At 40.5% G+C, this 144,179-nt stretch overlaps 1 protein-coding gene across 1 annotated transcript; it reads right to left on the bottom strand.

Moving 5' to 3' along the window:
* Positions 1 to 51,611: 51,611 nt before the first annotated feature.
* LOC124718932 lies at positions 51,612 to 108,724 on the bottom strand. Its single transcript, XM_047244594.1, has 6 exons — positions 108,604 to 108,724; positions 91,570 to 91,711; positions 79,011 to 79,132; positions 69,549 to 69,670; positions 68,214 to 68,284; positions 51,612 to 51,855 (listed from the first exon to the last, which is right to left on the bottom strand). The coding sequence occupies exons 2-6, from the start codon at positions 91,694 to 91,696 to the stop codon at positions 51,731 to 51,733; spliced, it is 567 nt and encodes a 188-aa protein (XP_047100550.1). The 5' UTR covers positions 91,697 to 91,711; positions 108,604 to 108,724; the 3' UTR covers positions 51,612 to 51,730.
* Positions 108,725 to 144,179: the final 35,455 nt, after the last annotated feature.

Genomic DNA, 144,179 nt, shown 5'->3' with positions numbered 1-144,179 from the left:
ACACATGGTAACGCAGGGCAGATAAAAGGATTGGACGAAGGGATACCTCCATTGATGCCACTAGTCACAGGCAAGATGTTTCACTGACTTATAGCGATTGTAAAAGGTAAGGGTACAAGCAAAGTTCAGGACATTCATCATAAGCACAAAACTGGTTTGTTCAGGCAGCAGATGCGGCATTTATCAGGAAATGCCTACCAGTCCCAAAAAGATGCAAAGAAAAGAGATGGTTGCACTGCAATTACACCCGACATGTTATCAAGACGAGTGCTGGGGATTCACAGCACGAGTCAATAAATGCATCGAAGTTGGAGGTCATCACTTTGAACATTTGATTTCATAAAATGGTGAGATGCCAACGATTTATGGACAACAAGCAGGCCGAAAACGAGGTGCAAGGGGACTCACTCGAAACAAGCAGCGCGTTACGTAATCAGGGTCACTCGCTCTGTATATAAGCGGGCACTGCACGCCAGCGGAACCATCCCGCTGTGAGCTCTATCTGCTACAGCATCGAAGCACTATGCCTAGTCGACGTGTTTATCGTCAATGCCGCCACCGCACGCCTGTCTACAAACATATTATTAGCCTCGAGAATAAACTTGGAGGAAATGGAACAACTCAAGCAGTAATTTTAAATGGACCTATATTCTTTCGAGGCTGCAGAGTTAATTTCACTCTGGATGTCTTCTGAGCCGGAACATAAAAGATTCTCCAAACCTTTGAGTTCTAATTCATTTATAGTTTTTTTGTATAACTCAAGGCCCATGTCAAAAAAATGCTTGAATTTAGGATCAATGAAATTAATATAATAATGGTGTCCAGATGGTATTACACTGACTATATTTTCTGGGGGTATGCAATTGTATGACATTAATATGGAAAGTACCTTTTTTGCCATCGTTTCAGGGTTGCACCTTTGGTAGTCAGAGATTGGCTTGCGCTTTGTATGAGGCCATTTACGTGAGCCATCTCTGGTGAGTTCTTGTTGCAACTGATCATTAATTCGAGGGTTTTCCCTTTCCAATACTGAGAGGGATCCCTTGATGAAACTGACCCATTGTATAATTTCAGACTCACCAGGCACTCTCTTATGGGTTCCTCTAAGCCAAACTTGTCCCCGACTTGGCCTTTTTTGCAGGAAGAAATATATGAGTATATTGAACTAGTCGAGGTCCGACATGGCTGTGATTGCTCGCCTTCGTCGGGGACATTTCTTAATTCTGCTGGCAATAAAGGGGTCAACCCTAAATCGGCATCTACATCGTCTAGAGGAATAGATGCAGTCGTGGACGAGGTGGATGTGGTCGTCATTATGTTTCCATAGGATAATTTCTCCAGGGTAGACTGATGCGATAGAAGCAATTCGTCTACTAAATTCATCAACCTCGTCCGGTCCTCTGATGACAATGACATCAGTGTAATACCATCTTTCTGAGATTTCAGATAATTGCAAAAGTTCTGGCAACCAAACGATAATTGTGACCAGGAATCTTCGAAGTTCGTCAAACAATTCAAAATGGTGAATATGTATGTCCCTAAGGGTCCATCGGTGGCTCCCAACTGGCAGTGTAATCTTGTAGTGATCCAGATAAAGATTTTCAGTGTTGGACTCATCACGTGTGCTTGAACCAGGGTGAAGATCATTTGGAAGATGTCGGCCAGGGTCTCCATCAGAAGTCTGCAAGCAACATATCAGCAAAATCAACATCTTCCTCCTCTGAATCACTTACAGCATCTAATGCTCCATCACAACGTACACTTCTGAATAATGGCGTATTAACGCAAAACATACACCAATGGCCATGCATAGTTATATGCGGTGGGCAAACTACCCCATTTACAAAATGTGGTCTGTTAGTAACTAAATGAATTTCCATGTTTGCAATAATATCAGACAGTTTTGATGTTCTCCATCTACACATCATTGACGTTAAACAATTTTCACAAATATGAAATATTAAGTGTTTGTATTCTATTTCATAAAAACACACTTTAATTTTAAATCTTGATTGCCAACATTGCATTTACCAAAGTTGGCAAGTGTCATTAAGCATAATGTAGACCATGGAATTGGTACACCATTTTTAATTTTACCAGCTGCTTCAATAGCGTCGGCTACAATATCAGGTATCATTGGAACATTTATACTACTAGCAAAAATATAACATTCTGGCAATCTATAATTGGTACGGATATAATTCATTTTATATACTCTGTATGTTAACAGTATATCATCTTCAACAGTAGATGGCAATTCTAATTTTAAAGCATCTAATGCATTTTGCAGTTGACCACATACTGCTACTTTGGCCAAATTATATAGCGTCTCCATTATTCAGAAATGTACTTACAAATGTGGTGTTGCTGCTAATGCTCGTAGATGTCGACGTTATCGGTTCAGAGGACATGGTGTGCTGTGCTCCAAATTACCTCCCTTATATACTAAAATTCGGGTACAGCCGGTTAAAACAAATCCTGTTATCAACACGTGTTGGGCAACCTTTTGCTGGCGTGGGTGCTTGCTCAGATAATTGTCCTAAAAGGACAAATTATCTCGGCGGGACAGTGACGCTGCCATCGCGACCTTGGGACCCCATTTTTTTTATCAGTTACTGACCCTCGAATCATGAAACAACGCAGTCATGTTTTCGATTCATGAGGGTCAGCAATGTCATACATTAATGTCATACAATTGCATACCCCCAGAAAATATAGTCAGTGTAATACCATCTGGACACCATTATTATATTAATTTCATTGATCCTAAATTCAAGCGTTTTTTTGACATGGGCCTTGAGTTATACAAAAAAACTATATATGAATTAGAACTCAAAGGTTTGGAGAATCTTTTATGTTCCGGCTCAGAAGACAGTATATTTTACAGCCACTCTACAAATGTTTTTGAATATTATTATATTTTAGCAGATTCTCTTGCATGGCTAAATAAACTTTTGTTATTTCAATTTAATGATGACACAGATGAAGTGTCTTAATTTTTGTTAAATTTGGTATCATGGTTTAATAGACAGGGCCTTTACCAATGGCAGGATAATAATTATGTACAAAATAAAAAATTAAGTACTCTTTGTATTGTGGGCCCACCTAACTCTGGAAAAAATTGTTTTTTTGATTGTTTCATTTCACTTGGACTTAATGTAGGCCACATTGGGCGATGCAATAATAAGCCGAATCAATTTGCTCTTCAAGACACCGTAAATAGGCGTATAATCATTGGAAATGAAATTTGATTAGAAGAAGGTGCTATAGAAGATTTCAAAAAAGTTTGTGAAGGAATTGCATGCAACATTCATGTAAAATACAAAGGAGATGCTATTTTAAGACGTACTCCATTACTGTTAATTTCTAATTCTCAGCCAATTGTATGTAGTCATCCAGATTTCAACAATGTCCGTGTGAGAACTATTAAGTGGAAAAAGTTTGATGAATTGAAAAATGCAATAAAAAAGCCTTATCCTTTAGCTTTCTTTTCATTATTGCAAATGTATAATATTCCTTATTAAATAAAAGACAAGAATTTGTACAATGTATAATTTTTATTCTCAATTAGTACAACAAATAAAAATAAATTACAATTGTTACATTTCAATTACAATTGTTTAATTTCATATTGCCCCTTATAAACAGATGATTCAGTAGCTACCCTACTTGATCCACGTTTCAAAACTCTGAAAATTAAGTAGGAGCAGAAAATGCAAAGAAGCTGCTTGTTGACATGGTAGCACACAAGCTGGGTGAAAAAAGTGACAAACATTCCATAGCCACGAATCTGTGTCAGCTTCGACTACCACTGATCCCTTGTCAGAATGGAGTGTTTATGACACATCAGTAAAGTCCACACATGACTATCGTCAGTCAGATGCTATTGTGGAAGTGGAAAGATATCTGGACAGCTCAGTAATTAACAGAAGTTAGGATCCACTTGCATGCTGGCATGAAAATAAATATGTTTTCCCAAATACTTCAAAAGTGACAAAGGAATAATTTAACAATGTGGCCACTTCTGTACCATGTGAATGGATATTTTCAAAAACAGGTGTCATTATAAATGCAGAGGCCCATGTCTGAGGCTTCAAAAGTTGAAAACATATATTTTTAAATATGAATGACAGTGCCATCAGAATTTATTTTTTACTTCACGAGATTTGATTGAAAGTTTGCAAAGTAATATTTCAGAGCTAGATCAGAAATGTAAGGACTATGGTATGAAAATTAGCATCCCCAAAAAGAAATTAATGTCAGTGGGAAAGAGATATAAATGGAGGAACAAAGTTAGAACAGGTGGACGGTTTCAAGTACTTAGGATGCATATTCTCACAGGATGGCAACATAGTGAAAGAACAGGAAGTGAGGTGCAGCAAAGCTAATGCTGTGAGCGCTCAGCTACAATCTACTCTTTTCTGCAAGAAGGAAGTCAGTACCGAGACTAAGTTATCTGTGCACAGTTCAATCTTTTCACCAACTTTGTTGTATGGGAGCGAAAGCTGGGTGGATTCCGTTTACCTTATCAGTAAGGTTGAGGTTATGGATATGAAAGTAGCTAGGATGATTGCAGGTACTAGTAGAGGGGAACAATGGCAGGAGGGTGTCCTCAATGAGGATATCAAAGAAAAACTGGGAATGAACTCTATAGATGTAGCAGTCAGGGCGAACAGGCTTAGATGGTGGGGTCATGTTACACGCCATGGGAGAAGCAAGGTTACCCAAGAGACACACGGGTTCAGCAGTAGCGGGTAGGAGTCGGGATAGACCAATGAGAAGGTACCTGGATTTGGTTAAGAATGATTTTGAAGGAATAGGCTTAACATCAGAAGAGGCACCAATGTTAGCACTGAATAGGGGATCAAGGAGGAATTTTATAACGGGGACTATGCTCCAGACTGAACGCTGAAAGGCATAATCAATCTTAAATGATGATGACTTCACAACAGTCACCAAAGATTTGCATACCAAAAAATGTATTTTTTATCTTAGATCTCTGTCTTGGTAGTGGATTCACGCACCACAGCAGCATCAGGTCGATCTCATCTCAAATCATACAGGTCATGTCCACTTGTGGTCATGAATTTCTCTGGAAAATATATACAGGGTGAGGCAGTGAAACGGCACGATTTCGACTCCGGCTGATGGAGCAACTTTTGCTTAATTGTGGCAATGACACCTCCAGCACAGTTCACTAGCTACAAATGTCTGCCCCTGTAGTTGAGTGGTATTAGTAGGGAGTTGGAGCTCCTGGTACATCTTTGATATCAAATTGATATGCAAATTAACTAAATTAATCAATTAATTAATTAATTACTCCCCATCCTTGTAGGACATCACGTGTCTTCCCCAGCCAGCACATGAGTCCCTGACCTCCTGCCCCGTCCTACGCTATTGGTGAGAATTTCGAATTTCGAGTTTCGGTAGGAATTCTGAATTAATGCAGTAAATCAAATTTTCGCTGTACAACTCAATTGTCAATTCAGAGGACATAATATTAACAGAAACTGTTAATAACACAGGGATAGGTAGCAGAAACTGAAAAATTTAGAGGACAAGAAATTGGGGAACTATGCACTGCAGAAGACATAATTTACATTAGACAGGACAGAGATGCTCACACTTATCTTCCGATAGCCTCATATACTGTGGTCTCTTCACCAGGTGCTGCATCCAGAGCTTGTAACCGCGTATTTAATGTGCAGCGTGGTCTTGGCTGTCAGGCGAGGGGTTTCCTCCTGCGGCAATGTATTGTTCGTCTTGTTTCCCCAGTGACGTCTGTCCGTCTGACAAAAGATATGACTGTCAGTATTCTAAGGCAAATTGTTGTAAAACTTCACTGGATAGTTTCGATATTGTTCAGCTTCAGAGGAATATGAAATGCTTTTAGCTACTGTGTTGTACCCTACATCCCGGATGATGGTTATCATCCAAAACCGGAAGATGACTAACGGGACGAACGAACAGCTGATGGTTAAAATGCATTTTATAAAAAAATTTATGGCTGTTGAACCTCTCCTTATGGAAACATTACAGAAGACTGTAATATAAGCCACCGTCCCCAAGGCATGCTGTGCTGTGCATCTACTGTGAGCAATAGATTTGTTTTCAAAGGTTAGCAGGTGCTGCATGGGGTCTGGGTCTGCAGATGTTTGGCAGCTGAGCACCTGTCGAAGGCAATCGGCTCACAATTGTAAATTGAACCACCGTTCCCGAGGTGCGTGGCAGAAGACGTCTACCACGAACAACAGATTTATTTTCAAAGGTTAGCTTCCTCCTCCCACAGCTGTGCTCTAACAAACAACCGCATGTATTTCCAGGTATACAGCAGACGTCAGAAATGCCAGGCTATCTGTTTGTCCCAGAATGAACAATGGGCATTTTTCTAAAGAGAGTAGCTGTGTCTAATTTTCCAACCACATGCAGTCATTTGCCGGCAAACAAAGGATCTTTCCCAAAGTCCCCCCTGTCTGTTTATTCCAGAATTTTTTTCTCCTTCACAGGAATGTTCCTTTTCTCAGCCACCTGCACCAAGCCTGCTTGAACAAAAGACGGCACATTATACCTTGCTGGTATAGCATTCCAAGTTCCTGTTGGTAATCTGCAAAAATAGAGGGTGGAGTTTAATGGTATATAAAGCCAACCCCCCCACCAACAATCATCAGTGTTTCCCAGGGCCTAGTTGTGTCTGTGTGATTCTTGCGATATGAAATGGCCAGGCAGTGGTGGTGGAATACAGGTAAACTTGGGGCAATTGCCATGTAAGTGTTAGAAGAAGAAAAAAAAAAATAAAAATAAAATCATTAGTTCAAATTGCAAGTTATAAAATTTTGTAGCAAAATATTCTAATTTTTTGAAACTGCGATACATTTTCATAACAATTGGCTATAAAAGTTCTTTTTCTTTCAATTGCAGCATTAATTCCCAAAATGTTGGCCTAATTAGAATGTCAGCTGGAAGCTGAAAGTCACCAGCAAGCCAAAAATGTTGTGTTATTATCACGTAAAAAGAAGGTCTCGCCTCAAAAGTCTGTGTGTGGTAGTCTACATATTCAGTAAATATCTCTTAAGATATTCAAATCTTAACAAGTGCTCATAACATTTCTACTGTTGTTTTAAAATTAACAGCAGCAGCAGCAGCAGCTGGAAGCCAGCAAGCCGCAGAGGTTGTGCTACCATCAGGAAGCCAAAATGCAGAACAAGAACGTAAGTAAGTTTGTAATATACTGTGTTAGACTTTTTTTCATTGTATACAGTTGTGTGAGGCATATATTCTCCATTGTTGTAGATGTCACTATGGAGCAAGAAGAGGATGCGAACCTCGCAGGGGTATGCATCGACAATAATGATCAGGAGTAGTAACTTCCATCTGGAGGATAAAAAATTATACAGTGATGTGGTTAACTGTCATATCTGTGGGCTGCTGTTAGAAAAGCTGTAACTCCCCACAGAGATCATTCTCATCTTACAGGGAAGTCCCACAGAACAGCTCACAACTTATGCAATTTGCAATATCAGTTACCAATGTACATACTTGTATTATCGGCTTGGGCTGCACTGGGCATTGGCTTGCAATGTTCACTCGTGTTAACGTACCTATGCAATGCCTAGGCAATATTATTATCATCGCCGTTAGCTGCGCATGATGCCTGAATACAAGGCTTTGAGAGCCATAGACATTGACTTGGCTGGGCAATTCAATAAGCAGCAGCTTATTGGAGGTCCAAATGTGTTTTGAGGGCTGATGCTGCAGTTCACTTGTGAAGTGAATGCTGTCTTCGGAGGTAGTACCTGGTAGACCTTGGCTGTTATGGAAATTTTCCAAATTGGATATCGACTAAAGTAATTGCAAGTCTGCCACCAAACTGTGTTATTGTTATGGACGACACTTCATATCACAACAATATGCATAACAAAGATCCAACTAGGCCCTTGAATATTTTTCACTGAGAAAAATAAAATTATTTGATTTAAATAAACAAGAGATGCCTGAAGACAAAGTATTTGAAATTAATAAACTACATGAACCTCATGGAGACATTCTGCTGCAACTTCCACCATACAACTGTGACATAAATCCAATTGAACTGGCGTGGGCAAAACTCAAAAATTTCGTCAGCGGAAGACATATTCTTCGAGATATTTGCGTGAAGACGTTACTGCAGTTTGTGAAAGAGGGTATGCAGCAATTTTCTGAGTTTCCGTTTTTTATTCCAAACTAAATTTTTCAATAACCGAGAAACAAGCACTTACAAACACTTGTCAATTGTTACAGGGTTTGAAACGATAACTGAAGATTATTGAAATACATACTGCCTCCACATAGAGAAACTTGAAAGAGAGTAACAGGTTAAGGACAGGATTATTGAATACATACTAGACGCCATAGTTTTTAATTTGAAAAGTGACCACAACAACACTGTTGATGACGACCTCTAAAATACGATGTACGTAAACAGGCAATGAATAATGACTTAAAAAATATGTTGTGTATGCTTTCAAACCTGACCCGTTCATGCACTATGAAGTTTGTTTTGGGAGAAATGTACTACATGTTAGTAAAAGTGTTAAATAGTTTTCCATGATAAATGCAGTCAAATGGGGTCTAAAGCAACAAATACCTTTATCACCAATTGTACAAAATCACTAATAAGCTAAGAACTTTATGGTAAAATTAATTAATTCATCGCTAATAGCATGTGACTGAATCACAGAAAACCTTTTTATGCTCATGGAACAGCAGCATCTGAATGTATTCTGTAACTAAATCTCCCTCCCCCCCCCCCCCCATGAACCATGGACCTTGCCGATGGTGGGGAGATTTGCGTGCCTCAGCGATACAGATAGCCGAGCCGTATCGTAGCAACCTTTTCAGTAGTTGCAGGGGTAATAGTCTGGATGATTGACTGATCTGGCCTTGTAACACTAACCAAAACGGCCTTGCTGTGCTGGTAATGCGAACAGCTGAAAGCATGGGGAAACTACAGCTGTAATTTTTCCCTTTACTGTATGGTTAAATGATGGCGTTCTCTTGGGTAAAATATTCTGGAGGTAAAATAGTCCCTCATTTGGATCTCCGGGTGGAGACTAAGGGGGACGTAGTTATCAGTAGAAAGAAAACTGGCGTTCTACGGATCAGAGTGTAGAATGTCAGATCCCTTAATCGGGCAGGTACGTTAGAAAATTTAAAAAGGGGAATGGATAGGTTAAAGTTAGATATAGTGGGAATTAGTGAAGTTTGGTGGCAGGAGGAACAAGACTTTTGGTCAGGTGAATACAGGGTTATAAATACAATATCAAATATGAGTAATGCAGGAGTAGGTTCAATAATGAATAAAAAAAATAGGAGTGTGGGTAAGCTACTAGAAACAGCACAGTGAATGCATTGTTGTGGCCAAGATAGACACGAAGCCCATGCCTACTACAGTAGTACAAGTTTAATATGCCAACTAGCTCTGCAGATAAAGAAATTGATGAAATGTATGATAAGATAAAAGAAATTATTCAGGTAGTGAAGGGAGATGAAAATTTAATAGTCATGGGTGACTGAAATTCGAGAGTAGGAAACGGGAGAGATGGAGACATAGTAGGTGAATATGGATTGGGCGTAAGAAATGAAAGAGGAAGCCGCCTGGTAGAATTCTGCACAGAGCATAGCTTAAACATAGCCAACACTTGGTTCAAGAATCATAAAAGAAGGTTGTATACATGGAAGAATCCTGGAGATACTAAAAGGTATCAGATAGATTGTATAATGGTAAGACAGAGATTCAGGAACCAGGTTTTAAATTGTAAGACATTCCAGGGGCAGATGTGGACTCTGACCACAATCTATTGGTTAAGAACTGTAGATTAAAACTCAAGAAACTGCAAAAAGGTGGGTATTTAAGGAGATGGGAGCTGGATAAACTGACTAAACCAGAGGTTGTACAGAGTTTCAGGGAAAGCATAAGGGAACGATGGACAGGAATGGGGGAAAGAAATAGAGTAGAAGAAGAATGGGGAGCTCTGAGGGATGAAGTAGTGAAGGCAGCCAAGGATCATGTAGGTAAAAAGACGAGGGCTAATAGAAATCCTTGGGTAACGGAAGAAATATTGAATTTAATTGATGAAAGGAGAAAATATAAAAATTCACTAAATGAAGCAGGCAAAAAAGAATACAAACGTCTCAAAAATGAGATCGACAGGAAGTGCAAAATGGCTAAGCAGGGATGGCTAGAGGACAAATGTAAGGATGTAGAGGCATGTCTCACTAGGGGTAAGATAGATACTGCCTACAGGAAAATTAAAGAGACCTTTGGAGAAAGGAGAGCCACTTGTATGAATATCAAGAGCTCCAATGGAAACCCAGTTCTAAGCAAAGAAGGGAAAGCAGAAAGGTGGAAGAAGTATATAGAGGGTCTATACAAGGGCGATGTACTTGAGGACAATATTATTGAAATGGAATAGGATGTATATGAAGATGAAATGGGAGATACGATACTACATGAAGAGTTCGACAGAGCACTGAAAGACCTGAGTCGAAAAAGGCCCTGGGAGTAGACAACATTCCATTAGAACTACTGACGGCCTTGGTCATCTGGTGAGCAAGACGTATGAGACAGACGAAATACCCTCAGACTTCAAGAAGAATATAATAATTCCAATCCCAAAGAAAGCAGATGTTGACAGATGTGAAAATTACCGAACTATCAGTTTAATAAGTCACAGCTGCAAAATACTAACGCGAATTCTTTACAGAGAAATGGAAAAACTGGTACGAGCCGACCTCGGCGAAGATCAGTTTGGATTCCGTAGAAATGTTGGAACACGTGAGGCAATACTGATCTTACGACTTATTGCAGAAGAAAGATTAAGGAAAGGCAAACCTGCGTTTCTAGCATTTGTAGACTTAGAGAAAGTTTTTGACAATGTTAACTGGAATACTCTCTTTCAAATTCTGAAGGTGGCAGGGGTAAAATACAGGGAGCGAAAGGCTATTTACAATTTGTACAGAAACCAGATGGCAGTTATGAGATTCGAGGGGTATGAAAGGGAAGCAGTGGTTGGGAAGGGAATGAGACAGGGTTGTAGCCTCTCTCCAATGTTATTCAACGTGTATATTCAGCAAGCAGTAAAGTAAAGAAAAGAAAAATCAGAGTACGTATTGAAATCGATGGAGAAGAAATAAAACCTTTGAGGTTCGCCGATGACATTGTAATTCTGCCAGAGACAGCAAAGGACTTGGAAGAGCAGTTGAATGGAATGGACAATGTCTTGAAAGGAGGATATAAGATGAACATCAACAAAAGCAAAACGAGGATAATGGAATGTAGTCGAATGCTGAGGGAATTAGATTAGCAAATGAGGCACTTAAAGTAGTAAACGAGTTTTGCTATTTGGGGAGCAAAATAACTGATGGTGGTTGAAGTAGAGAGGATTTAAAATGTAGACTGGCAATGGTAATAAGAAGTAGTGTAAAAAAGAGGAGTAGGGATCCAACGAAGGAAACAAGGTGACTATGGACCTGGGATGCATTAGTGCCATGTGAGTTTAATAGAAAAGTTAGTTCTAACTTCAATTCCCCGATAGTTAAACAGCTCATGTTCTGGTAGTCTTTGGCTAATAACTATTAAAAATAGAGAGCTGAAATGTTATATACTGTCTCAAAATATGCTTAACTGGTAAGTACACTACTCTTGTGACTTAACGTTGAAAATAAAATGCCTTTTTCAGAAAAACTCTGGATTCATTTCCAAATTTTTTGATAATTATACTTAAATTTTTTTTAATCACAAATCTTTTCAGGAGTCTGCTTTAAAGATAATAGTGTAAAGAACTTACAGGAAAAATATAAACCTTGCACCTTGTATGTTGAGTAATGTGTACCTAAGATTTACATAAGTAATTAGCATGGTTTATTACACTTGCAACAAAAAGTACAATTAAAAGTGTAGGAGCTAAAGCTGTGGCTCAGACATAAATGTGTTTCCAAAAGATGTCTTAAAAGATGGTAAGCATTATAAGGGCTTACAAATCTTATTCTTTGAGCTACACTGTTTAGAAAACTGACAATTTTTTCAAGGTTTTCCCCGGTATTCATGGGACAGTCCTCTTAAAAGAATTTTATTTTTGCAGTAAAAACTCGATTAACCGTGACTCTTTAAACCGTCAGTTTCTGTTAACCATCACTGTTGTAACAGCATAATAATACTGTAATAACAGAATGCTCTAAGGTGCAGTGATGTGTTCACTTTGTTTATTTACTCTATTATAGTGGGAACTGAATGTATCCGCCCACTGTAGAATGGTACATAAAATATGACCTTCAGTTGACGTGCTAACACATCTCCCCCTTTTCTTGTCTTTGTCTCACTTGTGAGTCAACAATCACCACTGGATCGGTTTCCACTTGTGGCGAGAAGACTGTGACTGTCGCAGTGTATCTAGCGGGCTGTGCCGTGTTACGTGTTTTCCACTTGAATAAGCTTTATTGACTAATATTTTACGCTATCGTATTTAGTGCAGGTGTGTGTGATACAGTGACTTGATAAAATGTCTGAAAAACATAAACGTGTTGTTTTAGGACTTAATCAAAAACTTGAAATTATAAAACGCTTAAGAAGGGGCAAAACTGCGACAAGTGTAGCGCTGATTTATGGTATTGGAAGAACAACAGTTAGCGATATAAAACGTGATGCTGATAAAATAGAACAACATGTGTGAACAATGGAGAACATGGATGGAGATGTGCGAACAAGAAAGACAATAAAACCTGCAAAATATGATGAATTGGACACTGCAGTGTACCAATGGTTTATACAATCAAGAAGTCAGGGGATTCCACTTTCAGGGCCTATAATAATGGCCAAGGCTGTTGAAATTAACAACAAACTTGATGGCGACTTGTCTTTTAAAGCAAGTATCGGATGGCTCAACAAGTTTAAATTTCATCATGGCATTTGCCAACTTGGTATCAGTGGAGAAAAACTCAGTGTGGATAGCTCTGTAATTGCTGACTTCCGGGAACAACATAAAAAAAATGGCTGAATTGAATCTTGTTAGGGAGCAAGTTTACAATTGTGATGAAACTGGGCTTCATTGGAAGACTTTACCACAAAAGACATTAGCATCACTCTCTGAAAAATCTGCTCCAGGTTTCAAAGTATAAAAAGATCGCATGGGAAATCAAGAAAACCTCATGCATTCAAGAATTTGAATTTGAATGCTCTCCCTGCACAATACTACGCCCAGACGAGTGCTTGGATGGATCAATCAATTTTTTCTGACTGGTTTCACAAACAATTTGTACCTCAAGTTAGAGCACATTTGGCTAAAAAAAGTTGCCACAGAAAGCGCTATTGCTATTAGACAATGCCCCAATGCACCCTACTTGTGAAATGAAAAGTGATGATGGCAACATAACATGTCTCTTCCTTCCAGCAAACACAACTTCACTTATACAGCCCACGGATCAGGGAATCATCGAAAACACGAAACGTCGTTATAGAAAACTATTTATCAAAAGTTTGCTCTCATCTGGTGAATCAACATCTGTAAAACAGTTTTGGAGGTCTTACAGTATTAAAGATGCCATTTTCAATGTTGCCAGTGCATGGAGTGATTTGTCAGTATCAAATCTCAAGAACGGCTGGAATAAACTTTGGCCTCAACCTAGAGGAAGAGTCGGAGGAACCTGAGTGTGTGAGTTGACGAGATGGTCAATTTGTGCAATAATTTACGAATCAGCACAAATTTGACATCAGAAGAAGTATAATAGTGGTTAGAGTGTGACAAAGTGGGCGAGGGTTTTCAAATTTTGAGTGATGACGAAATTGTTGCCAGCGTAAGTGCCACCGAAGAAGAAGAAGAAGAAGAAGAAGAAGAAGAAGGGGCTGATGAAGACGAGTGCTCAAACCATGAAGAAAAACAAACTATTAGCCATTCAGAGGCCGAAACAAGGCTGTCCAACTGTATAGAATGGTTTGAAAGTCAAGAAGAGGCTAATGCAACGCAGGCACTACTGCTCCGAAAAATACGAAATATTGCCGCGGTGAAAGCTCGAACGTCAAAAAGGCAGAAGAAATTGACTGACTATTTCCAAGCTAGATAAACTATTTCACCTGTAAGTTTATAGTACAGTACAGTACATTACGTATTTTGCAACTTTTTAGCTACTGTACGGATATTTTTATCATGTAATAAATAGTTTTATTTGCTATTACAATCGTGTTTAATTTGTTTTCGCTCGGAAATATGATTATATTACTATGAGAGTGATGTGTGTCTATACATAAAATAATTGACTGAGGTTATGTTCTGGAGGAATACAGTGTTCCTGTTATCCGTCTATTCGCTCAACCGTCACGACCACGGTCCCGAAGATGACGGTTAATCGAGTTTCCACTGTACTTTTGCAGGAAGCCCAAGATTCAGTCTGAAGAAAGGAAACAGATCAGATTTTTCTGATCTCCATTCTCCATAGAAAGCACAAGCCACAGAGTGCATACTCGGTCCCATGAATCATGGTTCTCTTCTAGATCACGTGATTTGCAACATCAAGCTATGTTTTGTTTTTTTATGCATCTGTAGACAATAGTAATTGGTAATCTAGCACAAACTAACAAAAGTATGCACATCGTTTATAATGTCACATTATTTAGTTATAAATTGGTTACCACATTTTGCACTCATATTTAAGATGGTTTGTGTATGTAGTTCAGTCATTAATGGTTAAAACACCTCAAGTTGCATTTTATATTATAGATTTCTTCAAAGTATACAGAGTTACATTTCTACATTGCTTATTGTACTATGTTACATTATACAGTACTAAATGTGCTCTTTATCACATCAGGTTAACAATATTGAACACTTCTGTCATTTATATGTAACTTCCAATAGTCAACAGTATAACTACCCTTCTGCAATACCTAAGCATTTGTTTTATCTTTGACCCCGTAAGAAAGCTTATTACACAATTCCTTTCTTTACATTCTACACAGATATTATTGCTTTTCTTTTCTCTGTTGGAGTGTAAATCATGATTAAATGTGCTCTCAAATTTCTGTGTCGACCTGTTGGTCAGTTACTGTTAAATGATTTTCTATATATAAAGTGCTATGAATACTGTACATTCCTTTACTAAACACACACACCAATTATAAGCCTGCCGAGATGCTCCACAGTGGAAACAAAAACACTGAGTTTTGTAGTTAGGCTGTCTTCTCAGCCTTATTTTACAGATTCATCGATATATTGGTCAAATACACCTAAAAATGAAATATCTGAAGAACGCATTACTATACCTTTCTGGTGGATTTTAGTACATCTTTAGAAAACTTACATATGGCCAGGAGAGCGGTGTGCTGACCACATGCCCCTCCATATCTGCATCCAGAGATGCCTACGGGCTGAGAATGACACAGCAGCCAGTCAGTACCATTTACTTCATGGCAGCTGCCGGTCTATACATGTCACATCATTTTACTTCCATGTTAAAGTGCTACCTACTCAAGATGTTGGTTGCCATCTCCCTTATCTGTAGAGTGGAAATAAAAGCATTTGCAAGTCAGACCATCTGAACAGTTGACCTGCTCAAAAGTACTTCGCAAAAATTGTTTAAATACCTTCTGTGATTGAAGATCACGCATTTGAGTAGGCTTCTGTGACTTATTTTTCAGCTGTGTGTTATTGTTTTGAGTATCTTCATTTATTAAGGAGTCAAGCATAGATTCATCCTTAGCTGATATGTCTGAGAAAATTGCACCTGTACTGTTTGAGATTTAGAATCATTTAGATTCACACAGTTTGTACTTACTTCCAGACCAGTCATTTTTAAATGCTGAGATAGATTGTTTAACTTAATCTCCATTGAAATAGGTCAGTAAAAAAATTTTGAACAGAGGGTGTTCCGTTTATCTGACGATTGCCTGCCCAGGGTATCGCAGGCCGGCCACGGAAACCGCACGTGCCGGTTGAATGGCTCTCGTGGGACAGCGCTATGCCCTCCCCGTTCATTTTTGTGGATTTCAGCCTGAAGGCCGTACAGACATACGTACCCTGTCGGCTAGTGTCATGCAAGCAGTGAAACAGGCATCAAGAGTATAACACTGAAGTTTGCAAACGCAACAATGAGCAGAGCGAGTTATTTAATTCCACAATTACTTGAGATTCATATGTGCTTACTGAGTCCATCCGTACTGTTCGGAGACTGAACAAAAGTTTCCAGAAGTTCGAGTTTCGAGTGGTGATGCAGCTCACAAATAAGTGAACAAATTTCGTGAATCAGAAAGTGTCCAAGACAAGAAGCGTAAACGACAACGTACTGTGCTGACAGAAGCTCGTCTCGATGTTGCATAAACCTGGAAAATTCCCCTAGAAAGTCTCTTTGACGTCTTTCGCAGCAAACACAAATGCTGTGCACCTCTGTACAAATGGGTGATAAGCTGCTTGGGCTAAGACACTACAAAGTATCACTAGTACAAGAACTTCAAACTAATGATCCTGCGCACAGGGTTGAGTTTTGCGAATGGGTTTTAAAAAAAGTGCATCAGTGTGAAATGGATCCTTACCTCTTCCTGTTTTCAGATGAGGCTCAGTTCTATTTACAAGGGTATGTTAATTTCCAAAACTGTCAACACTGCAGTGCAGATGGCTCTATTGTGCTTCATGAGAAATCCCTTCATAATCAGAAAATGGGGGTGTGTTGCGCAGTTACTGGTGACAGAATAATAGGCTCAATTTTTTTTAAATGTCACACTTACAAGTGAAAGATACGTGCAGAACTTTTTAAAACCATTTTTTAGTGAACTGAGTGAAAGAATGAAGCTTTGCATTTTTTGAACAGCATTCGGCAAGCTTCACATTTTTCAAGGTTATTCGGTAAGACTCATACGGCCAACATTTCTTTGCACGTAGTTCACGACGAGTTTGAGGAAAGATTGATTAGTATCAATATCTATCTCACTAGAAGTTCTGATTTAACTCTGTGATTTTTATTTGTGGGGTGCACTGAAGGACAACGTTTACACAACAAATCCTCACACGATAGAGGACCTCAAGGATAATATCCGTAAATCCATTAATTCAATATCTCAGAGAGATAATTCCATTGTGGGTTTAATAATTCCTTGAGTAGATGTCAGAAATGTGTGGAAAATAACGGCAGGCAGCTCCACCACCTCCTTGCGTGACATGGGCGAGTACAAAATTTATTTGCTTTTATTTTAAATGTAGTCATGTCATACCGCAGCAGTAGATGGGCGACATGGCATCTGATTGCCAGGCACTGGAGCACTCACTGGCCGGCATCTACTGCATTACACAGGTCATCAGATAAATGGAACACCCAATATATTTTGTTAACCTGAAGGCAATATTATGTAAAGGGAAGTGGACACAGACGATGAGAGGGGAGATACGATACTGAGAGAAGAATTCGACAACACTCTGGAAGACCTAAGTCGAAACGAGACCTCAGGAGTAGACTATATTCCTTCAGAACTACTGATAGCCTTGGGAGAGACAGGCAAAATACCCTCAGACTTCAAGAAGAATTTAATAATTCCAATTCTAAACAAATTACTTGCTGACAGGTGAGAAAATTACCAAACTATCAGTTTAATAAGTCTTGGCTGCAATATACCAACACTAATTCTTTACAGGAGAATGGAAAAACAGACAGAAGCAGACCTGGGGGAAGATCAGTTTGGATTTCGGAGAAATGTAGGAACATGCGAGATAAAACTGCCCCTATGACTTATCTCAGAAAATAGGTTAAGGAAGACCAAATCAGTGTTTCTAGCATTTGTAGACTTATAGAAATGCTTTTGACAAAGTTGACTGGAACACTCTTTGAAATTCTGAAGGTAGCAGGGGTAAAATACAGGGAGTTAAAGCAACTTACAATCTGTACAGAAATCAGACAGCAGTTACAAGAAGCAAGGGCCATGAAAAGGAATCAGTGGTTGAGAAAGGGGTGAGACAGGGTTGTAGTCTGTCCCCGATGTTATGCAGCAATCTGTACAATGCACACAAGCAATAAAGGAAACCAAAGAAAAATTTGAAAATAAAATTAAAGCTCAGGGAGTAGAAATAAAAACTCTGAGGTTTGCCTATGACATTGTAATTCTCTCAGAGACAGCAAAAGACTTGAAAGTGCAGCTGAAAAGAATTAACAGCATCTTGAAAGGAGTATATGAGATGAACATCAACAAAACCAAAACAAGGATTATGGAATGCAGTCAAATCAGGTGATGCTAAGGGACTCAGATTACGAAACTACACACACAAAGCAATAGATGAGTTTTGCTATTTGGGCAGCAAAATAACTGATGATGGCTGAAGTAGAGAGGATATAAAATATGTAGGCTGACAATCGCAAGAAAAGCTTTTCTGAAGAAGAGAAATTTGTTAACATTGAATATACATTTACGAATTAGGAAGTCTTTTCTGACGGCATTTGTCTGGAGTGTAGGTACGGGAGTGAAACACGGATGATAAACAGTTTAAAAGCTTTTAAAATGTGGTGCTACGAAAGAATGCTGAAGATTAGACTGGTTGATCACGTAACTAATGAAGTACTGAACAGAATTGGCAAGACAAGGAATTTGTGGCACAACTTGACCAAAAGAAGGGATTGATTGATAAGAACATTCTGAGACATCAAGGGATCACCAATTTAGTGCTGCAGGGGGAGGGGGGGGGAGGAGGGGGAAGGGGGGAGGGAGGGGGGGGGAGAGAGAGAGAGAGAGAGAGAGAGAGAGAGAGAGAGAGAGAGAGAGAGAGAGAGGGGGGGGGGCTGTGTGTGTGTGTGTGTGTGTGTGTGTGTGTGTGTGTGTGTGAAAAAATCATAGAGGGAAACCAAGAGATGAATACAGTAAAAGCTCATTCAGAAATAAAGATGTAGGTTGCAGTAATTATTCAGAGACGAAGAAGCTCCCTCAGAATAGAGTAGCATGGAGAGGTGCATCAAACCACTCTTTGGACTGAAGATCAAAACATATTTCTGAACACATTTCATTCATTTTAATTTAACCGTTTCATGGCTACAGGCATACACATATGCTTGGCAGGTAGAAAGGCCAGACGGCTACAGGCGTAGATGCAGGCCCAGCAGGCACGAAGTCCAGACGGCTAATGGCATCCATATACGCTCAAGCTCGGGAGCAGGTAAACGTACACAATAAAACAACTACTCGCTGTTGTCCGCATTTCTGACAACACTGTCATTATCTGGTCTTCTTTGAAACGTAGGAAAGGACTTTAGTTTCCACCTTCCCTGGGCCCATTCTGCTTACGAGTCCAACATTCGGCCAGTGCTCTTTGTGCTGCAGGCGAGATGACAGCGTTTGCTTGTGTAGCCCTTACCGTGTCAGGACAAAATTTATACGACAAGGAAATCGTGGATAGTCCTACGAATAGCAGCGACGAAGACTGTAATACAGTAGAATGGGGTAAAGTGGATCAAAGACACATTACTGTACTACATCACTGCCATCCAGGTGACAGGAGCGAGCAACACCAACTCTGAGACATACACAGGAGACTGTGACCTGTATGTTTGTTACGTGTGTCATAAGAAATTATCATCTTAGTGTACATTTAAAGATTTACGATTTCAACAAAATCAAACTGATACAGTGCCCACAGGTTAGTAGCTGCATCTATTTTTCAACTGAATTCTATCAAAGCAATACTACATCTAGAATGTATGTGAAACTCACTTTCTTGGCTTAGGTTATCTATTAGTTATTGTGCCAAACATGACTTTTTAATATTTCCAGGCGTAAAGTGGATCATGCCCTGAAAATACATAAAGCAGCTTGGAGCAAAAGGAAAAAGGAATTATAATGAAGCTTATTTGCAGGAAGCAGTAAAAAAAAGTAAAGAACAATGAAACAGCTTTGTGAAAAGCTTCTGAAATTTATGCTGTGCCTTATACTACTTCAAAGATGGGTGAAAGAAGGTGATAAATTAATGAAATATGAAAGGTCAACTGTGTTAAGTGAAAAAAGGAGAAATGACTTGTGGAAGGTCTTTTTCTATGTGCACATTGGGGTTTCCACTTGGAAGTACAGACAGTAGAATTGTAGTACAGCAGTATCTCAACGGGAAGGGAGAAACAGTCACGATTCACAGACAATATGCCAGGCGTGGATTGTCTCAGTCATGTCACTGAACTGTGAAATGTTCAGCGAATATAAAGAGAGCAAGATCTGGGATATCACAGGACGTTATTGTATCTTATTTCAGAAACCTAGTGAACTCTTTAAGAGGAGTTCAATTGTCTCACATTATAAATTATGATGAGACAAGCCCAACGAACTGAAGCATGTTATTTGAAAATTTCGTTTACTGAAAATGAAAATGAGGTCCCTCTCAGAACAGAAACATTTAAATTTGTTATTCGTCAGTCGAATACCAGTTGGTAATACACGAACTCCCACTTACGTTCGATCGGGTAATTTTAATTTATTCAAAGGATTATAGTGATTGATAAGGCCAGCACATTAAATATCATTATCAGAAATACTTTCACTTCACTTTTCATGTCAAGTGAGTTCCTCTGCAGCCAACAACATATGAAGGTGAGCGAAGGTGGTCATGTGCAAATTTATTATATAGTGAATGTGAACACAATAAAGGAGGTATAATGCTCAGTGAATTTCAATAAAATGTGCGTATCCAGAATTTTTCCAATGCATGATTATTTCAAGGAATAATATTTGTCTCTATATATCGTGAAGTTTTAGCACTGTCATCTGAGGTACGGTCGGGGCTAAAATCTGTATGTTATAAGATCAAATTTATTAGTTTTTTTCTGAAAACTTCTTAAATCATAGGTATTTTTCCATTTTGGCATCGGAAAATAAAATCTGTGGTATATGTGTTGTAATTACGAAACTTACATACTGTAGAGTGCGAATGAGTCAACTTTTTTTTTTTTTTTTTTTTTTTTTTTTCCATCGGGGCGGGCTGGCAGCAGCATATGCGCTGCTCTTCAGCCAAAAGACATAGAACAAAAACAAGAGAAGACATGTAAAAACAGCAAAGGAGAGAATAAGGTGAACATAGATATAAAAAAGGGGGAACATTATGGAAGGCAATAGACAAAAAACGGGGTGACTGTAAAATGGAGATAAAAAAGTGTTTAAAAGTAGCACACACAAAAAGCCACACACTGCGATGATTAAAAGAACACAAGGCACAGTATGACTGGAGCATAAAGGTATCGACAGATGGCATAGCACATAACGTAACACTGACGGCGAACCTCAAGGCAGTACACAATTAAAATCACACCTCTTGACGCACAGGAGAAACAGCACTAAACACAACACTGATGTGGCACACTGATGATGATCAATACAGAGGATCTGCCAGGCGCTAGGAGATGAGGGAGACCTGAGGAAGGGAGGGAGGGGAAGAGATGGGGGAGTGGAGCGGGGGGCGAGCGGAAGAGGGCCAGGTAGGGAGGGATGTGGGAAGGAGAGAGGCAAGTATGGGGTGCAGCATCTCAGGGGAGGGGGGACGGAGGAAAATCCGCTCTGGGAGGAGGGGGGAAGAGGAAAAAGGGGGCCCTGGGGAGGGGGGGGGGGGGAACAAGGTCAGGTTATAGTTGGAAGGAAGGGTAGATGTCACGGCGAAATTCGTCGTCCGGGAGTGGGAGGCGTTGGAAATTGCCCTGATGAAGGAGATGGAGGGTGTGGAGGTGGAGAGGGGGAGGGATACAGCGATAGAGGCGCGGCAACGGGCGGGGGGTGGGGAGGAAGGAGGAAACCAGAGGGTGGGGGGGATCAAGCCTGCGGACAATGTAAAGGATGTGGAGATGTTGGAGGAACAGGAGGAGGTGGGGGAAGGCGATCAGTTCATACAGGAGCCGTGTGGGGGAAGGAAGGCGGATACGGAAGGCAAGGCGGAGCGCATGGCGTTCAAGGATTTGGAGGGCCTTGTAAAAGCGGGTGGTGGTGGAGATCCAGGCAATGCTGGCATAACAGAGGATAGGACGGATGACTGTGTCAACGTTGGTCATTTAATACGAAAATACCGCCGTATATTCCGCACAAGGTTACTAAATAATAATTCCACAGTACATACTGGGACCACGTGAGTAGGTGGCGTTGGAGTAGCTCCTGCAGTCCTACACGAACAAAGACAGCAAATTCAAATTGAGCGGCGACCTGTCAGCTGACGGGAAAAACCACAGATCAAGCAACTATAGCAAACAAAATAAACACGATGGCGCCAATTAAAAAGACTCACACATAAATGTGATAAATAAACTCATTCTCTCTTGCCATTTTACCTGTTTTGTAGCCTGGTTAAATAACAAATGCTAATAAATGGTTTACATTATTATTTGTGGACAAATTTTGGAAGAAAGTTTTCGTAACTATTGGTTGGTTGGTTGTTTGAGGGTAAAGGGACCAAACAGCTAGGTCATCAGTCCCTTGTTTCAAATAGACTCCATTCTGCTAACGGGACATCTCAGAAAAGTCAGAACAATAAAACGGAAAAAGGGAAAAAACGTAAAAGGGCAGTCACGTTGTCATTAGTAAAAACAAATGAGGGAAGTCGGCAAGAGAACGAACCCAACACCATGCTGAAGCAGCATAGGCAAGACTATCTGTGACTTAAAAGGTACAACTGCTATAATGCAGAAAGTATGTATGGGAATAGAAAGACTAACCAAGCCTTAAAAAGAAGGGGTAAAAACAGAGTAAAAGGGGAAGAAAAGAGGATTCCGGTCAGGGAGGTGAATCAGGAATCTCTGAACACTGCCTACAGTGGGAGACACCCAAACACTCACCGCCCTGCCCCAACACCAGAGAGAGATTAAAAACTTTAAAACTGAGAATAAAAACCACTCTCCCGGAGGAAGCCGAGAACCAGAGAGACCATCCGGGAATCGTCAGCCAACATCAAAGGTAAAGTGTGGGGGAGTCTGTACTTAGCACGCAGAGCCAAAAGAAGGGGGCATTCAACCAAAATGTGGGCCACTGACTGGAAGGCTCCACAACCACATAGCGGGGGTGGCTCATCACGCAAAAGAAAACCATGGGTCAGCCTGGTATGGCCAATGCGGAGACGACACAGTGTGGTCGAGTCCTTGTGGGAGAGGCGAAAGGAAGAACGCCATGGGCCTGGTGTCACCTTAATTGCACGAAGTTTATTAGACAGTGGAGTAGCCTCCCAAGAATTGGCCCATGACTGTGCGAAGTAGGCTTTGATGTGAAGCCGTAAATCCGCTGCAGGAGGGGTTACAGAAAATGGGGGGTAAGAAACTGCTCCCCCAGCCAAACGATCAGCGAGCTCATTACCCGGGATACCCACATGGCCCGGGACCCATAGGAAGTCAATGGAACAAGCGGCACGGTGAAGATCAGCGAGATGGTCATGGATGGCAGAGACCAAGGGATGGCGCGAAAAACACCGGTCAATAGCAAGAAGGCCACTCATCGAGTCCGTACATAACAAAACGCGGTTGTGTGGGGATTGTTTAATAAAGGTAAGGGCCCGGGAAATTGCCATCAATTCCGCAGTAAACACCCCACATGTAGGTGGCAGTAGATGATTTTCCGTTCCAACAGAGGACGTGAAGGCATACCCAACATGATGAGCAGATTTAGAGCCATCAATGTAAAAAACAACAGCATCCCGAAACTCCCATAAAATTTGGTGGAAAAAGGTACGGAACACCACCGGGGAGATGGAATCTTTCGGACCGCGGCGGAGATCCATCCGAACTCGAGGCCGAGGAACTAACCAAGGAGGAGTGGAGGGGGGGGGGAGCGAGGAAGACAGGACAAAGAAGGAAGCTGAAAATCACGGTAAAGAGACGCAAGGCGCAGCCCAACCGGTAAACCCGCCCGAGGGCGGGAGTCGGGCGGGCGATGGCCATGGTCTGGGAATAGGATAGAATAGGAAGGATGAGCGGGAGAAGAACGGATAGTAAGGGCATAAGACACCAGAAGCTGGGACCGCCGAACAGAAAGGGGGGGGATCCCAGCTTCAACCAGGAGACTATCAACAGGGCTAGTAGGGAAGGCACCGGTGGCCAAACGGATACCACGATGGTGGACTGGATCCAGCACGTGCAGTGTGGAAGGAGCAGCTGAACCATAAACTTGACAACCATAGTCCAAACGTGACAGAACTAGAGCACGATAAAGACGGAGGAGGAGGGAACGGTCCGCACCCCAAGAGGAGTGGGCAAGGAAGCGAAGGACATTGAGTTTACGGAAAAATCCTACCTTCAGGAGTCTGATATGGGGCAGCCAAGTGAGCTTGTTGTCGAAAAGAAGACCCAGGAAACGAAACTGTGGAACCACAGGCAATCTTTGTGCAGCGAGATAGAGCTCTGGATCAGGGTGGACCGTAGTACGGCGACAAAGGAGAGAATTGAAACCCGTGTGAGAGGGTCCATGCAGAGGCACGCCGTATAGCCACCTGGAGCTGCCGTTCTGCAGATGGCATCGAGGAGGAACTAACCCAAATGCAGAAATCATCCACATACAGGGCAGGGGCGACCAAGGGACCGACAGAGGCCACAAGTCCATCGATAGCAATGAGGAAAAGAAGGACACTCAACACAGAACCCTGTGGGATGCCCGTCTCCTGGGTCCGTGGAGAACTAAAAGCAGTACCAACTCGAACTCTGAATGACCGATGGATCAGGAACTGGCGGATAAAAATTGGGAGTGGGCGCCGAAGACCCCACTGATGAAGGGTTAGTAAGATGTGATGGCGCCAGGCCGTGTCATAGGCCTTGCGAAGGTCAAAAAACACTGCAACCAAATGGCGGCACTGGGAAAAAGCCTGCCGAACTGCGGATTCCAAGTGAAGTAAATGATCGATTGGAGATCGTCCCTCTCGAAAGCCACACTGGTAAGGGGACAATAAATCCCGAGATTCGAGGACCCAAGTGAGCCGACGGGCTACCAGCCGTTCAAGTAACTTACAACCAACATTGGTCAAACTAATTGGCCGATAGCTGTCAACAGATAGGGGGTTCTGACCAGGCTTAAGGACAGGAACCACAATGCTATCCCTCCACTGAGAAGGGAAGTCACCCTGGAGCCAGATACGGTTAAACACCCGAAGAATATGGTGCCGTTGTGGAGCACTGAGATGTTGAAGCAGCTGGTTATGAATGGAATCTGGGCCAGGGGCCGTATCATGAGAAGAAGATAGAGCAGAAAGAAATTCCCATTCAGTGAAAGGTTCGTTGTAAGATTCTGACTCACAAGTGGTGAAACATAAGGTGACAGCTTCAGCCTGCCGTTTTTGATGAAGGAAAGCAGCTGGATAGGAGGCCGACGCTGATGCCACTGCAAAATGGGTCGCAAGATGTTCTGCGAGAACTAATGGGTCCGTACAAATGCCATCTGGGAGGTGAAGGCCTGGGAGGGTGGACTGCCGATGGCAACCTTGGAGAGAGCGAAGTGTAGCCCATACCCGTGACAGAGGGACAGTGGAACCAAGGGAAGAAACGAATCGTTCCCAACATATCCGCTTGTTCTGTTTAATTAAATAACGGGCTTTAGCGCGAAGGCCCTTAAAGGTAGAAAGGCTGGCTACAGATGGGTGCCTCTTAAAGTGTTGCAAAGCTCGACGGCGATCACGGATGGCAATGGCAATGGCCGTACTCCACCACGGGACTTGTCGACGACGAAATTGTCCAGATGAGCGCGGGACAGCAAGGTTAGCAGCGCGAACAATCGCGTCAGACACGTCACGTAGGACGTCATCAATACAACCCGACAAAGAGGGAGAAAACTCGACCTGTGCAGTGTATAGAGGCCAATCGGCGCGGTGGAAAGACCAAAGAGGTAACCTGTCCATCGGGGAGCGGGAAGGGAGCGTGATAATCAACGGGAAATGGTCACTATCACAAAGGTCGTCATGTGGCGACCAGTGTAATGAAGGGAGGAGAGAGGGAGAAGAAAGAGAAAGATCAATGGCAGAAAAGGTACCATGACCAGCACTGAAATGAGTAGGGGAGCCATCATTAAGAAGGCACAGGTCATGGTCTGCTATAAATTGGTCTATAAGAAGACCTCGTCTAGATGGAAAGGCACTGCCCCACAAAGGATGATGAGCATTAAAATCCCCAAGGAGGAGGAAGGGAGGAGGAAGTTGCTGAAGAAGGGTGGTTAAGGCAGCAGGTGTAAGAGTCCTGTCAGGAGGGAGATAAAGATTGCAAACTGTGACTGCAGAGTCTAAGTGGACCCTAACAGCAACCGCTTCCAATGTAGTTTGGAGAGGAATCCACGTGCTAGCAATGTCTGTACGGACCAACGTACAAACGCCACCAGAAGCCCGCAAGGGTCCGACCCGATTTCGACAGAAAACGCGGAACCCACGGAGGGTCGGTGAGTGAGCATCAGTAAAATGAGATTCCTGGAGAACCACACAAGCTGCTGAGTAGGACGAAAGAAGGGATTTCAATTCTGGAAGGTGACGATAGTAGCCATTACAATTCCATTGGAGAACCACAGAACGATGGTTTAAATGAGGGCTGAACACGCTAAATCCAGTCATACTGCCGGGTCCCCACCCGTCACCGACAAGGAGGGGGCGACATCCATAAACGACAGGTCAGAATCCGGTTGTGAAGTCGGGGAAGGGACCTCCGGTGACACCAGAGGCTCTTTGTCCCGGGACTTATGTTTCTTCTTCTTTTCAGGCTGAGATCGAGGAGGGCTGTGTGGCATAATGGAGCCAGCTGCAGCAAGATCAGGAACAGAAAGAGACCGGGCGACCTGGGGGCCGATAGACCGCGGCTCTCGCGGTCGCCGCGCTGCAGCAGACCTTTGACCTGGAAGGTGCCGGGAAGGGGCATCCCGGGAGAGGCGCCCTTGACCGGCAGACGCCGAAGGAGTGGGACACTTCTCCGGCTGGGGAGGGGGAGCAGCGCCCAGAGGAGAAGGTGTGGGAGCCGCAGGGAAGGGGGGAAGGAGAGGGGTCCGGGATGGGGGTAAGGAAGGGGGAGGAAGGGATGAAGATGTAACCAAGGCGTAACTAGATGTCATGGACACAGGGTGCAATCGTGCATATTTCTTACGGGCCTCTGTGTAGCTTAAACGATCAAGGGACTTATACTCCTGTATCTTTTTTTCTTTCTTATAGACTGGGCAATCTGCTGAACGTGGAGAATGACTACCATGACAATTTACACATACAGGAGGGGGAACACAGGGACTCCCCTCATGGAGTGGACGTCCACAGTCACCACAGAGAGGGTCCTGGGAACAGCGAGAAGACATGTGGCCAAAACGCAAGCACTTAAAACACCGCATAGGAGGTGGGATGTACGGCTTCACATCACAGCGATAGACCATAATCTTAACTTTCTCAGGAAGGGTATCCCCTTCAAAGGCCAGGATAAAGGCACCAGTATCAATACGATTATCTTTAGGACCCTTCTGAACACGCCGAACAAAATGAACACCCCGCCGTCCAAGATTGTCCCGAAGTTCCTCATCAGTTTGAAGGATGAGGTCTCTGTGAAAAATCACACCTTGTACCATATTTAGAGACTGGTGAGGGGTAATTGACACGGGTATTGTGCCAAGATGAGTACAGGCACGAAGGGCCGCAGATTGGGCAGCCGAAGCAGTTTTTATCAGCAACGAACCCGACCGCATCTTGCTCAGGGAGTCCACTTCGCCGAACTTGTCTTCAATGTGTTCCACAAAGAATAAAGGTTTGACACTGGTGAAAGTATCTCCATCAGTCCTGGTGCAAACTAGATAACGGGGGAAAGGTTTTGCCCCTAGACGACGGGCCTGACCCTCCTCCCAGGGGGTAGCCATCGAAGGGAAGGCCGAAGGGGCAAGAGAAGAAGCACTTGAGGAATCAGTACCACGCAGAGAGACGGCCGCAGAAGAGCGGCCAGAGTTTTGGACCCGTATGCGTTTCATCTGCATAGCGTCCGCCCTGATACCACCCACTCCGATCAGGGGCTCTCCTCACGGGCGCCACCCAACCACAGCAAGGGCCGTCTGGCACGGCGGCCATTGCCGGGAGTTCCGATGCTCCAGGATGACGAGCAACCACTCCAAGGCATGCATGAGGAGGTCACAGCTCAGGTATCAGAAGTGTGATCCCTGTGTGTTCAGGGGGCTCAACCAAAAGGGTACATAGCGACCCCACCACACGGGCTGGCTACCGTGCTGGCTATGCACCCTAGCATCAGACAACGACGTAAAAGAAAAGGTGGAATGTACTAGGAGGGCACACGTCGGAGACACTAGGTAAGGTGCTCTTCCCCAAATGGCTCACACTACGGAAGAGAAATTTTGGAATGGAGGTCAAACCCCAGAGGGGGACCAAGGAATGCCAAAAGGAGGAGATGATTACGCAACAAAGCCGGAGTGTAAAACCAACAGAACCAGGAGGATAGCGGGGGCCAACATAAGCAAGGACACCAATAGAGGGAGAGGAGAGGGCGAGGGGAAAGGGGTATGGAGGGGAAAGGAGGGGAAAGGAGGGGAAGGGAAAGGAAATGCAGCCCGGGAGAGAAAGAAGGCTGCAATGGCTCGGGGCCCCGTGCTCGCCACGCACGTATCCACAAAAGAGTTGTGGACCCCCTGGGGGGTTTCGTAACTATTGGAGACAGTTATATTTTTCATTTAAAAAATATTATTTTTACTATCATTATTATATATGAAGACATAGCTCTGAGTTGAACGTTACCTAATTGTAGTAAAGCCGTATTTGCAATGCGCAAATGTCGATAGTGGATAAAAGTCGCTATTTATAGATTTTTTCCAACATTGTATGTAATGTTGGGAATATTACTCAGATCAGAAGACCTCGCATAGCGATGATGTAGAAGAAAGGTGCAAAGCTTTCATCTCAGCCTTAAGTCACCTCATAAACACAGCTTTTCCAAAGGTCCGCTGAAATGGATCAACAGAGAAATCGTGAATGCTAGATTTGAACGAAAGGTGTGGAACGTTTAATACTCAAGCACACTGTGAAATGTACAGATACAAGAAAAAAGAATATAGCAGAGTGATAAGAAAATATCGTTATTATAAGCTGAAACCTCATACAATATTTCTTCGACAGGCTGTTTATTTATTTATTTATTGTTCCGTGGGACCAAATTAAGGAGACGTCTCCATGGTCGTGGAACGAGTCAATACATGAAATTGTAACACGATATTAGAAACAGATAAAATGAAATATAAAAAAAAACATATTCAGGTGACAAGTCGTAAGTTTAAATAAAGAAAATCAACAATGTAACACTGGAATTTGCTTAATTTTTTAGCTCTTCCAGGAGCTCCTCGACAGAATAGAAGGAGTGAGCCATGAGAAAACTCTTCAGTTTAGACTTAAAAGTGTTTGGGCTACTGCTAAGATTTTTGAGTTCTTGTGGTAGCTTATTGAAAATGGATGCAGCAGAATACTGCTCTCCTTTCTGCACAAGAGTCAAGGAAGTGCATTCCACATGCAGATTGGATTTCTGCCTCGTATTAACTGAGTGAAAGCTGCTAACTCTTGGGAATAGGCTAATATTGCTAACAACAAATGACATTGAAGAAAATATATACTGGGAGGGCAATGTCAGAATTCCCAGACTATTGAATAGGGGTCGACAAGAGGTTCTCGAACGTACACCACATATAGTTGGAACAGCCCGTTTTTGAGCCAAAAATATCTTTTTTGAATCAGAAGAATTACTTCGAAAAATAATACCATATGACATAAGCGTATGAAAATATGCGAAGTAGACTACTTTTCGTGTTGAGGTGTCACTTATTTCAGATACTGTTCTAATGGTAAATAAAGCAGCATTTAGTTTCTGAACAAGATCCTTGACATGGGCTTTCCACAACAGCTTACAATCTATCCGAACGCCTAGGAACTTGAACTGTTCCGTCTCTCTTATAATATGCCCATTCTGTCTGATCAAAATATCGTTTCTTGTTGAATTGTGAGTTAGAAACTGTAAAAACTGAGTCTTTCTGTGATTTAGCATCAAATTATTTTCCACAAGCCACGAACTTATTTCATGAACTACATTATTTGATACTGTTTCAATATTACACACAAGATCCTTCACTATCAAGCTGGTGTCATTAGCAAACAGAAATATTTTTGAATCACCTGTAACACTAGAAGGCATATCATTTTATATAAATAAGAAACAGCAGTGGCCCCAGCACCGACCGTTGGGGAACGCCCCACTCAACAGTGCCCCATTGGGACTGAACATCACTACCACTCTCAATATTGCGGAGAATTACCTTCTGCTTTCTGTTCTTAAAGTAAGAGGCGAACCAATTGTAAGCTACTCCCCTACTCCATAATGGTCCAACTTCTGCAGTAATATTTTGTGGTCAACACAGTCAAAAGCCTTCGTTAAATCACAGAAAACACCTAGCATTAGCAACCTTTCATTTAATCCATCCAACACCTCACAGAGAAAAGAGAATACAGCATTTTCCGTTGTTGAACCATTTCTAAAACCAAACTGTGCATTTGGCAGCAAATTATGTGAATTTAAATCCTCCAGTAACCTTGTATATACAACCTTCTCGGAAACTTTAGCAAACACCGGTGGCAGAGAGATGGGGCTATAATTGTCAACAATATCCTTGTCTCCCTTTTTATAAAGTGGCTTCACTACCGAGTACTTTAATCGGTCAGGAAACCGACCACTCCTAAAGGAAAAGTTACAGATATGGCTAAGTACTGGGCTAACATACATAGAACAATACTTCAGTATTCTGCTAGATACCCCGTCATATCCATGAGAGTTCTTGGTCTTTAGTGATTTAATTATTAACTCAATCTCCCTCCTGTCAGTATCATGGAGGAGCATTTCAGGTAACAGTCTCGGAACACTTTTTTCTAAGAGCGCTATCTGATTCGCTGTTGGGACTAGGTTTCTATTTAGTTCACCTGCTATATTCAGAAAGTGATTATTAAATACTGTACATATATGTGACTTATCAGTAACACGGACATTCCCACTACGCACTGATTCTATACCCTCGACCTGTCTCTGCAGACCAGCCACTTCCTTTATGACTGACCATAAGGTTTTAATTTTATCCTGAGACTTAGCTATTCTATCTGCATACCACATACTTTTTGCCTTCCTAATAACATTTTTAAGCACCTTACAATACTGTTTGTAATGGGCTGCTGCATTTAGATTTTGACTGTTTCTAACATTTTGATATAATTGCCACTTTGTTCTACAAGATATTCTTATCCCTCTAGTCAGCCACCCAGACTGCCTGTTTCTGCTAGTACCCTGTTTTGAACGTTCTAACGGAAAGCAACTTTCAAAGAGCACGAGAAAAGTCTTGAGGAAAGCATTATATTTATCGTCTACTGTATCAGCACTCTAAACATCTTGCCACTCTTGTTCCTTGATAAGGTTTACAAAGGTCTCTACAGCAACTGGATGAGCTTTCCTAAACAGCTGATGACTATATTTAACACGTGTTGCAGCACAAAAATCTTTTAGAGTTAAAATTTGTGCATCATGATCTGAAAGGCCATTCACCTTTTTGCTAACAGAATGCCCTTCTAGTAATGAGGAATGAACAAAAATGTTGTCTATGGTTGTTCTACGGTTCCCTTGCACTCTCGTTGGAAAGAATACGGTTTGCATAAGATTATATGAATTAAGGGGGTCTACCAGCATCCTCTTCCTTGCACAATCACTTATACAATTAATATTGAAGTCACCACATATAACTAACTTTTTGTATTTCCTATAAAGTGTACCAAGAACCTCCTCTAGCTTTAGCAAAAATGTTGTGAAATCGGAGTCTGGGGATCTATAAATAACAACAGTTAGAAGTTTAGCTCCGTTAAATTTAACCACACCTGCACAACATTCAAACACCTTTTCAGTGCAGTACTTTGAAACATCAATTGACTCAAATGGGATGCCGTTTTTCACATACATGGCTACTCCCCCACACCGAAAAGAGCTCCTCGAAAAGCTGCCAGCCAACCTGTATCCTGGTAAAGGAAGCCTCTGAATTATCTCCTTATTTAAGAAGAGTTCAGATATACCAATAATTTCAGAGTCAACATGTATAAGCAGTTCACTAACTTTATCTCTAATACCTTGTATATTTTGATGAAATATACTAATTCTCTCATTACTCGGATACATAAGCTTTGTCGAAAGTGGTTCCTTTGTTAGAGAGACTTCCCTTAAGCAGGAATACCTATCAGCTGACTTCAATCTAAAAAAGGTGCAGCTCTAACACCCACTACTGCAGGAATTTTCCCATGAGTGATCCCACCCACCCCACCTATGCTGTCACCTATAAGCTTTGCCAACCTCCTCTTCCCATACCTGTTGAGGTGCAGGCCATGTCTAGTGAAACCCGTCCTGCTGATAGACTCCACCGACACCACTGAAATGTGACCCATGCTTTCTGTCATCAGCGCACCCCCAAGTCTCATGTTATTACGCATGATGGCTGTATTAAGATGAGGCCGATCGTGACACTGAAACAGTTCCACGAAATGCACATTCGTGTTGTCAGTCTGAGTGGTTATTGTGGTGTCACCGCCAGACACCACACTTGCTAGGTGGTAGCTTTAAATCAGCCACGGTCCATTAGTACATGTCGGACCCGCGTGTCGCCACTTTCAGTGACAGCAGACCGAGCGCCACCACACGGCAGGTCTAGAGAGACGTACTAGCACTCGCCCAGTTGTACGGACGATGTAGCTAGCGATGCACACTGACGAAGCCTCGCTCATTTGCAGAGCAGATAGTTAGAATAGCCTTCAGCTAAGTCAATGGCTACGACTAGCAAGGCGCCATTAGTAACATTGCATGTATCTAAAGAGTCTCACTTGTATCGCCACAATCTCCAGATGTACCACAAGGATGGATTAAAGTTAAGTATTCCAGCAGCTACGTACTTTTCTTTATAGCATTCATTACGTATCCTGTTTCAGACCTCACGCCATCCTGCGTAAGCTTATAGCGCGTGCCTTTCGGCTTCCTCTCATTGTGTCTAGGCTGTCTTGTCTAGACACAACATTTATCTTTTCCAGGTCACCATTTATGTCATACTCCCCATCCATATCAATACTATTGCCAGCCCCACACATAATCACTACCTGATCCTATTTAGTAAAATCCCTACATAACCCCCCTATGTTAGTTATATGTTCCATACGCATAAATACAAAGATGAATGAATTAAATAAGCCAGAACGTGGGGACATAGTACTTACAGCACAAGGGAACAAACTGACTGACCCATGTGACGTGTATTCAACTTCAAATAAGTATTATGTAAATATAGTTCAGAATCTGGGAGAGTCTTGAAGATAGACGCAAACTGTCCTGAGAAAATCTACTAACAAAGTTTCAAGAACCAACTTCAAATGATGACTCTAGGAATATACTACAACCCACTACATATCACTTCCAAAGGGTTCATGAGGACAAGAGCAGATTAATTACAGCACACACACAGATGCTTTTAAAAAATTATTCTTCCCACACTCCACACCTCAACGGAATATGAAAACGCCTTATAACTGGTGCAGTGGAATGTACCCTCCACCATTCACTTCACAGTGGTTAGCGGACTATAGCTATAGATGTAAAAGCAAATGAAATGAAGCATTGACTAAAAGGAGTATAGCTTAACCAGAATGCCAATTCTTATTTGCGACAGATCGAAAAGTTAAAAATATTATGAGATTACCAATAAATGGAGATAAAAAGAGAAAAGATACGATATCTGCAAAAGTAAGCAAATACTGCTCACAGTATCTAGTGAAGGCTCTGACATTCCTAGCAAACTTGGTAACAGAAAGAGGTTAGTTTCCATCATGTCTGAGAAATAGTAAGGTAGTCTAATTTATAGTCAGTGACAAGGGGGGATCCTGAAAATATAGACATATAACATCATCATCATCTTGGACAGTTTCCAGCCACTGGCTGGGTCTGTCGGGAACACAAGCCTCTCCATCGTGTTCTGTCTTTCCACCATTCCCCCTCTTCCACCTTCGTCCAGTTCTCTCCTCTTCTCATCACACATTCCTTCACTCCCTTCACCCATCTATCTCTTGGTCTTCCTCTGGGCCTCTTCCCCTCCAGTTGCAGATCAAACATCCTCTTTGGAATTCTTCCCTCATCCATTCTCTTCATGTGTCCATACCACTGCAGTCTTGATTTTTCTATCCTGTCCTGTACTGGTTCCTCCTTTAGTCTTTCCCTCACATACACATTTCGCAATCTGTCTCGTCTTGTTACACCCAACCTGCTCCTCTGGAACTTCATTTCACTAGCCTGTATTCTACTTTTGTCGCTTTTGTGCATTACCCATGTCTCACTTCCGTATGCCAATATGGGGACAAAGTAGGTTCGGTATATAATTCCCTTGGATTTCTGTGGCACCTCCTTGCTCCAAATAAGCCCCCAAATGCATTTGTAGAACTGCCCTGCTTTTCTGCACCTTTCATTTATTTCCATTGCGTTTCCCCCCTTACTTTCAATCACGCTTCCCAGGTACTTGAAGTTCTCTACCACTTGTAGTTTTTCCCCTCCACAAGTTATATCCACATTTGGCCAATTCTTCTTCCTTGTTGTGACGATTATTTCACTTTTCTTTGCAGAGAAATGCATTCCATATTGTGCTGCCGTTGCCTCCCATGCATGTAACTGCTCTTGCACCTCCTCCTCGCAATTTCCCCATAACATCAGGTCATCGGCAAAAAGCACTGCTTTCATTTTATGATCTCCAATTGCATCTGATACTTGCTGTAGGATTTCATCCATAACAATAATAAACAATAAAGGCGAAAGAGCACTTCCCTGTCGCAGCCCATTTTGCAGCTTGAACCATGCAGTACGTTCCCTCCCCACTTTCACACAACTCTCACTTCCCTCATACATTTTTCTGACTTTTCGTGTTATCTCTTCATCTATCCCTTTTGCGTTCAGCACATCCCAGAGCTTGTCCCTACAGATACTGTCATATGCCTTCTCAATATCCAAAAAGGCCATGATTAAGTCCTTCCCGTACTCATAGTGCCTTTCCTGCAGTTGCCTTACCGCAAATATGAGGTCCGTTGTTGATCTTCCCGGTCTGAAGCCGTACTGCTCCTCATGCAGTCTACTTTCAATACTGCTTCTTATTCTCTTCTCCAGGATCTTTTCATAGATTTTTCCGCAGTAGCATGCATAGCAGGGTGATTCCTCTGTAGTTCTCACATCTCCTTTTATCCCCTTTCTTGAAGATCGGGACTATAATTCCTTTCTTCCAATCCTCAGGAATTCTGTTCTCCTTCCACACCACCCTCAGCACTCTGTATAGCCACTGGGTTCCTACTTCTCCTGCTGCTCGTATCATATCCACTGTTACTTCGTCCCAACCGGGTGCCTTGCCCCCTTTCATCCTCTTTATGGCTTCTTCCACTTCATTCCAAGTTAGATCATCAATTTCCCCACTATTATAATCGTCTGCTGCCTTAGGCTCTCCATCGCTGTTAGTTACCCGCTTGGCGGCATTCAACAGATCTTCAAAGTACTCCTTCCAAATCTTTTTGAGCTCATGCATTTCCTCCACAACTCTTCCATTATTATCCATGATCCTCAGGCACTCGCTTCTGTCGTTCCTCTTATTTCTTACCATGGTGTAGAGTACTTTTTTGTTCCCTTCACTGTCCTCTTCTAACATTCTTGTCCATTTTTCCATCCACTTCTTCTTCTCCGCCCTTACTATGGTCTGTGCCGCTTTCTTGCTTTCCTTATATTTTACCCTAGCTTCCTCTGTTCGGGTCTGGAACCATTCTCTGAAGGCTTTGTTCTTTCAAAGTACTGCCTCTTTACATATGTTGTTCCACCATGGGGTTTCCCTACTTCTCCTCTTTGTGCTAGTTCTTCCGCACACAGTCTCAGCTGCCTCAACTAGAGCCCTCTTAAAATCTCCCCATTCTTCTTCCACTGTTCTCTGATCTTCCTTTGGCAGCTTCTTCCTGATCAGTGTCTGGTACTGGGTCCTCCGTTTATCCTCTTTCAGCATCCATGTCTTCAACCTTTTCTCCTGTATATCTGTTGCCCTCCTATCTTTTTTCTCTCTCAGGGTGGCTACCAACAGCCGATGGTCACTGTCTAAGGCCTCAGATGGAATGACCTTAACATCTGTGAGGCTGCTCATCATCTGCCTATCCACTAGTACATAGTCTACTACTGAAGTTTGGGACCAGTCCCCACTGTACCAAGTTATTTTGTGACTATTTCTCTTCTTGTACCAGGCATTTGCGATCGCCAGCCCATTCCTCTTGCAGAATTTCAGCAACAATTTGCCTTCTCTATTACGGTTCCCCCAGCCCTCTGGTCCCATTATCTCCTCGAATCCTTTCCTGTCTGTGCCAACATGTGCATTGAGGTCCCCTATTATAATCTGATTTCCTCCATTTAGCTGCTTTTGCATGTCATCTTCAAATTCCTCCTTCTCCTGTTTTGTACACCTCACCTGTGGGGCATATGCTTGGATGATTTCAATGCTTTTTCCTTTCACCCGTACTCTGGCTTTTATCATTCGATCATTGATACCTTCCACCTCCTCCTGCAGACCCTCTCTGACCACTATTGCCACTCCATTTCTTCCCCTCTCATTCCCTATCCAGTACAGTTTACATCCTTTACTTAGTGGTTTTTCAGAAACTCCTCTCCACCTAGTCTCAGCAAGTCCCATAAGTCCAACCCCTCGTCCAAGTCGTGGGAGATGGGCAACGGCACAAAGTAGGGGACTGCCTATAGGGGTGATGTACAGCGGGGACTTCGTGTGCCCCAGGACCGCTACGGTAGCTGAGAAGGCCCTATGGGAACCCTGAAACGTGACGGCTAACGGGGCTCTGGTGAAGCTGCGATAGGCCTAGCAAGCCAGTAGTGGATAAATCAACTGCTTTTAAAAAGGGAACATGCCTCGGATCACGGAACGGATTTAAAGGAAACCGACCAAGTAATGGAAAAGGATTACGAGATGGTTTACGACTGGGCACCTTAAACGTAAGGACTCTAACTGGGAAGTTAGAAGAAATTGTAGAAATGATGGAAAGGAGACATATAACAACATTATGAAAACCTTTGGAAGAAAAGAAAGTTTATTGAGTATTCCTAATTCTCTCAAAATCCTTTGTCTGTGTGTGCCATTGCATAAATATGGTAGGGGAAAATAGCCAGTCTAATAAAACCATTTGTGGACTGCAAACCACAACAACATGATGGCAGAGGGTACGTCACATTGTACCAGTTAGTAGGGTTTCTTCAGAATGACTGAATGCCTCTGTGCATTCAACAAAATGGTTCAAATGGCTCTGAGCACTATGGGACTTAACATCTGAAGTCATCTGTCCCCTAGAACTACTTAAACCTAACTAATCTAAGGATATCACACACATCCATGCCCGAGGCAGGATTCGAACCTGCGACCGTAGCGGTCACGGGTTTCCAGACTGTAGCGCCTAGAACTGCTCTGCCACACTGGCCGGCTGTGTGCATTCAGCGATTATTCTAATCTTGGCCTCACAATCCCTATGTGACTGATACATAGGAGATTTTAGTATATTCCTAGAGACATTATTTAATGCTGGTTCTTGAAACTTTGTTAATAGACTTCCTCAAGATGGTTTATGTCTATCTGAAAGACTGTCAGTTCAGTTTTTTCAGCATCACTGTAACACATTACCACGAGTCAAACAGCCCCGTCACCATTCGTGCTGCCTTTGGCTGCATACACCCAATATCTGTTGTTCATCTTGTCTGGTAAGAGTCTCACAAAATTGAGCAATATTCTAGAACTGGGCACACGAGTGATATGTAAGCAATATCCTCTGTAGACTGATTGCACTTCCACAGTATTCTACCAATAAACCAAGGTCTACCATTTGCTTTACTCATGACTGAGCCTATGTGATCATTCCAATTCATATCCTTACAAAGTGTTACACTCAGGTATTTGTATGAGTTGGCCAATTCCAACAGTGACTCCATGATATTATAGTCATAAAATAGTACACTTTTTCGTTTTGTGATGTGCACAATTTTACATTTCTGAGAGTTAAAACAAGCTGCCAGTATTTGCACCACTTTGAAATATTATCAAGATTTCACTGAATATTTATGCAGCTTCTTTCAGATAGTTCTTTATCATAGATAAATGCATCATAAAAAAGCCTGATTTTACAATTAATATTGTCTGCAAGATCACTAGTATATAACGTTAACAGCACACGTCGCAATACACTTCCCTCAGGCATGCCTGAAGTTACTTCTACACCTGACAATGACTCTCCATCCAAGATAACACGTTGTGTATTCCACACCAGAAAACCCTCAACCCAATTACAAATTTCACTTGATATCCCATATGATAGCACTTTTCACAATAAGTGTAGGTGCAGTGCTGAATCAAATGCTTTTCGGAAATCAAGAAATACAGCTTCTACCCGATTGCCTCGATCCAACGCTTTTAGCTAGTGGTGTGAGAAAAGTGCAAGTTGGTTTTCACGTGATCAATGTTTTCAAAATCCATGCTGGTTGGCATTGAGGAGGTCATTCTGTTCAAGGTACCTCATTGTGTTTGAGCTCAGATTATGTTCTATGATTCAACAACAAATTGATGTCAAGGATAATGGGCGATAGTTTTGTGGATCACTTCACTACCCTTGTTGTAGACAGGTGTGACCTTTGCTTTTTTACAAGAAATGGACACAGCTCTTTGTCCAAGGGATCTATGATAGATTATAATTAGAAGAGGGGCTAACTGAGCTGCCAAATCAGTGTAAAACCTGATAGCAATTCCATCCGGGCCTGGAGTTTTGTTCAGTTTTAACGATTTCAGCTGTTTCTCAACATCACTGACACCAATGCTGATCACACTTGTGTTTACAATGGTACAAGGATTAGACTGGGGCAACTCTCCTGAATATTCCTATGTAAAGGAACATTCAAAAATGGAGTTAAGCATTTCAGCTTTTGCTTTACTACTGTCAGTTTCAGTTCCTGTCTCATTCACTAGAGACTGGAAAGTAACTTTGGCGCCACTTACAGCCTTCACAAACAACCACAATTTCTTCATGTTCTGTGAAAGATCATTTGATAATATTCTGTTATGATAGTCACTGCAGGCATTACATACTGCTCTTGACAGCCAAACACAGTTAATTCAGTATATCTCTATCTATAGCCGTATCCTTTGTTTTACACCTATTATGCAGTAATCTCTGTTCGTTTGGAATTTTCTTTACAGTGACTGTATACTATGAAGGTCTCCCCCTCCCCCAATACAAACTGTTCTGCTGGGTACATATCTATCCAATGCCTGGTCAACTAGTCTTTTAATCTTGAGTCAGAGCTCCTCTACATGATCCTACCCTTTGCTGAACATTTCAAGTTCCTCATTTAGCTATGACACTAATGATTTTTTATTTAGTTTACTGAACACATATATCTTTCTGAATGATTTAGTTGTCCTTTGATAATCATTGTTTTCACAGCTGCATCGTGGTCACTGATACCAGTTTCAGTGTGGACATCATCACACAGGTCAGGTCCATTTGTTGCCATTACATCCAATATATTTCCACCATGAGTGCGTTTCCAAACTATCTGTTCTACGTAGTTTTCAGAGAAGGCATTCGGTAATGTTTCACAGGATGTCCTATCATGCCCACCACTAACAAAACTGTAATTTTTCCTTTTAATTGTTGGATGATTAAAATCTCCATCATCAATTATAGTATGATTGGGAAACTTAGATACAAGTGAACGGAGGTTTTCTCTAAAGTTTTCAGTTACATGAGGAGATGAGTCTAGTGGGCAATAAAAGGATCCAATTATCGTTTGATGCCCATCCATGATAGTGAGCCTCGCCCAGATAATCTCAAATGCAGCTTCAATTTTTGTGGATGTGAGTTTGTCTACTGCGCAGGAGAGCTTCTGTGATGTTTGGAAGGTAGGAGGAGAGGTACTGGCAGAATTGAAGCTGTGAGGATGGGGTGTGAGTCGTGCTTGGGTAGCTCAGTGATAGAGTACTTGCCTGTGAAAGGCAAAGGTCCCGAGTTCAAGTCTCGGTTTGGCACACAGTTTTAATCTGCCAGGAAGTTTCAGAAATATTTTAGATTTAGCCGTAATACTACAGGGCGTATCATTTATATATGAGGGTAAGTAAATTATTATCCACAATGTAGCTATAAAATTTTATTGTAATCAAATAGGAAACTTAACAAGAACATCATTATTTGATATAGTCTCCTTGCGGTGCAACACATTTGGTCCATCGTTGTACCACCTTCCTTTGCCCTCATAAAAGAAGATTCTCAATTGAGCTGTGAGCCAGCAATGCACTGCCTCTTTCACTGCTTCGTCCGAGGCAAATCAATGGCCCCTTAAGGAGACAGGGTACTTTCCCGGCTCAATATTATGTAAAAGTCAACACCTATGTCTTTCAGGCACTGTTTATAATGTATATGTTTTACAGATTTTTTGTTGATATAGGGTAATGCAGCACACATTCCAAACAAATTAGAAGTATTCGGAATATCTTTAAAACTGCTCAGGATTATTAAAAAAAAAAAAAAAAAAAAAAAATTGAGGCAATTTTTTTTCCAAAATGCTGTATCAAATTGAGGTACCATTTAATCCAATGTTATTTATTTGAAGGAGACCAAATTTTTACCACGTATGCATACATATGCACGACATCCCCCCCACCCCCACCCTATGAACTGTGGACATTGCAGTTGGTGGGGAGGCTTGCATGCCTCAGCATTACAGATAGCCGTACCGTAGGTGCAACCACAACAGAGGGGTATCTGTTGAGAGACAAGACAAATGTGTGGTTCCTGAAGAGGGACAGCAGCCTTTTCAGTAGTTGCAGCAGCAACAGTCTGGATGATTGACTGATCTTGCCTTGTAACACTAATCAAAATGGCCTTGCTGTGCTGGTACTGTCAAAGGCTGAAAGCAAAGGGAAACTACAGCCATAATTTTTCCAGAAGGCATGCAGCTTTACTGCATGGTTAAATGATGATGGTGTCCTCTTGGGTAAAATATTCTGGAGGTAAAATAGTCCCCATTCGGATCTCCAGGCGGGGACTACTCAGGAGGACATCGTTATCAGGAGAAAGAAAACTGGCATCCTACGGATCGGAGCATGGAATATCAGATCCCTTAATCGGGCATGTAGGTTAGAAAATTTACAAAGGGAAATGGATAGGTTGAAGTTAGATGTAGTGGGAATTAGTGAAGTTTGGTGGCAGGAGGAACAAGACTTTTGGTCAGGTGAATACATGGTTATAAATACAAAATCAAATATGGATAATGCAGGAGTAGGTTTAATAATGAATAAAAAAATAGGAGTATGGGTAAGCTACTACAAACAGCATAGTGAACACATTATTGTGGCCAAGATAGACACAAAGCCCATGCCTACTATAGTAGTACAAGTTTATATGCCAACTTGCTGTGCAGATGACGAAGAAATTGATGAAATGTATGATGAGATAAAAGAAATTATTCAAATAGTGAAGGGAGACGATAATTTAATAGTCATGGGTGACTGAAATTCGACAGCAGGAAAAAGAAGAGAAGAAAACGTAGCAGGTGAATATGGATTCGGGCTGAGAAATGAAAGAGGAAGCCGCCTGGTAGAATTTTGCACAGAGCATAACTTAATCATAGCTAACACTTGGTTCAAGAATCATGAAAGAAGGTTGTATACATGGAAGAAGCCTGGAGATACTAAAAGGTATCACATAGATTATATAATGGTAAGACAGATTTCGGAACCAGGTTTTAAATTGTAAGACATTTTCAGGGGCAGATGTGGACTGTGACCACAATCTATTGGTTGTGAACTGTAGGTTAAAACTGAAGAAACTGCAAAAAAGTGGGAATTTAAGGAGATGAGACCTGGATAAACTGACTACACCAGCGGTTGTACAGAGTTTCAGGGAGAGCATAAGGGAACGATTGACAGGAATGGGGGAAAGAAATACAGTAGAAGAAGAATGGGTAGCTTTCAGGGATGAAGTAGTGAAGGCAGCAGAGGATCAAGTAGGTAAAAAGACGAGGGGTAATAGCAATCATTGGGTAACGGAAGAAATATTGAATTTAGTTGATGAAAGGAGAAAATACAAAAATGCAGTAAATGAAGCAGCAAAAAAGGAATACCAATGTCTCAAAAATGGGATCGACAGGAAGTGCAAAATGGCTAAGCAAGGATGGCTAGAGGACAAATGTTATGATGTAGAGGCATATATCACTAGCGGGTAAGATAGATACTGCCTACAGGAAAATTAAAGAGACCTTTGGAGAAAAGAGAGCCACCTTTACGAATATCCAGAGCTCAGATGGAAACCCAGTTCTATGCAAAGAGGGGAAAGCAGAAAGGTGGAATGAGTATATAGAGCAGGGGTTGGCATGTAGTTTTCAGTGGAGACGGAATTCGGTGTGAAATTTTTATGGAGGTCGAGAAAAAAACTAAAAATTCAAAGGTACTGTGGGAGCATGCAGATGAATAGTCGCGCGTGCACAGTACAGGTGCAGCGGCAAAGACTCTAGTGTGCACATAATCATTTACTTTTTGCTTTGTGTTTGTTTTTGTCTTACATGTTCTATGTTAATGTCTGGCTCATTAAAAATCGAACGAGTCTATCATTAATAGAATGGAGCTACGTAGTGGCTACAAAGTGGTGACCCCAAAGTCAAAAGAACAAGAACGGCAAGAGGCAGAGGAGAAGGACAATGAAGGTACACTACAACATATGCCAAACGGCAGAAGCTCTACAGCACGATCAGTACACCGGCAGGGTACGCTGTGCGGTTAGTTTTGGGAATTATGGAACTACGTTCGACACCACGGAACGGATTCAGCAGAGCGGGATAGTGATATTACCAGGACAAAATCCGCGGCCAGAACACACATACGAGAGGAAGATTCGCTGGGACAACGCATCAAAGTACGCCCGCTGCCGTTCCTGGCTGATAAACCGGAACTTTGGTTCTCCATGTTAGAACTGGCATTCATGCATAATTGGGTAACTGACGACCGGGAAAAGTTCATGATAGCAGCAAACAGTCTGGATGCCAGGGCAGCAATATTGGTTGAAGAGATAATTAGACAGCCACCGGAAACGCAGCAATATACAACACTGAAGCTGGATTACTAAACCGCTAGATCAAAGAATCTGCCTGGTGTTGCGAGGTGAATGTAGAGGTGACAGAATTCCCTCCGAATATTGGAGGCAGTTGCGTGGAGTCGTGATGGGAAACGAATTTTCAAACACTACACTTCTTTCCGTTTGGGCAGCACTGCTTCCGTCTGCAGTAAGAGCAGCTGTGGCAGCGAATGACGGATACGATATACAAGCACTACTCCAACTCGCCGACAGGGTTCATGCGGTGGTTGAACCAACAAATTCTCTCAGTATAGCAAAGGTAGAAGCAACGACGGAAGAATATGAAGCGGCGGCGATTAATAAGCAACGGCGCGCTGTTACTGGTACACAACTTCAAAAACTCAAGGAGCAGCTAGACGGGCTGCAGAGGCAGTTGGAGGCGTTGAGAGCTACCGGTTCGGAGGTCATGCCGACACAGGAGGACAGCAGAGATGCTGGGAATGAGCAGTTGTGTTGGTGTCATCGACGATTCGGGGAGCGAGTCTCAAAGTGCATTCTACCGTGCAGTCACACTCGCCGCGTAAATAATATGGAGACTGTAAGTACAGATGTTTCTTTGTTAATGGTATCTCGGCGACTTTATGTTCGTGATGTGACGGCTTCTTGTTATTATTTGATAGGCACAGGATCTGATGTCAGCACGGTGCCAAAGGAGAAATGTATTTCCCTCAGTGACATCACATCGTATTGACTCAAGACTGCAAATAAACGGCCCATAATGTCATATGGTAGTTGTGTCAAAGAAGTGAATTTAGGACTTAATATTATTTGTCATTGCAGATGTGGCAGAGTGCATATTAGGAGCAGATTTTCTATATGCATTCAGTATTGTGGTGAACATTCAGTTATAGCAGCTTAGAAGGGGCAAAGAGGTGGTGCAGGGTCATGTAGGAATAATCACAGAGAAGGTACACGGTTCGGTTGGAGTGACAGAAGAATGCCAAATTAGAGAACAGTCAGCACAGCCGATAGCCATGGTGGCGCATCATACAGTTCACCACATAAACACTGTGCTCGGGCCTCCGGTCTCCCTCAGACCGAGAAGGTTGGCCCAAGACGGATTTGCAGATACAAAAGCTGAGTTCGAAGAGATGTTGAAAATGGGAGTGATACAAAGATCTGATAGTGCATGGGCCTCGCCTTTACATTTAGTTCCGAAGAAAGACAGAAGTTGGAGACCTTGTGGTGATTATAGTTTGTTGAATGCCTGTACGATACCTGATCGGTATCCAGTTCCCAACATTCGCGACTTTACAAATAAAGTGGCTGGAGCTGAATGTTTCAGTGTAGTCAATTGTAAAAAAGCATACCACCAAATACCAGTGGCTGACAGTGACATACCAAAGACAGCAGTCACTACACCTTTCGGTCTTTTCGAGTTTTTATGCATCCCATTTGGTTTAAAAAACGCTGCACAGACATGGCAACGTTTCATCGATGAGGTGCTGCGAGGGCTAGATTTCACTTTCACTTACTTAGACGATATACTGGTGTTCTCAGCGACAGCAGCCCTCCACGAAGAGCGCCTCCGGACAGTTTTCGAGAGGCTACGTACTTAGTGGTGAACGACACAAAATGCAGTTTGCGTAAAGATTGGGTTACTTACCTGGTTCACACAGTCTCAGCAGCTGGCATCTGTCCTTTGGAGGAGAAGGTCTAGGTCTTACAGCAGATGCCTCGCCCGTTAGATTTGCAACAGTTGCGGAGGTTCCTAGGTGTTTCAAATTTTTACCGCAGACATCTGCCAGGAGCTGGAGCTTTACAAGCGCCACTCACGGAAGCTTTGGCGGGCACAAACACCGGGAAAAACCAGAAGCTACAATGGACATCAAGCATGCAGCGCGCATTCGAGCGGATCAAGGAAAGCCTAAAGCAAGCAGATTTAATAGCTCACCCAGAGAAAAATGCAAAGCTAGCTATTGTTGTTGACGCAAGTCAGGTGGCGATTGGTGCAGCGTTGCATCAGTGAACTGCTGGTCACTGGCAGGCTTTAGGATTATTCTCCAAGAAACTCACAGACCCACAGTGGAATTGGAGTGCGTACGATAGAGAGCTGCTGGCTGCTTACGCAGCCATAAGGTATTTCCGGCTTTATGTGGAAGCCGGACCATTTACATCGTTTACAGATCACAAACCGCTGACTTTCGCATTCTGCAAGCGTATGGATTCTTTGTCACCCAAACTATTCAGGCAACTGGAATATATAAGCCAGTTTACTACTGATTTATGACATATTAATGGGGCAGAGAATATGGTGACAGATTACTTCTCACGAGTTGCAGTAATAAAGTATTCAGTAAACTATGCTACAATGGCGAGAGAGCAGAAGGATGATGCATAACTGCAAGTTTTTCAGCAGAGCATGCCCACTGGGTTGAAGTTAAGAAAACTGTGTCCAGAAGGTGAGACAATACAGGTATGATGCGATACCTCACAGGGATGGCCTAGACCTTTCGTGCTGGAGAGTTTGTGCCGGGAAGTATTCGAAGGGTCACATGGTTTGGCTCATCTGGGACCCCAAGCAAGTGTAATATTAATGACCGAGTGTTTCGTGTGGCTAGGAATTGAGAGAGACTGTCGGAAGTGCGTGCAGACTTGTCTGGATTGCCAGCAATGTAAAGTGGGACGCCATGTGAAAAAGCCAGTGGGTAAAGTTGATGGGCCAACTGGTCGTTTCGAACATGTGCATATGGATATTGTTGGACCATTGCCAATGTCTGAAGGCTATAGGTATCTATTGACGGAAATTGTCAGATTTACGAGATGGGCGGAAGCAATCCCCATTTCAGACATGTCAGAAGAGATAGTCAACCGGGCGTTCTTGACGACGTGGACAGCACGGTTCGGATGTCGGGTACATGTCACGACGGACCAAGGATGTCAGTTTGAATCCTCCTTGTTCCTGCAGCTGGCAAGCATGTGCGGGTTCCGCCGTCACCGTGCCACAAGCTATCACCCGGAAAGCAACGGCATGGTAGAGCGGTGGCACCAAACACTTGAGGCCATTAGTGTTACTAGGCTTACGCAGTTTTCAAACCTGACCTCTGAGCATCTACAGCGGAATTAGTATACGGGGAAACCTTATGTCTACCCGGTGAGTTTTTTCGGAAGAGTACATGCGAGACGGACCTACCGTACTTGTTAACGAGAGTAAGGACTCAACTGGCCGAGCTTAGGCCACAACCAGTGACACGGCATGGTGTTAGGCTGTCATTCATACATCGAGGATTGAGCAAATGCTAGCATGTAATGTTGCGAACCGACACAGTCAGAACTCCATTGCATCCGACATATACGGGACCTTATAAAGTACTACACCGTACTGACCAGGCCTTGACTATCCTAGTTCGCGATAAGAGTGTTACTGTGTCAATAGACCAGGTGCAGCCGGCTCACTGCTAGAAGATGTAAGACAAGAAGAGGAGGCGGGCCTGCAGCAAGACGAGGGGCCCCTGCAGGGTGCAACGGATGGTAGGACTGCAAACCAGATGAAGATATGACGATGGAGGAAGTACAGACAGAAATTTGCGCAAGCGCCAGGCAAAGGGTCTGGTACAAGTTTCCGCACACTTCTGGAGCTCCGCTCTTCAGGGAAGGGGCTGTGTGGGAGCAAGCAGACGAATAGTTGCGTGTGCACAGTACAGGGGCAACAGCAAAGACTAGTGTGCACATAATCATTTACTCTTTGCTTTATGTTTATTTTTGTCTTAGATGTTCTATGTTAATGTCTGGCTCATTGCTTCAAAATAAAGTTGAACATTAAGAATACGAATGAGTCCATCGTTAATAGAATGGAGCTACGTAGTGGCTGTTTTTTATTTTGTTTTCAAGATGAGTTAGTTTCCAAAAAAAGGGTAAACCAAGTAAAACAAGTAGTTCTCAGTTAATATAATATATTCAATGTGAGAAATTACATCGACGGTCTCGAGCCAGCTTTTTAAAGTTCGGTGTATGAGGGGTACAGCAAATGCGAATAATGTCTTCGAGGTGGGTTTCCGTCACCCTTGGCAGATGTGTGTTCTTCGAAAAATTCATTTTCGAGAATGATGATTCGCATATATATGTCAAACCAAACATAGTGGCCAGATTGATAGTTACTTTCCTACAATTTTCAAATTTTTCTGAAACATGTTTACCTCAAAACTCTTCAGTGGATAGTTTTGTACATCTGCAAAGAAATATCTTCTTGCAAGTCAATTACTCCACTTGAAGTGAAGACTTTGAAACGCTGAACAACTTAACAGCCACATCAGTCCATTCTGCCAAAGCATCAACTTCATAAGGAAATTTTAGGAATTGAGACAACTTTACAATTTCTGCCAAGTATTGAAACCTTGTAGCAAATTTGTCCCTTAGATTGGACAGAAATCTTACAAACACTGCAACGTCTTCTTCAGAGTTCTTTTTTATACTCAAGAATTGTTGAGAAATGAATAAATTCGTGCCTTGCAATATCTTTTTCAAAAATATCCAGCTTACGATGAAAAGCAGACACGCTTTGCATCAGATCACATATTAAGTTCCAATTCCCTTGTAACTATGTTTAGCGCATTTAAATATTTCAGAATATCCTTCAGAAAAGCCACAGCTAGCATATTGCGCTCGTTTGTTATGCTTTTTTTCCCCTGCGTATCCAAGATTTGCAAGGAGGAGGTTACTTCTTACTTTATTAGCCAGAAACATTCAACAACTTGACCTTTACTTAACCGACGAACATTGGTGTATTGCAGTAAGTCAGAATACGCTGCATCACATTCTGAAAGAAACTTCTTGAACTTTTGGTGTTGAAGAGAAGAATGAGATCTCATAAAGTTAATCAACTGCACCAAGCTGTCCATTACTTCTTTCAGTGTAGCACTGAGTTTTCCACGAAGGGCAGTCTGATAAATTATACACAGATACGATATCAGACCTGGATTCTGATCCCCGATTTTCCTTACTACACCTCTTTCTTTGCCAATCGTCGCTGGGGCACTGTCAGTTGAAAGCGACACTATTTTATCATAACGAATGTTGGAATTATTAATAAATTCGTCAATAGCTTTGAATAAATAATCTCAAGTGTTACCTTTCAAAGGCAATATTGCGTGCAATTCTTCCCAGAATATCTTATTTTCAATGTCCAAAAATCTCACGAAAATAGATATTTGTTCATCATCGACAATGTCACATGGCGTAGCATGGTGCCTTTTCCAAAAGTTCAAGCAGAGTGCTTTTAATATCAGTAGCTAAAATTTCCGTTGTTCTTGTATTACTTCTTGCTGACATTGGAATACTTTGAATTGCAGCGACAACATCCTTTATTTCTTTAAAAAGTGCCAAGGCTACTTCCAACATACATTCTTTCATTATTTTAGAATCTGAAAATGGCTTTTGGTGTTTACTAAGTTTCCAGCACACACGTAACATTGCTTCTGCCGATTTTTCTTGCTCACTCATGCAGCGAACCAACAATTTCGTGCTTTTTTTCATCAGAAGTGAGATATTCCTCTAATTTAAATTTTATCTTGATAAGTTTACAAAGCAGTTATACATATCACATTTATACATTATCTAATAGAATTATATTACCTGTAGTTTTTCTTTACGAGCCTCACTGCCAAGAGGAAAGTTTTTGTGGAATTGCTGACGAGTTGTTTCATAGTGTCGCTTCAAATTGCCACTTTTAATAACAGCGACAGTTTTATTACATATTAAGCAAACTGGAACCGCTGGAAGCCTATCAGGCAGTGTAAAACAATATTGTTCAGTCCATTCAGTCAAAAATCTATTTCCAGTGTCCAATTTTCGCTTTTTAGGACCCATTATTAATGTAGGTATGTATGTACGAAAAGGTTTTTCACACGACAAGTTGTAACACAAATGAATAATTGCTCCGCAGCCTGCGTGCGATTGATGAAACGAAGTTAAGACCGACCGCCCACTGTGCTCTCTTTGACTGAAACGGCAGGTTCGGACTTGTTTAACAAATGAACGAGTGAGCAGTGACGTGTGGTGGGAGGCGCTACTCGCCGAGAAAAATAGAATGAAGTGGATCGACTAACTTAAATGATTTGCTGATCTACTCAACTAAATTTTTGTTTTTCAGACACGTTTAGCGCCGGGATACTTAGTTGGACGTCGGATTGTATTGAAGAATATTTGCCGGTCCGAGGTTCGACATTCCGCGGTCCGTCTGTTGCCGATCTCCGAGATAGAGGGTCTGTACAAGGGCGTGTACTTGAGGACAATATTATGGAAATGGAAGAGGATGTAGATGAATGTGAAATGGGAGATATGATACTGCGCGAAGAGTTTGACAGAGCACTGAAAGGCCTGAGTCGAAACAAGGCCCCAGGAGTAGACAACATTCCATTAGAACTACTGACGGCCTTGGGAGAGCCAGTCCTGACAAAACTCTACCATCTGGTGAGCAAGATGTATGAGACAGTCTAAATACCCTCAGACATCAAGAAGAATATAATAATTCCAATCCCAAAGAAAGCAGGTGTTGATAGATGTGAAAATTACGGAACTATCAGTTTTGTACAACTTGGAACTACTCTTATAAATGGATAAAGCAAATGCATTATCTTATACAAACCATGATATTGCTGTGGATGTTTCATTGGCATTCCTTAACTGGCTATTAATAAATGTTTTGGTGGCAAGATGTAACTTTTCAATTAACTGAAATTTCCAGTCATCATACAGCTTTTTTTTTAGTTTTTTTCAACTGGTTCTCATTTTATAGGTTTTTTTCAAATTTACCTAATCTGTAACCTGTACTTTGATGCAATTTACACATTCTTTCTTTTCTTGGAATTGAATCACATTTTGAAACTCTAGAGCCCATTACATCCTTACTACTTTCACTATCATAAAACAGTGTGGATAATAATCTGTTATCATACTCTGTGTGCTGAAAATAGGAACTGGTTGGCTTTTCCAATATTTTATGGTTTGCACTGCAACCTATGTCATGCACAGTTATATTTGCATCCGATTGGTGAAAACAATGTCCACAGTACTACTACCACTACCACAACTACTACAACCACCACCACCTCCCATGTAACCTGACCAGGGCAAATGCTAGTATAATGCCAATTCCATATGTTCTGGAATACCTGTGCCTAGTGATGTTTACAAAATCTGCTGGCTAGAATTGATCTTCGCACACATAATAATAATGACAGTTAACTTATGCAGCTACAGTGCAAATGATCTTCCATTTTTTAAATAATCTCTCTCTGATGCAACTGGGAATTTATAGATTTTAATCTGGCATATTTTGTTTGCATTTAGGTTTAGAAGATTGCCACTAGTGCATTCAGAAATCTTACAAGAGTATTTAAATTCCAAATTCTAATTTTTCTTTCCTGTACGATTCACCTTTGCTTCCCTAAAGTGCCTTTAAAACAAAAAATTCTGAGATAAAAAAATTAATAAAAAATAAAAATTGGATTTGCCAACATGTAAGTATATTTCACACAGTTTTCTTTAGGAAACTTTCACAAATCAATTTAATTTTTAATTAAATACAGTCTTTGTTTAACATGATGAAAACTAACACTTCTTTTAGATACAATAATATTTACATGAGGTTAACCACCCTCTCTTACAGAAACATGTTTTTTGTACAAAATGAGAAAAAATATTTCAGTGTGAAACTTAAGTCCTCACTGAGATAGATAAAATTGAATGCAGAGTTTTTTATGGTGGGAAGGAGAGTTGCTGAGCTTAAGTTGGTGACATATTTTAAAGTGATAACTTGTGGTAGCAGTGCAGGGTAGTAAAGGACAGGTTGTGAAAATAGTGATTCTATACTTATTTAATGCTATGGCTTCTTAACACTGAAGATATGTGCAACATTCTTGTACTGACAGACATTGGTTATTGTCACTAAGTAGGCCTATGGCCTGTAATCTTGGTGATGGGCTACTGCTATAAAGTGGTGTGAGAAAAACAAGATTCTCTCATTTGCACTTCTTATCTGTACATTCTGCTACTTATTTAATATTACAGTAAATTTATCCAGCACAGATCTGTAATGCAACTGCATCAAATAGTTCTACACAAAGAAGACCAAACCCACTAACTTGTGCAAGGAATCATTCTCCTTAGATATGTTATACAAGCAACGTGTGATGATGCACAGCTGTACATATTGGGATTACAGATGTGTAGGGCAAAACTGTTGAATACATACCCATCATCCATAATGGAGATAAAAATAGGACAGTTTAATGCCATGAGAAGTGTCAGCATATTGCGTGAGGTTAGAAGAGTGGCAGTTAGATGTACTGTGCCTCCAAGAACAATATACTAAATCAGGAAAGCACCCCAGTGTGTCAATAACTGACTAAATAGTCACCCAAGAGCAACATTCTAGGGCATCAGCACAAAATGCTGGATGATGATAACAGCAATGCTTAACATGGTTAATTCAGCTGTTGTTAAAGTTTATTCAGTGGGCTATATACAACTTTACACATGAATAGATAAAATATATTAAATGCCATGGAAATATAAAAGTGTAAGTATTTTTCAAGGTGTTTCATGATTCATTCACAAGAAAAAGCACTCCAGTCTGCAGTGCTGGCTTTTGCAATTTCCTCCCACAACTTATCTTCATTGGGAGATTCCTGTGAAAATGGTTTCACATAGTGAGTCTTCTTATTCACAACATCTGAAGCAAAATTAAGGAAAACATTCACTACAAAGCATGCAAGAGTTTTAACTTACATATACAATATCTAACAATAGTTTACCGAAATACCTACAAGAGCTCATTAAATCAGTGTATGATACACACATATAAACGCTCTTTGATTTTTTCCCAATATACTTAAAGGCTATAATCGCAGCATACTGAATTCTCAAAGCACATTTAACAGGCGACTTAAGGCAGAAAAATTGAGTTTTATATCATACCAATGTCAAAGTGAAGAGTCAATACAGGTATCAGCATTTTTATATTCAAACAGCTCAACAAATAAATTACAAAATGTGAACATCACTTAAAAAGTCAATCCCTAACTTGTGAAATGAGTTTTGGGGGGGGGGCAGATGCAGAAATCTTTCATCGTCATCTTGGCCAAGATCCTAGCAGATGATGGTCGATTCGCTGGAGGAGACCAAACAGCGATGTCATCAGTCCCATCAGATTAGGGAAGGATGGGGAAGGAAGTCAGCCGTGCCCTTTCACAGGAACCATCGCAGCATTTCCCTTAAGTGAACTGTCATTCTCCCGAATGCAAGTCAAGAGTTCTAACCACCGCGCCACCTCGCTTGGTGAGATCCTAGTGGAAGGGTTTTGTAGCTGTCTTCCTCCAACCTGTTATGAAGTGTATATCAGTGTTGTGTTGGCAACTGTGAGAAGTGCTTGTATAGAGTAATGTTGTGTTTGTATTTATATGGATGAAGGGGAAGGAGAAGATTAAACCAGGGCTCAGCATATAGCCTACTGTAATTGAATAGTTCCAATGATATCATCGATTTTAAGATTTGCATCTGACAGACACATCACATTCACTCCATAGGACACTGCCGATCGGTTTGTAATGTAATACAGGATGTTGGCGTAATTTTTATATGACTCGTGCACATGCCAGACAAATAGAGCCACTGAAAAATTCTTATACCACTAGGTCTTGAAAGTAACAGCCTCTGATCCAAGTGCAATCACACGTTTATGTGTTAGTGACCTTAACTGCAGAGGTAGTTTAAGCTCTACACCAAACAAGTACAAAATTATAAAGAGAAAAGGAAATTACACAAAAAAGATGATGTTGATAGTTGATAACAGATAGCTTACAAAGGTCTATAACCATCAACAGAACAGGAAACAGCCGAACAGTTTTGTAATACAGGAATGAGTAATTTAATTTTTAGAACATTTCTCTTAGAGAAAATCAGCAGCCTAGTTAAAATATTTTAAAATGGATTAAAAACAGTCTTGGTTGTAGTAAAATACTTATGTATAACGGTAACTGGTTTCAGTCAGAATGTGGCCATCTTCGGATCACTTATACCACGATGGTAAGTGGTGGCAGTGAATGGAGAAGGTGTTGTTGACCCACAAACGTCTGCTGCTCAACTGAGTACCATTACAAATAAATATTTTATTGCAGTCAAGACTTTATTTAATCCATTTTAAAATACAGGAACAGATAAACCATAATCCAAACTTTTTGTATTATGAACTAAAGAAAAACATGCCTAACACAGTAAGATGGCCAATGTTTCAGTGTTGATGTTGGAGTCTTCTTCTACGGCTAATTAAGCTGCTCTGCTGCATTATTCCTAACTATTTCCCTTATATTAGACATAAACCCCACTTGTTTATGTTAAACTGCATTTCACTGGCTGTTAATTGCCAACGGTATACGAAAATGTAGCTGCATCGTGACTGACTGCCACTGTAGTAATTGAGGGGCAAGTGGTAAACTTGGGTTCTTGCTTATGTTCATATTTACATTTGCTAAGTAGCGAACAACAACACACATCAGTGCCAAGTATCAGAGTTCCTAGTAGCCAGTAGGAAAACAATTACAATTATTGAGGCACTGCACGAGATTCCCTTATCTCCTGCAGCAAGAATGTGTGTGTTTCCAACTTTTTCCTTTACGTTTTCTTGAGTAAGTGCCAGCCATCTGGTATACGACAACACTCTCATTATCTGGAATACAGAATGGAAGCTTGAAGGGTACGACAAGCATGTAAATGGCAGTCACCTCAACATAATCTGAAGAATTGAGGAGACTGACAATACTAAAAGGAAGACCAGGATTTAATTGTCTGTCAACAATGGGGTCATTAGAGACAGAGCGCAAGCTTGAGCTTGGGATTGTTGGTATGGAAATTGGCTGTGGCCTTTTGAAAGGAACCAGCCTAGCATTCACTTTAAAAATTTAGGAAAACCACAGATCATCTACATCTCTATGGTGAACAGAAATTTGAACACCAGTCCTTCCAAACATGAGTCCACCTTGTTCAATTCTGACACTGATGTTGCAGCTCTAGATGTCCTTGTTTGCAAGATATTAGTAGAAAATGTAAGGTAGTACAGCTTTCAGAACCTCAACTTTTTGAGGCAAGAAGGATGTAGGTTGCAGTAGGTACTGGGAGATGAAGAACATTTCACAGGATAGAGTAGCATGGAGAGCTCCATCAAACCAGTCTCTGGACTGAAGAAGACGACGACGACGACGACATATCTGCATGTGGTCTCAACTCACCATCTTGCAGAAAATTTGGCTGTCCTTGGGACATGGCCCAGATGAGTATCACATCAGTGATGTTGAACATATAGGACAGGGACTTTGGTTCTTGAGGAAGACACTAATGGCTAATGGATATGTTACATTGCAATCAGTAGAAATTTGATCAACAGCAAAGCAGGTCGAGGAGACACGACACCAAATTGCCTGCCCTGCACCAGTTGCATTACTGAATATGGCAGGAAACTCAGAAAGAAAGAAAGAAAGAAAGAAAGAAAGAAAGAAAGAAAGAAGTTCAGCCATATTTTCTAGCATTCAGAAGATAAAAAATTAACTTGCTTCAATATAATACAGGAAAACAACACAGAGCTGTTGGTTTTTATCTGTAATGATACTTATACAGATGAAGTAAGGTTCCACAACACAAATTACCATGTCACAAAGGCTTAAATCATCCATTACAACTCACAAATTGCCAAATATGGCAAGGAATTTGGTCAGGTAATCAACTTTAAAAGTAGTTCTATACTTGTTGAAGAGATGTACATGCTCCAGAGGAATGTTCAAGAAGATCTGGAGATGACAGTAGGTCCCAACAATTTTAACTGAGATGGACTGTTATTGGGGGTAAGCAGCATTGATACTAGGTAACAAGCAACAAGGAATACTATTGCCCAGTGCCTATGTGGACTGCTAATGGTATCCACAGAAAATGCAAATATTAATACAAATGTGACTGTCAAATGCAGTCTAGAAATATAGATATCAACATCAAAGTACATTCACGTTTGCCTCTTCAGCCACAGCAATCACACTGACTGTCCTATGTCAATCATGATATTGTCTTCAATGATCTATTGCATTAACTTCAAAGTAGCCAAAGAAATGCATTAAAAATATAAAAGTTAAAGATTTTTGTCTAATGTAAGAGGCAAAATTTGACACAGCATATCAATCCTGGAAGAATTATTTGCATAGAGCTCCTGTTGGCTCATACAAAGAATTCTGCCTGATTTTCCATAATTCTCTCGTTTTTTTCTCCGTCGAGTCTTTCTACCTTCAGTGCACTTTGTTCCTGGTTTCTTCTGGAGTGCATTTTCTGACCTAACATTCAACTTCTATATCTTGTCTCTGTATAATGTTTCTGTCTTCAATTTCTGTTGGATCGATTTGTGATTTTCTAAGTAAAGTTCGACTAGTGTGGTCCATGGAATTGTTGACTTGATCCCTTGTCTGTATGTCACAATTCTGTTGGTGAGTATGTTGATGGTAGCGTGCTGATGTGTGTGTAAAATTTTAACCTTTTTCTGACACCTGCTGCTAGGTCAACTTTAGACCAAGAATTTCTCTCATGATTTTGCATTCTTCCTTCAGCATGTTTTCCATCTTTCTTTCTGTATGCACTGTTAGTGTCACACTTGCATACAGAATTCAGGCTTGATCACTACATTGTAGTGTCTGACATTGGACTGAAAGGATGTGCCTTTCTTATTATATACATCTTGTGTTTTGCTATTAGCTCTCTTCATTTTTTATAGTAGAGTCTTCTGTACGACCTTTCCTACTTCTGCAGGTTTAAGGATGTCACCTAGCTATCTGAAATACGTAACTCCGTTTATCTTGCCACATTGTGTGTAATCTTGAGCAGAAGACTGCAGACTGCTGGAAAGAGATTTGAAGGCCTATTCATTCTGTACATTCGTTTAGTATTTTTATTTATTTGGTTGCTGATAAATGTTTTAAAGAACAGTTTGGATGAGATGACATGGGGGTAATTTGTAATGAACCAAATGCTATCATAAAATTTAATCTAATCCATGACATATTCATACCATTCTTTGAAAATAGCTTCCCACATAAGCTAATCAGAAAAGACACTTAACAGTCATGCAAAAAACCATCGATCACTGGAGGAATTAAAGTATCCTGTGAAAGGAAAAGGGAAATATATCTACGATGTTGCAGTACCTGTGTTATTCTGATTATGATGCAAAGTTCCTTCGAACATGCTCGCATGTCCAAAGGAACTTGGAATCATAATCAGAATAACACAGGCACTGAAATGTTGTATGTATCTGCCGATACCCGGCAAGCCACTTTCAAGTACAATGTCTTACCTGTATGGGAATATATACAGGGTGAATCACTTAACATTACCGCTGGATATATTTCGTAAACCACATCAAATACTGACGAATCGATTCCACAGACTGAACGTGAGGAGAGGGGCTAGTGTAATTGGTTAATACAAACCCTAAAAAAATGCACGGAAGTATGTTTTTTAACAAATACGTAATCAGTGCCATTTGTTGCATTGTAAAATGTTAATTACATCCGGAGATATTGTAACCTAAAGTTGACGCTTGAGTACCACTCCTCCACTGTTCGATCGTGTGTATCGGAGAGCACCGAATTACGTAGGGATCCAAAGGGAATGGTGATGGACCTTAGGTACAGAAGAGACTGGAACAGCACATTACGTCCACATGCTAATACCTTTTTATTGGTCTTTTTCACTGACACACATGTACATTACCATGAGGGGTGAGGTACACGTACACACGTGGTTTCTGTTTTCAATTAAGGAGTGGAATAGAGTGTTTCTCGACATGTCAGGCCAATAGATGTTCAATGTGGTGGCCATCATTTGCTGCACACAATTGCAATCTCTGGCATAATGAATGTCTTACACGCCGCAGTACATCTGGTGTAATGTCGCCGCAGGCTGCCACAATATGTTGTTTCATATCCTCTGGGGTTGTAGGCACATCACGGTACACATTCTCCTTTAATGTACCCCACAGAAAGAAATCCAGAGGTGTAAGATCAGGAGAATAGGCCGGCCAATTTATCCGTACTCCACGTCCTATGAAACGCCCGTCAAACATCCTGTCAAGGGTCAGCCTAGTGTTAATTGCGGAATGTGCAGGTGCACCATCATGCTGATACCACATACGTTGACGCGTTTCCAGTGGGACACACTCTATTCCACACCGTAATTAAAAACGGAAACCACGTGTGTACGTGTACCTCACCTCTCATGGTAATGTACATGTGCGTCAGTGAAAAAGGTGTTAGCATGTGGACGTAATGTGCTGTTCCAGTCTCTTCTGTACCTAAGGTCCATCACCTTTCCCTCTGGATCCCTACGTAATTCGGTGCTCTCCGATACACACGATCGAACAGCGGAGTAGTGGTACTCAAGCGTCAACTTTAGGTTACAATATCTCCGGATGTAATTAACATTTTACAATGCAACAAACGGCACTGATTACGTATTTGTTTATATGTTCAGATGTGCTAACAAAACTAATGGGGATCCATTTAAAAAATGTACGTTTGTGTTAAAAATACTTCCGTGCATTTTTTTATGGTTTGTATTAACCAATTACACTAGTCCCTCTCCTCACGTTCGGTCTGTGGAATCGATACGTCAGTATTTGATGTGGTTTACAAAATATATCCAGCGGTAACGTTAGGTGACTCACCTTGTATAATGGATGTACAAGTACAGGTTACAAACACACGGTTGGCGACATATGGAAGTCTGGGTTTGGCCGTGAGTCGTGCACGGATAGCCAAATAAAAAGGCGACTACTCACAATAAGCGAGAAATCTGGGTTCGAGTCCCAGTCCAGCAGAAATTTTCATTGTTGTCATTCCATTCTACAGCTGATGGTTGTCCTCAATGACAATTGTTAATTCATTTAATGGTAATGTGTCTTTTGGCAAGAACAAGTAGATCATGCAGTAGTTGCACACTACAAAAACCTACTCAAAATTACTAAGATGTTATTAAAAAATCAAAGAACATGCACATATCATCAGAAATCAGTACTATGAACAGACTTAAAGCTATGTGGTATAGAGTGAAATGAGAGACAGGACAACCAGCCACAGAACAAGACATCATCACTATTGGACTGAAGCAAAGAGCTGTAAATGATGCAGCAAACGTATTTAATAACCATTTCTTAAATATAGCAGAAAGCATATGTACAAACAGTTCTGAAGCAAAATCAAAGCACTATGTTGAAAATGTAACTTCCATAAAAATCAATCATATGAGTGTATCAAGAACTTCTCCTTCTGAAATTAATAAACTTATATATTCTCTCAAAAATCAAAGCTCATCTGGTTTTAATGGTGTTTCCCGCAGAGTACTAAAAATCTGTTCCCTTGTAATAAGACCAGTCCTACCTGAAATATGTAATGCATCCCTAACTCAAGGCATTTTTCCGCAGAGACTGAAATATGGTGCTGTTAAACCCTCTTTACGAAAGATGCTACGAGAGATATCAATAACTACTCACCTGTTTCAGTGCTGACAATATTCTCCAAAATTTTTGAGAAGCTGGTGTATTCTAGAATAATATTAGCAACAACAGTATCCATGGAAAATCATAGTCTGGGTTTCAGAAGGGTTGCTCTACTGAGAATGCTATTTACATGTTCACTCACCATATTTTACAAGCATTAAATAATAAAACAGTGCAGGTTGGTATTGTCTGCGACCTCCCAAAAGCACTTGACTCTGTGAATCACAGTACTCTCCTAGGTAGACATTTTATGGGATTGATGGTATAGCCAACCAATGGATGATGCCATATCTAACCAAAAGAATGCAGAAAGTTGTACTTAGTAATTCAATATAGTCCAATAACATGATTCTGACGGCGGAGAAATGATGTATGGGGTTCCACAACGTTCAATCTTAGGTCCAGTACTGTTCCCCATGTATGTAAAGGTTCTTACATCTAGTATACAAGCACAATTAGTTCTTTTTGCAGATGGCACTAGTATTGTAATCAATCCAAGCATACATACAGAAACAGAAGAAATGGTTTCATTCAATAATGTCATATGGGGTAATGTTCTGGGTAACTGATCTTTAAGAAAGTCTTCATTGTGCAAAAAGTGCCATAAGAATAATACATGGTATTCACGCACAATCGTCTTTTAGCCACCTATTTAAGGAATTGGGCAGTCTGGCTGTGGCTTCACAGTATATTTATTCCCTCATTAAGTCTCTTGTAAATAATCCACTATAGTGCAAAATTACAGTATCAGAAGGAAAAAATGACATTCAGTACTCAACATTAAAGTTGTCCTTAGCACAAAAAGGGAGGCACAATGCTTCAACAAAATTTCTTTATCACTTACGCAGTGATAAAAATGGCTGTTGTTAATGTGGACAATATTACAGTGACTATGTTATCAGGGACACAATCACACAGAATGTAGACAGGCAATAGGATCAGAGAATAGATTGTGAAATATTCCAATCCTACTCTTGAGCAGGTACCGCAGATCACTAATTACCAAGGCTCTTGTGATTTTGCTGTAGACAGTCTTCAGCACTCTGGTAACATTTGTGCAAATAGCTCCAGTGCTACATGGTCCCGTAAACAGCCACACTTAACAGCACACAGCCTCATGGACAGAACACCATAACATGTCAACAGCTTAAGTGCAAGGTGTACTTCGCTCACCAACAGCGTGGTACAAAATCTTGCCCGCAATGCTATTCAGCACACAAACGTGAAGATTGCCCGTCATGCCAAGCCACATGAAGCCACTTGCTACTCCTGCCACCAAGCTGGACATGTACAAAGCGTTTGCTTAAAAAGACAAAGTCCTCAGATCACAATGTGAAACACTTGCTCCCTGCTATGCAAGTGCATGTTGTAAATTCAGAACAGGTTGCTCCCACAGAATAATCAACAGTTCCCCCATACAAGATCTCTCAACTAAATTGTATGTACCTTTAGTGATTCCAGGCCATATGGTCAAACTTCAATTAGATACAGGTGCATCAGTGTCCTTGTTAAGCTATGAAACTTATGAACTGTTAGGCAAACCACAACTGTTTCAATCTACAAATATGCTTACAGTGTACAACAGCCAGAACATTCCAGTGATAAGAACACTTAACATTGCAGCTACGCATCGCAGTCTGCAGAGGACAGTTTCCTTTCAAGAGCTACGAAGTAGACAATCAGTTAATATTTCTGGTCTCAACTTGTTTGGACTAAACACTGTGGCCAATGTGCTAGCTATGTCTCATTTCAATTCAAGTGACAGTATTGCTAAGCTCTGTGACGCATTTCATGAACTGTTTGCTCCTGACATAGGTAAAGCCAATAACTTTGTAGCACACATCATGCTTAAAGACAATGCGCAGCCACGCTTTTTCACAGCATGTGCAGTGCCTATTGCACTTTGTGAACAGGTTGTGAAAGAACTGGCTCACTGGCAAGATAATGGCATAATCACACCATCTCTGCATGACAGTGGTCTTCCAGAGGAATTTATATTCACAAATAATCAGGAGAAATTAGGATATGTACTGATTTCAAAGCCACTGTCAGTCCTCAGGCAGTTGTGGATACTTATGCATTACCTCGACATGACAGACTCATGGATCACTTAGGCACAGGTCCCTATTTTTCAAAAACTGTCCTTCACAATACGTACCTGTATTTTCAACACACATTTAGGACTTTTCAAGTTCCTTTGCCTTTCAGTAGCACATCAGCACCTGCCATTTTTCAAAACTACCAAGAACAGCTAACTACTTCTGTGCCTTCATGTACAAATTACCGGGACAATATTGTAGTTGCTGGTTGCAATTCTCGAGTTGTTCATCCGACACAGGCACATTTGCAAGCAATACGTGATCTCAAACCACCTCAGAATGTAAAAGAATTGCAATCCATCTTACGGAAGCTCAATTGTTACACTCGCTTCATCCCTAATGAATGGTGAGTCTGGTTTTGTTCGCGTGTTCAAAAAGCAAATGGGCAAACTTCACTTGCATCATCAATGCGAACAAGCCTTATTTTGCTTCTTGTCCACTCCTCACTTTCAGCCCCACAACGGGCCTTTGTTGGCAGATTTGCTACACGGGCGACGCCACCACATGCTCTTGCATTTGCTCCATCCTCTGCTGCAGCTGGAACTTACAGATTCCACCTTCTGCATCATTTTTTGGCCAGTGATCCCTCACAGTCTCAAGACAGATGTCAGGGTGTGAGCAGTGACTTGGCATTGGCTACAGCAACAGTCGCCGCTCCAACAATGGTTCCAACACCCATGCCTCCCCCTCACCGTCGATATGGTGCTCAGCCGTACATGACAATGGTGCGGTGGTTTGGGGGAAGGGGGGAGGGGGGGGGGAAGTGCTGTGTCTTCTGAACAAGACACAGCCGGGGAAAAGCGACACAGCCAGGGAAAAAGCACCACAGGCACAACGATGCGAGCTGGTACGAGTACCACAGACACTCACCACTTGTGAGAGTTTCAACAGCACCACAGGCAGCACTGAGGATGAAGATATCAAATTCGCCTCAGCCAGTTGCCAGCGGAGTACAATCCGCCAATGACTGGACGACAACAGACAGAAGAGGAGTTCTCGCCCACTTGGTTATAGATCCTCGTCTAGAGCTGACTTAGAGAGGGAATGCTGTCTAGTTAACTCTTAGAAGTCAACAGATATTGCAAATTGCGTTTGCTATGTACTGTGAAGTTTACTTACTACTATTTGCACTTAGCCATTGAGGGCCTTTTCTGATATATTACATGCAGTGTAGCTCTGCAGATGATGAAAAAACTAATGAAATGTATGATGAGATAAAAGAAATTATTCAGATAGTGGAGGGAGACAATAATTTAATAGTCATGGGTGACTGGAATTCGATAGTAGGGAAAGGAAGAGAAGGAAACGTAGTAGGTGAATATGGATTGGGGTTAAGAAATGAAAGAGTAAGCCGCCTGGAAGAATTTTGCACAGAGCATAACTTAATCATAGCTAACACTTGGTTCAAGAATCATGAAAGAAGGTTGTATACATGGAAGAAGCCTGGAGATACTAAAAGGTATCACATAGATTATATAATGGTAAGACAGATTTCGGAACCAGGTTTTAAATTGTAAGACATTTTCAGGGGCAGATGTGGACTGTGACCACAATCTATTGGTTGTGAACTGTAGGTTAAAACTGAAGAAACTGCAAAAAAGTGGGAATTTAAGGAGATGAGACCTGGATAAACTGACTACACCAGCGGTTGTACAGAGTTTCAGCGAGAGCATAAGGGAACAATTGACAGGAATGGGGGAAAGAAATACTGTAGAAGAAGAATGGGTAGCTTTGAGATATGAAATTGTGAAGGCAGCAGAGGATCAAGTAGGTAAAAACGCGAGGGCTAGTAGAAATCCTTGGGTAACAGAAGAAATATTGAATTTAACTGATGAAAGGAGAAAATATAAAAATGCAGTAAATGAAGCAGGCAAAAAGGAACACAAACGTCTCAAAAATGAGATCAACAGGAAGTGCAAAATGGCTAAGCAGGGATGGCTAGAGGACAAATGTAAGGATGTAGAGGCTTATCTCACTAGGGGTAAGATAGATACTACCTACAGGAAAATTAAAGAGACCTTTGGAGAAAAGAGAACCACTTGAATGAATATCAAGACCCCAGATGGAAACCCAGTTCTAAGCAAAGAAGGGAAAGCCGAAAGGTGGAATATAGGGGGTCTACACAAGGGCTATGTACTTGAAGACAATATTATGGAAATGGAAGAGAATGTAGAGGAAGATGAAATGGGAGATACGATACTGCGTGAAGAGTTTGACAGAGCACTGAAAGACCTGAGTCGAAACAAGGCCCCAGCAGTAGACAACACTCCATTAGAACTACTGACGGCCTTGGGAGAGCCAGTCCTGACAAAACTTTACCATCTGGTGAGCAAGATGTACGAGACAGGCGAAATACCCTCAGACTTCAAGAAGAATATAATAATTCCAATCCCAAAGAAAGCAGGTGTTGATAGATGTGAAAATTACCGAACTATCAGTTTAATAAGTCACAGCTGCAAAATACTAACGCGAATTCTTTACAGACGAATGGAAAAATTGATACAAGCCGACCTCGGAGAAGATTAGTTTGGATTTCGTAGAAATATTGGAACACGTGAGGCAATACTGACCCTACGACTTATCTTAGAAAATAGATTAAGGAAAGGCAAACCTACATTTCTAGCATTTGTAGTCTTAGCAAAAGCTTTTGACAATGTTGACTGGAATACTCTCTTTCAAATTCCGAAGGTGGCAGGGGTAAAATACAGGGAGCGAAAGGATACTTAAAATTTGTACAGAAACCAGATGGCAGCTATAAGAGTCGAGGGGCATGAAAGGGAAGCAGCAGTTGGGAAGGGAGTGAGACAGGGTTGTAGCCTCTCCTCGATGTTATTCAACCTGTATATTGAACAAGCAGTAAAGCAAACAAAAGAAAAATTCAGAGTAGGTATTAAAATCCATGGAGAAGAAATAAAAACTCAGGTTCACCGATGACATTGTAATTCTGTCAGAGACAGCAAAGGACTTGGAAGAGCAGTTGAACGAAATGGACAGTGTCTTGAAAGGAGGGTATAAGATGAACATCAACAGAAGCAAAACGAGGATAATGGAATGTAGTCTAATTAAGTTGGGTGATGGTGAGGGAATTTGATTGGGAAATGAGACAGTTAAAGTATTAAGGAGTTTTGCTATTTGGGGAGCAAAATAACTGATGATGGTCGAAGTAGAGAGGATGTAAAATGTAGACTGGCAATGGCAAGGGATGCATTTCTGAAGAAGAGAAATTTGTTAACATTGAGTATAGATTTAAGTGTCAGGAAGTCGTTTCTGAAAGTATTTGTATGGAGTGCAGCAATGTATGGAAGTGAAACATGGACGATAAATAGTTCGGACAAGAAGACTATAGAAGCTTTTGAAATGTGGCTACAGAAGAATGCTGTAAATTAGATGGGTAGGTCACACAACTAATGAGGAGGTACTGAACAGAATTGGGGAGAAGAGGAGTTTGTGGCACAACTTGACTAGAAGAAAGGATCGGTTGGTAGGACATGATATGAGGCATCAAGGAATCACCAATTAAGTATTGGAGGGCAGTGTGGAGGTAAAAATCGTAGAGGGAGACCAAGAGATGAATACACTAAGCAGAATCAGAAGGATGTACGTTGCATGTAGGTACTGGGAGATGAAGAAGCTTGCACAGGATAGAGTAGCATGGAGAGCTGCATCAAACCAGTCTCAGGACTGAAGACCACCACCACCACCACCACCACCACCACCACCACCACCACCACCACCACCGCAACAACAACAACAACAACAACAACATGCAGTCTTGCAGACTCCATTGTTCAACAAGTCACAAAGATAAGTGAACGTTTTAACTCATTTGTTTGACTTCGTTACAAATTGTTGGAGTGTTGTAGAACCTTCGTTGACCTATCTTGTTACGTGACCTTAGGGCATAGCTGTGTAATAGTGGCAGAGAAAAATTGTCCCAGCAGTGTACTGCACCAGAAGCCATTTCACAAACTCACGAACTCAGCCTGCCGTAACGACAGTGTCAACTAGGTCTCCACAACAGTTGTGATGAGGTCTCTACAAAACCAGCAACGATGGTTTACACAAAAATTTATTTTTTGTTTCCACTGCAGGGAGGCATTTCAATGCACCACAGTAACAAATCTAATTTTCAAAACATGAAGAATTATTGCTACTGACTATGCTTCTCCTACAGATTCTGGGAAATGTGAAAGAAATTTTGTTGCATAATATCGATCTAATGCAAAACATTAATAACAAGAAATTGTTGCTAGTTGTTTCTAGAACAATGCAGTACTTCACACACAGGAAGCATAACATTTAACTCATAAAAATGTAATAGAAAACACACAGTTGACAATAGTAAACTTCACACAAAATGAGTCATGTGCAAAACAAATTAAACAAATAATTGTAGCTTGCAGCAGCAACTCTACTGACACAAATAATGAAATAATTGTTTTTACGGTCTTAAGTTCAAACATGCACTTTATAAGGGTGCAGTTAAACAGTATAGTGTTTTTGCAAAATTACTCTGTATGCCAACATTTGTAACACTAGGTAATGTAACTTATGTTACAGTCCAGCATGCAAATCTGAGTGGAAATTGCTATATATATTCTTGCTTTCTGATTGGTCATCTTAGCTTAGTACTATGTTTCCCAATTTAGAAATCTCTCTGTAAAAAAGAAATAATGCAAGTTTTTGATTGTTTTCTTGAAATATTATCTATGTTCTACAATGAAAGTAATGTACTTGAAGACTAAGCTCAAGTACGCACTTCACATCCTGACAGTCATGGAGCTATGTAACATAACTCAATGACTTCATTGTCGACTATGAATTTAACAGTAAACTCACAATTACTAGGAGAATGAGGCACAAAATTATTGACCAAAACAGTAAGATGTTGACTGTAAGAATCAGCTGTGAACTGTGGCACTCACTATTAGAATTATAGTGCGACATTTGAAAAAAATAAAGAATAGGCACAAACAAATTTTACAAATTTTGTCAAAAATAGGTTTGGATTTGAAAATGGTTTCATGTACTTAAAAGCTAGATTTCCTATGTTCAGGAATTTCTTGAAAGCAGGTTTTACTGCATATGAGAATTGCCATGATGTTACACACTATTAAACTAAACTAATTAAACATAGAGCAAAATTTCTCAATGGTAGATTGTTATTCTACCATAATGTGCAGGTCACATGAACACTAGGATGGTTTGTTAAGCAAGGCCACAATCAAGTCCACCTATCCATCCCCGACTATTATTATAATCAAATTTGAAGCATTGTTCCATACTTACAGAAAATAATAATGAATTTCCTTCCCGCAACTAAACAAACCAAAACAAAAATTGTAGACCCACTTTTACTCGTGTGTGTGTGTGTGTGTGTGTGTGTGTGTGTGTGTGTGTGTGTGTGTGTGTGTGTGTGCGCGCGCGCGCGCGCGCGCGCGCGCGCACGCGCAATCTTTGACAAAGGGCTTGTTGGAAAAAAGCTTATTTTGTGACAGTCTTTTCATTGTGCCTACCAGCGACTCAGCATCTCCGCTATATGGTTAGTAGCAACAAGCATTTTCATAATTTGTTAGTACTGTTACTCTGCCTCCAATGCCTTCTAAAGTAACAAAGCATTAAACTGTGACCTTACTTCCTTTCTCGCATAACTTTAAAACAATTACATATATAAAATCTTGCAACAATTACAACCATGCAATACTTTTATTGTTGTATTGCCCACTGTAACATTCACAGTGAAATGAAAAGCTGTAAATTACGTAAGGGGCTTAATGAAATAATTGTTTTCTACTGCATATGTTATGCATGACGGAAAGTTTTGAAGTAGCACGTCAAAAGTCAGAAATGAAGTAACTGATCAAAGTGAAGTTACAATAACAACAACATATCTATTGAAATATACAGTAAATATATCTGAAAACAAAGATGCTGCAACTTACCAAACGAAAGCGTTGGTATCTTGATAGGAGACAATAAAAATCACACAAACACACACACAAATTTCGAGCTTTCACAACCTAAGTTTGCTTCATCACGAAAGAGGGAAGGAGAGGGAAAGACGAAAGAATGTGGGGTTTAAGGGAGAGGGTAAGGAGTCATCCCAATCCCGGGAGTGGAAAGACTTACCTTAGCGGGAAAAAAGGACAGGTATACACTTGCGCACACACGCGCACACACATCCATCCGCACATCTACAGACACAGGCAGACGTAAGTGAGTAAGAAAGAAATGATACTTCACAAAATGAATATGACACTTATAATCGACTTTTTTTTGAGCCCACAAATTAAATGCATACCGAGTGTATGAAAGTGTCATGTACTGCCTAAAACATGTTTATTAAAATATTAGGACAAAAAGTATACTGATGGGTAATTGAATTAGAGGTACTAGCCTTATCTCAACAACAGAAATATTTCAACTAGGCATGCAACCATGGTGCCATTAGACCTCGTATTGGCAGTCCAAGTGGGAATCACATGAGATTTCTGTACATTTGGTGATGATCAGACACATGGGAAATTTCCATTCTGATGCTGTACACTGAGCTCTCAGTTGCCCACCATGAGACAAATTTACTACGAATACACTGACATGGGTAAAGTCACAACCATCAGGGTCATGTCTTAATGCTAACAGCATCACCTGACAGCAATAGCCTAGTTTAGATTATAAGAGCAAACAATTCAATGTTAAAAAGCAACAACAATATGTGGAATGACATTCCCATCAAAGCCATTATCTCACTGAGGAATACAGAGCCGAGTTCTCTACTAGCCCTGCATCATAGGGCACACAGAAAAACATGGGTGCACAACACTTCTAACACATGCTCACACTATAAAAGACTGCTTCCTCGACTATGAAGTTATGCAACTGGTTAGTACACACAAATGACAAAGTGTAAGTCACTCAAAAGTGAGATATATTTCACATTAATAGAAACTTTCCTGTATGGTAAATACTTGTGAATAAGGAAAGCACACACTTTAATCTGTATGTCAACTTTCTTCAAAACACAACAGTATCACAACCTGTTGGTAGATAATGGTTCACCTACTTAAAACGTGTATATCTAATAGGACATTACTTTAATCAATCTAATTATGTGAAAGAGATTTAATTACCTCCCCACAAAGTTAGTTCATTGCCCCAAAAGTCATTTGTGATTCATGATATTGAGCAAACGTGGTATGTGCATGACTGTTCTTCACAAATTGTGGTTGCAATTGAATGGTTGACTCTTCCAAAACATGAGTTTTGCAGACTCTACAGCATGATGAATGATAATACATGATAATAGTAAAAGACGGTGCTACATGCTATAGTGAATGCTTTCTTAACTCATCTGATCATCACTGTACATCAAAATCAGAAGAAATATGTTATTCCATTAAAGGATACAGCCCTGAGGTGCATTAGCTTTATAATCCCAGCGTACTCCAGTCATGTCCTTGTAGAGCTGGTATTTGAGCCTGTAAACAAACAAGTAATTGCAAGCAAGTGATCTAAGCTAATTACCTCAAGAAAATTTCAGTTACAGTTATTAATTTCCATTTAAGTTAGTCTGAGAGAGATACTGTGTGTTAATTTTATGCAGGCTGATTGCACAGGGTGTTGCAGGGAGTGGAGAAAGTGCACCCAGCCCCCACATAAATTGTCGCAGGGTAAGAAGCCATGGGGGGGAGGGGGGGGGGGGGGGTGCGAGTGTCAAGAGACCAGCCTTGCCCTTGCCTATCTCCTGTACTTTACACTTCCACAAAAACAGAAGACACGCGTGGAGGTAAGGATGACAAATTTTGTTCACAGTCGAAACTGAAATCACCTTATGTATTGACATATTTAATAAAGATCCTAACTGCAATAGTTACATACACTAACGCAACAGAAACAAAATGAATCACTTGCATCAGATGTAGTTACATTTATGATTTCATTGATAGCAGATGTGGCCGTATTATTATGATTTCATCAACAGCAATTTCAATGGCACCATCGTGTGCCAATTAGTTTTTGACTTTATCGGTGCTGAACACCAGCACCTATTATTCTTCCTCTACTTCTGCCCGTTACTCCAAAATTCTTCTCAACCCTTGGCAGTAACTAACTGGAAGGAACTGTTTTTAAGAGTCCACAAGACCCCTGATATGTTGCACCCCCAATATGCCTTTCAATATTTTCCTACACTAATTCTATTGTGTTTAGACTGTGATTATAAGGTGTGAGTGTATGACACTGTGTCCTCGCTTTCAGCCAAGTCCATAACATATGACTTCTCAGGTGGCTTATTCAAACAAACTATAGTGTACAGCACATCTTTTCCCACGCCTTCTCAAAGTTCGTCAAATTCATCTGGCCATGATAGTGGTCCTCTGTCGATTTTGCGCAGCATGGAAGTTGCGCTTCCCTGACGAACTCATTCTTGGTTCTGACAATTGCAACTATAAGTCTTCTCGAAACATTGCTGATTATGACATCTGCAATACCCTCTTCATCTAATTCACCATTCGTATGCCAGCATTTACCTCACAGTAGATTACCGTCAATCTACAATTCACCAATAAATTACTGTACTACTCTCTCTCATTTGTCATCTATTTCACTCTACAAACAGATATGTCCAATTGTGACCACTGTTCACAAAAAAAAAAATCTGGAAATTAAATTCTCAGAGCATTTAGAGATCCTAAAAAATAAATAAATAAATAAAAAGTTTTTAACTTCACCTTGAAAACTTACCGACATAACTGTAAATTGGCAGTGTCCTCAGCCGATGGCTGAAAATTTTTTAACCCTTCTATTTTGTTCTTCAGCAGCTCTCTCTTATTTTCAAGTTTGTGATTCTTGTCTTTTAAAAGTTTCTGCAAAGAACAACATTATAGTATTTCTAGATATTTATGATTTAACATTACATTGCCACATGAAAAACATTACATTAGCACATGAAAAACATTATATTACCACTTGCAAATATGAAAACACTGATAGAAATGCATACTTTAACATAAATGCAGATGCCAGTCAAGCCTGCTGGTTGTGCTGTTGTATCTGACCATGAATGGCACCTGTACAATATCCCAAATATGCTGCAAGTTTCAGTTATGGTCAAAACAGTGTTCTGTATAGTTGTGACTGCTTTATGCTGGAGTTAAGTGACTTAGAATGTGGGCAGATGTTGGTGCTCGTATGGTGGGTGCTTACATAAACAAAGTAGCTCAAGTGTTTGGCGACTGAAGAGGCACCATATCAAAGATTTAGACCACATACAGGTGAAATGGATTAACGTCATACACAAGGTTATAATGCAGACAAAAATGAGAATTGGTTATTACGGCAGACAATCACTGAAGAGGATTGTGATGGAAAATGAGAGAAGGACAGCTGCAAAAGTATGCAGTTTTTTACTTGCAGACCTGTGTAATTTTGGAAGCATAGAGAGTGAAATTCACCATGAACCATATTCATCAAAGAACATGAACTAAATATTGATAATATAACAGCATGCCATTAAAATGAACAGCCTGAAAGAACTTTTATACAAATTTTAGTTCACTTATGTTACCTATAAAAAGAGAAATATAAAGAAATTTTAAAGCTTGTGTAAAGCAGATCGGTACGTGTCATACCCTGTTGTAGCCAAATTTGCTACCTCCTCTGAAGAAATTATTTCCACGAACCTTCTCAACATACCGTGAGATTCCTGAAGGTGATGCTATGCCTACCTACAGCACCATCACCATATTAAATAACTTATCACTTGCAGTCTTTAGTAGAGTAAAATATTTCAGGTTTTCTTGAAGCAAAAGGAAGTCAACTTTCTTTCAATCTCTGAGCTTCATCTTCAGAGATAGCCCTTACAAAAATCAGTAATGGGAAACGTCTTGTCACATCTGTGTAGACATGAGAGCAGTCAATGAGTTCACGACACTGAAAACCTAACCCCTATTAACGATCAATGACACACTGGATAAGCTCGGCAAATGCAAATTCTTCACCGGCTTAGGTAAGTAATCTGGTTACCGTCACCTAACGAAAGCTATGAAATATTGGTAGTGAACAGCCCTTGTTGTGCCCTTTGGGGACTATGAATACATAAGGGTGTCCTTTGGCCTCCAAAATGCTCACGTTTTATTTCAATGTTTCATTAATTTACTTTTACAAGGTTTAAACCTGACCATGTGTCTAGTGTAGTACCTGGTGACATAATAGTCTTTTTGAGTACAATGAGAGCGCATGCAGTGTGACTAAGAAACTTCCTAACTTGTATACGTACTGGTAATCTAAATTTGAATTTAAAAAAATGGTAGTCTCTCTCAATTGCAAGTGTGCTGTCTAGGGAACATAACTGAGGGAGATGATATACAACTAGACCCACAGTTAACATACACAACAAATGATTTTCCAGCACAGAGAAATGTTATAAAGAACTGCAATTGTTTCTTGGTGTAGCTTATTACCACTGAAATTTCATGGAGAACTATACAGCCACCACGAAAAATCTCACAAAATTGCTAGTGAAGGGAACTCCTTTTGTCTGGGCAGCAAAGCTGGAGAGTATAATTTTAAAATTAAAAGAAATTCTTACATATTTGCCTCTCTTGGCTAATCCAAATTTTGAGCAAATTTTCATTTCTCATGTGACGCTAGTAACTTTGCTTCATGCTGAGTATGGAGTTGAATACAAGACGGTGAGAAAAAAATTCAGTATGCATTAGGTCCTCTGAATCAAATTGAGTAAAACTACAGTACTGCAGAAAAGGAAGTTCTGACACTTGTTTTGGCAGTCATTACTTTAAGTATAACCTGTATGGGCACCAACTGGTTGATTGGATGGCTGGTTGACTGGCTGGAGGATTAAAGGGACCAAACTGCAAGGTCATCAGTCCCCTTACCCTCGACAGACAGGTCTAAACGCTGTAGATCATAGAAAGTCTACCGCACAAAACCCAGGGGAATAAAAGCCCAAGGTCCACGAAACGTCAACAAAGGCAAGATAAGGGACAAAAGAGAGATAGGGACACAGGAAAAGAGGCAGGCAATAAGGAGCAGCTGGAAGCCCCCAAAAGCAGGCTGTAATGAGGGGATGTACAGCCCCCAACACCCACTACTTACCAGATGTACCCCACTAAATAATTGCCTAGGAAAGACTAGCAACACAAATAGGGCAAGAGAAGCACAGAGAGAGAGAAGATAAACAAGTCTAACAGACCTTGCGAGGGGGGGGGGGAAGAACAGTAAATGAGCAGGTAGGGTGGGGACCGGGCCAGTCACGAATTCGCGTCTGAGTCCGGCACACAGTTTTTATCTGCCAGGAAGTTTCATATCAGTGCCCACTCCGCTGCAGAGTGAAAATTTCATTCTGGGAACATCTCCCAGGCTGTGGCAAAGCCATGTCTCCACAATATCCTTTCTTCCAGGAGTGCTAGTTCTGCAAGTTTCGCAGGAGAGCTTCTGTGAAGTTTGGAAGGTAGGAGACGAGGTACTGACAGAAGTGAAGCTGTGAGGACGGAGCATGAGTATTGCTTGGGTAGCTCAGTTGGTAGAGCACTTGCCCGCGAAAGGCAAAGGTCCCGCGTTCGAGTCTTGGTCGGGCACACAGTTTTAATCTGCCACGAAGTTTCATATCAGCACACACTCCGCTGCAGAGTGAAAATTTCATTCTGGGAACATCTCCCAGGCTGTGGCAAAGCCATGTCTCCGCAATATCCTTTCCTTCAGGAGTGCTAGTTCTGCAAGTTTTGCAGGAGAGCTTCTGTGAAGTTTGGAAATTAGGAGACGAGGTACTGACAGAAGTGAAGCTGTGAGGACAGGGTGTGAGTATTGCTTGGGTAGCTCAGTTGGTGGAGCATTTGCCCACTAAAGGCAAAGGTTCTGAGTTTGAGTCTCCATCCAGCACACAGTTTCAATCTGTCAGGAAGTTTCATAACAAGCTGTTGTTGGCGCATAATCCACAATGGTGGAACCTGTTATCAGGACTAGTTCTAAAGGCTCCTGAGCAGGTCGAACCATACAGTGGCATATCAGATCCAGTATCCGCAACGCTGAGAATGGTGTGAACAATATGCCAGACTCCCGTAATCAAGACGGGGGTTGTATCACGGCTTTGTAAAGCAGCAGAAGGGTAGTGTGATTTTCACCCCAGCTGGTGTTATTCAGGCAGCGAAGTGTATTAAGGTGCAGCCAGCACTTTCCCTGAAGTTGGCAAAGATGGAGAATTTCGTCAACCAAGAATCGAAGACCAGTCCTAAGTCTCCACCGCATTGAGTAGCTGGTCTGCAAGCAAAGTTCTGGTTGTGGGTGAATGATACAACACAGAAAGAAGTGCGTGATGTGGGTCTTGGCGGTTGAAAACCAAAAACCATGTGAGAGGACCCATGCCTGTGCCTTTCATATGGCAGCTCGCAGTCAATGCTTGGCGACACCTACACTAGAGGAGCAAGAGGAGAGGCCAAAGTTGTCAGCATACAAGGATGGTGATACTGAGGACCCCACAGCTGTTGCTAGACCATTGATGACTACTAGAGAGAGAGAGAGAGAGAGAGAGAGAGAGAGAGAGAGATGCAATACAGAAACCTGCAGGACCCAGTTTCTCTTGGATAGTGGGGGTAATGTGGGAAGCACCAACTCAAACCCAGAACATACAGCGTGGCAGGAAGTTCTGTATAAAAATTGGGAACAGACCTCAGAGACCCCACTTGTGTGTGTTTGAGGTTTACGGGCGCTAAACAGCGTGGTCATCAGCGCCCAACCCCACTTGTTTAAGGTAGCAAGGATGTGGTGTCGCCAGGTGGTGTCATAAGCCTTTGGCAGGTCGACAATGATGGCTATAAGGGGTTGACGTCGGGCAAAAGCTGCTCAGATGGCAGGCTCCAGGTAAACCAGATTATCAGTAGTGGAATGGCCGTGGTGAAAAACCACCTTGGGATGGAGCCAGAATACCCCAAGACCCAAGGAAACAACACAGTAACCAGCTCACCATGCACTGAAGCAACTTACAGAAAACATTGGTGAGACTTATTGGGTGATAACTTTCCATCTTTAGAGGGTGTTCACCTGGTTTCAACACTGGGACAATAATGCTTTCTCACCACTGTGATGGAGACTTGCACTCAATCCAGATGCAATTAAAGATGGGAAGGATCTGATACAATCCACCGACAGTTCCTGATCATAGCCCTGGGGCTATATCAGGGCAGTAAGCCACGACAATGACTAATTCCGAATTCCCACTGACTGAATGATGCATTGTATGGCTCAAAGTGGGTTGTAGCGAAAAGTTTCAATCCACCTGGTGTTTTAGAACACAAAAGGCAGGCTGATAGTTCTCAGGTGCTGAGGTTTGAGCATAATACAGAGCAAAATGTTTGCCGACAGCATCTAGGTCAGTGTAGACAGTGTAATTCAGGGTAATACAAGCTACACCTGCAGGTGTCTGGTACCTGCAGAGATGTCTGATCTCAGTCCAAACCTGTGAAATGTATCATTCCTAACATTCTTGCATCTGTTGTTTTATTAGGTGGCAGACCCAGGTATGGAGCCGCTTAAAGGCAATGATGTGCTCCGTTGATGGGTGCTGCTTATGGTGTTAGAGAGCCCGGCTATGATCGCTAATGGCCTCAGATTTCTTATGACCACCAAGGTACTGTCTTCTATCAGGGTGGGCTAAGGAACAGGGAATCACTAGATCAGCTGCTGAAAGAATGTCCGTAGTTGTATTCTTTTAGTGCTGTGGACATACTGAAATCCAGGGATTGAGGCAACTATGTAGATGCATTATTTCTTGATTTCCGAGAGGTATTTGATGCTGTACCACACACACACACACTTATTATCGAAAGAATGATTGCATGGGGTATATAACAAAATTTGTGACTGGTTTGAGGATTCCTTGGTAGGGAGGACACAGTATGCTATCTTGGATGGAGAGATTATCTGATGTAAAAGTAACTTAAAGTGTACATTACGGAAGTGTTTTGGGACCCTTCCTGTTCGTAGTCTATGTTAGTAACCTCAAAAACCATGTTAATAGTAACCTCAGAGTTATTGCAGATGATGTGGATTCCTGTAATGAAATACTGTCTGAAAAAATCTGCACAAACCTTCAGTCGGGTGTTGATAAGATTTCAAAGAAGCGCAAAGAATGGGAAGTTGCTTTAAATGTTCAGAAACTTAAAATTCTGCACTTCATACAAAAAAGTAGTACAAAATGCCCGCAATATCAATGCGTCAGTATTCAAATTGGTTAATACATGCAAATATTTGAATGTAACACTTTGTAGAGGTATGGAATGGAGCAGTCACATAGGCTCAGTTGTAGGTAAAACAGTCGGCAAACTTTGGTTTGAACAGCCAGGGTAAATACTGCTAACATACAGGTACTGGTTTCTGTAATTATGCCTCCAGCTCATTTCTTTTCAAACGCCCCTTATATACAAAGTTACATTAACATCTGACCACGCCTTCCACGTGTTTCACTTTTTTTGTCGGACAGTGAACTGCAGCACTTATATACTGCTCCTGTAGGGATCCCAAGGTCAAGAGTGGGCAAAGAGGTGTCTAAACAGTCATTTTTGCTGTGCTCCATATGCGATAGGAATGGCAGGGTGTATACGTTGACAAGGAAAAAAATTCCCAGATTTTTCCCGGATTTTCCGGTAAAAAATAAACTTTCTCCCAGGTGAAAATACACTTTTTCCATGTTAAGTGACAGCATACTTTTCCTCAAAACTGTAAAGCTTAACCAAACAAAGGAATGATATGGTTTTATACACCGGCGTAGTATTTCCTGGCACTTTAGGAAATGAAATTCAGGGGAAAAAAAACACGTTTTGGAAAGATGTCTGATGTGCAGCAACATGTACACTGTATACATTTGTGTTATGAAAGTATAAATTTGAATTCCACCGAACATCACATGTTACTTTCTGAAGCATGTGATGTGCTTTTGTAAGCCAGTCATAGCTCACGTCACGTGATCTCACCAGCCGATGACAGCGGACATTCAGAGCACAGGACACATGATGTAGTAAGCCAATAGGAACATGACTTAAGTAGAGCGAACATACAAATAGGAAACATTAATGGTTTAAATTAATATACATAGTGTTAATACAAGAAAACAAAAGCTTTCACATATTAGTCTCAAAGATTAAAAAGCTGCACGAGAAGCTAAGCTTTCACATATAATGTTTATCTTTTTTGTGAATGTTACACTTTAAGATACATTACACAAATGTGCCAGTACATTTTTTAACAATGAGATAAATGTCTGATCTTCTGGGCTCAAAATTATTCTAAATGGTCATCCTCAAAGAGTTTACTTTTTAAATGAGAGTCCAACACATAGACCATCTTGCGTAAAAGGAAATTTATTTTGAAAGTAACGCTTTTCAAACACTCACTCGCAATATTTTCCTGCGACCTGTTAGAAATAGGTTCATTTTAGCACTTGCCAGAGAGCGCCTGACGACTGGCGTCACTGCGTTTGTGCAGCTACTATGACTCAGGAAGCCAGAAAGTTTGTATGTGTAAAACATTAAAAGATCTTACATTATGTCATAAAAGGACCAAAACATTAGAGGATACTCCAAGAACATTGGAAATTCGTGAACCATACTAAAACGCATCATTCAGCTTAAAGTGCACATTCACATGTCCTGATACGGATGTAAATTTCCTTGGAGTACCAATACTGTATTATCTCATGTTTGGCTCTTTATTATGGCTTAATGCCAAACATGCTAGAGGATGAAAACGTGCACTTGAAATTCAGTGAACAGTTAAAACTAGCCAATAATGTGGAATTACACACTTCATTTCAAATAAATTGACTTCTTCAGTGGAAGAGACTTATAAAAGCCAAATTTCTTTAGCAAACTGACAAAAATAACTTCATTGTTATGCAAAGCCATTAATGCTTGACTGTCAGAAAGGTAGAAATAAAATAGTCTGAAACCAATAACAAATTTTAGCCTTCCGTAATTATGTGAACGTATCTTAATTCACTTGATAGCTCCCAGTCACAGAAATTCGTCTTGTTTTCATTTGATGTGAGAGCAATAGACAAAGAGGAAACAGCAAAATCACTATACGTAAACACGGGTCACGTGGAGACTACCCACCTCCCCACTACAACTCAGACTGCTCTGTGCATCAGCCCCGGATCTACAATACTTCCAAACCGGGGCAATACTTTCTAAAGCAGCCTATGGTATTCCTCAGGGGTCATGCTATCTGCACACCAAATATCATTGGAATAGGTTAAATGGTTAAGACATGAAAATGTATCAGCGCGAGTCACTTTTACAATTAATAATACTGGAGTTCATATTTAAGTATGGATTAAACATGTTGAGAATTGAATAAGAAATGTATTGGTTACATTGAACCATGTTCAAACAAATTTTGAGCTTGCAGCCGGTCATCCTTTAATTCATTGTAGGATATTTCAACTGGGCACCTGCCAGTTATCTCCAGGTGAGCAATCTAAGATTGACGAAAACTTGCTCTGTTGTGCCCCACATTCTGTGCATGCGCCAAAATTCAAGTTGACAGACAGACCACTCTTCACTGGTGGAACCGCAAAACTCAGCTGCTCTCTGTGTTACTACTCGCTGCGGGCATTGACACACACTGTCATCTATGACTAGAACAAATCATGGAGATGATAGAGTTCCACGCACTGACCAACTGGTAGCCACCATCACAGTTCATCAGATTTTATAGGGTGGAACAGGGCAAGTCTTTTGTTAGTCTTCCATGGCTCACCTGAAGGAGACTGACAGGTGCCCAGGCAAAATATTGTGCAATGAATTAAAACTATGACCAGTTACAAGCCGGAAATTTGTTTGAACATGATTCAACGTAATCAATACAATGCTTATTTAATTCTGAACACATTTAATCCATACTTAAGTATTACTGCCAGTATTATTAATTGCAAAAGTAGCTCACTCCGTTACATTTTCATGACTTTACATTTTAATCTATTTCGATGATATATGGTATAGAGACAGATTGAACCCTGAGGAATACCAAAGGCTACTTTAGAAAGTTTTATCGTTTTGAGCAAACATAAGGCTGATTTAGTGTATAGTTCTAATAGAGTTCAAGCTGTGAAAGTTACTCGAATCCAACAAACCTCAGAGCAATCTCATGTCCGCCAGAACTTGGATGCAGGACATCGGGCAGCCTTGAGAGCTACAGAGACATTAGAACAGTCACAAGTCCATCGCATTTTAGACATTGAGTGTCACGTATCTCTTACAGCTTCTAATATACTTGGTATGTGTTGCTCTGAAGGAAAAGTAACATCCAGTACTAGGCGGGCCAGAGAAAACCCTAAAATTTATACTTCTGTACGAATGTAATGAATCAAGTCACTGTTTTAATATAATTAGAAAATACAATGCATGCTTTCAGATTTGATATACAGTAAAATAATAGAAACACATTCATTATGTACCGCATAACGGGTACATTTTTTATATGTATGTCTCATCGCCACTACGAACACAGAAATCTTATAAAATTACTAGCTTGCTTACTAACCAATACTCATCACAACAAAACTACTGATAAGTGAGCGAAACAGCAGGTAACAGCCAGAAATAAATAAAATAATAATTCCTGTGAGCATAAACCCAAACCCAAACAAAATTTGCAATTAAAGATTACACAGGACAACAAACTGCTTAAAATTCAAGTATATAGTAACGTGGGAAGTGCTGTTGTGGTAGGGGGTGATGTTTGGCAACTGTGAGTGGTTGGTGTGGCTACAGATCTCGTGGGATTAGTGAAATGTTTGCTGTGCCTCCAGCATGGGCCTCACCATCATAGTCGTGCATTCTGAAATAATTTTGTACACACTGTGTGTGGATTTTGTATTTAAATGCTTCATTTGTGTCTATCTCTTAATAAGATGTTAAGTAACATTTGCATGTGTATGTGCTGTGCAAGTAATGGTAACTCTACACGGTAAAGTACAGATACACCACGTTAACTTGAAATTATAAATAAATAGGCATGGTACTAAAAGCATTTAAGATTCACAATCATATAAATGACTTAGAAGTTAAAATTATATAAAAATTCAATTACAACTACAGAACTCGCCATACTATCTTGAAATGACCCATTATCAGTATAAAAACAGGAAGTAAAATTGCTTAATATGTGGTACAAATCAAATTAAAAACTCACCATTTCATGCTTTAAAGAATCTGTTGCAGCATCCTCCTCTCTCTCTTTCATTTCCATCTCTTTCTGATATTCACGTAGCTCCCCGAGTTTATCCTTTTGTTCCTTTACCTTCATTTCCAGCTCTGTTAAACCAGTTATTCATATTACTATATTACACTAAGATAAATTAACAACACTTTATCCATGGGATGGGCACGACGGGTTGAGGAGGTGGAAGAGGAGCAAGAGGAGAAAGTGGGAGCAGTAAACAGGGAAGGTGTGATGCAGAAGGATTCACTCAATGCAGGTGTAAAGGGGAAGTAAACAATATCAGTATGGTTGCATTTATTCATATACGCTGCTGGGTATCACAATTTCTGCGTGAGGAAAAATTGAAAATAACAAAATCTTACAAAAAGGTTTTTGATAAGACAACTACCAGTAAGAACAGAGAAGCTGAACGGAATGGACAGTGTCTTGAAAGGAGGATATACGATGAACATCAACAAAACCAAAACGAGGATAATGGAATGTAGTCTAAGTCGGGTGATGCTGAGGGAATTAGATTAGGAAACGAGACACTTAAGGTAGTAAAGGAGTTTTGTTATTTGGGGAGCAAAATAACAGATGATGGCCGAAGTAGAGAGGATATAAAATGTAGACTGGCAATGGCAAGGAAAGCGTTTCTGAAGAAGAGAATTTTGTTAACATCGAGTATAGATTTAAGCGTCAGGAAGTCGTTTCAAAGTATTTGTACGGAGTGTAGCCATGTATGGAAGTGAAACATGGACGATAAATAGTTTGGACAAGAAGAGAATAGAAGCTTTCAAAATGTGGTGCTACAGAAGAATGCTGAAGATTAGATGGGTAGATCACACAACTAATGAGGAGGTATTGAAAAGAATTGGGGAGAAGAGGAGTTTGTGGCACAACTTGACAAGAAGAAGGGACCGGTTGGTAGGACATGTTCTGAGGCATCAAGGGATCACCAATTTAGCATTGGAGGGCAGCGTGGAGGGTAAAAATCGTAGCGGGAGACCAAGAGATGAATACACTAAGCAGATTTAGAAGGATGTAGGTTGCAGTAAGTACTGGGAGATGAAGAAGCTTGCACAGGATAGAGTAGCATGGACAGCTGCACCAAACCAGTCTCAGGACTGAAGACAGCAACAACAACAACCAGTAACTAGATGTATTGACTACTTAAATTATTTAATGAAGCCACATATTTCAAAACGTTTCCTCTGTCAGAAAAGTTCCAGGACTTAAAAAAAAAAAAAAAAAAAAGATTGCACTTACGAAGTGATGATCCCAGCTCCTATCAAAGTAGTTCCCTTGGCTATCTAAAGACTACACAGTTGCCAATGTTTCTGGAGGTCTTTGCAGGGAGATTTTGAAATGGAATGCTTGTAGGCTCATTTGTCACAGCCCATTGGATGTCTGTGATATCTTGATGAAGCTTTCCTTTCGGCTGGCTGCCTTTCACTCACAGAAACAAGAAAGAATGAAAAAGTGAGGGGCGGGTGAATATGGCAGATGTAGGATGCCAAAAACAAAATGTGTGGCCAGACACTCAGTAACAGATAAAGCCGTATGGGGTCTTGCATTGTAACGCAGCAACAACCAGTCCTGAGAATGCCACACATCTGGGTAGCGACATTGAACTGCTTGTCACAAACATTTCAAGACTTTGATTTAAAGAGTTTGGTTCACTGCTTGACCTGGAGGAACATACTCACGATGAACTAATCCCTTACTATCAAAGAATGCTACAAACATTGTCTTTGTTCAAGGTTCCTGGTGATCCAAGATTCCTTCATTCAGCACTTTGATGCTTCGCGTGAGGGTCATACTGGTAGAACCAAATTTCATCCCAAGCAATAATCTTTGACAGAAATGTGGGATCACATCTGTCTCTATCCAGTAGCTCAGCAGAAATTCTTCATCTTTCCCCTTTTCGTTCAACTGTTAGTGTGTGAGGGACGAGTTTTGCATGTGTGAAGGACGAGTTTTGCATTAAGTTTCCGTTTCCCTAAATCTTCGCATAAAATTTTATGACACATATTGTGACTCAAATTTAGTTGCTCTGATATTGCATGAACAGTTGCATGACAGTCTTCTTGCAATAACTGCCTTACACATTCTATGTTTGCATCAGAATGTGCTCTAGATGAGCGACCAGCTCTGGAATAATCTTGCATTGAATCTCTGCCTTCACAAAAAACACCATTCCTTGAAAGTGACTCACCTGCATATGCTTCTTTAATCACTGTTCACGTTTCATTAGGGGTTTTTCCGAGCTTAATGCAGAACTTAATATTCCCTCTCTGCTTACAATCATCATCCATTGTGTCATTGTAACTCAAGAAACCAAACAGTGTGTTGCTAAGCATGGCCCAGCCACCTACTGAGTTTGCACGAAAACATGACCAAGGTCATTTTAAGGACGCATCATACCAGGTAGCATAAAAGCAACGTTTGTTCCTTTCTAGTATTGCAAACTCTTAAACAAATTTATTAAAAAACACACACACACACACACACACACACACACACACACACACTATCATGGAAGTTTTCTGACAAAGGAAGTACAAATTTCATCTTCAGGCTACAACGGCAATGCAAAAACCTTTAACAAAAGTACACATAGATATTAAAAGTGTTCTATATTTTCACTTTAATGTTTCTGTATGCTTGGAATACTTTTAACAACTTTGCTTGTTAGTATAAAAAATGTTTTTGTATTACTACTGTAATCTGAAGATGAGGTTTATGTGATTGATTAAAAAATTTAAGTAGTCAACAAATTCTGTGATGAGTAGTGGTCTCTGAAAAACCTTTTCATACTTGAAACAGTCATATTCGATAAATAGTTATCTTTTATAAAACAGAATTTTTCCTCTTGCGCACACACACAGTATTAGTGAAAGAAAACATAACATTTATAGGAATTCTGCAGAGGTAGAGGGTGTGAAATTTAGTACACAGACCTGCTCCTCTGGCAGCAGCAATGGCTCTGCCATAGTTAGGCAACAAGTAGAACTAAGCATGGATGACAGATACAGCTACATCATTCCACACTGCTACAGCTCTATATTAGAGCTCTTCAAACAAAGGGGCAAATGGTAGAGTTCCAGTTTCTCTATAACTTATGACCACATGTTTTTAATGGGTAAAATCTGGAGAACGTGACAGCACAGACAACATGCAGTCTTGCATTATCTTGTTCAGAGATAATGAAATGGAGTCCCTGAAGACAGGACACACGCACTGACCTTAAAATATCAGAAATGTTAAGGGCTCTTGTGCAAGTTATCAGGTATGAAAACCAGAGGTGTTCGTGTTGTATATCCAATGAGTCCTCTCAGGTGCCGGTCCCGAATAATGACAACAAATGCAATTTAGCAAAACGCATCCTCCTCGGAAGTGGATATGTCCATATGTCGCTGTACACAGAAACAGGACTCACCTGAAAAGACAACAGGGTGCTACTTCCGTGTCCAGTGTCATCGTTGGGCGACCCACTGTTAGCAAGCCCCTCTCTGCTGCAATGTCAGGTAAAGCTGCAACAATGGTTGCCATCCACACGGTCTGTGGAGCTCTAGACATCACTGCTCTGTTCTGCAGAGTTATTGAGTAGGTGTAACCCTGCAAAATGAGTTGACTTTGCCTTCTGTTCTCATGTTCTGGCAGGCAAAGTCCATTCTGGTCAGCGTCAGTGGCACACTTGGTACTGGCCTCAGATGGTGCTGTGTGCACAATTTTTAATCAAAGGTTTGCTTCGAGTATGTACAGTGGGGGAGGGGATAACAAGTCACTTCTGTGGGAGGATGCTATTACACAAAGCCTCTCCTTAACTAGCTCTCTCTGCCTTCTTGTGTTGCCACTCATGCTGGACTACATCTATTGTCTAAAGAACTGAGGTGCGGCATCTTGGACTGGCATAAAAAATTCTGGTGCATGGCATGAGGGGGAGGGGGGGGGGGGGAGTTGTTAAGGATTCAGTTGTTTCCACAGTTTCTTCTGCCATTCCTTATCGTAAAATTGTGTCCTATTACATCTCTCCGATCTGCCTCTAACGTGTCAGTGCTATTGAGTACCACCAAAAATTCCTCTACGTTGTGGTCTGGTGCCGTTAATAATTTTTCTCTTACGTAGAATGGAAGCTTCCCCTTCAGAATCCCAAAAATGTCTACTTGTAGCATGTTCTGCTCCCACTGCTTCACTTCATTTGGATACTTATGGAAATTTCTTATCTTACATTTTATAGCTCCAGATAGAAAACCTCCTTGTGCAACTTCTCTTTGGATGTTGATGTTTCTGGCATGTGTCAGCAACTTATGTTGTCCACAGTGGTGAATCACCTTGTATATAACCACTGATTAACCTAATCTTCTGATTTGTGGTAAACATTTGTGGTAATACAATTTGGAAAGGCTTTATAAATACCACTGGACGCACATCATGTTTTCTGGGTATAAGTGCAGGAAACTGTGCTGATTCATAGTATCATCCTCTATTATGTACACAGCCATTAGCACTTCTGCCTCCCTATACCGACAGTTCATTTCTGACTTGTGATCTCGACAGATAAGGTTCTATTTGTAAATATGTTTTGCCTTTACACAGGCTTCACGAAATACCATCTGTTTGGCACACTCATCCTGGTGTATTTCCACCACTGACTTGGGGTGCTGTCTTAGTCCGATATGTCTCATGTTCATATACCTGTGTGTCGATAGGTCATCCCATCTCGCCTTCATACACTAGTCCACACTTGCACCCAGTTTTGTAAATTCCAGCTGCAGGTAACTTGTCAACTGCACCTTTGGTTGAGCCAAGAACATCTTATTCTGTTATTGTTTTGTAAAATTGGCACGATACCTGATCGACGGAGAAATTTGAACATATTCATCCTTCGCTGCCACAGTTTTATCTATCATCGTCATCCCATAACCACTGGCTCCAATCAAGAAAGCCTCAGGTCCATTCTTGGAGATTAGAGAGGCAATAGAAATGGCACATTGACCTGCCAACACGAATAGATAGGACGGATACCGACTTCCAGTGTCTTGGCTGCCAAACAGTAACAGTGTTATGGAACAGCAGCTCACATGAAGCAACACACACAGGTATGTGGGAGACCACAGCAGCCACAGGTACACAGAGTACTGTTGTACCTCAGCCAGCACCTGGCAGCAAGTAAACAGTGCTAAGTTACAATTACCGCCTGTTTTCCATTTACCGTATCCGTCTGTGGCAAGCAATAAAGCAAACACCAACCACGAAACATCTTTTTCCACCAATGAAAACACCAATAAAGGATGTCCACCACCCTTCCTCCTCATTGTCAATAGCCTAACAGTGTTTGATAACAGCCTCTTCCAGGGGTGGGGGGTGGGGGTGAAGCGAGAGCAGACCGCAGTCCACCTATCAGTTTTGAGTTTTGCCCCAAGGCCATGGACACTTCTGAGCTGCACGGTTCGCTGCACCATTGCAAGCTCACCGGTCCACTTCAGTGACAATGATTTCACCCAATCCTCGCCGGCAACAGTACCCCACTCCAGAGAAGTGGGTGCTCCCCTCAGACCTTGCTCCCTACTAGCCCGAGTTTATGTACCAAGGACTAAAAATCCACTCCTACTCAGGTTGAGGGCTGATCTGTCAGATGTTTGGAGGTTTGGACTTAGCTAATCTAACACAAACAATCCCACCACCCTTCTGTGTTAGCAGAACAAGCCCTGGCTTAGCCAGGGGCATAGGAAGGCATTCTGGCAAACTTAGATGTTGGAAACAGTGATGCAATTGGTACTGGTAGTCAGTGCTACATGTATCCATTGCGACAACTCCTAGCAATTGTGGTTATGGCTGAAATAACCAGTTTTCAGTTAAAAATCAAACAGTGGAAAATCCAGGATGGAATATAACAATAACAGGAAAGTTGCTACTCACTATATAGCAGAGATGCTGAGTCGTGATAAGCACAACAAAAAGATTCACACAATTGTAACTTTCGGCTATAAAGGCCTTTGTCAGCAGCACACGCACACACACGCGCACACGCGCGCACACACGCACGCGCGCACGCACGCGCGCACGCACGCGCACGCACGCGCACGCACGCGCACGCACGCGCACGCACACGCACGCGCACACGCCCACACGCCCACACGCCCACACGCGCACACGCGCACACGCGCACACGCGCACACACGCACACACGCACACACGCACACGCGCACACGCGCACACGCGCACACGCGCACACGCGCACACGCGCACACGCGCACACGCGCACACGCGCACACGCGCACACGCGCACACGCGCACACGCGCACACGCGCACACGCGCACACGCGCACACGCGCACACGCGCACACACACGCGCACACACACGCGCACACACGCGCACACACGCGCACACACGCGCACACACGCGCACACACGCGCACACACGCGCGCACACACGCGCGCACACACGCGCACACACACGCGCACACACACGCGCACACACACGCGCACACACACGCGCACACACACGCGCACACACACGCGCACACACACGCGCACACACACGCGCACACACACGCGCACACACACGCGCACACACACGCGCACACACACGCGCACACACACGCGCACACACACGCGCACACACACGCGCACACACACGCGCACACACACGCGCACACACACGCGCGCGCACACGCGCGCGCACACGCGCGCGCACACGCGCGCGCACACGCGCGCGCACACGCGCACACGCGCACACGCGCACACGCGCACACGCGCACACGCGCACACGCGCACACGCGCACACGCGCACACGCGCACACGCGCACACGCGCACACGCGCACACGCGCACACGCGCACACGCGCACACGCGCACACGCGCACACGCGCACACGCGCACACGCGCACACGCGCACACGCGCACACGCGCACACGCGCACACGCGCACACGCGCACACGCGCACACGCGCACACGCGCACACGCGCACACGCGCACACGCGCACACGCGCACACGCGCACACGCGCACACGCGCACACGCGCACACGCGCACACGCGCACACGCGCACACGCGCACACGCGCACACGCGCACACGCGCACACGCGCACACGCGCACACGCGCACACGCGCACACGCGCACACGCGCACACGCGCACACGCGCACACGCGCACACGCGCACACGCGCACACGCGCACACGCGCACACGCGCACACGCGCACACGCGCACACGCGCACACGCGCACACACGCACACGCGCACACACGCACACACGCACACACGCACACACGCACACACGCACACACGCGCACACGCGCACACGCGCACACGCGCACACGCGCACACGCGCACACACGCACACACGCACACACGCACACACGCACACACGCACACACGCACACACGCACACACGCACACACGCACACACGCACACACGCACACACGCACACACGCACACACGCACACACGCACACACGCGCACACGCGCACACGCACACACGCACACACGCACACACGCACACACGCACACACGCGCACACGCGCACACGCGCACACACGCACACACACGCACACACGCACACACGCACACACGCACACACGCACGCACACGCGCACACGCGCACACACGCACACACGCACACACGCACACACGCACACACGCACACACGCACACACGCACACACGCACACACGCACACACGCACACACGCACACACGCACACACGCACACACGCACACACGCACACACGCACACACGCACACACGCACACACGCACACACGCACACACGCACACACGCACACACGCACACACGCACACACGCACACACGCACACACGCACACACGCACACACGCACACACGCACACACGCACACACGCACACACGCACACACGCACACACGCACACACGCACACACGCACACACGCACACACGCACACACGCACACACGCACACACGCACACACGCACACACGCACACACGCACACACGCACACACGCACACACGCACACACGCACACACGCACACACGCACACACGCACACACGCACACACGCACACACGCACACACGCACACACGCACACACGCACGCACACACACACACACACGCACACACACACGCACACACACACACACACGCACACACGCACACACACACACACACGCACACACGCACACACACACACACACACACACACACACACACACACACACACACACACACACACACACACACACACACACACACACACACACACACACACACACACACGCGCGCCTGCAGTCTCAAGAGAGCTGAAACCCTACTGCGAGCAGCAGCACTAGTGCATGATGGGAGTGGCAGCTGGGTGGGGGTAAGGAGGAGGCTGGGGTGGGGAGGGATAGTATGGTGGGAGTCTGATGTCATGAGTATCTAAGAAAAACAATGCCCACCTCTGGAGCAGACACACCAGTGTGGTAGGAATATTGGAGTCTGTTTTCAATAATGGTAAAGGAAGTTTATGTTCAGTCAATAACGTTAAACATCAGCCGTAATTGTGGAATTCTTGAGTGCCAACACAGCAACCGTGGCCTCCTTTCTACTTGGATGTAGTTGCATTGTGCCTGTGTTAGAGTTTTGGATATGAATGCAATAGGATGTTCCACACCATATATTATACGAGATAACACCGCACCGAAGCCATAATCAGAACCATCAGTTGCTACAATTAAAGGTTTTGCTGGATCAAAGACCACAATTTTACATTTTTACATAACAACTGATGGAACGGTTCTGATATGACCATGGTATGTGGGACGAACTTACAATAATAATTAAGTTGGCCAAGCACAAATTGTAATTACTTAATGTCCTGGAAGTTACTGGACTGTTTGAATGTATTAACGTCTGGATTGTATTCCTGAAGCACTGAGAAGATGATCAAGATACTCCACCTGAGGGACAAAAAATGTTACACTAGTTAAAGGACATCAAGGTTGGCTGCAACTCCTGTAATGACTAGAATTCATCCAGATAGTTTGCTATGCTGGGCACACTGGACATCAACTGTTCCAAGTACCACTGAAAAATAGCCAGAGCACTGACAACACCAAAAGGAAGCCTGTTATAGTGGAATAGTCCAAAAGGAATGTTAACGAGCAAAATGCTCTATAATGCTTCATCCAGAGGGAGCCGAAAGAAAGCATCCTGCTAATAAATCTTGCCTCCTGCAAGTCACGCCATAATGTCATCCACTTTTGGAATTCTATAGGTGTTTGTGGTGGATTGTGCATTGACTGTAAATTGGCTTATCCACAATAACACTCAGACTGTTGGAGACTGCACTGAGACTACCTATCTCTTAGATGCACTGTAGTTCTGATTATAGCTCATCCCAGAGAATGAATGGAACATTCCACACTTTGAAGAAACGGGAAGTGGCTGTTGCAGGAGGGTGACATGACTGAATTGTACTTGGAACGAAGTTGCTGAAGTACGAGCTAGCCTCCGGTGGCTGAATGCTTTTGGTGGAGTCATGTACTTCCGAGTCCAAAGTATTAAAAAGGTTCAAACCAAGGATGTTTGTGGTTCCTTAAATGCTTACCAGCAAGATGTTTGGCATGAAAACAGTGGAATGATCCTGAATGCAAGTCAAAAATTGTCCTTTCACTTTGATAGTATCGTTGCTGTAGCTATGCATGTGTCCTGAGAATTCCTGTAGTGTAGGTGAGCTTAAAAGGCAGCAAGTCTCCCAACTCGTGCACTTGCGAAGTGTCGTGTAATGCTGCTGATGACCGTACAGACTGTTCGAAAGCCCTAATGATAGGGAGGTAAGTCAAACGGCGGATCCTCGTGCTTGAGGCAGTCATTATGAAGTCTTCCATCTGGTGAATGTAAAGTAACCATTTCTTTGACAAGGGAAGTTGTGTAAGACTGTTTACATTTAGTGCACTAGAACTGACAGTCATGGGATAAACCCTACAATTTGGCTACTCTCTGCCTGTAAGATGGTCCATTCACAAGGGGATCACCATGCCTACTCGTCATCACCGATTTCATCCAAATTTATCGTGTATGTACAGCTCGGCCAGAAATGAAAGAATGGAAGTGGGAGCTCCAGATGGGAAAACATTTAGAAAAGTAGCATTTTTGGCATGGGTCAGGCAAGGCACGAGCTATTTATACTAGTGTAGTTCCCAGGCAGTGGTTGACACACTGGGAAGAGTCCCGAACTGTTCTGGTATAATCACAAGCACTGGAATGAAGACAAAGAATACAAGACTGGAGAAGGCAGTGAAATGACATCGGTCAATGGTGCACTGATTAGGACCGCACCACGACATGAGCAACACCAGCGAAAAGTGAATGTAAGTGTCGCTGATAGAAGCCTCAGCCGGACATTAGTGCTGAGTATTCAGACATTAGTGGACAGCATTAACACAGCCTAGCAGAGAGTGCTACGATATCAGATTGTAGTGATCCATATCCATTGCTTGTTTGAACATTGTGTATAGCCAGGACTCTGATTTATATCGCACATCACCCATCACTTGCGACACCTTCGTACGTTAAAGTTAAGTATTGTAGATCTGATTTATAGAAATAAAACTACTAATGTTATTTGCTTGCATTGCTGTATAGCATTCCGAGAACGCAGCATCCCTTAGACACCCTATACGAGACGAGTGGGCGGGACCCAACAACTGGCGACGAGTCTCATCCGAACCCACTGCCCGACGGCCACAGAATTTCATTTATATTGTGCTGGCTCCTTAATTCTCTGCCTTTACTTTGCAGGAGCACTTCACTTCATTGCTTTAACAGTTTCCTGTCAGTTTTGCTAATCAGTGTTTTCACGTGGGAGTTGCAGTATATACCTTTGATTTTGTCATTATTTAGATTGCTTGCCTTGTATATTTTTCAGATTTGTATCTTCCAACATGCCCACAAATCCTGCCCCGCCCCCTGCTCAGGCTCCACACTGCAAGCGTTAAATGCAACACAGCTAACGCACATGTTTCAGTTACGGACGCAGCAGATCTCAGTACCACTCGACACAGTGCAGCAGCTACTCACCAGTCACTCAGTGACAAATCGAAAGTGTTTAGTGAGAACAATTTACGTGTGCAACAACAAGAATGCAGTGAGAATGCATTTACATCTGTTGGATGAATGTTATGGAAACAAATACTCCAAACAGACATTTCACTTAAGTCACATGCAACAAAAATCTGTAACACAACCATCTGTGTGTGGCATGTTTATAATTATGTACTATTTATATTTTAGGAAAATTAATCTGTAAAAAACACACATGTCATAAAGAAAGTGTGTAAACCATCTGAGGACAAATCACAACGATTCGAAACCGGTAACGGTGCCCTTTGAATAAAGGAACTGTAAGTAAATTTGTGGCTGGTTGCTGTCCTAACACCATCAACATTTGTCTTCAAAAAACAGCCACGGTCTCCATCATGTCATCATATGAAAAAATTGCATAAACAAAAATAATTGCTACTATAGTATTCAAGTATATTAGGTAAAGAGGTCTGACTGAAGGTTTTTATTATTTCACCTTAGTATTCACATAAATTCAATTTTTGGCTTTTTAAAACAGCTTTTGTAGCAGAAAGCTAAAATAAACTCCAAGTCTCAAAATATGATGGAGTGGAATACATTACTCATTAATCCATTGAGTCATTTTATATTTATGCAAGGAGGACAAAGAAACAGAGCACATCCAACAAAGCACGGGAAAGGTTTCTTTTGGCAATCTCGGCTGCAGCAGAAAAAGATATACTAAAGGCCTAAGCCTCCTTCACCACCCTACAAGTATGGTGAAAGGTCATTCCATGGTTATTGATGTAACATCTGTACAATTTACAATGAAGTATTAGAGTGAACATGGGACAGATAGGTCTGAACATAAACAACATACAGCAAAGGTTTGATGATATGAGCTGTGCTGATTTGCCACCAAACAAAGGGTCAGGAAGTGTTACAGACATAATTAAACCTTCACTTTGCACGGGATGACACTGTAATAGCAGTCACCGTAACTACATTCCCACTGATCCACACTCTTACTATATGGTATTTGTGGCTAAGTGCAAATTTGGGGCAACATTCCAACCTCAATACTAGATGCACAGATATGGAGAAATATTAGGGTGTACAGACTGTTGCTGATGTGATTAGAGGCAGAGCATAACCACGTATCAGGGAAGCAAATAGGTTGCATCCTTTTAAAAAAAAACAATCCAAGCATTTTCCTAAAGCAATTTAGGGAAACTATGAAAAAACCTAAATCCTTAAAGCTGGACAGCACTCTTCCAGATGCATACTTTTGCGTGGAGTCCAGAGTCTGTGAAATACTGATTGGTACAGGAACCTGGAACTTCCCTCCAAACACAGCACGTAGGAAACTACTGCAAATAGTGGCTCAACATAATGTTGTTCCTTTGCTGATAAACTCTTAGAATTTCATTAGTTTATATTACGTTTTGTGGTGTGAATTAGAAATTTTTTTGAAAATAACAATATTCAAAGCTTTCACTTCACAAAAGAATAAACTAGTTAATAAATACCTTTGAGCTTCTTCAACAAATTGGCCTCTTTTTCTAAAAACTGTTCATGTATTTCAAAAGAACGAGCAATGAGGCTCTGGCACTTTTCGGAGCAATCTGTAGTTCCATTCACTTCACTTGTAGCCATATTGAGACAGTGCAGCTGTTATAAAATACAAGAGGAAATTTTACACATAAGAGGTGATTGCAATATCAGTATTTCTGCTTCAAATTATATGCCAACATTGTGTTAGAAATAAATTATTGCTATACATGGTACTATGTAAAATGCATGACAAATATATATCAATGTTGACAAACAAATGTTTTGATATATGAAGTACTGCACACTTTAGAGGCAGTTAACTGTATTTGCAGTCCAAAATTGTTTCTAATTTAGGCAAGATATCGCAAAATATCAGAAACATATAAACATTCTACAAAATTATTTTTTTTTCTGGCCCCTAAACTGGCTAAATGGCAAGTTTATTGACCAGTTTCTTATTATCTTCAAAAGATCCAGAACAAAATTGATCAAACCAAAACATATGCAGAATAGTATGTATGAGTCATCATTCATTAACTAAATTTCAAGTTTGTTAACTTCACTGCTGTGGCAATTAGCTTTCAGGGAATTCACAGTTTGGATTCATGCAAAATATTGCTCGTGGCTCTTATAACCACTAATCTGTGACATACTAGTAACAAGCTACTCTGTGATATCACGGTCCATACAGTATTATTATGGATAATGCAAAGTGCACCGATGCAAAGTGTTCACCTCCTTTCAGTGTCATACTCGGCCATCATTCTAATCCAGGCTGAAGCAAGGCTCAAAGAAGAAAATGAAATGCAGCAAACCAGTGCATTACAGTTAGTACTGAGTCTGTCTAATGGAGCCGAGGCAGTGCTGGGCTAGGGAGACGGGAAGGGGCGTGGTGGTGTGCAGTCTGCCCCAGGCCTCTGGTCATGGGGTACCTCCAAATGTTGAAGGCCCATGAAAAGTAAAGGGCTTGGTGGGTCCCCTTGCAACACACCGTTGGTTTGTGTTATTGTTTTCGATGTGCTTACGTCGCCTGTGATCTGAATGAAGTTGGTGAACAGCATGTTATGGATCAACACTAAGTTTATCTTTCTCTGTTACTAATTCTTGTTTTGACATTAGTATGAGTCTGTTTAGTTTATTGAAGGCCTTGGTATAAGACTGCATGGAATTTTCCTTCGTGATGTCTTAATGCCTCCTCTATGTCGTCTTTTAGGTTGCTAATAGTTTGTAGTGTGCTCCTGCCTTTCCAGAATCTGAATTGTTCTTCTGGGACCTTCTGGTTTACTTTTTCAAAAACTCACTTTTGTGCTAATCCTTGTAAGTCTCTTCAATGTGCATTTTTCCAGGGCAATTCCCCTGTAGGAGTTCGGATCCATTTGGTTGCCTTTCCCCTTAAATAGCATCTTAATTGTCGACGTCCACCATATTTCTGGTATGTTGCCCTCTTGTAGACATAAGTTTTATATATCTATTATTGGTTGGAGCAGTAGGCTAGTTGAACTTTTGATATGTTCATTACATATTGTCAGGGCCTGGAGCCTTCTTGTGTTTTAGAGATAACAATCTCATGTACCTCTTCCATCGTGAAGGGGTTAGTTTCCATTAGGTCTGTCTCCATATTGACTGTTTCACATGCGGTGCTGGTTTTATCTATGTTGAGAATATCGCTAAAATGTTCTTCCCCAACTGCATCTATTTGTCCACAGCTCTGAGCTTTACGTAGTCTCGATGCTAAGTATGGGTCCTTTATGGCTTCCTCCACCATATTGATTGTTTCCTGTTCCATGCATTCCTTTAATTTTTTTTCCAGAAGATTTTTGTATTCTTTTCTGATTTGGCTGTAGGATCTTACGTCCTCTAGGCTCTGGCTGGATTTTGCAGTATGTAGTGCCTGGAGGATGATCTTTTTTTTCCCCATAAGATTCTTCATCAAACCATTTCTGCGCTCTCCTTTTGGGATTGCACATTAGGGCAGACTGAATTGTTTTTGCCAGGGTTATGGCAGCCGATTCAATGTCGTTGCCCTTTAAGTGGTTCTCAAATTCTTTCCATTCTTCTGTCTACTGACTAAGAACATGGCTATTTAGTTGCCATGAGGCTTTGAGTGCTGTGGCTTTTACTGTGCTCTTCACATTTGGGAAGCAAAAGTTGGCCATGACTGGGCAGTGCTTCTTTAGAGGTGTTTCATCTGCTGAGTAACATACTTAATAATTATTTAGTGTCATGTTGGATCCTTTGAAGAATATTAAGCCCATTGAGCTACATCCTGAGTGTGCGAAGTATGTTTGTTCATCTGCCTTAATAATTATTTAGTCTCATGTTGGATCCTTTGAAGAATATTAAGCCCATTGAGCTACATCCCGAGTGTGCAAAGTATGTTTGTTCATCTGCCTTGTTGACCAGGGTGATTCCATCCTTATCATGTCTAACAGCTCATTTGTTCTATGACTAATGACGTCTAATCTGCAGTTGAGATCTCCAGCTACGATGATGTTTTGTCCTGGCATCATGTGTCTTAAGGCAGTCATAATGGCTGCTATTATGTCTTCTATTGGCGTTAGTGGTTCTACGTACATGGCTATTACGGAGAGGTCTTCGAAATTCATCACAAGTATGTCTTGATCCTGGTGTGTGCTTAGTAATTTTCCCATTTTTGGCTTGAGGAAGCAGGAAATTCCTCATTTCAGCTGTCCTCTTGGTCCTTGTGTTGCTGGTATATGTTGTGAGTAAAATCCGTTTATCTCTAAGGATATAGCTGTCAGAACTTCTAAGAGGATTATTATGTCATGTGCATACAGGAAGGTGTCGTCACTGAGAACTGGAGGAGGATACAAAATGAGTTGGACAATATTTCTAGTTGATGTGGTGAATGGCAACTAGCTCTAAAAAGAGAAAAATGTAAGTTTATGCAGATTAGTAGGAAAAAAGTCCATAATGTTCGAATACAACATTAGAAGTGTGAGGCTTGAGACAGTTACGTTGTTCAAATATCTAAGCATAATGTTGCAAAATGATATGAAATAGAATGAGCACGTAAAGATTGTAGTAGGGAAGCCGAATTGTCAGATTCCGTTTAGAGGGACAATTTTAGGTAAGTGTTGTTCAAGTGTAAAGTAGACTGCATATTACGAAGATGCTTGGGGAATTGAAATAGGAAATCCTGGAGGGAAGGCTACTTTCTTTTTGAGGAACACTATTGAGAAAATTTAGAGAACTGGCATTTGCAGTTGACTGCAAAATGATTCTACTGCCGAAAGGACCATGAAGATAAGATGAGAGAAATTGGGACTCATATGGAGGCATAGAGACAGTTGCTTTCCTTTGTTCTACTTACATGTGAAAGAGAAAAGGAATGACTAGTATTGGTACAACGTACCCTCCGCCAAGGGCCATATAGTGGCTTGCAGAGTATGTATGTAGGTGTAGTGTAGAAGAAGTTCTTGATGCAGAAAGAAACTGCACAAAAAGTCAGTCACCAGATATATTTTGAGAAAACAAGTCCCATAATTCACAGAGACAAAATATGGAAAAATTAAATGAGTTCCACGATTTAAGTACCTTGGTGAAACCATTCAGGAAAATGGAATCAAAACAAAAGTAAACAAAATTAGATGCTGACAGATGGAACTGCACACCGACTCACCCAAAATATCTACAACAAGAAATAATTCTCCAAGCACACAAAACTAAGACATTACAATATGGTAATTAAACCACAATGCCTCTTTCGATTAGAAACACTAATTTGGAATGAGAAAACAAAGCAATCAAAACACTGAGAAAAAGGAACGCAAAATCGCAAGAAAAATTCTATGCCCAAAACTTGCGCATGAACAATACCAAGTCAGAAGCAATAAGAAAATCCAACAATATACAAATACCCACAATGAAATTAGGAAAGACAGGTTAAAATTCTATAGACACATTAGAATAATGAACCCAGACAAACTTGCAAAACAAATTGTCTGCTTTTATGAGAACATGAGCAAAGCCAAAACAGACACAATAAAATGGGTTGCTGAGATCAAAACTGACCTGAAATTGGCAGGAATTACTCCAGAAAATATTCACAAATGCCAAATCTTCAGGGCCAAATTTTACAAGTGGCAAGTTGAGCACATGAAGAAACCAAAGAAGAAGACTGGAATAACATGCTCTGAAGTGAGAAAGCAGGCACACAGGAGAGAATGAAAGAAACACAGGCACAGATAACGGGAAATGCCCACATCTAAGTAATCTAATGCACTTATTCACAAATAATAATAATAAATGAACTGTTAGGAAGTGTTGTCCTAAAGCAGTTGTCTGGAGTGTAACCTTACGAGTAATTCCATGTCAAACCAACCAATTGTACTACATGATTTGGATCATGACCTCTCACATTTGGATGATTTTTTTTTTCAGGTAATGCACCCACTAACATTAGTTTAAATTTGAGATTTCAAATTTTTCTGATCTTTGGTTTTGGAGTTTCAAGGGTTTAAAAATAAAAAAACCCTCTGTTTTTGATCAATCTATGATTGTTTTAAAATGCTGTAGATCAAATTCTATACAACCTAGAGAGCTCAAACTTGCACCATTGTTTTCCTCTAAAAATTCCCTTCAATGTGATATGCAACATGACTATGCTACCTAAATCTGAAAATTTTGAACTATTCCAAAAAAACATGTTTTGAAATTTCCAAAATACGTACCGTTGGATTTCTTTATAAAAATTATATGTGTTGTCCAGTCTAACTGACTACATGCATGCAAAATTTCAAGATGGGATCTCTATGGGTTCTTGTATAAAATAATATTTTACTAACGCAATACACACTAGTGAGGTGAAAAGCAGACTATTTCTGGACTATGAATAGTAAGGTAGGCCTATGTAATTGTAACAAACTTAAATTATTATGTTAGCCTTTTTATGCAACATTACCCTCTTATTGTTTGTTAATTCATTAAATTATGTAGTGTTGTTTAAATTTAATGTTCATGATTCTTTTAACTTTGCATTAGAAGGGAGTGAACGCATTTTAATTGGTAATATATGTGCTACAAGTTAAAATTTTGAATAAAGCCACTCACCTTCATCCTTAGTTGTAAATGGGCAGAGATTATCTTTTTCTTGGTTTTCCAGCGTTATTTGTAATCATTTACAACAAGTTCCTTACATTAGAAATTGGCACATAAGTAATTTCACTTGGGAAAAAGATTAACTTATTGATATGTGCATGGATATAACTATTTCTAATACCAATTGGTGTTTAAAAATTTAATACACATGGTATCCATACAACTTAGTGTTTAGTGAGGGTAGGTGTAACATAATTTAAACGTGCTTCTTTTATGATATTTTAAGATATTTTTCCAAAGCAAGAGAAGACAACTTCATTTCTTTAGCACTTAAAGTGTAGGTACTTCCCGTAGCTGTTGTTGGATTCGCTGTTTGTAAAAGAGTATTTCCTGGGACATCAAATATATCTCTTGATTGTGGATCGTAAAAAGACTGGGCTGGACCCTTTGGGCGTAAAAAATTTATTCGGTACATGTCATTGTATTTTTCTTCAATGCATCCTAGCCACCAAGAGTCGTCATATGCTACTGTCACAAAACCAGCAGTAATATTTTCCATATGTGACGGTGTTATTAGGTTCAGTGTTGTCACATATTAAAGAGACTCGTCCAGACTAAAATGATACGGCTTGACAGTAATTTGACTCTCTGTGCAGGGTTTATATGAGCGAAACTTTTGTGTTCCCACACTCGCTTTTGAGTCACTAAACCGAGGAAGTAAGTATACTTTGGTCAGTTCATAGTCCTCTGTTGTGCAATATTCAAAGTCAAAGTTTTTTTGTTTTCCATGGCAAATACATAAAGTGATTTGGGTGTTAAGATTTGTTGGTCATATCGCCTTTGTAAGCTGGCTTTAGCACCTAGCCGCTTAACAGTTCCACCAAGGCCATCGCATGCGCTCTTGCCATGGGATGTTGCAAACAACTCCCACTCTGCCTCAACTTCAAAATCAGTTTTATGCACACATATTAAGGGAGTTTTTCTTATTTTTATATTGTGCAGTGCTGCCATCAGAAAAGTAAGTAATCTTTTTAAGTGCAAAAGGCAAGTTTTGATTTATGATTTCTAGCAGTTTTTTCTGGAATACATAGAAAGCAACTGCATTATGTTTCAGGCAATCAGATATGAAGACATACTGCACGTGTTTTAGCTTTCCCTCCCATTTATAATATATGATGAAAGGATGCAGTGTAGCTTCCCCGTTACATCAAGGTTGCCATAAGTGGGGTTGTGGCCAAAACTAGAGCCTTGACTCTATAAGAAAATCTCACGTTTTTTATAATAAAAGTGAATGTCGTACAAAATCTTAAGATTCTTAAGTTATTATTTTTTATATATTTTATTCTCGCATTAAAATATCATTTAATGAATTAACAAACAATAAGAGGGTAATGTTGCATAAAAAGGCTAACATAATACTTTAAGTTTGTTAGAATTACATAGGCCTACCTTAGTATTCATAGCCTAGAAATAGTCTGCTTTTCACCTCACTAGTGTGTATTGCGGTAGTAAAATATTATTTTATACAAGAACCCATAGAGATCCCATCTTGAAATTTTGCATGCATGTAGTCAGTTAGACTGGGCAACACATACAATTTTTATAAAAAAAATCCAAGGGTACGTATTTTGGAAATTTCAAAAAATGTTTTTTTGGAATAGTTTAAAATTTTCAAATTTAGGTAGCATAGTCACGTTACATATCAAATTGAAGGGAATTTGTAGAGGAAAACAATGGTACAAGTTTGAGCTCTCTAGGTTGTATAGTTTTTTAGCTACATCATTTTAAAACAATCATCGATTTATCAAAAATGGAGGGTGTTTTTAATTTTTAAACCCTTGAAATTCAAAAACCAAAGGTCAGAAAAATTTCAAATTTAAACTAGTGTTAGTGGGTACATTAGCTGGGGGGGGGGGGGGGGGGAAATCAAAATCCGAGATATCATGGTTCAGACTGTTAGTTGATTTGAGATGGAATGATCCTTATGCAGAAGTGAAATACAGACAATAAATAGTACATAAAATATGAGAACAGAAGATTTTAAAATGTGGTGCAACAGAAGAACATTGAAGATTAGATGGGTAGATCATGGAACTAAAGAAGATGACCTGAATCGGATTGGAGAGAAAAGAAAATTGAGGCACTGCTTGACTAAAAGAAGTGATCAGTAGATAGCAAACGTCCTGAGGTATCAAGGTATAGTCAATTAGGTAACCGAGTAAAGTGTGGGGCTCCACATTGTAGTGAGAGACCAAGAATAGACTATAGTGAATGTAGATGCAATAGTTATGCAAAGAGGAAAAGAGTGCACAGAATACACGACTGTGGACAGCTACATCAGACAAATCTTCCAATTGAAGGCTGGAACAACAGAAGCTATTAACACGAGTTATCAGTTTTGTAACTGTGCATGCAACATCGTGAGTCCATGGCGTTTGTTTGTAATGGTGACTGACAGAGGAAGGCTGACAACTGCACAGAAGGCAAAGGTTTCATTACTATTCTTAGAAACAAAGTTAATGATAGGGACAGATGTTTTCATACCCATTTCAGCTAACAGCGAACACACACACACACACACACACACACACACACACACACACACACACACACACTACATGCAAGTTCTCTCACCAATTTCAGTGTAGTGGGTGTGTTAAGGTGAGTAAGAATACACATGCTGCTAGTGTTTTCACGCAAGAAAGCAATGAAAACGTGAGTCATCTTCATCCAAATGGTATTGCAAACAAGCAGAACATCTAGAACTGGCAGCCACAGAGACTGTGATCTTGACATCATTGTTGAAGACCTCTGTGACAGCAGCTTCAGTCAGTTGGTCAAAACTGAAACAAAATCCAGCTGGCTAAAAACTGTAGCCGTTCATTGAAGGATACTCGTAGCAAGGGTCACTGTAGTCAGAATTACTAAGATACACTATGTGATCAAAAGTATCCGGACACCAGGCTGAAAATGCCTTACGAGGTCATGGCATCCTCCATCGGTAATGCTGGAATTCAATATGGTGTTGGCCAACCCTTCACCTTTTTGACAGCTTCCACTTTCCATTCTTGCAGGCACATGTTCAATCAGTTGCTGGAAGATTTCTTGGGGAATGGTAGCCCATTCATCACAGAGTGCTGCACTGAGGAGAGGTATTGATGTCAGTCGGTGAGGCATGTCACGAAGTCGACGTTCCAAAACAACACGAAGGTGTTCTGTAGGATTCAGGTCAGGACGCTGTGCAGGCCAGTCCATTACAGGAATGCTGCTGTTGTGGAATCACTCTGCCACAGGCTGTGCATTACGAACAGGTGCTCGATCGTGTTGAAAGACGTAACTGTCATCCCCGAATTGCTCTTCAACAGTGGGAAGCGAGATGCTTAAAACATCAATGTAGGGCTGTGCTGTGATAGTGTCATGCAAAACAACAAGGGGTGTAAGCCCCCTCCACGGAAAACACGACCACGCCGTAACACCGCCGCCTCTGAATTTTACTGTTGGCACTACACATGCTGGCAGATGACAACCGGGCATTCGCCATACCCACACCTTGCCATCAGATTGCCACATTGTGTACCGTGATTCGTCACTCTACACAATGTTTTTCCCCTGTTTAATCATCCAATGTTTATGCTCCAAACACAAAGTGAGACGTCGTTTGGCATTTACTGGTGTGATGTGTGGATTATGAGCAGCCACTCGACCATAAGTTTTCTCACCTTAACTGTCATAGTACTTGCAGTGGATCCTTATGCAGTTTGGAATTCCTGTGTGATAGTCTGGTTAGATGTCTGCCTATTACACATTATGACCTCCTCCAACCATCGGCAGTCTCTGTCAGTCAACAGACAAGGTCGGCCTGTACACTTTTGTGCTGTATGTGTCCCTTCACATTTCCGTTTCACTATCATATCGGAGACAGTGGACCTACGGATGTTTAGGAGCCTGGAAATCTCGTGTACAGTCACATGACAGAAGTGACGCCCAATCACCTGACCACGTTCAAAGTCCCTGAGTTCTGCGGAGCACCCAAACTTGCTCTCTCAGGATGTCTAATGACTACTGAGGTCACTGATATGGAGTACCTGGAAGTAGATTTCTGAGAGGCTTGCAGTGAAGAATACCAGGCCCTGGTGGTCACCTCGTTTGTTCTCAGCTTGTAGAGGGTTGTGGTTGCCTGACAACCCATATCCCAGATTTCCAAAATTTGATTATGTATTCGTATGTCGGTACTGTGGGCTCGTGTCTTCTGTGGTTGCTTATTTAGCTAATTTGTCAGCATGTTCATTTCTCAGAATACCCCACTTGGCACAGAGTCCAGTTCTGGAACTGTGAAGGTTAACTAGTTGGTCTTGGACCTTAGTGACCATAAAGTTTCTGTGGTAGCACTGAGTTATGACATGCTTACGGACTCGCTACAAATCGGAATGTCCTTTGTGGAGTGAGTTTCATTGTATTGTACTGCAGAGCCCATGTGTACACTGCATGAATGTGGCAGAAAATGCTTCTCATGTCACCTTGCATATGCAAATGCACAACCAAAACTGTCACTAACTTTTCATCCATTTGTGTAGATGGATGTCGAATTTGGGTAACCGCAGAGAACTGAACATAATAGGTGTCTGAGGAAGGTGGAGTCAACAATTTTCTTAGGGGACACAGAAGAGGATCATCTTAAACAGAGGACTGGGTACTCACCACATGGGATGATGAGAGGGAACTCCGTGCACACAGACAAGAGCACCAGTTGAAGGTCCTCGCATGGATCCTCCAATCGTATCCCAGCTGGTCTAATCAATTTTGGGCAATTTGTAAGCAGTCAGAACTGCTGGTTATGAAACAGTGAAGTAACACCGATGGAAAGGCATCTGACACATTGTGACTGCATAGTCGCCAAGAACTGCTGGTGTCGTCTTACCATCACTCCCTCGTGGGACACCAGCTTCCACCAGGAGGTTGTCTACAGGACTCCTATGAGGGGTTCCAGTTGCCAACTGCACACCACTGTGCTGGACAGTGTCTTAACAAGCTGTACACTTCAGGAACACCCAAACAGATACAGCATGAAATAAACACATTACTTTCTCTTTTCTAAAGAAGGCTGGAGTGTGATAGTACCTTTTTCCCATTTAAGTCATGGTTGTCGTGACATACATACATACATACCTACATACATACATAGCACACCACTAGATCTAGGTTAGGTTTGAAGGTAACACTGGTTGAGAGTTGGTGAAGCCAACAAATGTGAAAAAGGTTGTGGTAACAGATTGGATTGAACTGTACAGTACTCAATGTATATGTTCGCTTCATATTATGAGCACTTTTCACTGTAAAAGCTAAAACTGTGTAAGGTAAATCAAGAAAATATGTTGTCTACTGGGTGGTTATAATTAAACTTTCCCTATTTAAGGAGGGGGGGAGGGGGGTAGGACGTCAAACAGGCCGACTTTGAGCAGGAGAGGCACCACAGGACATTTTAATTTCCACTGTCTATACTTTTACAAATAAATTCATAAAACTTTGTCAGCATGACCAGGAAGGATTCACAATTCACACTCATAGCAGTGGAAGTTCAAAAACATAACAAAATGAGTTTTTTTACATGTGAAATTTCATCATTTTTTTCCACTTACTAATGGCAGTATTTGTTGCTGTAGGTACACTTTTCTTCAGAAGTAAGAGAGATTCTTCGATGAATTTTGCACACCATACAAACCATACTTAAAGGTGTATGAAACTCTAAAAATTTCCAAATCTATTAAAAACTGTGGTAAAAATTGAGGTAATTAACTATACAATGTGTTTTTTGTAAACATGAAGTTTAAAATATAATAGTTCATTCGTTTTTTCATAAATTAAATAAATTCTAGTTTCGTACACCTGTAAGTATGGTGTGTATGCTGCGCAAAATTCATCGAAGAAAGAATCTAACATATGAAGAAAAGTGTACCTATAGCAACAAATGCTGCCATTAGTAAGTGAAAATGTTACTTAAAATCCGTCATTATAAAATCACTGATTGCTGTTATCCCATAAGACATTATGTCTGTTTTTGCAAAGTAAGTGAAAAAATGATGAAATTTGACATGTAAAAAAAATTACTTCGTTATGTTTTCAAACTTCCACTGCAATGAGTGTGAATCCTGAATCCTTCCTAGTGATGCTGACAAAGTTTTATGAAATTATTTGTAAAAGTATAGACACTGGAAATTAAAATGTCCTGTGATGCCTCTCCTGCTCCAAGTCGGCCCATTTGATGTCCTAACCCCCTTAACACATTAAAACACAGGAACTAACACATAAATGAGGATCAAACTTGGTAGCATTAATGTCGAGGACATGGGGAAGAGAAATAATTCAGAATCAATGCAACTGAAACACTTAATGTGGTGCTACAGTACATTATACCATTACATACTGGTACTGTTATTGCTACAGAAGAGCCTCACTCAATATGGTGCACATCACTGTCCAGATGAGTTTGCAAGCACAGGATTGCATTCTCCACAGAAAAATGAAGTATGTCCATGGGTATGCTGGTTACCTCTCTTGATATGCTGCACTTCAGATCAGCAAGTGTGTGGATGTTTTCTTGGTAAATCCTGTCTTTCAAGTAGTCTCACAACCAGAAATCGCAAGGAGTGAGATCAGGTGATCATGCCGGCCAAGCATTTGGAAACGATTGGCTGATAATTCGATCATTTCCAAATGTGTTTCAGAGAAGCAGGTGAACTTTACGAGCGATGTGCAGTGGGGACACTGGTGAAGCATACTGCAGTAATGCTGGCCAGCCACACTGCACGTCTTTGGCCCTTGAGCGCCAGCCTTTGCAAAAATGTATGGGCCAATGATGAACATAGCTGTGAAGCCACACCATATGGTAACATATTTACCATACAGAGGAACTTCAGGCACAGTGACTGGAGGTGAAGATCCCCACACCGGCAATTCTGTGTGTTCACCTCGTACGTTAAAAGAAAAATGAGCTTCGTCTGTCCGTACAATGGTCCACGACTAGCCCTTGGCAACTTCAACCCTTGCGAGAAAGAGAAGAGCAAAGTCAACACCTCGTTGTGTGTCCTGTGGTGCAAGCTGCTTCAGGACAGTTGCACTGTTACACATGGAAATCATGCACCCCAAACACTGGACATTAACACCACCAAGTCTGGTACTCTTATGGTAATTAGTTTCCGCATTATAGCATGTTAAATAGGGGAAGTTTAATTACAACCACCCAGTACAATAGACAAATCTCCAATATATATTACTACGCATATTATGAACAATTTTGTACACTGAAGAATGCACTGCATAACTCTTACAATAAAGTGGACAAATAATTTAAATTCTCTTGAAAGACACACTATAATTTTTCAAATGCAAGACACCAGCACTAAAACAGTTTGCAGATAAAAATGTTGTTTAAAAGGCAGTTAGAAACATGTAAAATGATCAGTATGATAGTTACTCTCAAAGGAAACAGTAATATATTCCAGGAGAAATATGCAAAGTAGCATTTATATCAAATGAATGGTCAATCTGAGTATATTTTTCAAGCAGGCAGAATTACTTAACCATTGCTCTCAAGAATCAAGGAAATTAACATGCCTGGTGATTTTAATGTAAACTTTCTTACCTGCAATAATGATAGGACACATTCTGAGAGTGTAACGAGCTCTTTTAATCTGAGGACAGTTGACTTTTTCACAAGAGTGACAAAGATATTTTGTACATAATAACAGAATCGGTAACACAAGTGTAAGACAAATTTTAAATGCTCTTTCTGATTGTAACAGCCAGCTGTTGATAACGCACGATGCAAGCTCTGATAGCAAGAGTAGTTTTATCATTTCATTCTTTAGATTAATCAATAGCGAAGGTCTGAAAACCTTTAGCAAGCATTTGGAGGAGTTGGATTGGGACACATAAAAAGGATGAAAACGGCAGTGCTAACTGTAACCTATCCACGTATGAATGTGTTACCCTGTTTGCAACTGTGTAGGAAACAGTGGCCCACTAAGGGAATCAAAACAGCAGAGAAAATGCTTTATATTTCACTCAGCAAGTCTGATAAACCATAGGATAGGGAGCTCTAAATGTTATACTGTAGTATCCTAAGGACTGTGATTAAAGGACTGAAGAGGAAGTACATTAAATCTGAAACTAACAGTTCAAATAAAAAAACCAAAAACAATTTGGATGACGGTAAAAAAGGAGTACAGGTAAAGTTCTGGCACTACTGAAGTGCGTCATAATGGCAGCATGGTAGATGATGAAATAGTTGGCAATATTTTCAATCACAATTTTTGGACACTGGCTCATGAAATTTATAGTAGAGGGTCTGTGGTTGATGCTGTGAACTTTCTACAAAAATCTGTGGAGAACAAAATAAGCCAGATGCAGTAGGGCTACACCACATCACAACATATGAGGTTGGGAAAGTGATAACACAAATGAAAAACAAAAACAGCACTGGTGTGGGCAATGTATCAAAGTACTAGAGCACTGCTATTAATTTATTTTTACAGTTTTGTCAAATATTTAATGAATTTTTTTAATCAAGGTGCTCTTCCTATTTGATTCAATTATGCAATTGTCGAACTATTCTTCAAAAGAGGTGATAAAGCTGAGGCTTCCAACTGGCCAATTCCATTGCTAATAAGTCATCCTCAAATACTGGCTAAGTTTATGTACAAGAGGATTATGGACCATCTTAATAAATGTAATATCCGTAATAAAATTCTACTATGGCTTATATGGCACAGCAGGGACGTGGAACGAGTCAAGAGGGCAGCAAGCAGAAGGCAGTGTCAAATAATTCTGCAATAGCTCCTGCCTGTCCTGACTTGGGCACAGTGAGATTTCATATATTTTAGGGTTCCTATTCTTAATCTTTATCAATGAGCTGCCATTGTGTGTGAGCCAAAAAGCACACTTTACCCTATTTGTAGACAGCACAACCATTATGGTTGACAAAGCAACCAACTGCAATCTAGAGAACACTTCACCCACAATATTCAATGAAGCTCTAGACTGGTTCACTTCAAATCATCTGTCCTTAGTGTTAACACGACTCAGTTCATTCAGTTTCAACTGCACATAAACAGGAAGATGCTGAAATAAATTGACAGTTAAGCCTTCAAAATTCCTGCTACTACACACGAACAATCAGCTCTGAAACTGTCAGTCCACATCCTTAACCTACTAAAAAGACTAATTCGACAGCAGATGCTGTTTGTTCAGTTACAACTCTTTGTGGTTTGCAAACAATCAAAGCTGCATACCTTGGATATTTATGATTTATGACGTCATATTCTAGTGAATTCAGTCACGTGTAAACAAAGTCTTTTTATAAAGTTTTCTGTATGGCGCATCTTGCAGCACTCAAATGTTGAAGAAAAGACTTTAAATGTTTGGCACCAAAGCTTTTACATTAAACATTTAAAAACGTCTTTTTTCCCAAAGTCTTTATGGCACCAATGGAGGTCATCAGATTTGTGAGTAGAATCTACACTAGACACACTTGCACAAATTTATTCAAACAGCTCGCCACGAATGCAAGTACATTTTTTCACGTATGTGCTTGGTCAACAAGCAGTGTCATTTACCAAATAAATATCACAATGCAAGTAGAAAATGTGATCTTCACAAAGATACAAAACTCTCAGCATAGGACAAAAACAGTACATTATTCAATCATACAGGTATACATACAATAAACTTGTTTACGTAAAATCAGTCACTGGGGGTCTGGACAGCTCTTCCTATTCTTTACAGGAAAAGTTTGACAGTGTGTAATACTTTGTGGACTGTGTTTAATTTTAAGCATACTGAAATGAACTTCCTATGAAAACTGGTATCTCACTTGACAACAGACATTTTTATATATGATTAAGAGGCAAATATGCAAGTGTCAGATTCCACCCATCTGCTTTTACCCATGATGTCATCAATATGGTGGAAATGGCTATTCTAAGCGTCTCCAATATGGCGCCTATGATATCACCACATACACACGGCAACAAACACGAAAATACGTATAAATAAGACAGTAACATCTCCTTCCAAAAATACAATCAAACAAACGGGACAACCGCAGGTAACTGGGGGTTTTAGGGAGCAGACAAGCTAAATATAACACACACACACACACACACACACACACACACACACACACACACGAGAGAGATATTAATGGTCCTCACATGATTGAACATGTTCTAAAGTAGCCATCAATGTCCTGATCAAATAATATGGAAAAAAAATTTGAAAAATATCCAGATTATAGCTAATAACATAATGACAACATGTGCTAAATGTGTTTCAGCTGTATATCTAGCAGTAAGTCTTAAATTACCTTTTCTCTCTATAATATCCCCCCCCCCCCCCAAACACGTGTGGTCATTTAATTAGTGAAATAATGCAAATAAATGTCCCAACATTTTTTTATATAACCCAAAAATGAAGGTCTTTCAGCTGTATCTAAAACCGTAAATGTTACATTAGCTTATCTCTCTATAGTATTCCCCCCCCTCCCCAAACATTCATGATCATTTAATCAGTGAAATAATGCAAACAAATATCCCAACATTTTCTTTATGTAACCCATTAATGAATATCAGTTTCACATCTTTTACAATACACAAGAACTTGACTGACTTCCATGAAAAAAAAAAAAATCACAATTGAAAACTGAAGTCTTACTGGTGGTAATAAGAAGGCAAACAGGCAGAAATGCAAAGAAAACCAGAATGGCGAAGTAGTTGTGACTAAGTCAGTCCTCTAATACACAGAGATAACATTTCAAAATTTTTGTCATCCACAAGGAGCACCTCTTTGCAAGTCTACATAACAAAGTAACCTCAATTTAACCAAAGGTGTCATTTATGAAGGAGAGACCAGCCTCACAAGCTATTTCTGACATTTATGTACAGAAACTTTATTAACAGCATTTTATAAGGTTAATTTATTATGAAAAAGATTGAAGTTCTTTATGGGTGAGAATTTACAGCAAGTAGACTCATTTCCAAAATCTAACCGCTTAATTTTAGAGGCTTATTTCCCCAATTTCTTTCCTTTCTTACATTGGTAGCTTGGTATGATACAGACCTAAAGCCTTACAATGTCTTAAAATAGTATGACTGCATTGTATTCCGTCTTAATATATGAACAGTTAACACACAGAAACTGCCCTTCACTCTGCCAGCACAAATCGAAATCTTAACGTAGTTTTGAATCCCAACGAACTGTAGTATGTTATTAGAAAACATCGTTTACTGAAGATATAAACGGGTTCCCTCTCAGAACACAAACATTTAGATTTGTTATTGGTCAGTCGCGAATACCAGTTAATAATATACAAACTCCCACTTAAGTTCGAGCAGGTAATTTTAATTTATTCGAAGGATTATAGTGATATTGATACGGCCAGAACATTACATATCATTGCAGAAACAATTTCATTTCACTTTTCACGTCGAGTGAGTTCCTCTGCGGCCTACAACGTATAAACGTAAGCGAAGGTGATCATATGCAAATTTAGTATATAGTTAATGTGAACATAATAAAGGAGGTGTAACGTACGGTTAATTTCAATAAAATGTGCATGTCCAGAATAGAGAATTTTTCCAATGCATGTGTATTTCAAGGAATAACATCTCCTTTATATCGTGAAGTTGTAGGACTGTCATCTGAGGTATCTTCGGGGCTAAAATCTGTATGTTATAAGACTAGATTTATTAGTTTCTTTCAGAAAACTTCTTAAACCATAGGTATTTTTCCGTTATTTGGCACTAACCCTCTAAGTCTAGTTTTTCGGGTCTGACACCATCCAGAAATGATACAACGAAGGAATCTTTCGAACTACTCACAGTCCTGCTAAATACAAATACTCGTTCACCAGAAAATAAAATCTGTGGTATATGTGTCATAATTATGAAACTTACCTACTGACTACTGTAGAGCGCGAATGTGTCAGCGTTGATCATTTAATACGTATATACCGCCATATATTCCATAGTCCATACTGCGACCACTGAGCAGCGACCTATCAGCACACGGGAACGACCACAGATAAAGCTTCTATCGTAAACAAAATAAACGCGATGGCACCAAATTAAAAAGCCTCGCACATAAATGTTATAAATGAATTCATTCTCTCTTGCAATTTTGCCTGTTTTGTAGTCTGGTTAAATAAAAAATGCCAATACATGGTTTACATTATCATTTGTGGACAAATTTTGGAGGAAAGTTTTCGTAACTGTTCGTAGGTGTTATGTTTTTCGTTTAAAAAATATTATTTTATTATCATAATTATATATGAAGACATAGCTCTGAGCTGAACGTTATCTAATTGTAGTAAAGCCGTATTAGCAGCGCGCAAATGTCGAAAATGGATAAAAGTAGCAATTTATAGATTTTTTTTCACAAAACTGTAGTGTTTGGAATGTTACTCAGATCAGAAGACCTGACGTAGCGATGACGTGGAAGAAAGGTGAAAAACTTTCACTCAGCCTTACGTCACCTCATAAACACAGCTTTTCCAAAGGTCCCCTGAAACATAAATGTAAGACACAGTAAGAAATGGATCAACAGAGAAATCATGAAAGCTAGATTTGAACGAAAGGTGTGGGATGTTTAATACTCAGGCACACTGTGAAATGTACAAGAAAAAAATGAATACAGCAGCAAGAAAATATCGTTATTATAAGCTGGAACCTCATAAAATATTTCTTAGACAGGCTGGTTAGTTATATGTTCCATACGCATAAATAGAAAGAGTAATGAATTAAATAAGACAGAAAGTGGGGTCGTAGTACTTTCAGCACAAGGGAACAAACTGACTGACCCATGTGAAGTGTGTTCAACTTTAAATAAGTATTATGTAAATATAGTTCAGAAGCTAGGACAGTCTTGAAGATAAACACAAACTGTCCTGAGAAAATCTGCTAACAATGTTCCAGGAACCACCTTCTAAAGATGACTCTAGGAATTTTCTACAACCCACAACATATCACTTCCAAAGGGATCATGAGGACGAGAGCAGATTAATTACAGCACACACAGACGCTTTTAAACAATCGTTCTTGCCACACTCCATACCTGAACGGAATAGGAAAACGCCTTATAACTGGTCCAGTGGAATGTACCCTCCACCATTCACTTCACAGTGGTTAGCATACTATAGCTATAGATGTAAAAGCTAATGAAATGAAGCATTGACTAAAAGGAGTATAGCTTAACCAGAAATAACAGAATGCCTATTCCCATTTGCAACAGATCAACCAAGTTAAAAATATTATGAGATTACTAACAAACGATAAAGAGAGCATAGATAGAGTATCTGCAAAAGTAAGCAAATACTGCTCACATTATCTAGCAAAGGCTTTGACATTCAAAGTAAACCTGGTAACAGAATGAGGTTTGTTTCGAACATGTCTGAGAAAGAGTAAGATAGTCTGATTCATAAAGTCAGTAACAAGGGGGATCCTGAAAATATAGACATATAACAATATTATGAAAAGAATGCTGAGTCACAGATAGGCACAATGAAGGACTGTTAGAAAATGAGCTCTTGGCCAGTGTGTGTTTTTCGTCTCTGATGAAGATTTTGTTGGCTGAAAGCTCATTTTCTGACAGTCCTTTTTTTGTGTCTATCTGGTACTCAGCATCTCCACTATGTGGTGAGTAGCAACTATCCTTTTCATAATATTGTTACATTCCATCCTGGATTTTCCATTGTTGAAAAGACATATAAGTTACACCTACCTTATCAAAAAACTGTAGGAACAGCTACGAAATTATTAGAAAAAGGATGTCCTGGATGAAGTGCAACATGGATTCACTAAAGGAAACAGTACAAAAACAGCAGTAGCAAACTTGATGACACACATAATCAGGCTTTTGGAAGAAAAGAAGAAATTTTATTGAGTATTCCTAATTCCCTCAAAATCCTTTGTCTGCGTGTGCCATTCCATAAATATAGTATCGGGGGAAAGTAGCCAGTCTAATAAAACCACTTGTGGAAAACAGAGAACAAAGTGTAGAATTAAGATAAAAGGTAAAGAATACAATGGAAACTTTTTACTTTGATTTTCAAGTAGTAAAACATGTTGTAGCACAAGACTCAAAACTTGCTCCACTAATGCTTAATAATAATAATAATAATAATAATATTTATTCGACATCGAATAATCAAATACAATCCCTAGAAGTAATACTGTTTCAGGACATCATACAGATTATTCTTCTGAATACGTCAGTTTATAAATTACAAACTAAAGATTTATTTGTATTAATAAATTTTACATTTTGATGGATTTTACATTTGGTAGTATACAATCACAATATTACAAATATTGTTTTTATCATCATTATATTAGTTGTAGGTTACTTAAAACTATGAGCTTGACATATTTATGAAGCACTTTTCATACAGCTATAGTAATCGTCTAGGGAATAAAAAGGGTTTTCAATTAGAATTCTTTTTAGCTGATCTTTTAATTTGTTAGTAGGAAGGGTTGTGAGACTTTTTGGTAGGGCATTGGCTAGCTTCAGCCCAGCATGAAGTGCATTTTTTTTCATATAAAGCTGTTCTGTGGCTATTTACATGGTATATGAACTTTTGCCTTGTATCGTACTGGTGCAGGTCACAGTTGAAATTTAGATTTATTGTTTTCACAAACAATATAATTTTCAATATGTATACACCTACAATGGTAAGCACACCTAATTTGTGAACAGATTCCGATATAATTCTCGAGGTTTGGCACCACAAATAATTCTGATAACTTTTTTCTGTAGTACTAATAAGGTACTTAGGTTGGCTTGAGTCGTTGCACCCCATATTTCTACAGCATAGTTTAAGTTTGATGAGAATAGGGCATGATAAGCAGTTTTTAGTACACACATGTCCTTACAATATTTGCTAATCATATGTATAGCAAACACATTCTTCGACAGCTTACATGCTAAGGAATCAATATGCATGTCCCATTTGAGGCTGCACTGGATTGTAAGTCCCAAGAACTTTGTCCATTTTTCCTTTTTTACAATGTCATTTCCTATGGATAATTTCATGTCAAATTCTATTTGTTTCCTTGTCTTAAATTCCATCATTGCAATCTTTGAAGCACTTACATTTAGATGGCTTTCATTAAAATACTTGACTATTTCATTAGTTACACTGTTGCACAGTACCTCCACACTCTCATAGTCTTTGTGTTTACACACTATTGATGTGTAATCTGCATACAATATTTTTGTACAGTTAGGAGAACAATACTGTATATCATTAACATAAATCAAGAAAAGAAGAGGTCCCAAGACAGAACCTTGGGGCACTCCATATTTGATATCAGTAATTTTAGATTTGTAAGACCCACTGTTTGTTTTAAGCAAGACAAATTGTTTCCTATTGCTCATATACAATTTTATTAGATCATAACCAGTTCCTCTGATACCCAGGTTCCACAGCTTGTCAAGTAATATGGTGATGTTGACACAATCAAAAGCTTTTTCTAGATCAAGGAACACTCCAGTTACATACTCCTTGTTCTCTATGGCCGTTATTATTTTGTCTATTAATTGTGCTGCTGCTACTGATGTTGACTTGTTTTTCATAAAGCCATTCTGATTTTTGAATATTAAATTGTGTTGACTCAGGAATGTCATTAGTCTAGTACAAATAACTTTCTCAACTACCTTAGAAAATGCAGGTAAGATTGAGATGGGGCAGTAGTATTCAATTTTAGATTTATCACCTTTCTTGTAAATCGGGGTTACCTGTGCTATCTTTAGAGTATCTGGGAAACAACCTGATGCAATTACATCATTTACCGCTGTGGCCATGGCATCAAATATGTTGTCTATGTATCTTTTCAGTGTACTGATAGACAATCCATCATAGCCTGCTGATTTTTTATTTTTAATGACATTACTATGTTTTTGACTTCCTTGTTATTGGTTGGGGCAAAGTATATGCTTTGTTTGACTGGAATGCCCCTATATCTATACTGAAGATTCTTAAAATGGTCATTGACAGGTTTTCCAACAGAAGAAAAGTACTCATTAAAAACATTTGCAATCTGACATTGACATTTCATGATATGCCCTTTATGGTTTATAGTAAAATCACTTGTTGATCTGTCCTTACAATCCCTAAAGCTATTCATTACTTTCCAAACAGCTAAACCTGTGTTAGTAGAGTTTCTTAACATTGTGGCTACATATTTACTTTTAGTTTCTAGCAGAAGATCTTTATAGTAATCCTGATAGTTCTTAAATTCTACCTTTAGTCTATTATTTTTGTTATTATTTGTCATTGCATATTGGAAAAGTCTAAGTTTCTCTCTTGCTGTTTTTACTTCATGATTTATCCAATTATTTTTTTGTATCTTTTTGCAGTCATTTACTGTAAAGGTCATTTCTGGACATGAGACATTGAAGCAATAATAAAAATCTGATGAAAAATCACTGAAAGTAATGCTGTTTTTTTCACCCCATTGTAAGCTTTCCAGCAAACTGTTGAAATCTTTAACATTGTCGTCATTGGTGATTCTTTTTGTCACATATTGTTTCTCTTTTCTATAGATATGAAGATTTTCAGCTTCTATCAATACCTGTACTGCGTGGTGATCAGAAATAGCAAGCTTCAAAACTGATGCACTGCATGTGAAGTGGGACATGTTAGTTATAATGTTGTCAATGCATGATTTTACACTATTGACCTCTCTAGTGGGCTCGTTTATCAGAAATGTTAAGTTAAATTGAGCTAGTATTAGCATTAGTTTTTTAGATACAGAGTCATTGGACAGCAAGTCAATGTTTATGTCTCCAGTTAGTATTATGTTAACCCAGCCATTTTATTGCAGTGTTTACTGTCAATGTCAACAAGCAGGTCATTAAGAACATCAAAGAAACTATCTAGGTTACCAGATGGAGGTCTGTATAGGCCAATAATAATTAAGTTCTCTTTCCCTCACTTATAATTAATTGCTGCTAGTTCTATTACACCCTCAATGCTGAAAGCACTTACATCTATTACACTATAATTACTACCACTGGCTGCAAAGATTGCTTATACTGTATGTGAGAACATGGCAGTATCAGTAACAGAAAATGTAATAATGTATACATCTTTCTCTACATCTATGCTCTGCAAACCACCACACTGTACATGGCAAAGGGTACAGCACATTGTACCAGTTAGTAAGGTTTCTTCCCATTCCATCCACATATAGAGTGTGGGAAGAATGACTGAATGCCTCTGTCCATTCAGCGATGATTCTAATCTTGTCCTCACAATTCCTATGTGACTGATACATAAGAGATTTTAGTATATTACTAGATGCATTATTTAATGCTGGTTCCTGAACTTTGTTAATAGACTTTCTCAAGATGATTTATGTCCATCCTTAAGAGCCCGTCAGTTCAGTTTCTTCAGCATTACTGTAACACTCTCCCATGAGTCAAACAACCCCGTCACCATTCGTGCTGCCCTTGGCTGCATACGTCCAGTATCTGTTGTTCATCCTGTTTGGTAAGAGTCCCACAAACTTGAGCAGTATTCTAGAACTGGTCACACGAGTGATTCATAGGCAATCTCCTTTGTAGACTGATTGCACTTCCACAGTATTCTACCAATAAACCAAAGTTACCCACGACTGAGCCTATGTGATCATTCCAATTCGTATCCTTACAAAGTGTTACACTCAGGTATTTGTATGAGTTGGCCAATTCCAACAGCGACTCCAAGATATTATAGTCATAAAATAGTACACTTTTTCGTTTTGTGAAGTGCACAATTTTACATTTCTGAACGTTTAAAGCAAGTTGCCAGTCTTTGCACCACTTTGAAATCTTATCGAGATTTGACTGAATATTTATGCAGCTTCTTTCAGATAGTTCTTCATCATAGATGAATGCATCATCAAAAAAGCCTGATTTTACAATTAATATTGTCTGCAAGATCACTAGTATATAACATTAACAGCACAGGTCTCAATACACTTCCCTGAGGCATGCCTGAAGTTAATTCTACATCTGACAATGACTCTCCATCCGAGATAACATGTTGTGTACTCCACACCAAAAAATCCTCAACCCAATTACAAATTTCACTTGATATCCCATATGATAGCACTTTTGACAATAAGTGTAGGTGAAGTACTGAGTCAAATGCTTTTCGGAAATCAAGAAATACAGCTTCTACCTGGGTGCTCCTCCTTCCAACGCTTTTAGCTTGTGATGTGAGAAATGTGAGAGTTGGTTTTCATGTGATCAATGTTTCCAAAATCCATGCTGGTTGGCATTGAGAAGGTCATTCTGTTCAAGATACCTCACTGTGTTTGAGCCCAGATTATGTTCTAAGATTCTACAACAAATTGATGTCAAGGATAATGGGCAATAGTTTTGTGGATCACTTCTACTACCCTTCTTGTAGACATATGTGACCTTTGCTTTTTTTTACAAGAAATGGACCAGCTCTTTTTCCAAGGGATCTATGATAGATTATAATTAGAAGAGGGGCTAACTGAGCTGCCAATTCAGTGTAAAACCTGACAGCAATTCTATCCGGGCCTGGAGTTTTGCTCAGTTTTAATGATTTCAGCTGTTTCTCAACATCACTGACACCAATGCTGATCACACTCATCTTTAGAATGGTACAAGGATTAGACTGGGGCAACTCTCCTGAATATTCCTATGTAAAGGAACATTCAAAAATGGAGTTAAGCATACCAGCTTTTGCTTTGCTACTGTCAGTTTCAGTTCCTGTCTCATTCACTAGAGACTGGAAAGTAACTTTGGCGCCACTTACAGCCTTCACAAACAACCAGAATTTCTTCATGTTCTGTGAAAGATCATTTGATAATATTCTGCTATGATAGTCATTGCAGGCATTACATACTGCTCTTGACAGCCAAACACATTTAATTCAGTATCTCTCTATCTATAGCCGTATCCTTTGTTTTACACCTATTATGCAGTAATCTCTGTTTCTTTGGAATTTTCTTTATAGTGACTGTATACTATGGAGGGACCCCCTCCATTACAAACTGTTCTACTGGGTACATATCTATCCAGTGCCTGGTCAGCTAGTCTTTTAATCTTGAGTCAGAGTTCCTCTACATGCTCCTCCCGTGTGCTGAACATTTCGAGTTCCTCATTTAGCTCTGACACTACTGATTTTTTATTTAGTTTACTGAACACATATATCTTTCTGCATGATTTAGTTGTCCTTTGTACTTTGATAATCATTGTTTTCACAGCTGCATCATGGTCACTGATACCAGTTTCAGTGTGGACATCATCACACAGGTCAGGTCTATTTGTTGCCATTAGATCCAATATAGTTCCACCATGAGTGGGTTTCCAAACTATCTGTTCTACTTAGTTTTCAGAGAAGGCATTCGGTAATGTTTCACAGGATGTCCTATCATGCCCACCACTAACAAAACTGTAATTTTTCCAATTAATTGTTGGACGATTAAAGTCTCCGCCATCAATTATAGTATGATTGGGGAACTGACATAAGTTTTGAGTTACATAAGAAGATGAGTTTAGTGGGCAATAAAAGGATCCAATTACCATTTTATGCCCAGCCATAACAGTGAGCCTTTCCCAGATAATCTCAAATGCAGCTTCAGTTTCTGTGGATTTGAGATTCTTGTCTACTGCAACAAATACACCACTTTCATTACCCGTTTGCCTATTCTTTTGAGATACACTTCAATTTTCCCCAAAAGTCTCACTGCTGTCAATTTCAGGTTTTTGTATCTTGTATTATGTGAGCTTTAGCACCTTCCATGAGCATTTCAAACTCTAGCATTTTGTTGCAAATGCTTTGCCTGCCTAGCATTAGGATTTTAATATTGTCACCTTTGGGAGGCATTTCTTCAGCCTTACACTGATACTTCTGGGTTTGTTACAGTTATCATCTATCTGAGTAGTGGCCTCTGATGTGTAATGCTCACCTGACCCATTTAGGGGGACCCTACAGTTTTCAATCCTATGGTGCAAGTCCAGTAAGTCACAGCCTAGCTTGTCACAGAACTTTTGATATCTCTAGTTCAGTACTCCCACTCAACTTAGAATCAAAGGGCTATGATCAGTTCTGGGGTCAATGCTGCAAATTGTGAGCTTCACTGAAACCTCCTGCACAAGTCTGGTCTTCTCAACCCCCACTGCCACTCACCGGAATGACCCAAGAATGACCTCGGAGCCCAGACGACAGGCATAATTTATTCCAATGTGCATCACAATGTGCAGTTAGTTGCACCCTGATCCATAAATGGTTGTTGGAATAGACTCTTCAACATGTTGAATGAGACCCCAGGTACACACAGTGAGTGCACCTGGTGTCCTTTCCTGCCCCTTGCTGACATTTCCCTAAGGGGTACCACCATTTGCCATATGTTTGAACTGCCGGCAACTAATAGAGGCCTACCCTTTTGTGTTTGCCTCCTCCTGACACCAGAAAAACAGTGAATGTGAAAAAATCCAGTCTTCAGGATGTCAGTTTGAGAAAAATCAGTCAGGTCTGCATAACGTGGCAGCTGATTTGGTACTGACTCTCTGACATAACACTGTTAACAGCTGCTTGTGACACTCTCATGGTGCTCCTCTAAGTTTCACACAATAATGCTACACATTCTTCTTGAGGTGTTTTTTGTATCTGAAAGTAAAGATGTTTGAAGATTCCATCTTGAACAGAACAAGGTATTTTACTTTTTCTTTCATCAGTACATGTTTTAGTGATGTCACACTGTCAATGGGCTCCCTTTATTTTATGTAACAGCACATTTAGTTTTTTTTGTCGCTTTCCATTTTCTGCAGTACAGCTGATGTTTGGATAAAGTTTGTCACCAACAATTCTGTGGTTAGGGGTTGTGATATCCAGACTGTCAAAACTCTATGAACTGAATTAACAGCATGCACTGTTCACAATACAGTCAACTGTTTTATTCAGTCTTGATAATGCTTCATTATTTCTACTATCAAATCAATAATCTACTTATAAGGATTATAACCTGAGCTCCACAACCAGTCACGAGTATGGTATTAAAGGTTGATTTCCATTTAACTATGCTTTTCTTACATGCCTGTTAGCAATTAGTTTCATTGATGACTTCGTAACTGGCCATTGCAAAAGTTATAAGCTGAACACGTTACATGGCCACAAATACAGGGTGACAATTGTTGTACTATATGAAAAAAAACTATGATATGCACATACTTTATTCACCATATAAACGTCACTACAGATATTCAAATTTAGGTTATGACATGTTTGATATGCATGCCATCATTGGTAATGATGTGGAGCAGATGAATAGTGAAATTCTGCATGACCTGCTGCAGTCTCGGAATATTGATGCTGTTGATGACCTCCTGAATGGCTGTTTTCAGATCAGCAGTGGTGTTGGTGTTATTGCTGTACACCTTGTCTTTAATACAGCTCCACAAAAAGGAGTAAGAGCTCCACAGCTCATCAAACACTCTCGTGCATCAATGGAGTTGAGCTCCATTTTGCATGAACCACATCTTGTCAAAAAATAAGTGTCACTTTAGATAATGGTGATGAAATTACATTCCAAAACCTTCACGTATTGTTCGGTAGTCACAGTGCCATCAAGGAATATTGCACCAATTATTCTGTGACTGAATATTGCACACCACACAGTCACTTGATGATGGTATAGAGACTTCTCGCTTGTGAAATGCGGATTCTCAGTCCCCCAAATGCTGTCGATGCTGCTGTCAGTTTTGCTTATTGACAAACCCATCCAAAGGAAAGTGCGCTTTGTTGCTAAACCTAACCGTATTCACATCGAACTTCAGTTTGTCAATTCTGTGGACAATAGTGATGACAAAACACAACAACTGTTCCATGGTCCTGGGACTTAATGGCTGATGGATTTGAATCTTACTTGGGAAGGAATACAGGTCTTCAATAACAATTTGTTACTGTGTCTCCTGGTTGATTCCCACCCAAAGCTTGTCCATTCAGTTTCCTGGGGCTGGTTTGAAACACAGCGTGTGTCTTCTCATTGAGGTGTTTTCACCCTTTATGGATGACCGACACGGTCAACACTGTCATCATGAACACTACCCATTCTCTCAAAATTCCAAATCAAATTCTTGATTGTTAGCACACTTGGACCAGTTGCCTTCGGCTTGAACTCAGTCACAAACTTGCTTTGAACTACAGTTGGGTTGTTGTTGCTCACATAGTAGGCCTTCACAAGTGCTATAAGCTGTACAGTGACATTTTCACGTGCAAATGGCTGACAACAAGGCGCATGTGAATGCACATACTAATTGCCATCACGTCTTGCGGCCAACTGTGCATATTGAACAACCTAACACAGACCATTCAGAATTTATGACGATTTTATTTAATATAGTACACTGGACATAATACACATAACGTTGTAGTGTGTATTAGCTGCTGCTGTCAAATTGAAGAAGTTTTCTCCTCTGCATTACCCAACACTTTCTTTGTTCTTTTGGGGAAGATAAATTCACAGAATAGCCCGAATGTTAGATTTTTTGACTCAAGACATTCAGAATATACTTCCGGAAGTTTAAGTGATGTGACACCTCTTCTTTACCTCTGGTTGAACTACGTAGTAGTTATAGTATATATCTTATGCCCCACACTACCACCAACCACAATACCACAACTACCACTGCCGTACTTCATGTCAGTCTTACTTCTCGGCACATTAGTATGACTTCCAGGCAACCAAAATTGAGAACTGACTTCCACTATTTTAAAAAAATGCTAATAACTAGACATCTGGTACACCAATGGATAGAATTCTCTCAATTTTCTCACTCATAACTAAAATAATCTTTGCAATAACTACCATTGGCATGAAGAACAGCATGTGCTGCTTTTCATGCATACTGTTAGAAATTTTTTATGTTTTTTAAGCAACTTAAGTTGGGAGCAGAAGCTTCAAAGTTTTCACCTTATGTGTTGAATAAATATTACACAGTTTTTCTATTCCAGGAGCAAACATTGAAAAAATATTGTTCCTTAAAAAGCCAAAGAATTTTTAGCTTATGAATAAGAAAAGATGACCATATGATTCCCAGAGTATGCTTAAAACGGTGCACACTTGTCCATTCAACTTTTTGTTCCTTTCTAATTTTTTAATCTCTTGCAGGGGCACTACCTTAAAATGATGTGACTTCTGTTTTAATTGTTGAAAACCTGATTCCTTTCAGAAGCCTCTCTCTGTCACAAAACAGGAAGAAAAGTAATGTGTAAGAACAACAACTTCTTCAAGAATGTTTGCCCATTCTGGCTCGGATAACAGCAGCTGGTGAGGTTTGTTTTACAGAATTATGATGAGGACTGCAACAAGGGACCAGGGACTTGATGCTCTTTCTGTAGGGGCTGCTACACAGAGCGGCTGGACCCCAAGATTCAAGGTGCAGACTTTCTTTGTACCTTCAATAGTAATACATGCTGCAACCAGGTCCACACATGATAATATTTATTTTGCTCATCCAAAATCTCCAACTACTAGTTGGGACATTGGATGAAAATGATGCTTTATTTAAAATTTCAGGGCCACAGTTGGTATATAAAACTAATCTCTGACATCTCATCTCTTACTGTTAGACTGTGGGAGACATCTTTGGGGGAGAAACGTCAACCTCCAAAGATGTCTCATCTCCTGCAGTTGGAGACAAATATTTTGGCCAAGACCTCCCAACCCAGACATTTTTAGTAAAGTAAACACCAGGTGTGGAAGCCAATATTCTGTGAAAGATTACTTCTGGCTCCTCATGTAAGTTTGATGGGTGGGTGGGGGGGTGGGGGGGGGGGGGGGTGTCAGAGAGAGAGAGAGAGAGAGAGAGAGAGAGAGAGAGAGAGACTAGCCTTTCTTGCAACACTGAATCTAAATCTCCACATGTTTGCTGACAAGTTTAAGTTTCTTGACAATGACTAGATATATATACTTCTGAAAGATATTGGGTGTCCTATAGTCATTCTTCATATTTACAATTACTTTCTCGAAAAGGTAGTTTCCCTTCAGTGTCAGGGCCTGTATCATCAAAAAACTCTTTTAAACCTTTGTATATTGGAAACTGCTCCCATATAACTTCATCGTCAGCTATTGTTCCAGCACATTTTGCTCTTCACTTGAAGGATCGCTTTCACTTACAGCTTCATCACTGAATGTAAGTTGGTTTAGAATTTCAAAATTTTGCATTTCATTGTCAAAATTCTCACTTTCACAATTTGGTATTCAAGACCCAGTATTTTTATTTATTTATTTCTTACACCATGGATCCAACTGTGAGAATATCACAAGGATGTAGTGTGTGTCAATTTTTACTTATACATTATGTTTACAAGTAAAGATCAGAAAGTTATTTAATTACTACAATGATCCATAACACAATATGATGAAATGAGAAACATTAGGCCTACAGATTACAAAGTAAAAAACATAGTAAATTAAATATGAAAAGGTCATATAACCAAGAGAGTTGAATATAAGCAGTTAACACTAAAAGAGTTACATATGTGACAAGAATATACAGGTTAATGTTCTATTTATATGGTAATACATCTTATTTTATTTTAAGGCAGTTTCTCATTGTGTTCCATAAACTCTTCGAAACTGTAAAATGATATGGCTAAAAGAAATTGCCTCAGAAGCTCCTTAAATGTAGATGTGTTGGATATTTCACATTTGATTTCTGGAGGAAGAGCATTAATTATCCTTATATCAGAGTACTGTACACCCTTCTGCACAACCTTCAAATTTTTACCTTTACTGTGGAAATTGTGTTTCCTTCTTGTGTTGTGCTAATGATATTCACTGTTACATTTGTATAAATGAGTGTTTTTACTAATGAAACACATAAGTGAATATATGTATTGAGAAGTAGTTGTAAGAATTCCCAGATGCTGGAATAGGCTTCTGCAACTGCATATAGAGTCTACACCACACATAACTCTTACAACACACTTCTGAGCAACAAATATTTTCTTTGCAAGTGGTTGATTTCCCCAGAAAATAGTTCCATATGCCATAAAAGAATGGAAGTAACAATAGTATGCTACTTTTTTTAATGCTTAAGTTTGCACTGTCAGAGATGATTCACATTGCAAAAATTGAAGAGCTGAGTCTCTTGTAAAGACCTAAAATGTGGTGAGACCAGTTTACTCTACAGTCAATCATCATGCCTAGAACCTTTGTTACTTCCACTCTTTCTATAACCTGTGTGGCATATTTAACAGTCATTTCTTCCTCAGTTTAGGCAGTTGGCGTGAACTGAATATAATTAGTCTTACTAAGGTTTAGTGAAACACAATTTGCAGTAAACCATTTCATTAAATATATAAGAATAATATTCACAGACTCTTGAACATTTTCCCATTTATGACCATTAACCATTATGTTCGTGTCATCTGAAAAGATGGTAAAATTACACTGCATCATGGTAGAATAAGGTAAATCATTTATAAATAAAAGGAACAGTAAAGAACGAAGAATAGAGCCCTGTGGCACTCCACAATTTATGTCTCTCCATTCTGATGAAATCATTCCACCACACAAATTACTGACTTATCTAAGACTACTTTCTGTTTCCTATGTGTCAGGTATGACTGAAGTCAGTTATTTACTACACCATTTATTCCTTGATGGTCTGGCTTCAGTAATAGTATTTGGCAGTTCACAGTGTCAAAGGCTTTAGATAAATCACAAAATAACCTTGTTGTCACCATTTTCTCATTTAGAGATTCCAAAACCTTATCTATAAAGACATATATCGCTTGTTCAGTTGACATACATTTCTGGAAACCAAACTGATGTTTGCTAAGAATATTGACCATATGTAGGTGTTCTAAAATTCTAGAATACGTAAGTTTTTCTAGTACCTTTGAAAACACAGCCAGGAGAGATATTGATCTGAAATTTGTAACATCAGTTTTTCCCCTTTATTAAGGAGAGGCTTCACGATAGCATACTTTAGTCTATCAGGAACAATTCCTTGTTGCAAAGAGGCATTGAAAACATGACACAGTATACTGCTTACAGAAGTACAACGCTGTTTTTTTTAACAATTTGCTAGAAATATTGTCTACTCCACAGGAGTTATTGGTTTTCATGGAGTCAATTGTTCTTTCAATTTCTGATACTGTAATAGGTCTAATATGCATTTTAATGATTTTGTTAGGGATTGCATTTTGCAAAAAGGTCAAGGCATCATTCACAGAACCCTTGCAGCATATTTGCTCAGACACTGACAGGAAGTGTTTATTGAATATTTCAGCTATGATCTCAGGATTTTGCACAAGATTCCCTTTGTGTTTGATTTTGAAGTTTTCTATGGGTCTTTTTTTATTGTTCCCTGTCTCCTTGCTAAGTATTTGCCAGACAGTGTTCATTTTATTATTGGAGTTATCAATTTCTTTTACATAATACAGTGCTTTTGATGTCTGAATAACTTTCTTTAGGATTTTACAATACATTTTATAATGGCTGATTAATTCTCTGTCCCTGGACCCTCTGGTTGCAATATAAAGTTCCCTCTTACATTTACATGACACTATAATAGCCTTTGTGATCCATGGCTTCTTTAAGGATGGGGAAATACTGTTCCTAACAAACTTTTAGAAACTGATGAGCCTCAAGCAGAGGAAGGTGTAGACAGGACACAACAAGCTTTCAATAGGAAATTGAAAAAGAATGTAGGAAAGTCATCGAAAAGGAAGAAAGTTTTGTTGTTAGGCAGTTCTCATGCCAGAGGTGTAGGCCAACTTCTGCAGGAGGAATTAGGACCAGAATACCAGGTCACAAATTTTTTCAAACCAAGTGCTAGTCTGGATCAGGTGACAGAGGATTTAGGTTCACTCTGTAAAGGATTTACCAGGGAAGACACTGTGGTTATTGTGGGAGGGCCAGGGAACAGCATCGACAGAGATCCTGGGTACAGTATAGAGTGTGACCTGGTAAAGATTGCGTCGACATCGAGACACACCAATGTTGAATTTGTATCTGTCCTGAGACGCCATGACTGGCCTCATTTGAACTCTTCTGTTGGGAGAGTTAATTTGGAGTTGGAACGGCTGCTTGAGTCGGGTGCGGGGGCTCATATTGGTGTGGTTCCTGTTGATTATCTCAGTAGGGGGACTATACCAGGCACGGCCTACATCTCAACAGGAAAGGGAAGGGGAAACTGGCTGGGGTAATAGCAGGAAATTTAAGGGGGGGGAGGCACTGCCATGAATGGTAAAATACCAGTGGTTACAGGTGTTGGAGCAGCACCTTTTTTAGGATAGGCAAGACAGAAAGATGTCAAGTTCTACGAGAGGTCAGGATTGAAACAAATCTTCAGTTTAGGAAAGAAATTAAACAGCACAATTCTAGCACATTGGATCACCAATCACAGCTACCAATTATAAATTTTCACCAATCACCAGAAATTTTATCTCCACCAAGTTGTATCTCAGTCCTAGGTAATTGCATTGATGAATTAAAGTCACCCAACCCAGTTGACATAATCTGCCTCTCTGAACACCAAGTGACCACTGGTATAGGAACCAGACCTAAGCACAATGAGAAACTCAGACAGGAGAGTACTGCAAATGTTAGAATAAGGAAAGGTTCTCATAAAAGTATAATTAAAAATAATGTAAGTATATTTCATCAAAATATTGGGAGTTTAAAGAATAAAGTAGATGAGCTTCTGGTTTGTTTAGAAGATTTAGAAGCTGAGAATGAAATAGATATACTATGCCTGTCTGAGCATCACATTGTTACTGATATGGATAAGGTAAATGTAAGTGGTTATAAGCTCTCTGCACATGTAATGAGAGAAAATATGGAGAAAGGAGGAGTTGCCATATATGTCAAAAGTTATCATTGTGCAAAAAGTATAGAAACAAAAAAGTTTTTTGTAGAGAAACATACAGAAGCATGTGCCTGTGAGCTTAAATTAAATAAAGGCACATTTATAATTGTAACTGTATATAGGTCCCCATCAGGAAATTATCATCTATTTCTGAAAAATTTGGACTCCTTGTTGTGCTATCTGTCAGACAGGGGGAAGCAAATTATTATTTGTGGGGACTTCAATGTAGATTCTCTGAAAGAGGGTAATAGGAAAAATGACCTTGAAGTATTACTCGGTTCTTTCAATTTGACACCCGTTATTGATTTTCCTACTCAGGTGGTAAAGGATAGTAGCTCACTGATAGATAACTTCTTTATAGACCAAGATAAGTTTAACCAGATAAATGCTCAGCCTGTTAAGAATGGTCTTTCTGATCATGGTGCACAGCTAGTTACAATATATGACATAGCTCCATTCAGCAATACTAAACAGTCCTCCAAAGTAGTACGTTCAGTCAACGATTTAACAATTGAAAATTTCAGGGAAAGCCTACAGCAGTTAGACTGGGATGAGGTGTACCGTGAACCTGATGCCAATTTAAAATATAATTTATTTCATGACATTTTTGTAAATGCATTTGAAAACTGCTTCCCCAAGAAATAGTTAAATATATTCGTAAGAAACCTTGTAACAAACCATGGCTTACTAAGGGTATAAAAATATCTTGTAACCGGAAAAGGGAAATGTATCTGACAGCAAGAAAGAGTAGTGACCCAGAAACTATCAAAAATTATAAAAAGTACTGTGTTATATTAAGAAAAGTTATTAAAAAATCCAGGAGTATGTGTATCATGTCTGAAATCAACAACTCTGATAATAAAATTAAAACAATTTGGAATATTATTAAAAGAGAAACAGGTCAACCAAGAGCAGAGGAAGACAGTATGACCATCAAATTGAATGAAAGCTTTACGAACAAAAAGTCAGAAGTTGAAAATATTTTTAATAATCATTTTCTAAATGTTGTGGATATAGTAGGATCCAGGTGTTCATTAGAAGATGCTAGGCTGTTAATGGAAGAGGCCATACCTATGCAATTTGATACAATTGAAATCTCACCCACTTCTCCCTCTGAAATTAGGAAAATAATAAACTTGCTTAAAAGCAAAAACTCACATGGAATTGATGGCATTTCCAGCAAAATACTAAAAGCTTGTTCTCAACAGATAAGTAAGATTCTCAGCCACCTGTGTAATAGCTCTCTGGAACAGGGCATTTTCCCTGATAGACTGAAATATGCTATTGTTATACCTTTGCATAAAAAGGGGGATAGATCTGATGTCAACAATTACCGTCCAATCTCCCTTCTAACAGCTTTATCCAAAATTTTTGAGAAAGTAATGTATTCAAGAGTAGCTTCACATATCTGTAAAAATGATGTACTAACAAAATGTCAGTTTGGTTTCCAGAAAGGTTTTTCAACAGAAAATGCCATATATGCTTTCACCAGTCAAATTTTGAATGATCTGAATAACCGAACACCACCCATTGGGATTTTTTGTGTAAATCATGAAATTCTGCTAGACAAGCTCAAGTATTGTGGCATGAGTGGGACAGTGCACAAATGGTTTAATTCGTACCTAACTGGAAGAGTGCAGAAAGTTGAAATAAGTAGTTCTCGTAACATGCAAAAATCAGCACATTCCTCAAACTGGGGAACTATCAAGAATGGGGTTCCACAAGGGTCAGTCTTGGGTCCTTTGTTGTTCTTATTATATATTAATGACTTGCCATTCTATATTCATGAAGAGGCAAAGTTGGTTCTCTTTGCTGATGATACAAGTATAGTAATCACACCTGAGAAACAAGAATTAACTGATGAAATTGTCAATACTGCCTTTCAGAAAATTACTAAGTGGTTCCTTGTAAACGGACTCTCACTGAATTTTGATAAGACACAGTACATACAGTTCCGTACAGTGAATGGTATGACACCATTAATAAATATAGACCTTAATCAGAAGCATATAGCTAAGGTAGAATATTCCAAATTTTTAGGTGTGTCCACTGATGAGAGATTAAATTGGAAGAAACACATTGATGATCTGCTGAAACGTTTGAGTTCAGCTACTTATGCAGTAAGGGTCATTGCAAATTTTGGTGACAAACATCTTAGTAAATTAGCTTACTACGCCTATTTTCACTCATTGCTTGCATATGGCATCATATTTTGGGGTAATTCATCACTGAGGAATAAAGTATTTATTGCACAAAAGCGTGTAATCAGAATAATAGCTGGAGTCCACCCAAGATCATCCTGCAGACATTTATTTAAGGATTTAGGGATATTCACAGTAGCTCCTCAGTATATATACTCTCTTATGAAATTTGTTATTAACAACCAAACCCAATTCAAAAGTAATAGCAGTGTGCATAACTACAATACTAGGAGAAAGGACGATCTTCACTATTCAAGATTAAATCTAACTTTGGCACAGAAAGGGGTGAATTATACTGGCACTAAAGTCTTTGGTCACTTACCAAATAGTATCAAAAGTCTGACAGATAACCAACAAGTATTTAAGAAGAAATTAAAAGAATTTCTGAATGACAACTCCTTCTACTCCATAGAGGAATTTTTAGATATAAATTAAGAAAAAAAAAGAAAAAAAAAACAAAAATATTTAAAAAATAAAAAATAAAGAAAAACAAAAAAACCACAAAAAAAATAAAGTTGTTATATTAACTTAAGTATGTTGTTAAATTAACCTAATTATGTCATGTATTGGAAAGTTCGACTCGTTCCACATCATTACGAAATATCGTATTCATGATCCATGGAACTAGTATTAATCTAATCTAATCTAATCTAAAGCAGGATAGGAATTCATTTATGAATATGTTAAACTTTGTATCAACATCACCTACTCTGTGCACCAAATTCCAGTCTTCATGCTGCAGCGTATGGTTAAAAGTTTCCATGGACTCTTTATTCAGAAGTCTGATTGCCTTCCAGGAAGTTTTCTTGAGAGGTCTGTAGTCATGTAGAGTGAGGAGGTTTCCATGATGGTCTGATGCGCCATTTAAGATCAGTGTGGCAGTTCTGGTATAAACTTACATCTAAAAATATATTGTCTACCAGAGATTGACAGTCAGGTGTGATCCTAGTAGGAAAGTCAACTACCGATATAATATTGTAGGAACTCAGTAAATTCTGGAGCTCTACTTTGTTGTTACATTCAGTTGTGAAGTTGACATTAGAGTCCACAAGAAAGATAAGGTCATTATTTTTTGAAAATAGGATTGATAGTAACAATTCTAACTGCACCATAAAGACTGTGAAATTGGTTCCTGGTGCCCTGTAGACTGTAACCACTATTAATTTTGAACTGTTTAATGTACTGATTGAAATTTTTTTTTTTTTTTTTGTACTTTACATTGTAGTACTGTTTACGGCAATTGCAGAGGTATAGTTTCTCTTACACTAATACTATTACTAGTGCAATTCCACGCAAACAGAAGACCTAATTTATACTTTGAACTGGGTGGCTCTAAACATTTTCCACCTCAAGCAGCTGAAATAATTTAATAATACAATGAAGTGGATGGCCCTAAAATGTTCATCTCAAACAGCTACACTAAAATGAACTGGGTGGAACTCACACTTACAACTAGTATAACTTGGATAGCTAGCAGTATCTCACTTCTACTGCACATACTTCAAACTATTGGTGAATGTAATATCTCCTTACATATACAAATCTAAAGGTTAAGTTATTTTTAATGAAAATAGCTACTCCACCTTTTCCCATGCTATCTCTACAGTAGTACGTGGCAAGGCTATAACTGTCTAAACAAAACATTTCAATTCCTTCTGTAATATGGTGTTCTAAGAAACATAAAATCTGAGCCTTGTTCATAAAGTTTTTGTCATTTATGTTAACTTCTAATTGATCTAGTTTGCTTCTTATTCCCCTTACATTTTGATGAAAAATGGAGAAGTTGTTTGGGTTATTACCTATTTTGGTGGTTTCTTCTTTGTCATGCCTGTGGTTAAAAAATCCTTCAGATGGGGAGAACACACAACTTTTTTGTATTCTGAATTTTTTTTGGAGACCATGGTCAAATGCTCTGTTCCTAAAAGAAACAGAATCTCTCACTAACTAATGTGTCACAGCAGTTCTGTAGTAAAAGCAAATGTAATTTTTGTATTGACATCACAAATATAAAAGAATTGGATGAAACTAAAATATTAGTCTACTTTACAACACAGAACCTTTGGTAGTTTACCAGGTCAGCACCAGTGTAAAAGATAAAGTAGCTGATATCCCACCATTCTCTGAAACTAAATGTCTTTGTTGCCTTTGCACTCACATAACGTCAAAGCACATGGTAAGTTGTAATTCTTGACAAAAAGTTGGCGCAATGAAGCGAATCAGTGGGCTCTCATACTCACCTTCAGGTGACTGACTTTTTAATTACAGTAATGTATTTGTCAGCAACACCCCTTCTGCTCTGCACTGAATAAAAATCTTTCAGTATTTATTGACACTTATTACATTGTGTGGATAGCAAGAAACACGCTTAAGTACCTTCATTGTATAAAATACAAAGTGAAAGAATTATACACACAAAGCTTGATGTAGTGGATGGTATTCTGTTTCGTTGTGGTCCTAACACTTTTTCAGGTGATGCACAAAGTGTTGGAATGTAAGCAGTACATATTTTGTAAACAAACCATTGTGTTACATGTTAAACAGACAATTTGTAATATTCATCATGTCAGTTGCAACCTCAGACATGTGATTTACATGTAATCTTGTTGTTTACAATGCAAAAACTAACCACTAAGCAAAGGTATCACTCTTACTCCAACAAACGAAGATCTCATCTATCTTATGTGAAGAAATTATAATTGAACAGGTACAAAAATCTACTTACCAGTCAGTAGCAACACAAATAAAACTTTTGGAAATGTCCAAGCTTTTGGAGTCAGTGGCTCCTTCTGGCAGAAGGGTCGAAGGGGAAGGAAGGGGGTCAAGGAAAAGGACTGAAGCGGCTTAGCAAAAGGGGTAGAGTTCATAAAAGTTACACAGAACCCCAGAATGGTAGGTCACCTCTGAGCTGGGGTTCTGCATAACTTTTCCAAACTCTATCCCTTTTTCTTAACCTTTCCAATTCTTTTCCTTCACCCCTCTTCCTTCCCTTTCAGCCCTTCTGCCTGGATGAGCCACTGTCTCTGATAAATTGCATATTTTTCTGTAGGTATGTGTGTGTGTGTGTGTGTGTGTGTGTGTTTTTCTCCTGCTGCCGTTTGGTGAGCAGATTTATCTATCCATTTTCATTATATTGTCAAAAAATTATTTACTTTTGTTGTTACAAAAAGAAGCTGGAATTTAATATGTTGTTATGTAAGTTCTCAAACTATGTGGCACACTGTTATCCAAACAGTAGTTGAAGATGAATGTCTTGCAGGAAATTACGTGTGAGTTTAATTAGACTGCTCAACTATTATAACTTGTGGTCATCAGAATTTCCACTGTACAATATACTGGTAAGTTGCAGATGTTCTGTGTTTGTCTTCCTGTCATCAACAACTTCTTTCAAACTTTATAATTTAAAGAAATTGTGCACTGTTCATTTCATGTGCTTATCAGCTATAGAAAATTGATGATTTATCATGTACTCTAAATAACTTATTATGTTTCACATTATAAATATAGTAGCCATCATTATATAAATCTATTGTTAGTTGTAAAAATTGTTTAAAATTGTGACAACTTGTTGATATAAATTTTTATGGTAATAGTCTTCTGGTAAAGTAAGTGGTTTATTCTTGTTTTATGATAATATGTTTATTTATTTTGTTATATAAATGTTTCCACATCTACATGATTATTCTGCTATTCACAATTAAATGCCTGGCAGATGGTTCAATGAACCACCTTCATGCTGTCTCTCTACAGTTCCACTCTCGAATCGTGCGTGGGAAAAACAAGCACTTAAATTTTTCTGTGCTAGCCCTGATTTCTCTTATTTTATCGTGATGATCATTTCTCCCTATGTAGGTGGGTGCCAACAGAATATTTTTGCAATCAGAGGAGAAAACTGATTTTGTTTTAATGATTGCCACTCCAATTCATGTACCATGTCTGTGGCACTATCTCTCCTATTTCGTGATAATACAACACGAGCTGCCCTTCTTTGAACTTTTTTGATGTCACCTGTCAGTCCCATCTGATGCAGATCCCACACTGCACAGCAATACTCCAGAACAGGGTGGACAAGTGTGGTGTAAGCAGTCCCTTTTAGTAGATCTGTTGTGCCTTCTAAGTCTTCTGTCAATAAATCACAGTCTTTAGTTTGCTCTACCCACAACATTATATATGTGATACTTCCAATTTAGGTTAATTGTAATTGTAATCCCTAAGTGTTTAGTTGAATTTACAGCCTTCAGATTTGTGTGACTTTTCGCATAATCGAAATTTAGCAGATTTCTTTTAGTTTATTGTTAGTCATAAAATTCTCAGTCAATAGAACTCCCAGGACATAGTTGTTTGGCTCAGTGTTTAAAGTACTTTTTGTATTGTATACCAGAAAACTTTTCTAAAATTGCAAATTTATAACAGAAAAATTAATTGTTAAAACACTCTTGCCTTTCTTGCTGTGTACTAATTTATGCAGATATACACTACTCACCCAAAACATTATAATCGCAGTCTGTTGTGGTGTCTGATGGCATTGTGGGCATGCAACATGGTAACAAAAGTACACAAGCAGAGCAGACACAGATGGTTGATCACCCCAGTGAAGATATGGGGAATTGCATTGAGATAATCACCATTGACAAAGGTAACGAATATCTCAAAAACGGGAAACGTGGTTGAATGTTGGTTGGTTGGTTGGTTCGGCAAGCAAAGGGACTAAACAGCTGGGTTATCAGTCACTTTATCACATGTTCAAGTGCTGGTGTTGTGAGCATCTATGAAAAGAGGTAGAAGGACATGGAAACTACCAATAAACACTAAATGATTGGACGTCCACAACTCTTCGCAGATCGTGGGGTTTGGAGGCTTGTGAGCTCTACAAAGTAGGATAGATGGTAATCCGTGGCAACTTTGCTGAAAGAATACAATGCGGGTGCACTCACAAGTGTGTTGGAGCACACTGTTTGTCATACGTTGTTGAACATGGAGCTCCGCAGCACACGACCACTGCCTGTTCACATGTTGGCCCAACGACATCATCAATTAAGATCGCAGTGGGCATGGGACCATCAGTATTCAACTGTTAATCAATGGAATAATTGTCGGCTCTTCAGCTGAATCACATTTTTTATACATTAGGTCAATAGCTGTCTCCAATAATGCCATCATAAAGGTGAACAGGGTTCAAAACATGCAGGCTGGTGGGAGCATTATGCTATGAGAGACAGTCTCCTGTGCTTGTGTGAAACCTATGGTTTTAATTGAAGACACACTGACGGCTGCAAAACACTTGCATCCCTTCATGCTTGATGTCTTCTCCAATGGTTATGTCATCTTTCAGCAGTATAATTGTCTGTGCCTTCGAGCCAGAACCATCCCACAACAGTTTGAACAGCATTATAGTGAACTCATGGTGATGTTTTGGCTACAAAATTTGCCTGATATGAATGCTATGGAACTCATCCGGGCTGCTATAGGGTTCCATCACCGCATACACAAATCAGCAGCCCATTATTTATCCGAATTACATGACCTATGCATAGACATCTAATGCCACGTACCTCCACATACCTGCCAACAAGCTGTTGGATCCCTGATACACAGAATGAGTGATGTATTTTGTTCCAAAACTGGACAAAACATCATTTTAAGATTAATGGCGCCTTGGTGGTATTTGATGCCGTAACTGTTATCTTTAAGTGCAGTCTCATTTAGTTACGTTATTTGCATATGTATAAAATGAGACTAATCAATACCATGCAATACAATACATTTTTTGTGTAAAAAAATGTTAATATTAGTAGCAATACTGAATGTGTTTAGAAATTTTATTCAAATTATGGAAAAATGGCATTATTTGTCAGTGTAAATGTATAATACTTATTTGTTGCGTAACCCTTAATGATGTCATGTTCATTTTCACCTCGGTCAGTAGTCCTTGGATATTTTTGTGATTATCATCTCATGGTCTGTTGATCAATGGCAGAGTTTGTTGCAACGTCACTCATGACTTTCGCGCTCGTTATTAACCTATGATTAGTTGCTAATCATATTTCTGGAGTTGTGGAATTAGATGTTTTTTTTTCCGTTTGAACCAAACTTATTTATTTATTTTTCACAGTCATAAAGGTGACATTTGGACAAAGCAGTTGCACATATTTAATGTTAAAAGTAGTAATTACAACAATTAGTAATACTTATTGAAATTCAGTACAGTCTTTACGTACATTTGTATTGCAAGGGGTATTAGATTACCATGTAGCATTTGTCCCAATTTTTATGATATACTTGAAATATGATATGTCTAACTTGTATACAAGTTGTTGTACTATATTTATGTGTTCTTACTACATCTAACTTTAAAATTCATTAAGTGAATACTGACTTTTTTCAGCAAAAAAATTAGCTTTGAACTGAACAGCCTATGGTTACTGGTTCTCATAACATGGTTCTGCAGATTTCACATGGAAGTTGGAGATAGTGTCTGTATAAGCAGTTTCTTCGTGAACTGTGATGTTTACATAGTATTCCTGTCTCTTAACCAAAATGTGTATTGTTTCCATTTAAGATGATTTTTGGAACTATAATACTATTGTTGGATGTTGTTAATACTTTGCAGTTAATTTTCTTGCAGTTCCACCTGCATACGTAAAGACAGTTGTATGTGGAGTGAAGCCAGCGGAATGAGTGAGAAAACTGTTACATTTATCTATCTCATCAGCAAGTGTAGTTGCATCAGCTGATTTGACCAGTGATCTGCAGTATCCATATTTCACCTAGAGTAGAGATAGCTTGTTCGCGAACTAACGGGTCCCAAGGAATGGTGCATCAAGATGAACAGAACAAGCGATGAACGAATTCTAAGGAACGGTCTTTCATAGTTCACTTCGGTCGCAGTTTTCTACTTATACACTCCTGGAAATGGAAAAAAGAACACATTGACACCGGTGTGTCAGACCCACCATACTTGCTCCGGACACTGCGAGAGGGCTGTACAAGCAATGATCACACGCACGGCACAGCGGACACACCAGGAACCGCGGTGTTGGCCGTCGAATGGCGCTAGCTGCGCAGCATTTGTGCACCGCCGCCGTCAGTGTCAGCCAGTTTTCCGTGGCATACGGAGCTCCATCGCAGTCTTTAACACTGGTAGCATGCCGCGACAGTGTGGACGTGAACCGTATGTGCAGTTGATGGACTTTGAGCGAGGGCATATAGTGGGCATGCGGGAGGCCGGGTGGACGTACCGCCGAATTGCTCAACACGTGGGGCGTGAGGTCTCCACAGTACATCGATGTTGTCGCCAGTGGTCGGCGGAAGGTGCACGTGCCCGTCGACCTGGGACCGGACCGCAGCGACGCACGGATGCACGCCAAGACCGTAGGATCCTACACAGTGCCGTAGGGGACCGCACCGCCACTTCCCAGCAAATTAGGGACACTGTTGCTCCTGGGGTATCGGCGAGGACCATTCGCAACCGTCTCCATGAAGCTGGGCTACGGTCCCGCACACCGTTAGGCCGTCTTCCGCTCACGCCCCAACATCGTGCAGCCCGCCTCCAGTGGTGTCGCGACAGGCGTGAATGGAGGGACGAATGGAGACGTGTCGTCTTCAGCGATGAGAGTCGCTTCTGCCTTGGTGCCAATGATGGTCGTATGCATGTTTGGCGCCGTGCAGGTGAGCGCCACAATCAGGACTGCATACGACCGAGGCACACAGGGCCAACACCCAGCATCATGGTGTGGGGAGCGATCTCCTACACTGGCCATACACCACTGGTGATCGTCGAGGGGACACTGAATAGTGCACGGTACATCCAAACCGTCATCGAACCCATCGTTCTACCATTCCTAGACCGGCAAGGGAACTTGCTGTTCCAACAGGACAATGCATGTCCGCATGTATCCCGTGCCACCCAACGTGCTCTAGAAGGTGTAAGTCAACTACCCTGGCCAGCAAGATCTCCGGATCTGTCCCCCATTGAGCATGTTTGGGACTGGATGAAGCGTCGTCTCACGCGGTCTGCACGTCCAGCACGAACGCTGGTCCAACTGAGGCGCCAGGTGGAAATGGCATGGCAAGCCGTTCCACAGGACTACATCCAGCATCTCTACGATCATCTCCATGGGAGAATAGCAGCCTGCATTGCTGCGAAAGGTGGATATACACTGTACTAGAGCCGACCTTGTGCATGCTCTGTTGCCTGTGTCTATGTGCCTGTGGTTCTGTCAGTGTGATCATGTGATGTATCTGACCGCAGGAATGTGTCAATAAAGTTTCCCCTTCCTGGGACAATGAATTCACGGTGTTCTTATTTCAATTTCCAGGAGTGTAGTTCCTGGAAACGAGAAACGATCAGTCCCATTCTAGCCTCGGTCCTATTCCTGTCAGTCTCGGTCAGGGCTTTCTACTTATAGTTCCCGGGAATGGAAAACGGTCAGTCTCATACCTGCAATGGCACGTTGGCCCATCTTGCTCCAGCCTCGGTCCCATTCCCACCAGTCTCGGTCTCCCTCAGCCAGACTTGTCCTTCTTTGCATGGTCACTCATCTCAGTTCCACTGCCGACTGCTCCTGGTTACTTCAGTATCGAGTTGTTTTTCATTTTGTTCGCTATGCATGCTGTAATGCACCTCTTTCTCCAGGGGACAAATATTAATTATTATCAGTAGCAGTATATTAAGCTACAAATTATCATTTTAAACCTGTGTGGTCTCCCTGGTGTGCCTAGTCAGCCACCAGTCCCCATCACGTTGTTCACTCTAACAACAAAGTACATACAGGGTTGAAGACATGGAGAAAGATAGGTATCATCACAATTTGAATTTAGAGTAATATAACTTCCTTACCTTTATTGGTCATTGTTGCACACTCGTCGTCCAGTGATGAATCTCGCCATCCACTGTTTGTTAAATCAATTTGTGGTCCAGTGTGTGTATTCTGGTGCGTAAAAACTGACACATAGTTAAACTTCCAACTTTTATTTTATAAATGTTGTTCATGACAATATTCAACAATTTTCATTGTAACAGCTTTTCCAATACATTATTTCGTTCCCTCTATCCTTGACCTTCTCAAAGCATGCGTGTTACAAGACGTCTCAACACCAACTGCCCATTGTCTCTACACCCGCCAACAACCGGCTCCTGTTCATGGAGCTTACAAATTGTGCAGTACTGCCAACCTTGGTTGTACATCACATGTATACATATATGAAAAACATAGTATGAAAAATGAAAAGTGTTTATAATATAATTCTGTGGTAATATACCTTATTATTGTCGTCATATTAACAGTTTTGTAACAAAATAATAATATTTCACTTTATGTTTATGTAGTTAAAGTTCACTTGCTCATTCATGTTGATTGATGGCAGCGCACACCTCGCCAGCCGGTGGTATCGGTAGTTTCATAAGTCCGTTACATTACAACGCCCATTCTAGATCTGTTTCAAACCTTGTTTGAACTCTGAACTTCTGGTTCTTTTTGTATTCTATTCAGCATCCATGATCAGTAATTAAAAGGTATTTTATAATTACATGAAGTATATAAAATTACATGGTATGTAATGTGGTGTCACCGTCAGACACCACACTTGCTAGGTGGTAGCCTTTAAATCGGCCGCGGTCTTTTAGTATATGACGCACCCGCGTGTCGCCACTGTCAGTGATTGCAGACCGAGCGCCGCCACATGTCAGGTCTAGAGAGACTCCCTAGCACTCGCCCCAGTTGTACAGCCGACTTTGCTACCGATGGTTCACTGTCTACATACGCTCTCATTTGCAGAGACAACAGTTTAGCATAGCCTTCAGCTACGTCATTTGCTACGACCTAGCAAGGTGCCATATTCAGTTACTATAATCTGAACAGATAATATTGTGAATCATGTACCGTCATTAATGGATTAAAGTATCAAACTAATTATGTCCGCTCTCTGAATTATAATTCTTTGTCCAGTTTCAGACCTCACGTCAGTATAGTCCTTCCCTCCTCATGCCAGCCTGCGTGAGCTAAAATGCGTGCATTTCGGCCTCCAATAGTAACACGGTGTTGGCTCTTCTGCCAACACAACATGTAATACATACATCTTTTCAGGTAACAAAATAGTATATCAGTTTACTTCACTATTTCGATAAACAGCACAAGAAATACTTCTGAAAAGGTAAGATTTTTTTTATTCCGCATGCAAAGGAAGTCGGCACAGCACACACGAGTGGCCATTTTTTGTCTTTTTTTGATCCAAGGTAAAAGATCATGTTCACTGTTATGGAAGGCAGACCGACTTAACAACCGAATGAAGTTCATGTTCCATAATAGAATGTATGGTGTCACATGTTGTAAGGAGAATGTGATAACTTCTGCAATATTATTTCAGTGGTACAGAGTGGCATACAAAAAATCGGTCCTGAGTACTAGGCTGCCCATTGTCGCCTACCAGTTGTCATCTATTGTTTCAAAGTTGTTTGCATTAGCTTATTTGTTATTTCTTCACTGCCTAATTATTACATGTTTATCTATTCTGTTTGTAGCGGTCAACAAATCATGCATAACTGGTGAGCAGTCTGTATCGGGGCTGGTTTTTCGTGCTCCACCTTATATTATTTCACTGCAATTAGCCGCATAACGCTACAGTTGGTAAATGAGATTTTTCATAGAATCACAAAAATTACAATTGTGTGAGAATTCTGTTAGGAATAAAAACTCTGTACTCCATGGTGGAGGCTACTGACACCTCTTGGCGCCTTCCATCTTCAGTCACCTATGCTACTAATTTTCAATTTTTCATAAGAACCGTATACCAAGCACAAATGAATGATGAATGAACAAAAATGAGTGGTTCCCATAAGAGAGCGATCACCAGTAAACTAGTTCCAAAGGATGAACGAGTTTGCCCATCTCTAATCTAGAGTGCCTTCGTGTCCTACTGCTAGTGCTACTGAAAGGAGTCTGAGTGAATGTACATGGGAGTGACACTGGAGTCTATTCCAGAAGTGTCAACAGAAACTGTGTGCATCAAAACTGAAGTGGGTCGATACAAGATGCTTCAGCAATCCTTGCAGTTCAAGAGGACAATGTGATAGCTGGAACCTGGAATGTGCCGTACAGGAGCTGTGCTGTCACATTTCCGTGAGGATGTCATCAACTAAAAATGTGGTGGTCTTAGTAAAAACACTACACTGCCATTAATGCAAGACCACCACATAATGCTAGAGGCCACTGAACTATGAGTAGACAGACGGGTCTGTAATAATTGCACTGGGAACAGAATGGATGAAGAGGTATCTCCCAGCATCACTTCACAACCTCTAGAGCCATCAAGGACCTGTGATGATGACGTTCTGTGGACACCAGAAAAGTAACTTCTTTCATTTTTCAAGAGTATGTTTGATGTGACAGTGGAATTGGTGCAATGATGAAAGCAGTTTTATGTGAATGAGAATTACTAAAGTGCAAGCTACTCTTGAGTATTTCTGTCAGAATATCTCTGTTTGTTATGCAGCCACCAGGTTGCCACTGTTTTTCTAGGTGTACTTGAGACTACAGATGTCTAGACACCTGGATTTATCTTTTTCATCTTGATGTTGCTGGACCAAACTATAACCTGAATGCATCTCATTGCAGTGCAGTGGATATTTGGCTTTAAAGAAGACACTTAGCTTGCTTGCTAAGAGGAAAGTGGTTCCAGGCAGTTGAATCATGACCACAGCTTGCCAGCAGCTAGTTATTCAGTTTCTGATGTGGCTTCAAGTTTTTGAGGAGAAACAGCATCCTTCAAGAAGCTACTATTCTGTTTTAAAAACTTTAGGTAAAAATTTCAAATTTTCTGTAATGCTCACAAAAAAGTTTCTGTATTTTTGAAACGTTTGCTCAGTGACCTTATGTATGTCTTTATTTATTTTGCCTGTTATTTTTTAGGACCACTGTGATACTGAACATTATTAATAACAATAACGATGATGGTCTAGTCAACAACCTGTAATTGATAATGATTTCTTTATCAGATCATACAATTTGTCAATCAGTGTGCTTGTAGCAGTGCCTTCCTTACCATTGAGGCAAGTCTGAATGAAGAAGAAAATTTTGTTGAACATTTAATTTGCTGCTGCAACAGTTTATATTTCAAAAAATGAATAAACCATTTAATAGAAATGTATGTTCCTTTGGAAGTTACGCGCACCAATATATCATTTCTCCAATACCTTGTTTTAGTATTTGTTAATTGAACAATATATCTTGAATCTGAATTCAGCACTGTCTAACGTCTTTTTGTAATTCAGTTGTGAATGATGGTACTGGTAAAGAAATTAAAGATTGTGTGTATTTAGTATCTTGTTCAAATGGCAGTACACTATGTGATCAAAGGTATCTGGACACCCCCAGAAATATACATTTTTCATATTAGGTGCATTGTGCTGCCACCTACTGCCAGGAACTCCATATCAGTGACCTCGGTAGTCATTAGACATTGTGGGAGAGCAGAATGGGGGTTTCCCGTGGAACTCACGGACTTCGAACATGGTCAGGTGATTGGGTGTCACTTGTGTCATACGTCTGTATGCAAGATTTCCACACTCCTAAACATCCCTAGGTCTGTTGTTTCCAATGTGATAGTGAAGTGGAAACGTGAAGGAACATGTACAGCACAAAAACGTACAGGCCAACCTCGTCTATTGATTGACAGAGGCTGCCGACAGTTGAAGAGGGTCATCCAGACCATCCCACAAGAATTCCAAACTGCATCACAATCCATGGCAAGTACTATGACAGTTAGGCAGAAGGTAAGAAAATCCAAAAAACTTCGATTTCATGGTTGAGCGGCTGCTCATAAGCCACACATCATGCAGGTGAATGTCAAACAATTCCTTGCTTGGTGTAAGGAGTGTAAACATTGGATGCTTAAACAGGGGAAAAACATTGTGTGGAATGACAAAATCACAGTACACAATGTGGCGATCCAATGGCAGCGTGTGGATATGGTGAAAGCCCAGTGAACATCATCTGCTAGCGTGTGTAGTGCCAACAGTTAAATTTGGAGGTGGTGGTGTTATGGTGTGGTCGTGTTTTTTGTGGAGGGGGCTTGCACCCCTTGTTGTTTTGCGTGGCACTATCACAGCACAGGCCTACATCGATGTTTTAATCACCTTCTTGCCACTCACTGTTGAAGAGCAATTCGAGGATGGCAACTGCATCTTTCAACATCATTGAGCACCTGTTCATAATGCATGGCCTGTGGCGGAGTGGTTACATGACAATAACATCCCTGTAATGGACTGGCCTGCACAGAGTTCTGACCTGAATCCTATAGAACACCCTTGGGATGTTTTGGAAAGCCGAATTTGTGCCAGACCTCACTGACCGACATCGATACCTCTCCTCAGTGCAGCACTCTGTGAAGAATGGGCTGCCATTCCCCAAGAAACCTTCCAGCACCTGATTGAATGTATGTCTGTGAGAGGGGGAGCTGTCATCAAGGCAAAGGGAGGGCTAACACCATATTGAATTCCAGCATTACCGATGGAGGGCGCCATGAACTTGTAAGTCATTTTCAGCCAAGTCTCCACATACTTTTGATCACATAGTGTATTTCTGTCTCAGTAAAATTACTTTTTTAAAGAAAGTTAGATATGTATGTAGAGCTGTTTTATGTTATGTATGTAGAGCTGTTTTAATTCATGTGCTTGTGAATGTCTGTCACTTACCACTTGTTTTAACTTTGTCAGTGTTTATTATTGTGATGTGGTAATTAGGAAGCAACATTGAGACATGAAACAAAATCTTGCAGTATTTTTGTCTTTAAAATGATGGAGGATTAAGTCTGTGGTACTTAGTGTTATCAAATACACAGCTCTGAAACAGTTGTATGTGTATGATTGTATGCTGTATTTAAGTAGAATTTGTCAGCAAGCAACATTTCTTTTGCGACAGAGTTCTGGAATAAAACTTTCTCAGATTTCCCATGCCAGGACACTGAGAGAACTTGAGCTTCCAGCAACTTCCTACATAATCATTGACTGAACTAACACTGTGGATGTGTTTTCAATGTAACTGTTAAATATCAAAGATCATTACAGGCAGCTCCTAGGGATGAAAGAAAAATTGACAGACTGGTTTTAGCCTGGAACCCAAAGGGAAAAATGGACCTAAAAGACATTATCTAAGAAGTTTCTTGCCATTTTGATATGACTGGCTATGACCTAGGAGCTGCAGTTGGATCCACAATGGCACAATTCAGAAGCTGTGTGGCCTGTGAAAGGGTACTTGTATTTAGGCTATGCTAATAATCACATTTGTATAGGACGTGATTTTCTGCTAGATAAAAATGACATTCTACTTCTGAAGATTTCAGCATATTTATTATCCTTCAGTGTGTGGCTGTTGGAAACAGAAGAAGAGGAACCTAAGATCTTTTTCATGCACTGCATTGCTTAGCTGTAAGGGCTTAAGGCAGGGCCAGCCAGAAATTCTGCACATGTGCGGTGCTCTTGCACATGTGCAACTTCCGGGTCACAGCATGCACGCCGAAGCCATCAGCATTCATGTAGCGCATGTTTCTACGCACAGATGTCGCTCCTCTGTTACACAACGTGCATTATCGACACCTTGTATGTATATCACAACCTGGGCTGTAACTGTAAGATCTGTTGCTTCATCGAGCGCAACAGAGAAAGCAACAAAGTATTTAGCCTTATTTATTAGCTGCCTGTGCAGATCGCCGGCCATAGCACTGATACGCCTTGTCACTGTTTGTTTGGATAGACTGAAATCTTGAAACCTGATAACGTTCGTGGGACACACAAGTTCTGCAGCATCAATCAGACACCCTTTCACAAACTCCCCTTCGGAAAAGGGTTTCCCAGATTGTGCAATTCTTAATGCGATTTTAAAAATTGCTCGCAGTGAAGATTTAGTGTGGTTGTTATTCTGGAAAATTGAAAACAGTATATTGTACAGTGTACAGTAAAACAGACATAAATGTAACACAAGAAACTAAGAGTTCAAGAAGTATCAGTTACTTTGATGTACAGTAAAATCGAGTTGATATGTCTCATCCATTTTCTGAAGGACATTTAATTTTGCTTGCCGTTCTTCACTGTTGAGTACACTACACTCATCTTTGTGATATGTATTGTAATGTCTTTCAATTTAAAACTTGCGCTGGATGCCTATTATTCGGCGGCACAGCAAACACTGTGAGTTTTCACCAACGGCTACAAAAAAGAATTGCAGTTCTCAGTCATTTTTAAACGACTGAGAACATAGATCTCCCGTCCTTTGCTTTTTCACAGTACTTGCCATTTCTCAGTACTTCTCCCTTAAGGTTACCCTTAAGGGGTAAACAAGACTGGATATGTTGCGCTCTTGCTTGTACCACAGGGAAGTGGAGCCGCCGTTCATTTAGGACACATGTCTAATAACAGATGTCGCTGTCGCACACGTGCGCTCATGTGCAGCACTTCCGCACGTCTGCACACTTTGCAGCGTTTGGCTGTCCCTGGCTTAAGGTTAGTAAACAGCAAGGAGTATTAGGGTTTAACCTCCCGTTGTTAAGGTTGCTCTCAGTCTCTTCCTGTCAGTAAAATTGTTACAATGAATGAAATCACAAATGCGTAGCTTATATAGTTCCATTTATTACAAATCAATGGATGTGCATTTCCCTGGTTTTGACATGCAACCTATGGCATATTCTACAGAGTATTTTAAGGAATTTTATTGCATCCTGTTTATTCTTCCCACACTTACTAATATTAGGATATGATGTTGATGACCATTTAACATTCACAGTTCTGCTGTTAGAAAGATTTGTTGGATTTTTCACATGAGTGCTGGGGAAAAATAAAACATCCTGGATGCTAGTTTCAATTTTATTGCTTCAACATGTGTATTGTAAAAAGAAAAGTGAAGAACAACAACAAACAGAGATTCATTTTCATCAGTTAAACAGTAAACAAAAAATTTTATTTTGTACAAGCTTTCTTATATGCCTGGTTCAGACAACGCATGACACACATATCCATTGCCTAATAAACTGCTTAACAGGAATCTTTCATGACACACACATTGTGAGCAGTTCCAAAAGTTAGAATAGTTTTGTGTACTTTTATATGTGACTATTTGCAGTACAATTTTTGTTTCATCCTGAATTTAAACACAAGGAGGCAATCTGTCTCACATTTTAACAAAATAGTCAGGGCATATATATGAGGGCGGTTCAGAAAGTAACCTCCGATTGGTCACAGTGCGGGTTGTGGGGGGAGTAGCGACGCCATCTGTGCGTTCACGCACTCAACAGGTCTGTCGGCATCAAGCCGTGGTCGAGTGAACGTCGTACCTGCGCTAGTTTAGTTTTTGTGGCAGTTTGAAATGTGTGCTGCAATAGAAAACACCGCCAAATGTGAAGTGCGTGCTGTCATAAGGTTTTTTACAGCCAAAGGATATTCTGCAGCAGCTATTCATCGTGAGCTTTGTGCCGTGTACGGACCAAGAGTTATGAGTGAAGGAGTTGTCCGTGAATGGGTACGTTTATTTAAAAGTGGACGAGAAAACGTTCATGATGAAAGAGAGGAGTGGTAGACCATCATTGGTGACTGACGAACTCGTTCAGACAGTTGATGCAAAAGTTCGTGAAAATCGACGTTTCTCAATGTCGGAGTTGTCTACTGGTTTTCCACAGATTTCTAAGACTCTCTTGTACGAGATAGTGACAGCAAGATTGGGTTACCGTAAGTTCTGTGCACGATGGGTGTCCAAAATTCCTACCGACCACCACAAAACTCAAAGAATGGCCTCTGCATTAGACTTTCTGTCACGTTATGAGGACGAAGGAGAACCATTGTTAAACAGAATCGTGACCGGTGACGAAACCTGGATTAAGTACGTGAACCCTGCGACAAAAGAACAATCAAAGATGTGGGCACATTCAAATTCGCCTACCAAACCAAGAAAAGCCTCGCAAGATTTTTCTGCCAGAAAACTGATGGCAACGATGTTTTGGGATGCCAAAGGGGTGTTGTTGGTTGAATTCATGGAACGTGGTACTACCATTAATCAAGACGTGTACTGTGAAACAATAAAAAAGTTACGACGGGCTATACAGAACAAACGCCGTGGTATGCTGACTTCCGGTATCGTTTTTTTGCACGATAATGCCCGTCCTTACTCTGCTCGCAGAACAACGGCCCTTCTTGAGTCCTTCAAGTGGGACGTTATCAGCCATCTACCTTACAGCCCAGACCTGGCGCCAAGTGATTATCACCTCTTCATGCATTTGAAGAAATGGCTCGGGTCACAGCGGTTTGATGACGACGAAGAGCTCAAAGATGCGGTCACAGGCTGGCTCCAGGCACAAGCGGGTGATTTTTATGCAGAAGGAATTTCAAAGCTTGTGAAGAGATACGATAAGTGCTTCAATCGCTATGGAGACTATGTAGAAAAATAGTGCAAAGATGT

This window comes from Schistocerca piceifrons, chromosome 10, assembly GCF_021461385.2.
Source record: "Schistocerca piceifrons isolate TAMUIC-IGC-003096 chromosome 10, iqSchPice1.1, whole genome shotgun sequence".
In the NCBI taxonomy this organism is placed as follows: domain Eukaryota; kingdom Metazoa; phylum Arthropoda; class Insecta; order Orthoptera; family Acrididae; genus Schistocerca; species Schistocerca piceifrons.
The sequence above is the reverse complement of the archived record's forward strand: the minus strand, read 5'-3'. Positions and strand labels throughout refer to the sequence as shown.

Excerpts from the sequence above, each read along its gene's own strand:
- LOC124718932 (XM_047244594.1), bottom strand. The coding sequence starts at position 91,696 with ATGGCTACAAGTGAAGTGAATGGAACTACAGATTGCTCCGAAAAGTGC. Across the intron at positions 79,133-91,569 it reads TTTGTTGAAGAAGCTCAAAG|AGCTGGAAATGAAGGTAAAG; the intron begins GTATTTATTAAC and ends CTGGTTTAACAG. Across the intron at positions 68,285-69,548 it reads GCCAATTTACAGTTATGTCG|GCTCAAATACCAGCTCTACA; the intron begins GTAAGTTTTCAA and ends GTTTGTTTACAG.